The 121,896-nt window shown below is 41.2% G+C and overlaps 3 protein-coding genes and 1 long non-coding RNA gene across 16 annotated transcripts in view; 2 read left to right on the plus strand and 2 right to left on the minus strand.

Moving 5' to 3' along the window:
- GPR19 (G protein-coupled receptor 19) overlaps positions 1–5,202 on the plus strand; it is a 12,615-nt gene extending 7,413 nt beyond the window's left edge. The window contains exon 2 of the mRNA XM_005010041.6: positions 3,933–5,202. Within this exon, the coding sequence (XP_005010098.1) occupies positions 3,955–5,202 (1,248 nt within the window). The 5' untranslated portion in view covers positions 3,933–3,954. The remainder of the gene's footprint in view (positions 1–3,932) is intronic.
- Positions 5,203–23,102: 17,900 nt separating this feature from the next.
- Positions 23,103–34,868, minus strand: CREBL2 (cAMP responsive element binding protein like 2). Its single transcript, XM_027455146.3, has 4 exons — positions 34,711–34,868; positions 26,205–26,402; positions 24,925–25,072; positions 23,103–24,227 (listed from the first exon to the last, which is right to left on the minus strand). Coding segments are annotated over exons 1-4 (363 nt in total). The 5' UTR covers positions 34,726–34,868; the 3' UTR covers positions 23,103–24,225.
- A 12,376-nt stretch (positions 34,869–47,244) lies between these two features.
- Positions 47,245–54,032, minus strand: LOC140002943 (uncharacterized). Its single transcript, XR_011810661.1, has 3 exons — positions 53,793–54,032; positions 52,997–53,093; positions 47,245–52,322 (listed from the first exon to the last, which is right to left on the minus strand). It is a non-coding gene; the product is annotated as an uncharacterized lncRNA (long non-coding RNA).
- DUSP16 (dual specificity phosphatase 16) lies at positions 53,389–121,529 on the plus strand. 13 transcript variants are annotated; one of them, XM_027454932.3, is made up of 10 exons: positions 53,714–53,883; positions 64,432–64,490; positions 67,174–67,295; positions 81,801–81,881; positions 88,935–89,533; positions 90,641–90,779; positions 107,659–107,822; positions 112,991–113,150; positions 113,813–113,936; positions 117,278–121,529. In XM_027454932.3, exons 5-10 carry the CDS (start codon positions 89,303–89,305, stop codon positions 118,452–118,454), a joined length of 1,995 nt encoding a protein of 664 aa, XP_027310733.1. In that variant the 5' UTR covers positions 53,714–53,883; positions 64,432–64,490; positions 67,174–67,295; positions 81,801–81,881; positions 88,935–89,302; the 3' UTR covers positions 118,455–121,529. The 13 variants fall into 13 exon arrangements, with proteins under 13 accessions (XP_038028430.1, XP_038028386.1, XP_038028411.1 ...); XM_038172476.2 differs by lacking the exon at positions 64,432–64,490 and adding an exon at positions 82,609–82,752; XM_038172458.2 differs by lacking the exons at positions 53,714–53,883; positions 64,432–64,490 and adding an exon at positions 53,390–53,585.
- Positions 121,530–121,896: the final 367 nt, after the last annotated feature.

The following is a 121,896-nucleotide window of genomic DNA, read 5'->3' on the forward strand; positions in this document are numbered from 1 at the left end:
GCATCATGGAGCTGATTGTACATCTAGTCTGTTCAAGTGAAGCACACAATGTTATATTAAGCTCAGCTAATGAACACAGGGTCTAAAAAGCTGGGGGAAAACATTTTCTCTAACCATATCAAACAATTAGTACATCTTTTCCTCTTCCATGTCTGACTGTTTTTTTCTATTGTGTTCTTGAAGATGACATACAGAACAATGCAAGGAGCAAGATCCCAAATTCATCCAGTGCCTTTGTACCTCCAGGCTCCATTCTGAGTAGGCAGACAAGGACAAAGCAATTGGTGCAAAGCTAGGTATAGGCAGTGTAGTGGGTTTACGTGGCAAGGTTTTGGTAGCAGGGGGCCATAGGGGTGGTTTCTGTGAGAAGGATCTAGAAGCTGCCCCATGTTTGGTAAGGGCCCCACTGCTGACCAGAGCTGAGCCATTAAGCGATGTTGTTTTGCACCTCTGTGAGAGCATATTTAAGACAGGGAAAAAAACGCTGCACCACACAGCAGCTGGGAGAGTGAGAGGAGTGAGGACCAGCCTTGCAAGCACCAAGGTCAGTGAAGAAGGAGGGGGAGAGATGCTCCAGGCGCCAGAGCAAAAGTCCCCTGCAGCCTGTGGTGAGGACTATGGTGAAGCAGGATGTCCCCCTGCAGCCCATGGAGTACCACGGTGGAGCAGGGTTCCACGCTGCAGCCCGTGGAGGAGACCACGGTGGAGCAGGTGGCCCTGCACCGACAGAGGCTGCTGCCTGTGGAAGACCCCTGCCGGAGCAGATTCTGAGCCAGACCTGTAGCCTGTGGAGAGGAGACCACGCAGGAGCAGGTGACCTGGCAGGAGCTGCTGCCCGTGGGGGACCCAGGTTGGAGCAGTTTTTCTCCTGAGGGATGGACCCCGTGGTACGGACCCGTATCTGGAGCAGTTCTGGAAGAGCTGTATCCCCTGGGTGGGATCCCATAGCACAGGGGACGAGAGTGACTGAGATGGAGCGGCAGAGAAGTGCTATAGACTGACCATAACCCCCATTCCCCTGTTCCCCTGCGCCACTCAGGGGAGAGGAGGTGGAAGAGGGTGGATGGGGGGGAAAGGTGCTTTTGGTTTCTTTCCTTTGTTTCTCACTTCTCTAGCTTGTTAGTAATGAGCAATAAATCTTACTATCTCCGTATGCCGAGTCTGTTTTGCCTGTTGCAATAATTACTGCGTGATCTTCTTGTCCTTATCTCAACCCTTGAGCCCTTTTCATCGTATTTTCTCCCTGTTCCTCTTTGAGGAGGGGGAGTGAGAGAGTGGCTGTGGTGGAGCTCGGCTGCCCACTCGAGCGGAACCACGGCAGGCAGAGAAATAAACATCAGCAAAGAACACACACACACACACACACACACTGCCCAGCAGCTGCATTACAGCACTCCCTCAGAAATCAAGAGGTCACTCTAGCATCTATTCAAGTAAAAAACATTGTCTAGAAGGTAGGTGGATCATTCATGGTGATTTTGTAGTTAGCGATCAGAATCCATGTTGTATTAGTGCTCTGTGCTGCTTTGGAGAGGTAAGCAATGGGGGCTCCCAAGTTCAACTAATATAAATCTAACAGTGAGCAGTTTAGCAACTCGCAGACGAATAATACCTTTAAACATAGGTCTAATCTCTTTTTTTTTTTTTTTTTTTTTTTTTTTGCCTCATGGTCACAGACTTGTTGAATATCACTAACCTGCCTCATAGCCATGAAGGCTATGAAAAAAAAAATAAAAAATTGCCAGGCAAGGCAATTTCTGTAAAGGTTATAAAAATGAAGACTGCAAGGATCTGGCATTTAAAGGAAAAAGAGAAAGGAGGTTATCACAAACTGAACCACCTACATTTAAAGAGGAAGGGGATAAAAAGAAGGGGTATTCAAGTCATTTGGTATCCTTCTCACCATTGCAAGTCAGCAGATCATTTCAACATGGGACACCTAAATTCAGAAACCTCATTCTCAGGGTGACAGAGGGAAATGCTGATATCAAGGGCACAGGTAACTAGCAAGACAGTGACATGCAGGGACAGTATACACAGTTCAGACTAGACTCTTTAAGGTATACAGTGTCCAGCTGTTAATAAAAATAGCATGGTGTGCATAGCACAGCTGAAATGCCATCTTAGCGCCTGATCCTGGTGCTGGCAGTGGGCCCCATTTACACAGCAAGGACACCAGCCATGGGCCTTTGGGCTGTCCCTCACTCAGCCCTTCTCTGATTTAACACCCCAGTACCCCGGTAGCACCCACTCAAGGCACAGCACAGTAATCCTCAGACTATTTCACTCAGCTCTCTCCGTCCACCCCCAGCATAAGCAGCCAGAAGCAAAGCTCTCCACACACCTTCCCTTTCCTGTCACTCAGGCTGTGTCCCCCGAGGCAGATCCACATGATGCACCTCCTGAACCCCACCATTCCCACCCCTCCATCCTCGGTGGCTCTTCTGAAGAGTAAAGGAAGGAAGGGATCCTTCCTTCTTCTCCCATTGCAGGCCTGTGGAAATAGAAATGTTTCTCTCTGGATCTATTCCAGAAAGCAACATTTTCCTCACCATGGAACAGATGAGGAAGATTCACTATGAGTGGGCCCTATCCAGCTTGGTACAAGTCCTTTCACTGTGCTGATCTTTCCTTTGCCTTTAAATCCAGATCTCTCATCTTCCAAAATTGTGCCCAGAACCAGGAAGATTCAGCTTCTCCAATTCAAGGAAGCAGTAACAACAAAAAACCATTCAGACTGAGTGGGCTCAAAAGCATCTCTGCTAGTGAAGGACAAATTACCTTTGGGTAGAGTATGAACGGCACACAAGATGGGAAATACTTAGTATACTAAGTATACTAAGATGTATACTAAGTATACATCTACAAAGATGGTGAAGGGTCTAGGAGGGAAGATGTATGAGGAGCAGCTGAAGTCATTTGGTTTGTTCAGCCCAGAGCAGAGCAGACTGAGGGGAGGCCTCACGGCGGCCTGCAGCTCCCTCACGAGGGGCAGGCACTGAGCTCTGCTCTCTGGGGACAGCGACAGGACCTGAGGGAATGGCATGGAGCTGGGACAGGGGAGGGTCAGGCTGGGGGTTAGGGAAAGGTTCTGCACCCAGGGGGTGGTCGGGCACTGGGACAGGCTCCTCAGGGCAGTGGTCACGGCACCAAGCTTGCTGGAGCTCAAGAAGCGATTAGACAACACTGTCAGACGTAGGGTCTGGTTTTTGGGTGGTCCTTTGGGGACCCAGGAGTTGGACTCAGTGATCCTTGTGGGTAACTTCCAACTCAGGATATTCTATGAGTCCAGTATTTTTTATCATCCTTTGCCACTTTTACAGTCATAGTCATATAGTGACAGTGTATGTACTTCAATCTAAATACAGGGATGTTAACACCAATGCTGCTAGAAAACAAATGATGAGAGCAGAATTTGTCTGTTAGCATCATGATCAATGAAGATGTAGTTATTGTAAAAATATTACCCTTCTTTCTTCCTCTCAGTATAAGAAACACCTTCTTTGTCTGACTGCTTTAAAGATACATGTAAAGTCAAGCAAACAGAGACAAAGTCTGGTTTGGTTTTTATTTTTGATTGTTGTTTACTTGCTTGTTTTTACAACTTCCACAGCAAGGTAGTACAGCTCATTTCTGGAATCAATAGAGCATATTGCATTCACTGAGGTTGTGAATTTCACCAGCTTTGGTGAAACTGCACCTCAGTCTGTATCTGCAAGGTGGACTTTATCTTTCAGAGTACAGAAATGATCATCCTACTGTATCTGGACCATTAATAAAAGTCTGTATGAAAAATAATGGCATCTGCTGTACCAGAAAACCTTATATTTCTGACCATTTCTCTGAAATCAATGTATATTGCTTAAAATTATCTTTCATTGATTTCACACGCATTTATTAAATAAAACTTGTTGTCTTTTCTGTTTATGTAGAGCCTGAGCAAAGGACATTACTATGATGTTTGACCACAGTATGGATAACAACAACGCTCCCTCTGTTTTCCCTACTTTATTGCTCCTGCTACAGAACAACAGCTACCCCGAGACCTCCATTGCTCCTGCTAACCATGAGATGACAGAGTCACCCAAGGAACCCAGGCCAAGCAGGAACCACACCATCTTGCAGTATGAACTGAGGCCAGGGGAAATCATAGCAGCCAGTATGGTTTTTGGAGTATTGTGGTTGTTTTCCGTCTTCGGAAACTCCCTTGTTTGCTTAGTGATCCATAGGAGCAGAAGGACACAATCAACCACCAACTATTTTGTTGTCTCCATGGCTTGTGCAGACCTTCTCATCAGTGTTGGAAATGCACCATTTGTGCTACTTCAGTTTACTTCAGGCAGGTGGACACTGGGGAATGTGATGTGCAAGCTGGTGAGGTACATACAATATCTCACCCCTGGAGTCCAGATATACGTGCTCCTCTCCATATGTGTGGATCGATTCTACACTATTGTCTACCCCCTGAGCTTCAAAGTGTCAAGAGAGAAAGCCAAGAAAATGATTGTAGCATCTTGGATCTTTGATGCTGCATTTGCATCACCAGCCTTCTTTTTCTATGGCTCCAATGGGGATGGCCATTGCAACTTTTTTCTCCCGAATTCTTGGGAAGGAGCCATCTACAGTATTATCCATCTCTTGGTGGTGTTTTTGATCCCATCCATCCTCATTATCCTATTCTATCAAAAGGTTATCAAGTACATTTGGAGAATAGGCACCGATGGCAGGACTGTCAGGAGGACAATGAATATTGTCCCAAGGACAAAAGTGAAAACCATCAAGATGTTCTTAATGTTAAATTTAGTGTTTCTCCTGTCCTGGCTCCCTTTTTATGTGGTACAGCTGTGGCACCCACAGGAAACAGACTACAGAAAGAGTTCCTTGGTTTTTATGGTTATCACATTAATCTCTTTCAGTTCTTCAGCTTCTAAGCCAACCCTGTACTCAGTGTATAATGCGAACTTCAGAAGAGGGATGAAAGAAACTTTTTGCATGTCCTCCATGAAATGCTACAGAAGTAATGCATATACCATCACTACCAGTTCAAGGATAGCAAAAAAAAATTATGTTGGGATCTCAGAAATCCCAGCACCAGCCAAAACTGTAACCAAAGACTCAATCTATGATTCATTTGACAGAGAAGCAAAAGAAAAAAAGCTTGCCTGGCCCATTCATTCAAATCCTCCAAATACCTTTGTCTAATTGGCTTAATTGCTTTGAAAGGTGATTATGTACCACAAGAACAAAGAGCTTTATCTCTTTTTTGAACCAATGTAAATTTACATATTTTTAACACAACTTTTAGGGAGGAAAAAAAGATGGTTTATTTTATTAAATGCATTGATTTTTGATGTATCTGGTCTACTTACTTTCAGCTATATTCTGCTTTTGGAAGTACTCTCCCTGAATCATGAGCATACTTGCTCTTATATTTTCTGTATGTAGGGGCAAAAGGGAAAGAACAAAAACACTGCATAATTAATCACTGTTCATTAGCCACCATGTATAAATGCATAAATCCACACAAAGCCATCTATATTTCCTTTTGTTATATCCTTATGAATACTGTCGCACTGGGGTGTTCCTTGTTCAGACCTTGTGGGAAGGATTTCTGTATGTGGACAATGCTGGCATAATGCTGAACCTATTGAAAACAGTCATAACATTCCCACTGCCTCTGTAAGGTCAGCACTAGGTGCTTTTGCACATTCAGTATTGTGCTTCCAGAGAGGTCCTGTGGTATGAAGTGCCTGAGAAAAGTCCTGTCCTTTTTGTCTTGCCCTCCCCAACTACTCTCTAGCTGCATCTACACCCAGCCTGACGTGTCTACCCAAAAGCCAGGGTTGGGCACCACCTGGGAGAAGACTTGCTGATTACCAGGGGACAAGGTTATACCAGGCACCCGGGGAGTTGTCAAATTCATTGTTTCTCAGGTCCTGATCCCCTTCTTTGTGGCACAGCTGTGGCACCCATAGCAAATAGTGTTTTCCCAAACAAGAGCAGGAAAATGAGCTCTGCAGTCCCTCTCCTGCCTGGAGGTCCCAAAGGCAGCAGCCACAGCAGGAGAGGAGGTGTTGCCTGTTCCATTCTCACCACCAAAAGTCACCAGGTGAAAGCAAAGTGCAGTGGGAAACTCCAAACCTACACCCCCAGCACTTAGCAACTGATTTTAATTTGGCACCAAAATACAAAGAACAAAATCCTGAAGTGAGCCTGGGAAGTGCTTAGTTGATAGCACAGCTTGCCCAGCCTGAGCTAACAAAGTGGTAGACACGTATACCTTGTGGACATGCATAACTTTGGTCCATTAACTTTAAGTATTTACTCTGGAGGTGAATTTGGTTTGCTCCATCTGGAATACAGATCTACTGCTCTCTTTAGGATTAGGTAACAACACTCTTAGTTACCTGCCAAGGTCTACAGGACTAGATCATTAAATCCACAGGAGTGGGATGAAAGATGTTTTTTTAAAAACCAGCCTGAAACGAACAGCCTTTACATCATGCCATTATCAAACTCATTAATAAGAACTGGACAGAGTCCGTGTGTGGAATATTTATTTATTTTCCTAACTCCTGTAGTACTGCCCAGCAGTATAGTAGCACGCCCTCAGAAAACACAGATAACTAGTTATCCACAAAATGATGTCAGCACAAGCAGTCAGATGGTGAATTCCCATCTCTTTGCTGGATCATAGCACTCGCTTTCCTTCACCTAGGGAAGCTTCCCTTTTGTTTTATAACATCAACAGGAGAGCCCTCTTGGCTTCAAAGCAGAGATACTCTCAGCCCAGTATCCCACTGCTGAACGGAGGCACCATGGGTGCTTGAGGACAGAGGACAGATGCACCCAGCATCCAGCAGTCTCTGCCAAGAGTTAGCACCCATAACAGGGTAGCTGCCCAGAAGTGGTGCTGTTCAGTAAATTCTGAGATGGTCCAGAATGGGACAATGGGACTAGTCAGAGAGTCCCAAAAAAGGGAGAAGGAGACCCATCCTATGGTTTCTCAGGCCCAATCTGAACTGCTTTCAGGAGAATTTTGCCTGAGAATCAAGGACTTGACCTCTTTTCAGTTAAGGATCACAAGCACTTCTTTTTTCTGTTTTCTACTTTCCTCAGGACTACCTCTGACAATGTCAGCAGACAGGGGATCTCTGCCTACTTTCTCTGTGCCAGCCTTGTTTTGTAACCTTGTCATGCTTTATCTTATTTCTTTTCCATACTGAGGAGTTTCATCCCATTCGGTTTATCTCTGGCACAGAAGATGCTCCAGACCAGGCTCTGCTTGAAGCTCCCTAATGGAAAAGCTAGGGCATGGCCAAGCATCCCAAAGTCCAGACTACCAAAAGGCATTTCAAACTCAAGTCATCCTAAAACCATTGTGAACACTTTGATCTTAGGCTGGCAGCAGCCAGCTCTGGGGGCACTGTACAGCATGCAGATGTCAGATATCCCTCCACATACTTGTATTTCAAAAACTCATGCCCCCTGATATACATTTGAAAGATATATCCTGAGTTGCAAACTCTTCAGAGAAGAATTACCTTTTTCTTCTGTCTTCAGAGCAATTGTGGCACAGCTGGGTCTTGCTCATGTCTGAGGCCAGAAAGTTCTGTAGTAGCAAAAGTTAGTACAGCAAGAACAGCAAGTACTACAGGGTGTATAACCGCACTTGAGTATCTCCCTTTTCCATCAGCAGGGAGCAGAAGCACACATGGTTGAACCCAAAGTGACTGAAGAGTCTGAAGAGACTCTGATACTTTCAAAGTGGGTGGGGAAACTCCTTTGTTGAGTAATATTCCTGCATTTGTGTTAGAAAACTTCCTTCTTCTTCCTCTACCCCGCTAACTGTGGTTATAAGAACTCTTACTGTCTGTAGGAACACTTCCTGTATGCATTTCACAAATTCAGAAATCCCCATTAAATAAGGATGAGATACTTCTCATCAAAGTCAGAAACAAAAATCCCCATGAAGTAAGAGGGGAGCAGACCTTTAAAATGAGATAAGACCATTATTCTTTGTGTAGTTCATATTCCAGGCAAGTTGCTTGTCCCTGAAACATCAGCATATGCTTTTCTCTGCCACTTAATTACCGCTGACATGGTAAAATCAGATCTAGGGTCTCCAGGATGTCTAAGCAGACCAGGTCAATCTTACAATGCTAATTTCAACATTGGGTTTTGAGAGTTCAACCCAGCAGTTGCTTTGTTGGGTACCAGTTTCATTAAAGACATCAGAACAAACAGAACTGGCATGACTCTTCCGTTGAGGTCCCAGAGCAGCACTGGGCTGCGGTCCTGTTGAAGTGTGTCCAGAGAGGCTGTAGGTGGCGAGTCCTTGTACAGCTGGACCAAAAGGCATTCCAGTGGACGTTGCCTATGCACAGGCAGCTTCCAGCCTGTAAACACACAGCAGGCCTCAGACCATCACTACCATATGTGGGGGCTTCTGCCTTCGGATTTGCTCCAATGCTCGAAAGAAAGGAAGGAAGAGAGGCAGTCCACCTTTAAGGTGCAAAAGCCTTGCTTCATACTGACAGCCTGCCACACATCATTTCCAACATGAAAACAGAAGAATGCTTTTCACACCAGTGGGTTGAAACCACAGACTTTTGTGTGACTTTCCCTCTTCTGAACTTAAATGCACTTCCCCGCCTCCTAGAAGCTGTAAAACTACACAAGCCGGCAAGAAAAAGTCCAGTAGTACCATTACACAACAGTTGCAGATACAATACCAGCATTTTGAAACAGTGGGCAGTTCTGCCCTGAGATCAGTCCTAGCCAGCACTGCCACAGTGACCAAGTGTGCAGAGTTGCTTCCTTAAACTACATTTCCGTATCAGAAGCCCAGACCCAGCTGTGTCAGTGTAAGCAAGACTCTGCCTGTGTAACTTCTTTTAGCCAAAGCTACACTGGCAAAAATACATTCAGTTTAGCACAAGCTGCATATAAACTTGGAGGAATTTGCCAGCAGAGCTGTCCCTTTATGCAGGTATACTGATAGACCCTTTACAGTGAAGATAAACCTTTCTGATTTCAACTTCCATATGATGCAGCTTTAGGTAGGGTTAAAAAAGCTATGCAGAGCAGTCAAGAAAAAAATATCACTTAAGTTGGCAAAAAAAAAAAAAAAAGAAAAAAACAGTTCACAGCAATGCACAAGCTGATGGAGCAGTGATGTTCCTGTAAAACAGGTGCCCATGCCCACGTGTAACTCCTCCATTCTCACCAATCCTGCAGACCTCTCTGGCCTTCATCCCCACAGCTCTGGTCAGGAACACTGTGCCCAACACAAGGCTGCTTCCATGCCCCAGGGCAGTTCCAGCCTTCCTTGGGCAGGAACTTCCTTGCACGCTGTTGGTAGCTTGGTGCCACTGCTTTAGGAGCTAAACACGGCACCATGCTACAGCAGGCCTGAAGATGGAAACCACTTCACTAGATTAATCCCTCTCTCTCTCTCTCTCTCTCTCTCATTCTCTCTCTCTCTCTCTCTCCCCCCCCTGCCCCCCCTCTTTATATATATATATACACATATATATATTTATAGAGAGAATGCAATATAGACAAATCTCTCCACCCTCTCTCACAATTATTTAATTTCAACAGATCATGTTGACATTATGTCTAACACAATAAAGTTATAGAGGAGTAAGGCAACATTGGATTAAACCAAACGTTACACAGACAAAGGCAGCTATAAGAAATACAATTAATAGTGCAACAGCCTGCAACTGCCCCTGGAGCTTCATACAGCTCTGGAGACACAGAAAGGCTGGTTAGGTTCACAGGTTTGGTCAGTGTGCTCACCACTGTGCCCGTGGGGGTACCTGTACATGCCTGACAGCATGTGTGCAGTCAGAAGGAAAGGAGCAGGCTGATATAGGCTGAAGCAAGCAGAATTTATTGCACCACATTTGGCACTGAGCAAACAAAGCCTCCTTGTTTCACAAACATATCAACCCCATCTTCAAAGAAGCAGTTCTGGGAGAGAGGACTTATGGATCTCTAGCCCATCCACCCCTTATTCGTAAGTGTTTTCTGTGCAGGAACATGACCCAGTGCCAACCACTAAGCATTTTTTTCCATTCAGTGGACACTATCAAGCGGAAATTCCACCATTACTGTTTACTTTTGGTATTAAGTGGCTTGAATTTATGAATTACTATTACAAGCTGTCAAATTATGGCTCTCTGTTACAAATTTCCAGCTTGGGGGTGGGAGTTCGTGAGAAGCAGAGGCACATACCACTTAAAACATTTTCAGCCAGCCTCCCAGAAGTGATACCAAGGTGGCTGTCACCCATAATCAGAGTTAAAAGTTTCCATATGTCTGGTTAAGAATCCCCCGAGTTTTCTAGTCTCCTCACCTCAACCAGCTTCACACCACAGTTAATTGACGTTGATTTAGGAATTGGTTTTCCAAGGTGTTGAATGCATGCCATCGATCTCAGCTGAAATTCGGAGTGCTCAATCTTTCTGAATATCAGATCTTTCCTGCTTAAAAGAACAAAAAGTAGATTTAAAGTATATTAAATCCAGACCTATACACTTAAAGGAAGGGTTATTAGCCCCTTAAGTGATTCTGTAAGTTAATATGTCTTTATTAGTTGGCTCTTTTCAACCTTGAAAATGTTGTGGAATAGGCCATTTTAAATTACATGAGTTTTATTTGAACTGGCTTCTAGTAAAACATAACACACCTACTGAAAGATTGTTATATAAATGTCACCTTCTGGTGAGAGCAGCCTGAACTGAAATATGGTTTTATTCTACACCACTCCTAACACACATAAAGTCTTCTTTCAGTTTTATCATGAAACCAGACTCTGGATAAAATTCAAAAATGACCCAGACATCACTAATTCCTTTGTGTTAGCATCTCGACCATTTTAGACCAGCTCTTCATTTGGCCCTATATTTGCATTAGGAAACTAATAAATAAATAAATAAAAGATTGCGTCACCAAATAATTTAATTTGTCCTCTGGCCAGATGCTATTTTTTTTTATCTGCGCTGTGAGTAAGAGAGAAAGAGAGAGACAGAGATGCTTTTGTCTCCATGGTTTGGGAAGCAGGTAGGTGATCGTGGACTTTTTTTTTTAACATGTAGAATATGACAGTATTAGGCAGCAGAGGCCACAGATGGATGGGTGTATATATCCATGTTATTTCCACAGGCACTACAGCACTTCTCACAGGTTTCAGTTCAGTCCTGTAGATTCATTGTCACCACTGTGACATGTTCTGCAAAGTCCCTCTCCATGTGGATGCAAATACAGGAATCATAGCAATTAAGTGATACCCGGAGTTAGCAAGACTTCAGATTATGAACCAGTTACCTGTAAATGCAGCAGGAGTAGCAGCGAGTTTCTTATTAACTTGAAGCACTGCTGGGAGCGGACCTGCTGTGAGGATTTCTACAGACTATGAAACAGCTCTTGCCAAATTATTGAATTGGTTCTTCTTTTAAGACAGGGCATCTTTCTTTTAATGAAGTCTTAGGGCTTTTTTTTTTTTTTTTTGCTTTTTTTTTTTTTTTTCCTTAAGGATGTTGTGGGAGTGGCCTCTGGCCCTCTTACCAGGAGTTGCACTGCCTGCACCAGTCTATGGCAGAAAACATTGACTTTCTAAAGTTAAAGTGTGCATAATCTTAGTGCATCAACAGAGGCAGCCACCACCTCAGTAGAGGCCAGAAAACAGACATATCAAGAGCTATTTCAAGACACTTCAAGGAAGGTTGATGTGACAAAGGGTGGCTGTCCACAAATTGCTCTTGAACCTAAACCAGTGTCTCCATAAATCCCATTAGAGATTAGACTTTCACCATTCAAATATTCAGTTTTAATGAATAATATATTCAGAGACCACTTTTTCAGTTTAAGTACTTCAGTATCTCTGAAGGTCTTGTTGAGAAAAATAATCTATTTACTTACGCTATGAATATATAAAACTCCTTGAAGGAACATGTTTCATCCACCAGCATACCATAGCTGTAAATTTTGAAATCCCAATGTAAGTGAGCTGTTGTTTTCAAATTTACAGAGCAACCTCCAGCCTCTTCAGTTACTCTGAGAAGTTTTCTCTTTCAGATGGCCTCTGGTAAAATTTGATCCAAAATGCAGAAATGGGACAAAGAATCTCCGACTTTGGGGCACTTTGAAGCTCATCTGGGGACTTGTTTATCACTTACCTGGTTTGCTGGGGAAACAGGCTTATGCAATCGTGTTTGCAGTCAGACTGCACCAGCAGCTTATAAGTCCATTTTCCAATTCTAGCCCCTTTGTGATAAAGCTAATTCAGTTTTGGAAACTAACCCGTGGCAGCTTGGTAAAGAAGTGCTGTTCCACCCGCAGGGAAAAGGAAAAGAGAACTCGACCACTGTTTGTACTCTGCAAGCAGTGCAACAGCCAGCCTGTTTGTCTCCTACCCACCAGCAGGGGTCAGGGAGTCAAGGGTGGGCATCTGCATTTACAGGGTGAAGGAAGAATAAGACAAAGATCACAAACCCAAAGGAAATCAGACTCACAGAACAACTTGTTTTAAAGTGACAGTCAATTCCCTTCCCGTGAGATTTTACCAGGCAAACATTTCTGTACGGCGATTGCCTTTACCTCAAGTACTGTGTTCAGTTTTGGGCCCCTCGCTACAAGAAGGACATCGAGGTGCTTGAGCGGGTCCAGAGAAGGGCGACGAAGCTGGTGAGGGGCCTGGAGAACAAGTCCTACGAGGAGCGGCTGAAGGAGCTGGGCTTGTTCAGCCTGGAGAAGAGGAGGCTCAGGGGTGACCTTATTGCTCTCTACAGATACCTTAAAGGAGGCTGTAGTGAGGTGGGCGTTGGCCTGTTCTCCCATGTGCCTGGTGACAGGACGAGGGGGAATGGGCTTAAGTTGCGCCAGGGGAGTTTTAGGTTAGATGTTAGGAAGAGCTTCTTTACTGAAAGGGTTGTGAGGCACTGGAACAGGCTGCCCAGGGAGGTGTTTGAGTCACCATCCCTGGAAGTCTTTAAAAGACGTTTAGATGTAGAGCTTAGGGATATAGTTTAGTGGGGACTGTTAGTGTTAGATCAGAGGTTGGACTCGATGATCTTGAGGTCTCTTCCAACCTAGAAATTCTGTGTGTGATTCTGTGTGTAACCTCAGTGTCTGAAATCAGTACAAGCGTGACAGAATATACTGGTATTATTAAAGCTAAGATAAAAGACAAACAGGTGTGTTACATATTCATGCTTCATCCAAACGTTGGAGGAAAATAAAGAGATCCTAGTGATCTATGAGTCTTGTAGCTTTTTTTTTCATTTAAGGATATGGTCACAAGCAAACAAGTTGGAAGAATTTAAGAAGTTTCTGCCCTTCAGATGGAAAACAAAAACTAACTCTAAATCCATCCAGTCCAATCCAAGCCAAAAGAAAATGAGTTTGTAAAAACAGTCCTTCGGTGGCTCCAGCATTATTACAGAACCACAGGTAACAATATTTTAACCTATGGAGAAGTTTGTTAAAAGACTTCTCTAGAAGAAAACTTTGAAAAAGAAATTAGTGTCCAAGTTGACAGAATTTGAAACCCTAGGTTAAATGCTTAATGAAAAGCAGCTCAAGTTCTGTTGGAGGGCAGAAGACAAGCTTGAAGGAGTCCAGCCTTGAATTGTCAACTACGCTCTGGACAAATGATTGCTACCAGGCAGAAGCCCTGCACTTGATTTTTTCCTGTAGCTTGACCTCTGCAGAAGAAACAGCTGAGTTTTCTCTCCTCCTTTCTGTAATAAAGTTGTGACCAGAAAAGTTCCCAATCCATCTTGGAAGGCTACCTGTCAGATCCCCTGACAGGAAAGAAATGAGTGCATTGATACTGATCCTCTGCTCCACCCTTACCATTGCCATGTAGAATTCCAAATCAAGCATGATAGAAAGCCAGCACATATGAAAGAAAAGATACTTAGAAGCATCCTTGACAACACTTGCACCTCTCTCCCTACTTTCCAATTAACTTGAAATTGCTGCTTTATAAAATTCTAACTTATGTCTGAAATGTCTTACACACTAATAAAGAACACTCTAGGAGAATGAGGGTTCCCAGGAACTGAAAGAAAATCATTTTAATCCACGTTAACGGGTGATATTTCAGGTTACAGCTGGTGATAGTATCTCTGATAGATCAAGGCAAAGCTGTTTTAATAACTGGCAAGTTTGTTTAGTTTATATGATTTATGGCATGCAAAGAGCATGATTCAGAAAAAAATGCAGGGTGAATGCAAGCAATCACAAGAGGCCATTCATCATTCTGCCTACGTTTTTCTTTATTAATGCATCCACAGAACTGCAACTGTGCTCATTCCACATGACAGAAGTCTGTGATACAGGGATTAAAACAAACAACCTTTATCATCTTTCTCCAGCTGTCTGTCAGCCTTGCCTGCTAACATGCATAGACAATGTCAGCTTCATTAACAATACCCCTCCGTTAGTGGTATTAGATTGAAACAATGACAATGTTAAGTGGTTACTGCAAAAAGAAAAGATTATCTAAGTTGAGAAAGCCCAAGCAGTTTAATTGGCTGTTTCTCAAACATTCCCAGCAATCCACTTTGGTTGCATTGGTATGCTAGCAATTAGAAGAGTAATTGTTATTGTCTTTCAAAGTGTGAGGGAACCATATAAATAAAGTCATGAGAAATGCAACCTGCTTACATAATAATGCTCTCCATTCTCACAAAGATGTTCCTGCAGAATAAGTGATCACCTAGTGAAGGCTTGCACAAACACCTTTCACAAGAGTAATTATCTGATCAGAAATCTAGGCAGTATCCCACCCCCCCCTTTATTTTAGATCCTAGGCAGGAATCTAGGTTTAGATGTGATCCTATTTATTTTAATGAAACTTCTGGTGTATGTTCATGAGATATACAAAGGTCTTTGGGACAAAATTTTCTCTCACAAATGGATTTCCCCTTAGCTTCACAGCATGTTTCAGTTACACAGGGCCAAGCTGAACATACCCTTTCATTTTCACACTCTGTCACTGGTTAAAACGCTGGACAACCTCAGATTTTAAACACATGCAAGTAACAGAACAATGCTAGTCTCAGGATGTTCCAAATGAAAGACAGCTTCCAAATTTGAGAGAATCAGAACCATTTCAACATGAGCCCAACATGTACAACCAATGTCGTCAATTGTCAATGTCAAAAAAAAGTCAATGACATCAACTGTCGTCAGTCCCTCAGAGAGGGATAAGGATTTTTGCTCAGGAGTTGGCAGGGCTGATAGACAGGGCTTTAAACTAGAGTCGAAGGGAGAAGGGGATAAAACCAGGCATGCCAGTGAGGAGCTAAGGTATGGTACCCTAGAATCAGTGAGACTGTGTGACAGTGAGGTCCTTCGGTTGACTCCACGAGGTGCTGCATGTAGGGAGGCGCATTTGAAGTGCTTCTACACAAATGCATGCAGTATAAGGAATAAAATGGACAAGCTAGAAGTCTTGGCCCGGTCCCACAGCTATGACTTCATCGGCATGAGTGAAACCTGGTGGGATGAGTCCTGCGCCCGGTGAGTTGCAATAGATGGTTACAGGCTCTTCAAGAGGGACAGGCAGGGTAGGTGAGGTGGCAGGGTGACAATATATGTGAAGCATGGGCTGGACTGCATGGAACTTCAAGTTGGGGATGGCAAAGTTGAGAACCTCTGGGTAAGGCTTAAGGGATGAACAAATAAAAGGGATGTCATTGTGGGAATCTATTACAGACCACCCAGCCAGGACGACAATGCAGATGAATTATTCTTTGCAGAACTAAGAGATGCCTCGAGATCAACTCCCCTTGTCCTTATGGGGGACTTCAACTTGCCAGATGTCAACTGGGATCACCACACGGCTGACATGAGCAAGTCCAGGAGGTCCATAAAGCACCTCGATGATAACTTCTTGGTTCAGGTGCTAAAGGAGCCAACTAGGAAAGGTGCCCTCATAGATCTGTTGCTGGAAAACAGAGAGGGTTTTGTGGGAGATATGGCAATTGGCAGCAGTCTCGGTCATAGTGATCATGAAGTGGTTGAGTTTAGAATTTATGGTGACAGAAGGAAAACTGCCACCAAAACTTCAGCCCTGGATATGGGGAAAGCAGACTTCAGGCAGCTCAGGGAACTAGTCAGCAAGGTTCCCTGGGAAGCTGCTTTTGAAGGCATTGGTGTCCATCAGTGCTGGTCAATCTGTAAGCACTACCTCCTAAAAGCACAGGATCAGGCAATTCCAAAATATCAGAAGTCAAGCATGTGGGGCAGAAGGCCAACCTGGCTGACCAGGGATCTTCTACTGGAGCTTAGATGAAAAAAGAAAGTGTATGGCTGCTGGAAGGAGGGTCAGGCAGCAAGGAAGGAATACAGGGATGCTGTTCGTGTTTGTAGGGAGAAAATTCGTGTGGCCAAAGCCCAACTACAGTTGAAGCTGGCCATGTCTGTGGGAGACAATAAAAAGCTTTTCTTTAGATATGTGAACAGAAAAAGGAGAACCAAAGAACACATAGGTCCGCTACTTGACGGGGAAGGTCTCCTCACAGACAAGGACACAGGCAAAGCAGAGACATTTAATGCCTTCTTCACCTGTGTCTTCAATGTTGATGATGGGCTTCGGGACCCTGGGTGCCCTGAGCTCGAGGACCATGACAGTGGGAATGACAAACTCCCCACCAACCCTGAATGTGTGTGGGATTTGCTGCTCCACCTGGATCCATACAAGTCCATGGGTCCAGAGAGGATCTATCCCAGGGTTCTTGAAGAGCTGGCTGATGCCATCACAGGACTTCTCTCAATTATTTTTCAATGATATTGGGAACCTGGAGAGGTCCCAGTAGACTGGAAGCTGGCAAATGTTGTGCCAATTTTCAAGAAGGGCAAGAAAGAAGACCCTAGCAATTACAGGCCTGTCAGTCTCATGTCAGTGCCTGGTAAAATTATGGAGAAGATGATCCTTGAAGTTCTTGAAGCACACCTGGGGGACAATGCAGTCATTGGTCCCAGCCAACATGGATTCATGAGGGGTAGGTCCTGCCTAACAAAGTTGATTTCCTTTTATGATAAGATCACCCATCTAGTCGATCAAGGGAAACCAGCTGATGTAATCTTTTTGGACTCCAGCAAAGCTTTTGACACAGTTTCCCATAGGATCCTACTGGACCAAATGTCCAGCATACAACTAAACAAAAACATCATCTGATGGGTAAGCAATTGGCTGATGGGCAGGGCTCAAAGGGTTGTGGTTAATGGGGCCATATCTGGATGGCAGATGGTCACTAGTGGGGTGCCTCAAGGCTCCATTTTAGGCCAGTCTTCTTCAATGTTTTTATAAATGATTTGGATGTAGGACTAGAAAGTGTTTTGAGCAAATTTGCTGACGACACCAAACTTGGAGGAGTTGTGGGCTCTGATGAGGGTGGAAAGGCCTTGCAGATAGATCTGGACAGGTTGGAGAGCTGGGTGATCACCAACCACATGAAGTTTAACAAAAGCAAGTGCCGGGTCCTGCACCTGGGACAGGGCAACCCTGGCTATACGTACAGACTGGGCAATGAAATGCTGGAGAACAGTTCTACAGAGAGGGATTTGGGGGTTGTGGTTGACAGCAAGCTGAATATGAGCCAGCAGTGTACCCTGGCAGCCAGGAAGGCCAACCATATCCTGCGGTGCATCAAGCACAGCACTGCTAGTTGGTTGAGCAAAGGGATTGTCCCACTCTACTCTGCGCTGGTGCAGCCTCACCTCGAGTACTACGTGCAGTTCTGGGCACCACAGTACAAAAAGGACGTGAAACTGTTGGAGAGTGTCCAGAGGAGGGCGACGAAAATAGTGACGGGCCTAGAGGGGAAGACATATGAGGAGCGGCTGAGGGCAGTGGGCCTGTTCAGCCTGGAGAAGAGGAGGCTGAGGGGAAACCTCATCGTGGTCTACAACTTCCTCACGAGGGGGAGTGGAGAGGCAGGTGACCTATTCTCTATAAACACCAGTGATAGGACCCCCAGGAACAGTGTTAAGATGAGGCAGGGGAAGTTTAGGCTGGACATCAGGAAGAGGTTCTTTACTGAGAGGGTGGTCGCACACTGGAACAGGCTCCCTAGTGAAGTAGTCACTGCACCAAGCCTGTCTGAATTTAAGAAGCAATTGGACTGTGCAGTCACATGGTCTAAAATTTTGGGCAGACCTGTGCAGTGCCAGGCATTGGACTTGATGATCCTTATGGGTCCCTTCCAACTCAGGATATTCTATGATTCTATGAATTGCCGCCTGCTGCCACTCTCTGCTAACAGTGATGCCTTCCTCCTGATAATACTGCTAAAGACAAGAGCATTTGAACAAACCATAAAACACACTCTGGAGTGAGCAGCTATCAGCACTGCTTCAACTAGGCTATGCAGAGAAACATGAAGTGGGTTCCAACCTACAAAGGCTGATGATATTATTATGAGTTTGCAATGCAGAAAGGGTATTTACTGTGATGTTAGGGAGAGCTCAAAATGCAGGAGTATTCCATGTGAAGTGGCAGGTGTGGTACAGCATGTTTGCAGAGGCAGAGAGAAACAGCAGAATAACTCATGTTTTTATGTAGTCCTCTGGAAAAGGAAGCCATGATGGCTTTTGAAAATAGCTGCCAGGCCACTTGGGGAAGAAAGAAGATCCACAGAAGCCTCTTTCTGTAGGGAAGGAAGGAATGCATACAGAAAAGTGGGAGATTTCAAAGTACTGCTCTAGGGTAGAGGAAAGAAAAAGCCCAGAAAATCAAAACAGAAAACACTGACCTAGCAACACGGCAGGATCTATGTTTGATAGGGAGTAGGAAAGAATTGTTCTTACATCAGCAGGCATTTGGAGCATGCCACATAAGGAGATGTGGAAGTCAGAAGACACTGCTAGTATGCTCTGCCACAGGAATATGCAGCATTGCTGTCACCAGCACTCTATAACTCGATCAAAATATATTTTCAAAGTTGCCATGAGCAAGACAGTACGGGTAAGTTAACTTTTATACAAAGCAGTTTTGATTCACAAACATCCTGTCTCATGAAAATACATATTTTACAATCCACTTGTAGTCTTTTCTTCACAAAATAAAATCTTATTTCATCAACAGAATACCAATCAGCTGCAGCATAGTTAAGAATGTCAGCATTACCCCCGATACATAGACAGCATAATCAAGAATTGCTCAAAGTAGCAGTTAATAGGGTTGATTTAAGCCAGTTTTTGGTTACAGACAGACACAGAAAAGCAGGACTAATCTTGCACTAGTTATGGAAGCAAAACTTCCACCCCCAAGAGCTTTTTCTGGAAGATAAAAAAACTGAAGGCCATTTGTTGGTGGTTTGTTTTAATGAAGCATTGCTGAACATCATTAGATGAACAGTGACAGCATTTTCTAGCTACAACTTAAAGTGAGTAAGGAAAAACACAATCGTAAATAATATAACAATTAAGCTAAGCAACAGTCTTGGCAGAAATTGCTTAATGGAATAGTTATTACTGACGGTACAGATTCCTATATATCTACATACACAGATCTATCCCTTCCATAAATACAGCAACAACTGTAGTCTAGTGGCACACTATTCAGTATGAGATACTTACTGCAGATTTTACAGCTTCTGTTTTCTAATACAAACACACAAATTTGTACAAGAAATTCAGCTATGCATGTAACTTACACTGAAATTAATCACAGAATGGTTTGGGTTGGAAGGGGCCTTAAAGCTCATCCAGTTCCTCCCTGCCATAGGCAGGGACACTTCCCACTAGAATAAGTTGCCCAGAGTGCCATCCAGCCTGGCCTTGAACACCTCCAGGGATAGGGTATCCACAACTTCTCCGAGCAGCCTGTGCCAGTGCCTTGTCAACCGAGGTGCTGTAAATGCTCAATGGCACTAACATCAGGGAAGTCACAACCTGGTGTTTTATCTTCCTTACCTACAACAGGGGCTTCTACATGAACTGATCCTCTATCACTCATGCTGTAACACTGAAGCATAATGAGGAAAAAGGATCTTATTTCAGCTTTTCTTGCTCTCTGCATTTTTAGACTAGCCCAAAACATTTGATCCTTATATATTAGCAGTAATCTTATAGCTAAGGAACAACCTGAAGTATCAGTACAGGCTGGGGGACAACCTACTGGAGAGGAGCTCTGACAAAAAGGACCTGGGGGTCCTGGTGGACGACAGGTTGACCATGAGCCAGCACTATGCCCTTGTGGCCAAGAGGGCTAATGGGATCCTGGCGTGCATTAAAAGGAGCATGGCCAGCAGGTTGAGGGAGGTGATCCTCCCCCTCTACTCTGCCCTGGTCAGGCCTCACCTGGAGTACTGTGTCCAGTTCTGGGCTCCCTGGTACAAAAAAGACAGGGAGCTCCTGGAAAGAGTCCAGCGGAGGGCCACAAAGATGATACGGGGCCTGGAGCATCTTCCCTATGAAGAACGGCTGAGACCTGGGACAGCCTGGAGAAGAGAAGACTGAGAGGGGATCTCCTCAGTGTATATAAATATCTGAGGGGTGGGGGACAGAAGGTTGTAGCCAACCTCTTCTCAGTGGTTTGTGTGGATAGGACAAGGGGCAATGGCCACAAAATGGAGCACAGGAAGTTCTGCACCAACATGCGAAAGAACTTCATGGTGAGCGTGACAGAGCATTGGAACAGGCTGCCCAGGGAGGTTGTGGAGTCTCCTTCTCTGGAGATATTTAAGGCCTGTCTGGACGCCTTCCTGGGCAACCTGCTCTGAGGAATCTGCTTTGGCAGGGGGATTGGACCCAATGATCTTTCGAGGTCCCTTCCAACCCCTACAGTTCTGTGATTCTGTAATAAAGGAGATTATCATTTCTTGGAAAAGCAGCAAATTGAACTACAATGCCAATTTTTCTCTGCCTCTCCACAGGATGCTATGAAGAACTCGACTAATTATTGATGTACATTAATCTTCACCCTAAAATGCAAAATTAAAAAAAAAATCCTTCACAGGAACTGTGAATGGAACCTCCCAAAACTAGTCATGGTTCCAGCTGTCAAAAAAAGTCAAAAGCTTTTTGAAATTTATTAAACAAAAAAATTCCTTCCAAAACAACAAAAAACGGAAGCACATCCCACCTCCGGCACTTATTGGAAGACAGATTCTTTCGAAAACACTCCTTATCAGATTATGAAAGCAGATTGTGAATGATGGTTTCTAAAAAAAATAATAATTAATACAGTTAGGCAAAATGTTCTCAGTTAAGTGACATGCTTATTAAAATGCATCCACTTCATTTTTCAGGACTCTTTGTTTCAAATGTGTTTTTGTGATTTAAGCAAAAAGACAAAATTTACTCCATCTTTTTCTTAACAAATTTCCACTACCTGGTACCAGTCCTCGGGCTAAGATCTCCAAAAGCATTAGTACAAGTGTACAGTGCTTGCTCCATCAACATCTAGCTCAGTCTTACTACATCTTACTGTAACAGTCTTAGCATTGTTATAAACACCAAGTACTACACACAGTATTTTTGGATGAATGTGGATAGAGTCTCCAAGAGACCTTTAGCTGGACAAATGGTTCTAGCTGACCATTAGATTTCCATGGCAGGAGGGAAAGTGAGGTGTTTCCAGGCTTGTTTCCTTTTTTCAGTGTTTGATAGAAAATCAGCTGCACATACTCACCACAGGAGAAATGTATGGAAGGCTGTACCCGTCTTATACATGGAGGGTAAGACCAAGTCATCCTTTGTTATTTAAGTACAATTTGAGACTCCTAGTCAGAGGACCTGGCTGTATCACTTCTAGGAGACACTTCAGAGTGGATGAAGACTACAAGCATACCGTGTCAAATGAGCACCACAAATATTTGTTATCTTTAAAGGGGAACTAGTGAAGTTCAAACTGCAAAACAAAGGACTCCTGCAGATCCACCAAGGCCAGAACATTCATTATGTTGCACAATCTGTCACATGGCAGAAGGCATGGAACTTTATGTACTGATTCTTGCTGGGAATCCTACAGATTGTTAAGAAATATGGCATCCAGAGCAGATTGGAAGACTCGAGTTAAAGCCGCTAACTTTGTGTCATGCATATTTTGGCTTGCGGGACAAACACGAAAGCAGTTTATGATGACGTAGACTGTAGCATGCCTCCTGTCCCATCTGCATGATGCACAAAAAGCCTGCTTGAACACACATGCCACGAAGTGTGCCACAGAGCTTGCCCAATACAACCCTGTAACGCCAACTTCTGACTAAGCCCAGAAGCAGGAGCCACTAGGATGTGGAACAGATGAAAACTGTTGCTCATCCCATCTGAAAATTCCAGCTCTCCATTTCCTCCATAAAAGAAAACTACCCAAGAAGTTTCTTTTATAGTAACAGAGAAAGTGAAACAAAAAGACTGGAGGGAAGAGAGAAAGCATGATATTTATGATGACATCAGTGCTGCATTTACCAGAGTGAAACTGTTCCTTGCATGAATATCATAACTCCTCTGAACGTCTTCTACATCCCTCATTGGGCAGATTCTTCAAAGTACGTTTATGTACAACATGTAGCTTACACAGTACCTCTGGTTTTGTATGTAAGTCTAATTCTAACCCAAAACCAACATACGAAACCACTGGCATATTCATGTCACAAAATCCAACTGCAAGGTTCACAGAATATAGCTCTGGACATTTGGCCTACTATGCTTTCCTCCAGAGTACAGAGAAAAGGGACAGGCAAGCATTCAACTGATCTATACTTACGGGTTGGCCTTGTTGCTGTCTTCCGAAATTGCAGTTCAGAGCTTAAAAAGGGGGGGGGGTGAAAAAAATAACCACACCTCATCCTCCCCATCTCTGCTTCAGTGTTACCTAACCTTTCAAAACAATTTTCTATGTCTATGCAACACTTCTAGCAATTGCTAAGTACATGTGTGGAAGATCTAAAGTATACTGAAAATCATGCTTTAAGGATTAATACGAGAGCTCAGAATGGAATTCAGAAAACAACTGCGCGTTGTACGCTGAAATACGGCACTTTATTATTTTCAGTCCTTTTGACTAATTCTAAATTAAGATAATTCTAAACAGACAATTACTTTAACAAAAAGAATGCAACATTCAGTTGAGCAAGTCATTCATTATAATATTTATTCTATGAAACAAAGAAAACATAAGATTAAAAAACATTCCATGCATCTCATAAAATACAGAGAAAGACATTGTCACAAACAGAACAAGCAAAGCAAAAGCCCCACTGAAAAAAATGAGAGCTCCACTCTTCACATTTCATCATACACACACAAAAAGCATGTACAGAAGAAAGTGCACTCTAAATTAAGTGGCAGGTTATCTGTCAGTGTCCTGAACCAGCCCACAAGACTTTTGCCATCGTCTCTCTTATGGCAAGACCAAACAAAGGCAACCTGTTTTCCTTGCTACCAGTTCTTGGCATTATCTTTGGCTGGGAAATCAGGATAGCACAGCAGAGTTCATATCACATTGCAGCCTAGGAAGATACCTGGGCCTAAACTATATACAGAAAAATAGCAGCACTTGACAGGTGGGAACAGGTGGCAGTCATTCCACTGCTAGAAGCAGGGTGTAGGGAGATGTTCTGACTATCTTACTGAGGGTAAGAAGTATAGGCATACACATAGTACCTCTTCAAGAGCACCAATAACATAAAATACATGCTGCATTATAAAAGGATGCTGAAAGCAACTCTTTTACCTAGGTTGCAAGTAACATTATTATTTATTTTCTTATTGAAAGCTTTTGATGAGGCCCCTTTTCCTTGACCTATAATATTCCATTTAGCTTTAGCAAAGTTGTTATGGTATCCTCCTCTTGCTTTTGTGTTACAGAATCTCTCAGTCTCCCACAATGGTTACCAACCACGTAACTACTGACCACAAAGCCCGTCTAATTCTGGGCTCATGCCTCTAATACAAAGGCAGCCCTCATCTCTTACTGGAAATGTCCAAAAGCTGCATAGCTGTATTTGGGGAGGGAGGTGTAGAGAAAGGAAGAACAAGGCTCCACTTACAGAAACACCTATTACCCCAGAAGCCCCACTCCATGCAGGTTTATGAACACCACAAGCAAAGAGTTTCATGTGGGGAGGAGCAAAGAGAAGACAGCAGATTGGCATCCTTCCCCCTGGACCCAGGGATGCATCCACTTCTCTGATAACAGCATTCTTCTGATAGCTACCAAGTTATCTCTGCTGCAGTGTGGAAGGTTCTGCATTCAGCTCCTGTGAATGATGCACCACGGGGGAAGACTGTTATAGTGACAAACGTGGTTTTCACACCATTTCTTAAAAACAGAGCTAGGAATACGTAATTTAAAAATTGCAGTAAATTGTAATTTAATCTGTAGAAATATTAAAAGAGGACAGGAAATAGAGAATTGCCTATATTGCCTTAACTGTTCCTTTGCATGCATGTAACAAAATACAAAGACCACAAAATATAAAGTCATCTTTTCATGCCTGGAAGAGCCTTATTTCATCCCCTTGACAAACACGAATGAGGGAGAAAGAAGACTCCATTAGAAACCCCAGTTCCAGCATTTCTCATTTTTGAGTGTTTGCAGATAGAATAATATTTTCTTGATGGAATTTTAAAAATTAGATTTACGTGCTCCATCTCCCTCACACTAAGAAAACAGAGAACGCTGTAAAAGATTACAGTCTTCTGTCTTCGCAGGCCTTACTGAAACTAAAATTGAGCCTTCTTCTGAAATAACTGCCCAGCTTCCTTACTAGTATAATTTCTGTGTTGTCCATGTAAACATTACACAGAGTCTTTGTACCACCCACTATGCCTTTTGCTTCAATCAACTATTTGTGCCCAAGAGCACATCCTTATGTTTCTTCCCACACCACAGCCATCCTCCTACACCACAAAAGATGTAACAAAATAGGAATTAATCATAGGCTGGATACCTACATGGATTGCTGCTGTTTGTTTCTGTCTTCCCAGCCTTGGCAAGTTTGGTTGAGTTCTGCTGTGCTTTGCCCTGCTCCTCTCCAGTTAGTAGGGCTTTTATTTCAGAGGGGATTTTCCCTTGGTCCATCGCCATGCACCACTGCTTGTACTGAAATATGCAAACACATTAGGCATTAGCAAACTGCCAGGATCACATTAGCAGACAAAACAGAGCTGTAATCTTTACCTTCCGGTATATTCATTTAAGGCTTGAATTTACTGGACTGAAGCCTCTTACAAAACTGCAGAGCGTTAATGAGCTAAGCACGTGTCCATGGTTGCATACCTGGCTTCAGTAAATCCTGATTCAGTCACTAAACTGCTACTCAGTGGCAGAGCTAGACACAATACTGTAATTATTAAACAACATGGAACACTTTGTGCATTTTCTTGCTGTTAGCGTGCCAGAATACCGTTCCAGTTCATGGCCTATTAAAAACAAATATTTCACATGACTCTGGGGCTGATTGACTATTAAGAGGTCCTTCCTGATTGTGCAAGGCAGAGTTACAGAATGTTTGCCTTATTTCTAGTTCCCTCACCTTAAATTCTTATTTGTCAAACCCCAAAAAACACCGAAGAGCCCACAGCCAGTTGACTAACATTCCACCTAATACTAACCCTATTAACTTCTGGTGACCAGCCCTGCCTCATCAAACAAGCCTAAAGCTTGTGAATGAAACATCAATGACATCTTCATATCAGCGAGGAACTGAGTCTTGATTTCTACATGAAACATTCTCTTTTGTTAATGCAACTCATTTGGCCAAGACAGCCATCTTCTATGTGTTCTAAACAAGGGGTAGCTGCACAACCATTTGCACACGTAAACAGAGAGTATGCTGCAAGAACCAGCCTCCCACACAAAGACAAAAGTACTGGAAGCACTAACACACTGTGGATGTATGTCCCCACTACTGATATTTTACCCCATCTCTTTCCAAACTCTACTTCTTTCAACCTCTATCAGAGGTTTTCCAAAATAAATGCTTCAAAGAGTCATATGCAAAGGTGCTTTCTTTGCTCACTTCCAGTTCAAAACCAGCTGATAACTTGCAGCATGAAGTTCATTACTCATCATGCAAAGCAGGCAAGCAGCTGAGTCCATCTGTTTCTGATGCTTTCATACTTTGTGGCTGGCCAAATCCCCCTCATTTTAGTCACAGTGATTTCAAGAACAAACGTCCATGAGAGTAGACCCTGAATGATATTGAGCATTATATTAAGTGGTAGTTTCTTACCATTTCGAGCTCTTCTCTGAGAGCACAGATGGCTCGCTCTCGGCTTGAAACCAGCTCTTCCAGGTACTGGTACCTCAGCTTCTTCCTGGCTCTGCACTCTCTTGCACTCTGACGACTTCTTTCGAGCTTTGCCTTCAAGTCTATTTTTGCTGGTTTACGACCTCGCTTGCCTGGCTTCTTTACTTTGCCTCCAACCACCTGGAAATGAAGAGTACACTAGAGATGATGTTCTGCAAAGGGAACACTGAGACCATGTCATTGTGACTACAGCTGGCTCAAGATGACCAGTCAACTCTCTAGCAAAATTGATTTAGTATTATTAACAACACATGCCCTAGTAATTGCCAGCTCAAGAATTCCTTATTGACTTTAAGACTTAAACTTGGAAGGAAAAAAAAAAAAAAGATTTACATCATTACAACCTAAAGCCTATTTTTGCTGCAGTAGAATGACTAGTTTCAGCCTCCTCTAAAGACAAAACATTCAGAATTATCCACCACCCATCTGAACTTCCTCCATCTTGCTTTATTTCAAAGGCATCTTCCAGGGATTTTTACTAAACAAGGAATTCAGTTACACTGAGCCCTGCCTCTGCTGCCTCCAATGGAGCTGAACCTAACCACTTTGGCCATGTTTACTTTACAAACAGTACTACACAGCACTGAAAATCATCTCCTTATGCAACCTATCCCAGCATCAAGTTTTTCCAATGCCTGACTTGGATCTCTCCTGAAGAAATGTGACCCTCAAGACAGCTTCTCCTATCCCTTGAAGGTGTTGGATCATTCTGCCCTTTTCTTTGTGGTTCCTTTTTACGGGTCTGAAAGCTTCTCTTGCTACAGATATAAAAGAATGGAATAGTTTTCTTGGTATTTATTCTGTGCTTCCCCACCCAAATATTTCACTCTTAGTATGAGAATGTGGCACATGAAAGTCTTCGACATGCTATGAAACTTAGTACGCTGGCCATCAGGTAGTATTGCCCTGTAAGCATTACATCAGCCACACGCCCTACTTCCCCTCTGAAGTGAGAATTTCTCTTTATTTGTATTCTGACCACATTGTTTGAATGGAGGGGGTGTGGAGAAACACACCTACGTGTAAGAATTTCACTGCTGGCTTGGTATTTCACCATACTGTGTATAAACTGTACTTTTTCTAAAAGGCACTGTTCAAAAATATCAGAGTTCATAATGAAAAAAAAGCACTTCTTACTTTGCAATGCTACAAAACAAGTCAGCTTTGACATTCAAAGAAGTCACTTGTTCTACAAACTTAGCAGGCTGCAATAAAAACAGTAACAGTGAATTGATGTGCTCGAATGAAAAAATGGAGTATACAATTGAGTCTATTCTTTCTTTGGAAAGCAAGTCAACAATCACATGCCAACATAATCTAGCCTTTTGTACATTGCCTCTCCTAATTTATTCAGGAGTAGCTGCCCCCACAATCAAATGGAGGAAGAGAAAGTACTTAATGGACATCCAGCGATAATGAAACAAACATAGCACATTCAGAAAAGCAAACAAAAAAGTCACTTTTACACCTGAACTACAGAACACAAGTTGAATAGTCCATTTACTCCACCAAGGTATTCTCCTTCAGATCCTGTTTTCCATGCTTGTCTGTAACTAATGCATGTGGTAAGCCATTAAACTTGGTGCTGCAGGATAGGGCAACCTGGTCCAAGACACCAAGTAACATCCGCCACATCTGTACCAATGAGTTGCTTTTATACAAAGCTTTGTGCAACTTGTTGCTTCTCAAGGAAAACATCCCCGGATCCAGTTCTGGATGTTACATTACACACCACAGACGAAGTACCTAAGTTCTCCAAGACTTATCACCTGAGGCTTTTCTGGGTCAACACAAGGTAGTTGGAGCTAAGTTTCTGAATTCAAGAGCTAGAGACACATGCCAGCTCTCTCCTCAGCCACTCATTGAGGCCTGACCCCCCCAGGCAGTAGGCGAGCCCTCCAGACGAGAATCCCAGCACACCACATCACTAAGATTAGTTGCAAACATCACCCAGCCTCTTCAAGGCCAGGTAAGAGGATCAAGTGAGCTCTGCCAAAACCCTGAGTTTAAAGACATGTTTTTGTGGCTAGATTGACAGACATGGACACCAAACATTTAAAGGCATTTTGTAGTCTGCAACTAAATCAACCACTGTTGTGGACTGCTTTGCACATCACAGCTACACCCTGGATCTACCATTATCAATTATTCTCTGTTCCCTCCCATCAACTCAGAGAGGTTTCTGCAGAGAGGTACACCAGTTGCACTCTCTGTCCCCCCACGATCTTTTATCGCTGCACCAGCCCGGCACACAAGCTGTGTTATTACGGGAGGAAAAAAGGCCTGCACCTCGTCCATCATGGCTTGCCAATGCTCTTGCCACCAGGTATGGAAATAATGAAGAGCTTTGCTCCTTTTAACTCTTACTTCCATCAGCAAGGCCCTAATCATCTGCCCTCACACCATCCTGAAAGATTCACTCAGCTCCTGAACTGCAGCTCACCATATAATTAGGCATCACCCTGCACAGCTAGTGTAGTAAGTGATCTAACTAAATCCTGTCTGCTTCGTAATTTTTCCTTTCCAATATCTGGAAGCTCTGACTGTAACCTGAAGCAACCCAAGTGGTAAATCCTCTGTCATCATTCCACACTATAGTATCTCCCTGGCTTTAGGGTCATGTTTGCCCAGCCAGTTGCTATGCTGATGTGAAAGAAAAAAAGGCAGAAGTGCTCAATGATGTTGAACAAGTCAGCAAACCAACCAAAAACAAGCAGGCAAACATATTGTATTCCCTTTGTATTCCTCTGAAGTTTATAAGGGGTGGGAGCTGTTAGCATTCAGCAGTGGGGATTTGTTTTTTCGGGGAGTCACACGCCACCAAGACCCAGAGCAAAACTGATGATAAAATCTGTCACAGAATTATTAATAACATGCATCTGTCACAAACCCAACCAAGCCCATATTTCAGTTCAGTCAGACTTCAGAGAACAGAACACAGCTTCCCTCCGTTTCAGATGCAGCGCCTAGATCATAGTGTCACTCACCCAGTAACCGTGTTCAAAATTATTTGACCTGGAATTGGAAATGGCTTTGTCTGTATCAGGGCAGCTAACTGAAGCTATCAGTGGTCTGGATTATTTTTCTTTTTCGCCCAAAGGGATCCAGCATATCTCTACAGTACTGCCAGAAGGTGTTGCGGAGAGGTCCTCCTTCTGAAGGAGCTGCACAGAATGACTGCTAGCATTCCCCAAGGATCTGAGCTGCTCAAGATAAAGTTGGCCTGGTATCCCTATCCTAACAGCCCGGCAGAACAAAACAGTGCTACCCGAAGCACCTCTCAGCAATGTTGAGAGCACTGACCACTTCAGTATCTTGCAGCAGCTTACAGCTCATTCACAGAGGGCTCCCAAGTGCTACAGCAGCCAGAACTTGAGATCCAACTCGAGAAATCACCTTCAGCAGATTGTTGTTTGTATTAATAGTTGCAGGCATAGGTCAGCAGAATCTAACTGATGATTATGTACAGGAATTACATAAACCTATAAAAATGATTGGGAAAAATAAAAACCAAGCCTACGTATTGCATTCATTATTGCAGAAGGGAAAAAAAAAACTAGTCATGTTTGCAAATGTTTTCTCAAAATCAATAATCAAATTAAGTTAGTCACAAGTCTCCTAAGAAAAATGATGTTATTCAATGCTTTCAGTCATAGCATATCACTCACAGTTACAGACGTAACTCAGCTAGAAAGCATGCCAGTTGTTCCTCCATTGCATGGCATTTTATATGCTTTACACAGACTAGTTAGACAACTTTCACTGGCAGACTCAGCATCCTGCATCACACCGAGCAAGCACTCCAAAAATGCATCTGATAATGACCCCAAAACCTAAGATATTAAGGGAGCAAACAACTTACAAGTCTTAAGCAGTTCTGTCAATAGAAATTAATCCTAAAGGTCTTATATAAAGTGATTAATGTACGAAGAAGGTAATCTTCAGCACAAGTATGTAAAGACTATTTTTGCTGAAATGTCTACTCAAAAAAGAAAAAAAAAAAGGCATAAGCTAGAAATAAACATAAAGATTTCATAAAGCGTTAAGCAGGTGTCCACAAGTCAAGATGAGCAAGTGCTACGGTTCAGAGCAAGAGTCGCTATTTCGATTCCAGCAATCATTTGCATTACTCCTTACCTCTTGATAGATCAGAATCCTCTTCTTGCCCACAGAACACAACTACAGCCTGGCAGAAGCATATCCACCAATACACCATGCACACTGACAGGTTACACTAAACGAACCCAGGCACTTCAAAACCACCTAGTGCTTGAAACACACAAGGCTGATGGCCAAGTAACACTATGCTACATTCTCTCCTCCTAGACTAGTTCTGTCCTCCTAGCCCACTACAAATATGAAATAAAATTGTTCTAACTGCTCTGTGGGGTTTAGGCTAATCCATTTTACTTATCCACTGTAAAAGTAAGAAAGCAGACACGTCAGCTGAGCAACGCTGTCCAGCAACAAGTGACTTGTTAGAACACTTGAGGATTTGAAATTGCCCATCTCAAATTATAATCTATTTAGATTTTCTATTTTAAAACAAGCAGCAATGAAAATATTTCATGCTTGAACAAGATCCTGGATGGAAGAATACTATAGCACTTTACAAACCTGCATGCTCTAGAAGAGCCCTAAAGGGTAAAAACATAATAGCCACTCCCTGTAACAGCTTGGATCAGTATGAAAACAGATCCCATGCTTCGCTCTCACACTATTTGTCGGTCCCTTCTACAGCATTCAGAGCATCCCTTGGAGTCGATTCCAGGACTGCCTGGAAGATCTACCCTCTCTTTGTGGTCTTGGTCACCCACAACTGCGAGACTCACAGGTGGAGAAGTGCTGGAGGATCTCTAATGAATGAAGACCTGTCAAGCCCAGTACATTACCCAGATATCAAACCTAACTTGCTCTTGCACTCCCTTCAAGGGATGTCTGTATCCCTGTCACTCATGATATACAGCAAACTCCCCCTGCCTCAGGATCACACACGGATATCTGATGTATCAGAGCCAGGGTTTGCAGCTCAACTCTTCATGTGTGGTCTTTGCTGTGGGCTTTCCCCTGCCCTATCACCAAGCTCTTCCCCAAAATGCAAAGGCCGTGTGAACACCAGGGCAAGACACCTTTAGACACTTGATCCATAAATACGCATGTCCCGTAAGAACAGCTAGTCTGAGTGTTTGGTTTTCACCTCAGAATACATCAGCGCCTGAAAAACCTCTGACCTATTTAAGGGCTTTTCTTTCACTCGCCTCATCATAAGCTTGCAGTACTTTAAAAACAATTGGACCTCGAGACCGATGTTCTTGTCCACAGCCCTGGGACCAGCCTGCAGGAACACCAAGACTGAGCTGAGCACCCATCCTTTCAAAAGCCATAGTCTCTTTTACAGGTATAAAGGACTTTGCTTCTTCATGCTATCTATATGAAAGCAAAAGAAAGCCAACCACCAAGAACAAGCCTCTTCAAACTTGAGAAACTAACCTGGAATTAAAAATTTGTGAGAGAATGAGGTCCACCGTTTGAAAATTCTGAGGAGTCAAGTGGTTCATTCTCATCTTAACTGGATAAGGAAAGGTTTTCCCAAGCTTTTCCCCTTTCCCCCCCCATTCGTGTATCTAACAGTAGCTGTATTAAACTAAGATGACATTTTATAAAGCTGTTTGGTGTATTACACAATTTTCCTTTGCATACCAAAAAGCATGGAATTAACTATATCCTACTGCTGAAGCCAAGAATGATGCAGTATACATTTTTTCAAAAATAAATCCCTGTTTAAGTTAAAAAATGCCATTATCAGTGTAATATTTGTTTCCCAAATACACTTTTTCTTAAAACTTTATCTACTCACGTGTTGCTCAGTTCAGCACATTTTTAAAAGAAAAATACATTTCATCTCAAGCTGTATTTTCAAAAGCTATCTTCTCATTACAGGAAGAACATATTTGTAATAAAAGAAGGTAAACCCAAACCACTTCTATTTGTTGTTGTTTTTGTTTCAGTTTTACTGTTCTAATAAAAAGTAGATACTGCATGATAACTGAGAAGTTAATTGCTCACAGAAGTATATTGAAAGTTTACCCATAATAAATATAAAAGATTGCAGTTAGCTACCTAGAACTGCATTTTAAAAATTACCAGGGTCATTTTTATTACCACAAATGTGAAAAGCACCTTTTACCTTAATACAGACACCCTGCTTCCTGATTTATATAATAAACATAACAAATTATAGTCTTGTAAACTAATCAACTAGTATCACCTATCAATGCTGAAACTACAGTAACAGAATTTCTCTTTTTTCTTATGTCTAAATACTTTGGAAGCATGTAAGTGCTATTTTAACTGCGATTAATTGACAAAGAACAGCTACATCACTAAACTCTATTTCTTGGACAACCAATAATAGCTCAAACCACAGCAAGGATAAATGAGATCAGTATCAGAGCAAGCTGTAGCCTCACAGAACCTCTACAGAAAAGCAGGTCATAGTTGGGGTTAGTTTTTATTGTTTGTTTGAATAATTTTAAAACATCCTTTTAAACTTGAGCGTGAAAGTTTTCTAGATCTGACCCTTGAATCTTCCGTCTCTCCCTTTAGTTTTTACTACTTCCTTCTCATTTTGAGAAAATACGCGAAGAGGAATCATGCCTCTTACGCTCTCTTCATCTAGAGAAGACTAAATTATAGTGCACTTAGAATTAGGGAAAATGTTACAGCCTACAATTCCAAATTCCTTATGTTACGTAGATGAAAACTCTGAACTTTGGTGGATAGAACTATGGAGTAATTACCTCATGAATTATGTAATTCAATGACCTCATTTTTATAGGGAAATTCCTTTCACAGTCACACTCGTTCAATTCCATGATAAGACTCTCAGGTCACACAGTCCAGCCCTTCAAATAACATGCAAAATGTGACTCAGTGGAGCTTTTAGAAGGCTTCAAGGACATGCTGGCTTGAGCTGGAAGATGGGACCGGCTATAAAATGAAGTATAAACAGTGCTTGCCTCATTCTGAAGCAGCAACAAAAATGGGAAGCGCCCTCCTCCCAACAGCAATGGGATCTCTTCAACAGAGCCATCAAACTCTAGGGGCAACCTGCAGCCCCATGAATTTGTTCTGAAGCCAATTGCAGCCCTAAAAAATAACAACATTGAAACTTTTCAAAGCAGCCAGCTCTTACTGACTAGTATTGGCTATTTTCTGTAGAAGATATGGGGATCTGATATCCTGTAAGACTACTACCTAGTGTAAAACTTGCTGAGGGAACAAAGATTTTCAGTTGTCCTTACTAACCACCACACCCAGTAGTTCTCGGCAGCATCCTTTTCAAAGCCATAGCCCTTGACAGTATCTCAGTGGGAGTGTAATATGAAAACATTATATTACGAAATTGTACTTGAGACATAAGATAGGAAGAGGAAATATTCCACTTGGCCTACTCTTTCCTTCACCTGACATCATTTCTTCTAAGCAAAAAAGAGCAAAGACCTGTCTCATAAGCACAAAACATAATAGTATAAAAATTATTTTTAATGAAAAAAAAACAAACACGCAAGTTACCTGTTCTAAATAAAGTAATTCTGTCACAAGAGAAATGAAGTAGCTATACATGCCTCCAAAATTAAATCTTCCATATCGTCTGAACTCCTGCCCTGATCACAGGTACTGTTTCATCCAGTTTGTCCTCACGACTGTCCGCATTTTGTTGGCTTCAGCAGTGCAGGTTCTCCCACCCACCTTTGCAGCTTACATGCAAGGCCCCAGTAAAGCCAAGGAGTATGAATACAAGTTTGTCACATTAGCATGAACCATTCACATAGCCCTGATCCTTCTGTTGGATCATATGCACTGGTAAATTATCAATCACATTCAAACGTTTTAGATTTATTCCTCAAGAAATTATACCAAGCACTTTCTTTTCTCAGAATCATTAAGGTTGGAAAAGACCTTCAGGACCATCCGTTCTGACCATCCCCCTACCACCACTGTCACCCACTAACCCATGTCACCAAGCACCACGTCCAGCCTCTCCTTGAACACCCCCAGGGACAGTGATGCCACCATCTCCCTGGGCAACCCGTCCCAGTGCCTGACTGCTCTTTCTGAGCAGAAATGTCTCCTCGTTTCCAACATGAACCTCCCCTGGCACAACTTGAGGCCATTCCCTCTGGTGCTATCCCTGGTTCCCTGTGAGCAGAGGCCGCCCCCAGCTCCCACCCCTTCCCTTCAGGCAGCTGCAGGGAGGTCTCCCCCGAGCCTCCCCCTCCCCAAACCCACCCCCAGCCGCTGCTGCTGTAACCGTGCCACTTGTGCCCTAAGCCTCGCTCAGCAGGCGACGAGAGGGAAGGGGACGGCTCCTCCCTCGCGCCCGCAGCCTCCCAGCCGCGCTGGGCCGGGCAGGGCAGGCCCGTACCTTGCTGTCGTCCATGGGTGCCCCCGGCCCCCCCCGCTGGGGCCCCGGCTCTCAGCGCCCCCCAGCGCAGCCCGCAGGCGCCATAGCCCTCCGCGCTGTTTGTTTACAGCCGCCCGTCGCGCGGTGCGCGCTGGGAGCGGTAGTCTTCTCCTGCACCGCCGTGCGCGGCCACTGCGGAGGTGAGGGGCCAGCCGAACTACGACTCCCAGCAGGCCCCGCAAGGAGGAGGCCGCGGCGGATCAGCCGGCTCCGGGGGAGAACTACATCTCCCAGGAGCCCCCGCGCCCTCCACCGTCGGTGCCCAACCTCCGCCGCACGAAGCCCGCTTGTGCCGCCGCGCCCGTCCGCCATCTTAGGCTGGCTGAGCTGCGGCCCCAGGACGGGGCGTGTAGTCGAAGCACAGGGCAGCCTTTAGTGATTTTTGAAGGAGCTAGTAAGACTCCAGCCCAGCAGCCAGATAATGCCTTCCACGTTAATAATAAAACCCATTTTCCATCCCACCTAGAAAGCACCTTGGTAGAGCTCTAGGTGCTCCCGCTAGATCACAAAGTGCACTTGAGGTACATAACCAAGGTACAAAACTGCAGCTTTTAAGCATACTGGTTGCATAGCAGTCTCCGGATTTGGGCAGTGTGAAACAATAGGGCAGAAAAAGATGAAGCGTTTGTTGTCAGCTGACCACGGGCCACAGCTTATTCCTAGCGCTTGCTTCCTTTCTTGCTATTCCATGCTGCTGCAAGCATGCGTAGTATGCAATAGCAAGCATAGACGGTTACAGGGAAATAAAACCAGCCAACTAGTTATTTGAAAAGTACAGTGGGGTAGAATGAAACAAGTTGGCATCACTGCCTGGATGATGGGATGCGAAGGAGAAGGTTTGGAACAGGGATTTTTTGTTCAAACTTGGCTAATCAGATACTAGTTGTCTGCTATTGTTTGTCATGCTCTGCCCGTCAAGAACTTAAAAGCAGAACTGAGTCTTCCCAGTCACTTGGAAGCTGCATAGTATACTGGGACTGAGATCCTGAGCCACACCATAGCTGAAGAAGTAGTACCAGCAATCCTCTGAGAATACCAAGGTTCCTCTCCTTTCACATCAACACATACCAGAAAAGGTTAATGTTGAATGCTTTTGATGCAAAGCCAAACCATGCCCTTCCCTGCTCCCCCCACAACATCCCTTGAAATTAGGCCCCTATTTGCTCAAAAGGTGCATGTACCCCAGCAAACAATTCTGTAAACATGGACTGTGTTTCAAGTTTGTGGTGAAACCTGAAACTAGGCATGTTTCATGTTGCTGCATGTTTCTTTTTATTCATGAGCTTTTCATGCAACTCTATTCACAAGAGTTTCCCATGACTTAATCTCTCTTACATGCAATTGTTAGGGCTAAGGCTTTGTCATGGGATTTTCCCCCTGAATCACAAACCTTCCTCTTGGAGGGATATGCTTTCTGCATGGCAGAGACAAAGCACTTTTATAAGCTTTTTTCTATAAGCTCATATGTTTTTCAGTTGCCAAAGACAAGGCAGATTGCACAGTGCTTCCCTTTACCCTGTCCAAAAATGATATATCACTTTTTAAAACTTTGCCTGTGAAATAAATAAATAAATACAAATTAAAATTAAAATTAAAATTAAACAGGGAGGATTGGTGTGTTGAACAGGGGGCACCACCTAATAAAGTGGAAAGAATCGTTTGCAATGAGCTTGCCTAGGTTGTCTCTTGTGACCCCCTCCCCCAACTTTGCCTTCAAATTCTTGAAGAAGGTGGTGAGGTGCCTTCACCTTTGGCACTATCCTGGGGCCATAAAGCTGGCTTTAAAAGCCAGTTGGGGGTTTCCCTGGTGAAGAGAAATATTGAGTGGCAAAGAGCCAACATAGCTCACTTAGGCAACCCTCTGTTGCAACATGAGTGGAGGAAGGAGATTAGACAGAGCCCTGATGCTGATTCAGAAAGGCCAGAATCCTTTTAACCAGCAAATTAAAGTTACAGCTGCATCTTCTCTCTCCACTAGATTGCTCCATACTACCCATTCTATTTTTTATCACATAAGAAACAGACCTCTCAGCTTCTGACCAAGTTAAGCACGAGCTTAGCGACTGAACGGTTAAGAGTTTCCATATTTTATCACCGAACAACTAAAAGTATGCATTTCTGTCTGCTTTTCCGCTGTGGGTTATACGGTCGTCCTAGCTGCATATGAACATGCAAATTGAACAGCAGTTGTGAAGGGAATTGAATGCTATATATATGCACATGTATAGTACATGAGCTGATGATGTTTTAAACTCATTTTAGCAGATGAAGAAAGTACTGTATACAGCAAATAGTGAACTCTTCACATTTCCTGCCACAGAACACTGCAAGGCAGAGAGTACAGCAGGTTCAAACAAAGGATTATACAGATTTATGATCAGCTCCATGATGAGGCACTAAAGGGATGTACTCTCCACCATCTCTAATCTAACAGTTTCGGATACTGGGGATGGGTGAGACGAGTGGAGCACAGAAAAAGCCCAAGTTCATACACTCTCCCTGAACAGCATGTCTGACTGCCACTTAAAGAGACAATAGTGAACGAACTGGACTGATCGTCTGAACCAGCAGGGATTTTCTTTCTTTCATGTCCTTAAGAGGTCACCATGTTGACTGTCAAAGACTCATAGGTAAATAAAAGTTTTTGAGTGAAACTTCCTCAGTTAAAGTAAAAGAATATGATCTACGCACTAGACCAACTAACTGTCACTAACTGCAGATTACTGTTTTCCCTAGTAAGTGATGATTCCTAAGCAATTCTTGGGGACATCCTGATGTTTTTATTGCTAAACCACAGCGACACACCCCAAGTAAACAGTACCTTACATTAATCCCAATGTCACAAATTATCTTGTGCAATAACTACTGGCAGTCCCCTGCTGAAGTGCATTGCATTTATTAAAAGAAGGGCCATGCTTCTCTTTGAATGGCAGATCCAGACAGGCTTTGAAGTATATAAATAAACTGTGTTCAGTGATCATGCAATAGTTTAAAAATCATTGCTTATGTCAGTGTGACTAAAAAAAAAAATATAGCTCACTGCATCATTTCGCACCATGTGCTCATATTTGTAGTGATGTCAACACATCACAAAGAGGTGTTTATTCTCTTTCTAGAGCTGAAAATGTTTTAGTTTGGGCAAATGGAAATCAGTTCTTCTGACAACCTGCGTGAAATAAGAATAAATCTTGCAACCTGTTGGTATTAAGAATCAGCATTTTCTGAAATTGCTCCATTGTCCATTTATGGATTCTTAGCAGATTCAAAACCTTTGAGATCAGTTTATTTGTAGATGGTAAAACAAGGGTGCAGTTAAGATATTTTCTTGTTTGTTTTCCAAACGTACCAAGAAGCCAATTGCTTTAATACAGATGATAACTCATTTGCCATGGGGGCAAGATTGTGCAAGAGCAGGCTTTCAGTCTCTTGTTGTTTTGTTTGCTTGTTTGTTTTGCAAAACCAATAATAATTGGATTTTCTTATACACTCTAATCTGATATCCAAGAAACATTTCTGGCAATACAAGAAGAAACTGCATGTCTTTCAATTTTTAGGTTCTTCATACAGAGACAGGGGACACCATCAACCTGTCATTAGTTAAAACAGTTAAATTATTCATCACTGGGGAGTGACAAAAATGTTTGTTTACATAGTACTATATATCTGATTGTTGCTTGCATAGGTATAGAAGTATAATAGTTTCTTGTTGTCTTTTTTGTTTTGTTTTGTTTTTACACTAGAGTACTAAGCTGTACACACTAAAGAACAAAAAGGACTAACCTAACCTGTGTTCGAACAAACCACAGCCTGGTATACTTGCTATACTATACACTATATAGTTAAACATTAATAAGGGGTTGCTCTCATCTTTGCTAAATATTCTGCTTTCATAGACTCACTAGATGAGCTCCTTCTGCAGTATAAAATGCTTGAAGTCATGTCTACAGGGGGACTTCTTCCCATTTAGCTATTGCAAATTAATTTCTCAGGTAGAAGAGGCTCAAAGTAAGATAATTTGCAATAACCACCTCTACATACACATATAGGAAAGTTAAAGCTTTATCTAGCCAAATTAACTTTCCCACATAAGCAGAATCCTGAAACAGTGCTTATAAAGCCTTTAGACCGCTGATCAGATAGACTAATGGTAAATTAAAGCACTGTATGAAAATGTTCATGCTGCAGCTGGAAATGAGCTACTTCATATTTTCAAACTAGCTAACAGAAGTGAGAAAAAAGTCAGGTACTCCAACACTTCACACATGTGACAGTTGCAAATAGAGTGGAAAACTAGGAATAGTTCAAAAAGGCATTTAAATAACATGGATTTTATGCAGAATTTAAACTAAAACAACAACAACAAAAATGCGCACGTACAAACAAACAGTGAGAACCAGAGAGTAAGGCAAACAAATCACTGATTAAGAAGATGACGAAGAGTGGGGTAAAGTTCACTGCGGTGCGTAAGTGAGTAAAATTTAATCTCGTTTCCGAAACAACAAACAAACAGAGCAGCACAATGTGCCACATTCAGGAATGTGAGAGCCATGTTGTATCTGGCACTTGAACAACAGAGAATTATTGCTGCTGATATGGTAATTGCAGAGGTACAGAAAAAAGTGGGTGGATCATGTGAAATTCATGAAATACTTGAGGTGAACTTACAGCAGGATTAGTCTTTTTCCTTTAATTGTGTACATTGATCTCTATGTGCAAGTGGTTTAGTAAAAAGCATATTGTTCATTCTCAAGAGGCTTAAAAATCCACTTCATCTCAGTGTCATTTTTTGTTCGGAAGATATTTTGCAACATGCTTTTCCCCTTTGGCCTACACAAGTATGCCTACATATGCATACCTATTAGAGACAGACCAAAATCTGCCGCCTGTTGCTGGCCATTCTCCTAACAGTATTTCTGTTTGATTTCCACAACACTTAAAACCATCTTAAACAGTTTTGTCCCGACCCAGATTCTATGACACAGGCTGTGTTCACACTCAAAATATTTACTTATCTAAGCCTGATACTGTTGTCCTGTTCAAGGACACAAACAAGATTTCTGCATAGTTTGAGCACAAAATGAAGGGCTCCTACAGCAGGCTGGATGTGTTGTAACTAGGTCAGAGGACTGCCATGACGCCCTTGACTACTTTAAGAAATGTCATTATGTTTCATGTGAAGGGTCAGGTTATCTCATACAGTGCTTTGCCCTGGTCTACACTCCTCACTCCATCTTAACACACCATCACACTAGCTAACTTCTATTTGGCAACTGTCTTTAAGCACATTGGATTTCCTAGTATTGTAACTGCTGAAGAGCCTTGTATTTGTGTTTAATGGGATTTGTATTTAGTGGGACTGCTTATGTGATCACAAGTTACTTACAGGATCAAAGGCTGCACCGTGAAAAGTGTTTTATTAACTGGATGTAAATCAAGAACACACTCCTGGGGAACACAAACTTTGTTTGCAGGGCTATTTCAAGGCAAAAACCAAAATACAAGCAGCAGGTTGTATAGGGCATGTTATAGCCAGCTGGCAGGCTGCCTGCCTTGCCCATCCATAGAAATAAATATTACAGTGGAAATAAAAATGTGCTGTTTCAGAAGGATACGGAACAAAGCACAGAGACCCCTACCCTGCCATTAGCTCCTTTCTCCCTGGCTCTCAGATTCTTCCTGATGTGTTCCCCAGATCCTACTCCACTGATTTTTCCTGAGACAACCACCAAGTTTGCCCTTCCCTTCCCTTCCCTTCCCTTCCCTTCCCTTCCCTTCCCTTCCCTTCCCTTCCCTTCCCTTCCCTTCCCTTCCCTTCCCTTCCCTTCCCTTCCCTTCCCTTCCCTTCCCTTCCCTTCCCTTCCCTTCCCTTCCCTTCCCTTCCCTTCCCTTCCCTTCCCTTCCCTTCCCCTTCTTCTTGCTCTTCCTCTCTGCCAAGAACCTATTCCGCTTCTGAACAAGCCCTTGCTTGGTCTGGCTGGACTGGCTCACCTGTGATGACAAACACATCTGTGATGGCACCTAGCAGTCATTACAGTTGTACAGGACCATGCACAGTGAGTGTGCATCAGATGCAAGGGGCAGAGCAACATAAGGTAATACTTCCTTAACTTGGCTGGAGCTGCCATAGCTTGATCCACTGGCATAGGTTGATTTTAGAGCAAATTAATTTTAAACATGCATTTACAAGGGCAACCTGATCAGATTTTGCATTATTATATTCCAGTGAGGTTGCATGGGGATACATCCTGTGACTATCAAATGGCCCACGCCTGATCCAGTAAACAAGGACAAACACTCTTGACCTTCTCTTCCTAGTTTCACGTGACAGTGATGCTGTCACCTTACTTGGGAAGTACTATTGGTACTTACACAATGAATGTAAATTCTCCCGTTATTCTCCCTTGACAACTCACAGGGAATGGGAACAGCTCCTCAGGCACCTGGAACAATTTAGGTAACAGCTAAAGGGAAGTGGTGTTAAGCTCCTTAGTCAGGCACGAGCCCTGATCACATCCAATATCTGGGTGAGACAACAGCTCCTTTCTCTCATCTCATTTCCACACAAAGGGAACCTGAATGCCTGCTCCTGACAGAATGACAGTAATGCCATATTCAAGTGTCCCTTTTTGTGATGAGGGACCAGGATTTGCCCAAGTGTGACACTAGACCAGCTTAGACATGGGCCTGTCTCCAGAGATAGAGCACAAAACTGTTATTTCAGGTGATCTAGTGCAGAGTTCTTTTTGGTACTTTTGGTGCCTTGTGGTACTCTGAGTCTGCTCACCTCAATCTTGACTTCAGTGGAAGGATGGCATTGAAATTCACAAGCTGCTAATCCAGAAAATTGACAAGTGTACATAAATATTAATTTTCTCCATCTGATTTGTATACAAGTATATAAATATATAGAATAATTGTAACCTCCAGACTGTCTCTGCCTCAAAAGCTTAACTGATTTGTGACAACTATTTGAAGATTTGGGGGATTAACTATAATTATAGGATCAAAATTAGAAAATGTCAGCTATTTTATGGAGAACATTCATGGTCAAACAGTGCTGTGTGGTTCTGCATACAGCAGAAGCTCCTTGTAGCATTGTGCCCTCTCCTGCATGTTCTCTGACAATTTTGCTGCTACACTCAGGCACAGCATATAGTAAGGCTTTATTAATTCCTGAAATGTTTCCCTCTCTGTAGCAGGGTAAAACGCAATGAAGAATCAGTACTTGTTCCTGTCTACTGGGGGATAGATGTCTCTGGAAAAGAGCTAAATGATGCTGTGAGGTGAGGAGCTAAGTATAGATGCTGTGAACAGACTCATCAGCGGTCACTTCACGGGATTGGGTGATGTCAGGCTGGAGAATAGCTCTGCCATCACCTTACCAGGTATTTTCCAAAAATGAAATACAGGTGGGGCAGTTGCATGTATGTTTTGTTATAGATTTTTTGTTGTTTTTACCATCTCCAGTTCTTCACGCAAATGAGCTATTTATTAACCAGCTGCTACAATGTCAGGTATAAACATTAACCAAGGAAGCGATGAATCTACAGAGTTCAACAGCTGTTTACTAATTGTTCACTTTGCTTGCATATATACATGTATAGTCTTTAGCTGTCTAGTAACTTGTCTTACTGAAAGAAGAGAGCCCCAGAGCACTGTAAACTTGCTTCAGTGAAATCATTCCCTTCCCTCCACCTCCATCTTTTTTAACCTTCTTTAAATGTCTGTCTTTGTTAAGGAGAAAAGGCCCTATTGCTGAATCTGTGTTGAGACTGCTATGGAAAATTTTCCCCTGACACTGTCAGAAACATTATTCAGAGTCCCTCAGATAGTTACAGCATTCTTAAATGGAATACAACTCACCCTTTTCCCCCTTTAATGTGTTCAGCAGACAGGTGGCGACCCAACTGGTGGCAAATTCCTAAGTATTTATATCCTTTAACTCTCAAATGATATGAACAAGTAATAGGAAATGTCATGCACTGAGTATATGAATAATGTTCCCATTAATCAATCGTCCAAAATAAACTGGATTATTATGTCTGTTTTTACCATACTGTAGCTATTTGCAGATAGACATACTGAAAGAGCAAGCCTGATTCTTATCATCTCTGCTGTCAGTGGAGACTTAGGGACAGAATCTCATACAAGCTCACTGATCTTCCACATATGCTTAGGACAAGCACAAAAGAGATTCACAGATGTAGAATACCGTCAAGCTTGAATTGTCTACTTTCTGCTTCCAGCATTTGACTCCTGCTTGGGCATAATTTTTGATTGAGTATAGAAGCTCTGAGGCAGTGCACGTATAGTTCTAAAGAATGAGATCTTTAGCTGCTATAAAATAGCAAGCAGACTTAGTATTTCAGTATTTCAAAAATGAAGTACAAATAAAACAAATGATTTTGGAATTTCTAGTTTCAAGAAAGAATGATTGATTTACCAGCTAAGTTGGTGACTGGTATCCTGCACTGCAATTCAAAGAATGGAGCTGAAATTTGTGATTCACACCAGAGGCCTAGTCTATCTCAAGTCATGATTTTCTTGCATCAGTTTTGGCAGAAGAGTACTACTTTTAATCCATGTGCCACAGGGCATCCAGGAATCTTAGAAAAGTGCCACTATGTACAGACCCAGTGCAACTCACTCAGTGTACAATATAAAAATCTCTCTCAAGGAACTTGTAGCTCCAGACAAGTGTCACTGCCAGTGTGGTACAGATTCTCATAAAAAATCTGTTCAGGCAAGCACCATGAGGCAAATTTATCTGCAGCTCATCTATTTGGTGTGCACTGTGGATTAACACATGCACAATCTGGTCAGTACATCTCAGGTCCCAATCCCTGAGTGCCAGACACTTTGCAGTGCTACTGCATTCCTGCTCCCACTCCTCCCTGAACCTAAACGTGGAGTCTGCAGCCATGTTCCCACCAAAAGGCACTGAAGTCATAGAAAGTACTTACCTATTTAAAAGTGGGTTTGAAAGACTAGACTCTCAAACCACTTGAACATACCAGCTCGAAACAATGAAAACAGGATAGATGCCTTATTGATCAGGATAGATAGCATTGTACTGACTTTCCCTCAAATTGAGAAAAGATAGACGTCCCTGAATCCACAGTGCTGACAGCCTGCATATAATAGTGATAATTAAAAATAAAAATAAAAATAAAAATAAAAATAAAAATAAAAATAAAAATAAAAATAAAGCTCCTTGGCATTATAATATTTTGTAAAAGACATAGATGACTTTGTTGCTTTGTCTCTCTATATATTTGGCTTATAAAGTATATAATCTGGCTGCACAGCTATGGGAAGAAACAGGAGAATGGTGGTGCACCATTGCCTCTGCACCACTCCAGAAGTGCTGAGGAACTTTTAAATGAAAGTAAATATACCATATGCAGTTATACTGACATTTTATGGACAGGGAGGGGTGTTATTAAGAATAAGGATCTTTTTTATTATTATTATTATTTTTTAATATGTATTTTCATATGCATTTGTTGTTCTTCCTTAAGGATTTAATACCTTCATTCTGTCAATTACATACACACAGCCTTGACTCATTTTATTCCAGATCCATTTTTTTCACACCCCTACCATTATGAAAGGGCCTCTAGATGTATGTAAATGTAATTTGCTACCATTAAAATGTTAAATTACCAAGCACAACAACTTTTATTGGTCCAATAAAATACAGAAGCTGTGCTGCATTGCAGGCCTGCCACAGAGAGACAAAGTAGAGAGGGAATCCATGTATGTTTTTAACGTTCACTGAAATTATCCAGGCCAATTAAAATCCATTATGTATTATCATCTGATCATTGTACAGTCTCTCTTCAATATGGATTTCAGCTTGTTTGTAAACTTCACCTGGGTACATGTTACTTCAACAATTTCTACAGTAGAAATTCATATTTAATAACCTGGCTTTATACTTTTTTGTTTAGCAATAATGAGATCAACCCTGCAACATATATTTTTTAAGTAATGACATACACCATCCAATCAAACTTCCTCCTGAAATAGTTTTGCTCATAGAAATTTATATATAGAAATGTATACACTGAAATTTCACAACAATTACAGGACTAACTTCATATTTGACAGATAAATTTTTCAGCCAGGGATAGTGATGCACAAGGAGACTTCTCAGTGTAAAATAAGGATACAAGACAGAGGAATCATATCTGCCACAACCACACCATACAACAATTTAGGTTTGAAAAGACCTCTAGAGGCCACTGGTCTAATTCCCTGTATACAGCAGAGGCAACTTGAAAGTTAAAATCAACTTTGATCAGTTCCATCCAAATACTGACATGGATGGAGAAGGCACAGACTCTATGGGCACCAGTTCCAGTGTTTGACCACCCTCATTGTGAAGAGCAGCTCTTTTCTAATACTGTCAGGCACCAATGTCTACCTAACAACAGTCACAAAGGTCAACTCACTCTAGTTCTGCTGGATTAGCAAACTGAATCGACCCATTTTGCAGGGTGACAATGCCAGGTGCACAACATGGAACATGGCAAGAGCTCACAGTCAGAAGCAGAGGGTAGGAAACTGTGAACTGGAGTACCTCTTGGCATCAGCAGCCTGCTGGATGGGCTCAACCAAGTTACCCGCCTGCATCTTCTCAAGCTTTGCACACCCATGTAAACAGACTGGCACAAGCTGTTTCTCCTTACCAATTGCTATTTGTTCTTGTTCTCATGTTGTGCTCTCTTATGCAGTGGTTCAGACCTTTGCTCATTCACATGCTGCAAACCAAATGGGGACTAAGCTGGGTTAAAGCTGAGTTTTGTTTGTTTGTTTTTTGGGGGAAGGTTTTGGCGTGGGTTGGGTCTCCAATCTAATTCACTACAGAGGTGAGCAACTGCTTGCCCCAGCAAAAGGATGAGGCAGTAGTGGGGTAGAACCTCTTCTTTCACTGGCAGCCAGCTTACAGTGTTTGTGCAACTGCACCCTGATCTCCTGCCGGAGCTATAAAGTAAAAAGGTATTTAAAATGAATCATCTGCTGTAATAACCATTTTTCTTAAACTGTAGCTGACATCAGTTAATTGTAACCCCTAGTACAAAATAACAGATGAATAAATGGGCAATTTCTGCAACTTAGTAATTAGACAGGCCCTTCTAGCAGGGATGTCTTTTTCCTTTTATATTCTGGAACTCAAACTGCACCTACCATTTTCCCATAAATGTGTCCACTGACTGGGTCACAGAAGAATCTATCCTTCTATGTTTCTATCTAAGGAGTTCTTCGAAGCTTACACAGTTGCCAGTGGATAATGTCCTGCAAAGCCATGCCCGGTACTTGAAATTTCCCCTCCTAAAAAACCTTCTCACCCATTTGATTTCATGATATCCCATTTAGGTTTTAAAAGATCATGCAGATGCACATTCTTCAGCATATGTTCCTGGAAGTCATTATTGTTTGATCCGTGGCTTGAAGCAAAATTTTTTTAATGACTGGAGAGTAAACAAGCTGAATCTGTATCTGAAGTAAGTGGGTGCAACTTTGAGTAAGTCATGAGAAATCTGTGGCAGACCTAAACGCACAAAACAGAATGCTTGATTTGCAGCCCTGTGCTTTAGTCTCACTCATTTTTCTCCCCTTCTTTATGTAAGCTTCACATAAGCTAAGGGTTTTAACATATTTATTATGATTCTTCCCCCAGCTACAAGAAGAACAAGTGGCAAACTGCACTAAAGCAGAAATGTTCTTGCAAGATTGTCAACCCCCCTCCGAGCTAAAAGCTGAACCCATACCTAACACACAGAAGCCAATGAGTTCCTGTCCATTTGAAGAGCAGTCAAGAGGGCAGTGTAAAAATAAACAAGCAGTCCTTCACCTCACCTCCACCTTAGATTTTTGAACTCAGATTGCTACTAAAATAGGCATATTCTAACCTTGCATCCTAAAAAAATATTAAATGACACGCTCTGAAATTTTCACATGCTTCTTTTCCGTGTAACCTGATATTTTCACCTGTCCTTCTTGACAAACCCTGCTGTCTGTTGTTGACAATCGGGATAGTAGCAGACTGACGATTTTCTAACCAGTTCATTTGACAAAACAAGAGACTTGTCATAGTCCTTTTTTTTTTCCTTTTTTTTTTTTTTTTCCTATGAATGTTTTTACAGTGAGGCCAAAATATTGATGTTCTGGGTGTTAGCCACTTAAAAGTTTATATGAATGAAAGCTTGTAAATGAAGGTCATTGTGGTGCTCATGCCTTTCTTTCCCACACTACCAACAAGCAGTAATTAACTCAGTTTTCTTTTCCCTTTAAAAACTCAAGTTGTTCTTTGTTTGTTTGTTTTGTTTTCATTTCCTTTATGGTTTTGTCTGCCTTTTTTTTTTTTTTTTATAAGAGGCTCTTTTTATCTATTAAGTACATTTTAATGATTCCACAGAAGACAAGACAAATCCATCTTTCACAGCCAACTGAATAACAAAATAGTTTAATTTGAATATTACTGAAATACATAAAATGCAGCTGGTAAGCAGAAATAACATAAACAGTAGTGTATCAAATCCATAAGGTTTAGGATATCAGTTAGTTTCAGAAGTTGTTAAAGGTAGATAGAAACAACAAAATGGGTTAGGAGAAATAGTGAAAACTCTAAAACTGTCAGAAAAATTCCTCTCCTGTGTATGCCTTGAAAATAAAAATATGCAAAACTGGTATTTAATACCACATTTTATGCATTAACTTTCTACATTCAAACTTTGAAATAAATTTTCTGATTATGAGCTTACTTCAGTGTGGTATCAAGACAGTAACTATGCATTCTGTGTTTTTATATTGACCGCGATTACATTTCACATATCGCAACGTTAAAACATTTTATGGATGCTATCCTTTTCTATCAGATCCTTGGCACTGCTAATAAATATTCCATTCTAAGGAAAAAAACGAAAGTCTACAGTGTATTTAAGGTTGGTAATTTACTATACTGTCATATCATTTGAAGTATTCAAGTAGTTAAAAAGGATATGAGTAGTCAGAGACCTCATACATTTTATGTTGCCCTCATAATAAACCCAAATACATTTTAGTTCTGATTCATCATTGGCCACAAACAAAACATGAACATACTAAGCTACTCTTCAGATAGTATAAATTGGCATGGGAACTTAAGTGCTAGTTGAGCAATGATGATTTACACCATCTGTGCTTACAGTCCTTTGCAGGATGATTCCGATACCAGTACGCTAGCCTACAGACAAGTTACTGGCAGTGAGTAAAAGTTAACAGAAACAAAGGGAGGGAGCATTTATTGTGACTATTACCTCAATTTTTGGAATGTGATTTTTATGTACCCCTTTTCTTAAATTTAATTATTCTCTCTTTAGATACGCAGAAAAGTGAGAAATGTTACTAGCTGGGTTTCTCAGTAGCTGTAGATTTGTCTGAACTTGCTGTTTCTTGAGGACAGTATTTCATTATTCCGTTTTGTGATGACAACATGTTATTATGCTCTTTTTCTGTAAATAATATTCATTATGATCTCCGATTTCAAATGCCTTTTCAAAATTTAATCTGTTTCACATAGAAGTAATCACAGAAGTGGATTAACATCAAGATAGCTGCCGTTTTTCTGCCTAAGATGATTAGGATCAATCAAAATTCCCTAAGCTTTACAAAGCCTGTCTATAGAACCATAAACTACAATTTTTCTTTCTTTTTTTTTTTTGTCTACTCCCACTGTCTTCTACTGTCTATCTTGCTTATAGCTGTTTTTTCATCTCTAATTGCAAACCAAGCCAAAAAATTTTTGTGCAAGTGCTTAATTTTACTAAATGTGCCTGCTCATGTAAATAAAAAAGTTACTCTTCCTTTGAACAGTGTAAGAAAGGAGAGGGAGAAGGATGAGTTAATGGTTGGATTTGGAATTTAAGACAACTTGGTTCAGTTTTCCAATCTGCTACCGGCTTGCTATACTACCATGAATGAGGAATTTTTATCTCAGTAACTCATTTGTGTATCCATAAAAAGGTATCCTGATAACTCCTCTGTCCCACAAAAAGCCTCCAAATAACAAAGGGTATTCAGAAATACTATAAAGATAGGGATCATGTAAATTCTTATTCAGTAATGGATATAAGATCTATTAAGTAAGGAGATATAGGGAAGCAGACAGCTGATACTAAAAACTTATTATTATTTTTTTCACTGTCCTTTCTGTTGTTCTGGTTCCTGTAATTCTTTCTCCCTTTCTCTTCCACTGCTCTAAATCCCCCAGTATTTCCTCCACTGTCCCACAGAGAGCAGGAGTTATCACTGTTTTGTCCTACATACCTACCAGCTCAAAAACATGTGCCTTCATTGAGACTCTCCTCTTGCATAACACGTCCAGCTTCTTTGAGCTGCTGTGAATCTGACAGTCCTGAAGAAGCTCTGGGGAAGTAGGATGAAAACTACCAACAGCAACAGAGTAGTGAGGCTATTCTATTCTTATTTAAGCATTTTCTGGAGGAATAGAGCTGCCCCAGGTCTGATGCACACATGGAAAGGAAGAATGAGGAGACATAAGTTGTTCTCAACTCAGTTTTCCCCTAAGCATTGCTACTCTGCACCTTCTGTCTCTGCTTGCATTTTTCACACTATTCAAAATTCTCTCCTTTACGCTGAGCTCTGTGATCTCCATCTGATCAGTTTGCTGATCTCCAAGTGCAAACTCTTCTCTGCTGCTCTTTTCCTCACTCTGTCTTCCATCTTCTATCCCTACTGGTTTCCATTCTCCTAATCCCCACGTTCTCATTGCTGCTCTCTGACAAACCCACACTGCTCCAACTGCCGTACCCTATTCTCTATGCCACCAGCTAGTGGTATCTAAAAATGCTATGAATGTTTCAATGTAGGTATCTCAGCAACCCTTCTATTTTTAAATACCTTGAAGAGCTATCTGTAGCAGCAATGTCTGGTATAGCAGTCTGCTCTGAAAGTAGATTAGGCCAAACTACACCATGGCCCTGAAGCTGTCTGTAAAAAGGTCATCACTTCACTTCCCATCTGCTGACTTGGGTTTCCCCGAAATCATTTCAGCCAAAACAAACCAGTTCAGCTGACCTCTACTATTTAAACTGCTTAAGCTATTCTGAATGACTTTGGCCAAAACAAATTTTGGGAGCAAACTGCCTAAATAGCTTGCAGGTAGGTAGGAGTGGCAGTAGGCTTCAGCAGAAAGTAGCTGTGACAGTCACTGGGCAGCAGGCTGGGACTAGTAACCTCTTCAGCAATCCAACTTCAGGCTGTGGAGGAAGTGAGTACCCACATGGGGATTTTAAAGCATGGTAAATTCTGTGCTTTAAGTTCAGTTCTCGCTTATTTTGCAAGAGGTTCCTCTGGAAAACCACTCCTTTCCACTGTGCAGAAAAGATGATGTCATTCAGACTGTCATCTTTCCCTTGTTTAATCACTGCTAACTGATTAACCAAGTGGAGTGTCAAGACATCCATTAAATGGAAAAGGATCAAGAAGTCAGGCATGCTGGCTTTTACAAATAAACAAATAGAAACCTTTATAAACAAGGTGTACAACCTCCAGTTCTTAAAAGTAGCCATCTATTTCCCCTCCCCAGCCCTCCAGCGATAGGGGCAGCACACAGTGACGCACTTAGAGTCACGCTTGCCAGAAGCAGAATGTGATCCGTGGGGCGTGCAGGCGTGTCAAAGTTCAAAAGCTGTTGTATTGTATGTTGGATAGTCACTATCATGTTTTTTGCCCTTGTTTTACCCCACACTGACATTTCAAGTCTTCTTACCTCCTAAGCTTGATAACCAGACACAGAAAAGGGCCATTAGCATTAACTCCTTCAGCACTGCTTTGCCAGAAAGGGGCTGTGGGTGTGTTCTGAGGCAGATAAAATCCATTGCCAGACACTTAGTACAACTTCAGAATGCTGGGGAGGGAAGGTCAGCAACCAGGGACTAGCAAAGCCAGGCACTCCCTCTCTCAGGCAGATGGTTCAGGTGTGCAGCTTGAAATGTTTACAACATTGAGGCCTGATCCCTGTTTTGTGACTGCATTTCAAACTTTTTCCAGGAGCCTGCTGTGCAAGTGGTAAGGAGGGAAGAAAGACTTTCAAGAAAAAAAAAAAATTAGGCTGAAGTTAGACTGACATGTAAATGAATTACTGCTCCTTCATGAGTGACCACCTGCTGGCTGAGGCACGCTAACTGCCAACATGTGCACGCTTAGCCTGCTGCAAAGAGGAGGTAAAGAGAGTGGCCTTTAATCTTAATGAAGCAAGATCAGATGCTGCCACATTTCAGCCCTCCAGACTATTTCTCTTTGTGTCTTACCTCAGCCTGCAGGAGTTAATCATGATATATCTGTGGTTTAGTCACACCTTTCATTATATTAATCAAAAGAAATCCTGATTCTGTGTTGGAAAAGCTTTAACTTGCCATCCTAGACTTTTCTGTAAATATCCTTTTTAAGCTACAAAGAAAAATATTCCCCCCCCCAAAAAACACAAAACTTTTTATGCTTACAATTTTGCCACTAGGAAACTTTTCCAGTTTCCCCATTAAAAAAACAACCACCACCAACAAAACCACTTACATAACATGTTACCAGGTTTAGATGATAAAAAGGAAGAGAGAATTCAAATGTTTTTCTTCTTCAGCATGCATCCCTTTCTGGTACTCCCCACTTCTATTTGTGAGGATAATTGTGCTGGAACTATTTGTTCTTGCACTTCTCTGGTATGAATGAGCTGGTGCATTGGCTTTGGCCTTGAGTTTCTCTGGCATGCTCTCTGTTCTCCTTCGTAGAAATGGGTCACTTGTAGATCCATTAACCACTAGCCATCTGTGCAGACTTTCCATACTGTGGGCATTTTGGGGGCTGCACAAAGTATCTTTGGGGCCACTGGTTACTTGAGGCAAAAAGCAAAACTGCTCTTCAGCTCTGTAAAATACACATGTGCAAAATAGTAAATGCACCTATGCCTAACCACAACGTCTGAACAGCTTTTGCTCTTTCTTTGGTCAGTGTCGTACAGAGACTGGGACTCTCTCTTGGGACTGACTTCTCTGTCTTCCATGCATTTTTCACTCTCTTGGAGAGGACAATGCTGTTTGGTATGACTGCTCGCAAGAACTCTTCTTGAGGAAGTTCATGCTTAACTTTTTAATAATAAGCTCTTTGTCAAGGTGGTTCTTGGCCAATTGCGCTGGGACAAAGACCACCACTGCATTATTTCTGTGAGTAGCCTGCTTCCAAAAATACCTATCACACTACATGTTTGTTTTTTTTTGCGACTGATAAGTGTACACCTTTCCAAAGGTGCTTTGTTTGAACAGATGACCACCAGAGTGTAAGGAGCCATAGGGTTAATCCTCTTTCTCCTGGTGTCTTCTAAGGGTATGGGGCCCAGGGACTCAAAGGCCAGCAGAGAAGACTGACCAGAGTTTGAATTTTGACACGAAAGATGCCTCGTGCACCCAGCACAACTGGCAGATGACTGCAATGATTTTGGTGATTTCTCCTTCCTCCAAGTGGGCGAACATCTGCAGAATACCCAGGTAGGACTGGGACCACACATCAAACCCCTGAATGGCACAAGTGCAGCGTGTTAGTTAAAACCGGTACCAGCCAGAACGCAAAACGCCTTAGACAAAGCAATTACGTTTCTGTGTGTCTAAATATTTAGATTTCGCTTTTATTTTCCTCACACTGTTGGTCTCAGAGCATTGTTTTTACTAACAGGGCTATTCGAGGGGTCATGGCCCTCAACTTGCCACGGAGCTCCACCGTGGGCCCGGGCCCGGAGGGAGCAGCCCCACGGCGCCCTGGGGCTGGGGACACAGGGGACGAAGCCACCACGGGGCCCGGCCCGGGCCGTGAGGGCAGCACCGCGGCCGGTGGCGGTGACCGGGCCGGGCCGGGCCGGGCCGGGCAGCCCGTTTGAATCGCTCGGCGGCCCCGGCTCCTCCCAGGGGCCGGCCCCGCAGCTCGGCCGGGGGCCGTGGACGCGTGTCCCGGGCCCCCCCAGCGCCGGCCCGGTGACAGCAGGGCAGCCGGAGCTCCTCCGGCCCGGCCCGGCCCGGGAGCGGGTGTGCAGGGCCGCGGCCGGCGGGCCGCCTCCCGGGGCTCGTCTTACCCCGGCTCCGGCTCCCTGTCCCCCCCTCCCGGCTGAGTGCATTCACTGGGATTGGTTTCGGATGACGCCACCGCTTTATTTTTACAGCGATGACCTCATCCCAGCAGCCTGAAGTTTACTGACCAGCAAAACTCTTTTCTCTCTCCTTCCTCCTCCTCCTCGGGTCTGTTCGCTCTACCCGTTTATTAGGAATTGTTTGGTTCCTTTCACGAACAGTAGCCTTAAAAAATAATAATAATAATAATAAAAAAATCGAAACAAAACAAAACCAAACCTCGCCACCAACCCCAAAGTTTCTTCTCCTTCCGATCTCCAACCCCCTCCCGCTGTCCCTTTTTAATTCCCTCAAGCCATCTTGGGGGGGAAATGGGGGGGAGAAGACGAGAAAAAAAGCTCCAAATGTTTCAATGTTTCCTTTTTCTTCTCTCCCCTCCCAACCTTCATGCTTCCCCCTCTTAAAAAGACCAGAATAGCGCTTTTTTTTTTTTTTTTTTTTTTTTTTTTTTTTTTTTTTTTTTCTCCTTTTAAATCGCTGTTATTTTTGACTCGAAGAAGGCGAAAGAGGCGCTTTCCCAGCGGCTGGAAGGAGACAAAAAGTTGCCTTCTGGCGGCAGCGGGGAGAGAGAGAGGCTGGTGGCAACTTTTATCCCCGCCGCGGGGACAGACCCGAGGCAGACAGACAGACAGACAGACACAGACGGGGGGTGCGACAGTAAGTGCCGGGAGAAGCGCAGGGGTCGCCGCCGGGACCCCCGGCCCGGGGCAGCCCCGTGGGGCAGGGGGGGCCGGGGGGGCCGGGCCGGGAGGAGGAGGACGAGGACGAGGACGAGGAGGAGGAGGAGGAGGAGGAGGAGGGAGGTGAGGGAGGGCTCCCGCCGCCCGCCCTCCTCTCCCATGCCCTTCTTCGCCGCCCCCTCACCTCCGAAGGAGAGCGCCGGCCGCGGGCAGGTCGCTGCCCCGCACGGGCAGGCTCCGGCCGCCTCCTCCTCCTCCTCCTGTCCCCGCCGATGGTAAGGAGCAAGGGGCCGAGGGGGACAGGGGGGCACCGGCCCGCCGCAGCCCGGCTTCCCCAGCATCGGGGCAGGCCGGGACCCCGAGGGCAGGGGCGCGTCCACCTGCCCCGTGGCGCAAAGGAGGGGGCGAGGGGCTGCCCCGGGGAGCGGGGATGCGGGGCAGACCCCTGGCTTCCTCGCCGGGCGCCGGGATCACCTCGGGAGGGTGGCTGGGGGTGTGGGGATGAGGCTGGATGTGCGCGGCCGCCTTGCCGAGCGGGGCAAACGCACCGGCGCCCAGTCTGCCTTGCACCGCCGCCAGCGGCCGAGGATGCTTTCGAGCCCCGAAGGACTCCCGAAGAAACCTGAAGTGCTAAGCTGGGCTTGGGAAACATCTAAATTGAGGCAGCTGACAAAATGGAGGGCTGCTGTGGAGTCCAAGAGTGAAGCAAACTGCAAATTGTTAACCTGACAGTGTGGTCACGTAAACTTGTAACTCTGTGGCTTGTGTTGGTACACAGCCTGACAGATCCCCTCTTCTGCCTTTATTTTACTTTTTTTTTTTCTTTTTTTTTTTTTTTTTTCCTAGAAGCCACAGGGAGGGATGATGAGCTCAGCACACACAGCGTGTGCAGAACAAGGTGTATGGGACGTGCCTGTTGCAAAGCCTGGCCAGTGGCAGGTTTTTTTCAGCGGCCCAAGCCATTTTCTTACATGTCAGATGGAAAGGTGTCTTTTAGAAAACAAAACCAAGGAGAAGTTACTTTATTCTACTGCTGTTTCAGTTGGTTGAACCAGAAATTGATCTTTTGGTTTTCCTATAAGTGAAGGGTGTAGTCATAGTAAGCTGTATTGTCTGAGCTATGACTAACTTTTTTTGTTCAAACATTCTGTGTATACCCAGAAGAATAAATAGAATAAATAGTGCATTTTTAAAGCTAAAAGCAGTTTTAACTGTTTCTCCTTGCCGGAATGTGTTTTGGGGGTTCTTTCAATAACCTTAAAAAAAAAATCCAAAACCCCAAAATGATTTTGTATTCCTCACTTTAAGATCTGTGCTATTCCTGGCAGTGTGTGGTTTGCTAGATACAGAACTTACGAAGTCACAACTGACCAAACAGGGGTTGGTTTAGACTCTTGTGTTTTGAGGGGAGGTGGAAAAATAGTAAGTCTTAATTTCTTTTTATGGCATTCATCTTGCTGCCCATTGGAAATTGAAGCATTCATCCCAGTTGTTTATGTTGGTTGGTTGGGGGTTTCTATTTGAATGTGGAGGAAGTATGCAACAGGGGTTCGTATAAGTATTTTTAGCTGTAGTTTTTAGTTGCTGAAGATATAAAGAATAGCGATATTCAAAAGTAAATCACGCATTTACTGAATATGCTTATAAATATTGTTAGAAACAAATCTATAAAAATGTTTGAGGTGTTATGAATTCTGTTCATTGTGCTTTTTAATACAATAGTGCTTCAGTCTGTCTTAACACACAACTTCAATGTCTCCCTTTAAATGTACAAATAAGTGAAAGCAGCAGAGAAGTTGCCAGTTCTTGTTTTAGTTAGAGGTGGTAGCCATGAAACATTCTATGATTTAATGTGTGTGCAAAGGTCCAGAAAGCCCAACCAAGCATTTAAAATCTCATTGCATTGTTTAAAAATACATAAATATGTTCCTGCTCCAGTAGGTCTCATTTTGTTAGCTACCTAAGCAGATATAATGGAACAGAATCAGCTTTAGTCACACCAGAACAACTTCTGTAGGAGAAAATGAGCTCAATTTATCTTTGTTTCTATAAAATGCATGCTCTTCTTTCAGCAAAGTCAGCTAGCCTAACAGGGATGTTTGCTTTTAGCCAGAATAACTTCATTGGCTATAGGAACGGTATTGGCAGAAGCTCTTTGGGAATGTGTTAAATGGATTTCACCAGGAGCTCCGTCTCCCGAGCCAGAGCTGTCCACTCGCAGGTCCGTGCCAGCCATCAGCCCATGGGCAGACTTGTGGATGCATCTGCCATGTGCCCTGCACCTTCCTTGGCCAGATCACCCTGCCCTGGAGGCCTGTGCCTGCATGTGCACAGCTGTGAGCTGCAGACTGGGGGAATGAGGTCGCAGAGGATTGCTACAGATGGGATAGAGTGAGCGGTTCTGCTGTGCTTCTGCCTGTATGATGAGTATCAGTGATCCGGTAGGCCTGAGGAAACCTTTGGAAGGTGAACTCAGGCTCTCTGCTAGATGCTGAAAAGGCAAGATTAGCTGCTGATCTTTGTTACTTGCCTTGGTCTTCAGGTTCTAATTAGTGCGTTGTGCAGTAAGAGCTGTTTGCAGAGCATGGGCCTTGCTCAGTCACACAATATTTCATTTTAGTTTCCCAAAGTTCATCTCTTTACTCCCCACACCTATTCAGAAATATTCATTGTTTGTAAAACACATTTTCCAAGAAATGCACTAAGTACAGCTGAAACACTTTTTCCTCAAGAAAACCAAGTCATGATGACACAAGAACAGTCAGGAAAGAATCAAGGTCATTCTTGACATGCTGACAATCTTTAATAGACAGATTGCATAGAGTAGGTATTGTCAAAGGATGAGGGGTGGAAAGAGTGGTGCATCCCTCCCTTTTTCTTTTGTCCTTTTTTTTTTCTTTTTCTTTTCATTCAACTCCCAGGAAGAACCCAGGGTTTGGCCTTAATATCCTGTGGCTGTCCTTACAGCTTTGTTGTTAAGCTGATCAAATGACTAAAAATTTTCTTGTAGTCTTGTAGAATTTTGTCCATGGTTGTGTAATAGCACTTTTGTGTGTTATATAAGAAGAATCATCAAGAATCTGTTTTTCTGGGTAACAGGAAAGTTATCCCTGATGCATTGAATGGTATGTTCTCTCTCCTTTCAATTCCTTACACATTGTCTCCACATCTTGTGTAGTGACATGGATAGATCCTCTACAGCATTTTAAATACCAGTACCTACGTGTCAACATTTTAAGTATCAGTACTGTTTTTCTGATTTACATGGTGTACCTTTTTACAAGCAAAGGGCAATGCGGCATTCTCAAGGGCTGTCAATTACATACGTGGCTTCTACTTTCTGAAGGAATCAGAAGACATGGGCAATGGGTTGCCTGGCAGTGTGTGTCGGGGCACCTGCCTGGGCTAAAGCCCGCCATACTGAAGGTCATTGGTGTGGTGGGGAAGCGAACACTGTAACTTTAGGCTGCTTCCTCCGGGTTGCCTCAGGAATCCTATCCTCAGGTGTGTTGTTTTTCTTTTCCTTGTATCACTGGTTTGATAAATAGTATCACTGTCCTGATGTCAAAGCTAACTGAGAAGAAACTGGCTCTGGAGGCTGAAGAAACAAGGCTAGAAGCTGAGATGCCCCACCTACTGCAGTATTGCTATCGGCCAAAGAATGCCATCAGACCAGGGGAGTTGATGTTACCACTTCTTTCCTTGCCTTATCTGACCCTTTGATTGGTATTAGCATGGCAGCTCCAAACCAGGCATCCCCATTATAGTTATTCTGGAACTTCCCATAACACTTGAAGGAGGCCAAAAATATGCATCAATGGTAAAGTTTGGTGTCTTCCTCTCAGGGTTTGTATAGCTTTAATCAGAGCAGTTCTTGGTTTGCTTATGGTTAGGGCCTGTTGGCAGCTGTCATAGTCTCCAGTGGAGATGATATTGACCACCAGTGAATTACTATTCCTCAGTGATGAAAGCAAATCTGCATCCTGGGTGTGTGTACGGAGGACGGGAGGAAAGATGGGCCTGAGTTCAAAGCCTTGTGTTTCCTTTTGCTGAGCTGTGTAGTCTGCTGCTGAGCCAAGACTGACCTACTCAGAACTGGCTCTGGGAAGACTGGCATCTTTCCATTTTGTGTCTCTATGAAATACTTCTGCTGATGAAAAAACAAAACTTAATAATTGGACAGGCTAGGAAAGAGGGGAAGGAGTGCTGCCTCAGTGACAGGCTGCAGGGAGGTGCGGTGACCCGCTCTGAGACGGACCTGCTCCTGTGCTGCGGCCTTGCTGCTTTGGCACGGTGCGAAGCTATAACACCTGTGCTGCGGGAATATGCCAACAGCACTGCTGAAACAAGGTCCTTCACTGAGATGAAGTCTGTTATCTCTGCTCTTTGTTTGCCACGATGTAGGCCATACCTAGCCAGTAGGAAGTTTCTCCTTGGCATATTCTTTGAGGTAATTTTGCCCTGTGTAGTACAAGTTCTCAGAAATTAAGATCAGTTCTTTGCACAGACCTCCTCAGACAAGTTTACGGTCACATTTTGTCTCAAGCTTCAGTTATGAACTTCTGTAAGACGTTCAGCAAATAAAGATGTACAAGTGAAGGTGTACAAAGATTCTTATTATTTGAGAATGAATGTAATCTTTTTCTTCTGTAAGATTTTTATACATGCTATTCAGAGTGATAGCCTGCTACATTAGTGTGGTTTTTTTTTTTCATAACTGTGTTCTGTTACAATTTTCTTCAGTAGAAATCTGTGATACAAGCTTTCTAATACTGGGACTAAAACAGGGTTTCCAATACTGAGACTTAAACAGTGTCATCTGTTTTCACTAGGCTTCATGCGATTTTGCTTTGCTATATTAATCTATGAAATGAGCCTGTTGTACTAGATGACAGATCTGTGTTTTATGCAAATGCCTTTTTTTTTCTTTTATTTTTTTCTATTTTATATCCTTGCCTGCTTGCGTTAATGCTTTTACATAACTAAAGTCATTGTGGGATGCAAAAAGATGGATCTGAGTGCGTAATGTAGCAACATTGGAATGAGAACTTTACGGAGAGCATAAATCGAGGAGGACAACAGAGACTAATTGTATGAAATTCCTTTTGTGCACATGTTCTTGAGTTTGAATAACTAGTATGTATTCAGCCTGTTGGATTAGAAGGCTTTGGCGCTGCATGTGTAGCATAGATGTTGCTCTCAAAATAGGAGAGTAATTCTCCCTCCCCCAACAGTATTCCAGATAAAATTGATGCGTTACTGTGTTGTGCTCCTACTGAATTCCTAGTAAAGCATGTTTGAAGGCAGAATAATCCATAATGTTAGGGCTATAAACACTACACTTTTAATAACCCAAGTGTTTTTGCTTCTTGATTGCTTATGTGAGTAAGAATCATTCACCCCAGACTTTAAAGACTCAAATGCCATGTCAGGACTTGGGTTTCTACCTGCAAGATCGTGCTTGCAGAATGACTTTCTTGATAGTGCATATTTCACTAGCCATATGTAGTCCTTTGAGCACGGAAGCCATCCATCTTTGAAACACCAGTTTCCAAATATATCCAAGAAGTTTGAACTATACTTCAGAGGGCCTTTCTCAAGCATGCCATCTTACCACTGAAACAAACCCTAATTTCAAAGGTGGATAAGCATCGAGAACATATTCCCCTTAAGAATGGGCATGGAATTATTTTCCAGTCACTGTATTAATACTATCTGGTGTAAGTATAGCACCTACCATCCATATGATTCCCACAAGTATTTCGTTACAGGTGAGAACCTGCTTTGGTGTTGGGATTTCATAGTTTCTTTCTTTAAAAATGTTGCTTGTGTATCAGCGTTTTCTCTTGCTTTCCAGCTCTGCTGTCCCTGGCAGTTTCATGGGAGGCTATTTAAACTCCAGAAAACTGTGAGGGAAGAGAACTGGAGGGGGACAGAGCAATCTGACAGAGTTTCTCTTCTAACCCCATTGTACACAGAAGTACCCTTCTAAAATAAGGCAATTTAGGTTGAGGCTTCTTACTAGTAAAACAAGGGGAGCAAGCAGAGTAAACTTGGTCTCAAGAAAGATTCATAAAGCTTTGCCAGTTTTTGAGCAACAAAGAAAAATATTCCAGCAAAAAATAGAGCATTAATCTTAGTACATCAGACTAATGTATTATTGGGTTCAAATAAGTCTGAAGGTTCACGCTAGATTGAATCCCAATTAGCAGATGACAAATGGTGTCTCCACTTTTAGTAGGGCTTCTTCTGCCTCTCACTGATGCCTGGGTGCAAGACATGTATGCTCCAAATTGAGGACTGGCTGTGCAAGAGTATCTCTTGCCAGAGCCTGTTCAGAGTTCTGCGCTGACGGTGAGTCTCTTCTCATCACATTGGGACAGAGTGCGTTCTTCCCTTTTGTCCCAAGCTAATCCTGCACTACTTCTATCTCTTAAAACCTCTCAAACTCTATATGATGAGTACTCTGAGGTGTTACTGGAGAGATGTAAACAACAATGACTGGTCTCTAGGTTCACAGTTCCCTGTCTCACTCAGACATGGCAGCTGAAGGCAAACAGGCAAAGTCTTTATGAGGGCTGGTAAATTCTGTGTTCTTCTAGATAGGGCATCCCCTGCCACCTCGTTTGTTTCTCTCTCTCTCTCTTTCTTGCATGTAACTTACTGTCTGAATATGTATGATTACATATATTTTTTCTGTTCTCTACTTGTCAGTGGAGTGGGGTCTCCTGTTCAGTGTAGCTGGTGAAAATCCACCACTTCTCATGGATGACACATTGTGAGCATGCTGTCAGCTTCCCAGTCCTCCATTCTGCTTGTTAGGTGATCCGTGTTTGGATATCATCCAGTTGACACAGCCTGTTTCCTCGCAGTAGCTTACTGAGCATGTTGGCTGTGATTTCCAGGTGGACCTATTTGAAGATGTCTGAAAAATCTGTTCATCCAGCCCAGACATGATTATGTGACTAGGCCATTTGTTGCCTATTTCCTCTCAGAGTATTGCTGAAAATTAACTCCTTCAAGCATAAAATAGATGAGAAAGAATAGTAATATGAGCAGCACATATGTCTCTGAGGCAGTAGTCAGGACAGCAAAAAAAGTGTTGAAATACTAACCCGCACCATTGCACATCTTGCCAAGATGTGCAAATTCTCTCTTCCCATGGAGAGACCCACCTTTTTCTGCCTGCCCTCCCCCTCACATTTATAGGCCTTGAATCTCTTTCTCTGACTGAGGTTTGTGTGACTTGCCAGCTCTCCTGCAGGTGTGACCTGTGCTGGAATGAGGAAGTGTGCAGTATCGTTTCCCCTTCTGCCTAATGTATGGTTAAACCTATAGAAAAATGTGGAGGAAGCTCAGGCATTCTGTTCCTCTGACAGTCTTCTACAAATACAAGCTATTAATGACCATTGCCTTTAATGGACAAAAACAGTACTGGCAATTCCTTTGTGCACTTTATTTAATGGCGTAAGGAGCAAGCACATTAGCTATTTTTATTCAAACAGCCAGACATAAGCCAGTATGGCAGAGCGACTATGAAATGTCTGCATAGCTACATGAGAATACATCTGCCCTTTAAAACTAAGTTGTTTTTTTTTTTCTTTTGGTTACAGTATTTTGAGAGGGTTCAACCAATGATCTTTCTTTGGTCTGATCTTTCTTACTGAGCCATGCCATAGATTTTCAAGATTTTGCATTAAAATAGGCAGAACATTCCTTTCAGTACTGACTTTGTCAACTGTTTCAGTCAATGATGAGGATTTACTGCTGTGGGAGAGGTGGGTGGGTGGCAAAACAGGAGCCGGTTCAGGTTAAAGGTTCAGTTCTTGTCCTTTCAGGAAGCTTCTGGACTATCTGTTCATACGTGCTGCTGAGTGACAGGCGCACAAAAAGATCTGAGTACAGGGACACTGTTAGCAAATGCTAATTTAAAGAGATGCAGTGTTTGGGGAATTTTAAAAAGCTGCCAGGTTCCTGCAATTTTTTAATTTATTTATTTCCCCCCTTTTCCTTGATGAGGCTATCTACTTTGGCAGTAAAATGTCTTTCACGGCTTGACAATCTAAAAAAAATTATTTTTCCATTGATAATTTGGGGGTGAGGGACTGAAGTAAGCAATTGTTTTTTTGGGGTGGGTACGTGTGCAACGAATGCTTATAACTGAGTATTGACATGTGTTATCTTCAGTTCAATTTCATACAGAAAAAAATCAAACTTCAAGTCTATGGTAGATGTTAGAGGTCTGGGGGGAGGAGGGGAGGGAAGAGAGAACAAAACAACAACAACAAAAAACAACAAACAAACCAAAAAACATTTTAATGTTATGCTTTCCCTGACTTGGAACCTGTCTGATACTGCAGTAAATACCTTGTAGTCACATATTTTTATGTATCTTTACTTAACTAAATTATAAAGCGTGCTTACAAAAATCTTATTATTATACCCACCAAAGTAAGGCATTTCTATTGAGTGTTTAATGTTTGGTCCAGCTGTGGTATTACTTTTCAATACAGCCAAACGTTATCCTTTGTCAGCTATTTATCACTTATTTACCTGTGTTTTCTGTTTATATTGGCAAAGCATGCAAGTGTAACTTCCTACTTCAGAGGTCTCTCCCTTTCAAATGTCAATTGTTACACATCAAAGCACAGCTGGAGGAGTCTACCTATTACTAGAAAAGAGTATTACTTTTTTTTGGGGGGGGTGGAGTTGGGACACTCATCAAATAGCTGCTTTGTAATATTAAGAAGGTAAAGTAATGAAATCAACCACATCTTTCAACTTCACCACCAGGAGTAAAATAGGCTGACTTATGTTTAACTCAAAATACAGTACTATCTTACTATCTTCTAATACATGTGGACAGAGCTGTGACCCTTCTGCTTTTACTCAAAATGTTGTTAAGTTGCATTAGTGGGAAAAATACTCAGGCTTATCACTTTCTGCAGCTGAAGCTTCAAACAGCATGTCCAGTTCCAAAATCTCTGTGCTATCAGCATCAAATTCTGTCACTGTGGAAATAGTAGAGAAGGGAAACATACAAAAGGAACAGGGAATAATGGAAAAGAGGTATCGATCCTCTTTTATCGATTCTGTGGGAAAAGGCACCCTATGCGCTAATAAGGAAAAAAAGGAAGAAAGTGGAGGCAACAGAGGTGACAACTATTAAAAAAAAAAAAAAAAAGAAGTTCTGCATTGGTTGTACATGACGATGAGCCTTTTAAAGCACAGGAAACACACTTGTAATATGACAACAGGATAGGGTCATTCCGCTTTTGCTAGTAATACTGAGCTTGTACTAGCAGATAACAAAAGAGTTATTTTCTCTGTGTATGAGGAAAAAACATTTGATAAAAGTCTAAGGATAAATTTTAGGAAATATAGGGAAAAGGGTAGCTTCCAGTGAGGTCATGATAGTAAACAGTATTTGTGCATCTAGAAAATAATTTCTAAAGATTTAAACAATAATGAGTTGTGCATTTTGCCTTCCTGAGTCTGTGTTTTGGTTTATAATTAGTGTCACTGCAGATACATGTTCCAATCTATATATGCTGGTTTAGAATGTGTGGTGGCTGCTGGGAGAGTAATATTGCATGGGTTTGCGTATTTCGTCTTTATCAGTAGGCATTTGTCAATATTTAAGAAAGAGTTGGTTTCAAAATGTTGCCCTACAGACCACATTTTCATGCTGGAAACTTGTATGGTTCAGAGTCATGGGCCTCAAATAGCAAGCTTCCAAATCCATGTAAAGACGTGTTTTTCAGTGCAACTGAGATGGGGAAAATGACTTGTCTATGCATTTCTGTTGTGAAACAGATTTCCGTTTCACAAAGAAACTAATAATAAAATAAAATAAAAATAATAAAAATTATGCTGTCAGTGAATTATAGTTGGATTTTGTGTTGTTTTATTTTTAATCAGATATGTATGTAGTTACTCTAGATGGAGAATAAGCTTTTAATAAAAGAAAAAAAGGTTGGCAAATCTTGTGTTCACTATGAGGATATGTCCAGCTCAAGAAGCTGATGTCCTCTAACTATGCTATAGGTACAAATGTACAAGCTTCCCCAGGCTCCTGTGATTTGTCTTCTAACATTTTTGGGTTCTGTTACATGCTTCCATTGGTGTGAATGCTTTGCAAGGACAACCAGTCAGTGCCACAAGGAGCTTTAATCTGAATACCCAAAGCAGAAGAACAGTAGTGTAAAGGCTGTTGACAGAGTGTCCTGCTGCAGCAGTGCTGGTAGAAAAGGTTCCCAAGTCCAGCTGCTTGTCACAGCCCCTCTGCCACTAGCTGCTGCCCTGAGCCTGCTGCTGGCGTAGTTTTGTGACTGTTCATACTTCATTTGAGATGAAGTCAGAGGATGGTCTTTTAAGTAGACCGTTTTGCTGTATAAGCTAGCCTCGTCAGGTTTTGCTTGAAGCAGACCAAAAATCTGTTGTGCTGTTTCATAGGCCCTTGATGGTCATTCACTTCTGTGACAGACCTTAAATTACATGCCCTTTGGATACGTAAGTCTTAGAAGTAAAATACTCTGTGGACTGTTCTCTCCTTTTCTCTGGACTCTTCCCAACTCCCTATTCCTCTTGTTGATCAGAAGAAGTAGGTTCAGTAGCAACAAAGGTGAAAAGAGAGAAAATTAGCCTGGATCCACTGAAACTAGTGGAGCTCTGTCCAGCTAGGGCATTGCAGCATATGTTTCTGTAGCAGGTAACAGCAGTCAGAGTTCTGTCAGTGAGGTGAATTGGCTTGGTGCTTTACTCTGCTCCAGCCAAAGAATTTCTTCTTGCTTCAGAGACCCTTCTCTTGCTCTTTTTTGCAGGCACTTGGCCTACAAGCCAGGTGGGCGTATCCTTGGAGTTGCTGTATCCCACAGTGCAGGTATGCCCATTGTGTCTTGTGGCAGTCTGAAGAAGATTATGGAAACTCAAAGAAATTCCTTTCCAAGCTTGTCTTTCTGCTGGGGCAGCCAGAAGTGTATTTGTGAGATGGATTTGTCTACTGGAAACTATAGCAGGAACCATCGTTTTAATGTAAAATCCTAACAGTGAGCGTTCATTTGCCACTGTGCATGCAGGTTGGCTTGGCTGGGCTGCTGGCATCTCACAGAGCCCTGTACTCCAGTGGAAGCTCTTCTTGTCTGTGACCTGGCAAATTTGGTGTTTGAGTTCTGTGAGGAAGCTCTTCCTTTAAAAACGGCAGGATGTATATGCATGCATGTTTGCTTTCTATACAAACACACACGCATATATGAGTCCATACACGTACAAACTGTGTGTCTGTCTATACAGACATGTACACAGATACATAACGGACATACACACTCTGTCCAGAGCAGTGTATGTTTTATAAAGCTTTCATTCAAAATGATTTTTTGATGTTTTATATAAAAGGACAAGCAATTAATTAGCAAGGGGAGAAAAACAGCCTTGCAGATAGGTCTTCTTGGACTGGTCATGTATAACGGAGCGAGAAGATCCAGATACGTGGTTGTCATGAAACACTGAGTATGTGGCTTCAGTGGTTGTAGCTATCTGAAGAAGGCAGACAAATTTTGCACATTCAGTAGCTTTTAGTGTATTTAATTGAATAGGTGTAGGCATGTGATTTCTGATCATTAATTGGGCTTAAGAAGAAAATTAAATGAAAGCCTAATCCCTTTCCCCTCTGAAAACGTGAAAGCATTTCGAGAGGCAGGAGACCTTTTCTCCATTAACACCAGCGACAGGACCCGCGGGAACGGGGTTAAGCTAAGGCAGGGGAAATTTAGGCTTGACATCAGGAGGGGGTTCTTCACAGAGAGAGTGGTTGCACACTGGAACAGGCTCCCCAGGGAAGTGGTCACTGCACCGAGCCTGACTGAATTTAAGAAGAGATTGGACTGTGCACTTAGTCACATGGTCTGAGCTTTTGGGTAGACCTGTGCGGTGTCAAGAGTTGGACTTGATGATCCTTAAGGGTCCCTTCCAACTCAGGATATTCTATGATTCTATGATTCTATATCATACTTATTCACTAAAATAAAAAATCTCTTTACTACTATTGAATGGACGGCTAATAATGCCTATTTTTGTTTTTACCGTGTCTAATTTTTTAATTTTTTATTGTTCTTATATTAATTTAAATGGTACTGGTGTCTTTGGAGTTGTCATATGGAATTCTAATTTTCCTTACTTGTCAATTGTACACCACTCCTCTCCAGGTGGTGTTTCTGTCTTCTTTTTAATCATAACACTATAATTTTTTTTTTTTGAGTGCTCTTTGTATTTACTTTAAGTAAGAGTGTGGTGATAACAGGATCATCATTATGGGGTCATGTCAAGATTGAAAAGGTTCTGCTGCCCAGAGCTCCTGTCACTGCGTGGCTGCTTGCATTTCCATTTTGCAGGGGTAAGCATGTGCTTGGCACCAGGCATCTGCATGGAAAGAGATGGTGCTGCAACAGATCACACGTAGGGCAGATTGGAACCCACAACATGCTAGTGACTTTTGTCCATCAGGGAAGACTTTTTTTTTCCCCTCTGACCATGTAGACAGTTTTGCATGTAGCAAATTTACATGGGTTTGTACAAACAAGCCAACTGAAATAGCCTTCCATTAACCCAGCTCTGCTGTTTAGCCAGGTCCACAGCTCTAGAATTAATTTACAAAGTGGTTAATTTCCTATAACTTTGTCCAGTATTGTTGCTGTCAACACAGACTTCAATTTGCCTTTTTTTTTTTTTTTAAATCTTTACAGATCCCCTGAGTTTCTTCCATCTTCTCATTGGTGGGGAATGGGTGTGCATGCGTATAGTTGTATTATATTTTTCTTATAATTCCGAATCTTTAGAACTTTTTCCTATAGACAACTATAATATGGACTTTCTAGTAAGTCTACGTAAGGTTCTTTTAAGCAATTGAGTTGATATGCTCCAAGCTGCATGGGTAAATTTAATGGTGGGTTTGAGTGGGGTATAGAAATGTGTCCTCCCCCATTTCCTGCTTATGTTCAATTACACCTATCATCAGGTTTTCCAAATGTTTTGTGTGACTACTTTTAAACCAGTTTTCCTAGTACTGAAGTTCCCTGTTTTTTTTTTTTTTTTTTTTTTTTTTAATTTAATATCACTTATAGCATGTTTTTACAAACACTTCATACCTCTCCTGAAATAGCTCACTTTAATGAGAATTACATATTTCTGTTATCTGCTTGGCCATTACATTCTTTAATTCCCTCATAAATCATGGGGACATGGTGACTTATTGTTGATTAATCATTTTTTTAATTCTCTCATTAGACTTGCCAGTTCTGACAGTAGATCAGCCTAGTCTATCTCAAATTTATCTTCTGCAAGCATCCCGTGTGGGAGAGACTCTTGCAAAGAAATCTGTTTTTCCCTTTTCAGTTATTATTATCTTGTGTTAGTATTAAATTTAATTGCAACCTTCAATTTTTGCACACTAGCTCTTATGATTTTTATTATTATTTTGATATGTTTTCCAATCTGATACTCTTTGCTCTCCAAAGGCATTTTTTTTCCTGTCTGCTGTCACTTACTCTGCTTTCTGTTTCTTTACCCAGGCTTGGATTCACATTTTTCTGGGATATACTCATTTGGCCTGTGTAACCTCACGAAAATGTTACCATTTAAGCATAATGACTCTTTTCTTCCCTGGCTTCCTGTTCCCTTTCCTTGTGAAGTGGTATGTATACCTTCTGTAACTTTTAGACTCAGATGGGAGCTAAACATGCAGTTTTTAATTTCCTCTCTTTTCCTGAATTGAGGATCTTGTGGACTGGCAGTGTTTTAATCCCCATTTCTGAAACTGAACAGCATGGTACTAGTTTTGACAGGATTCCTTCCATGAGTGTGGTGAACTCGGTTATATTATGGCCACTGCTGTTTAGTGGTGAGCTAACACAAATAATAAATCGGCTTTTTGACAGTACTAAAATCACTGCAGGGAAGAGCAGAGGGAAAGCTTGGTTTCTTATTTCCAGGTAAAGAAAAAACAAGGTACCAAAGGTGTCCCTTGCCATGTCCTGTCATGGTTTAAAGACTAAATTGAAATGTGGATTCTCTTTTGTCAAATCCAATTCCTCATGCATTTGGCGTGGTATTTCCCGTACTTCCATCTCTTAAACTGAATTGACTGGACTCTTCCCTCTTTTCCATAGTAACTGTGTGATTCCTGTTTGGTTTGTGAGAATTTCAAAAATTCTGATACTTTCCTGGATTAAAGGAGTCAAATTCTTAATGATTTCTTCCTCCTTCCTTTTGTTCCTCCCCTCCCGACAGCCACATACAGGCTTCTTGAAGTTGTTTTTTGTTTTTTTTTCTTGTCTTAGGAAAAGTTTCTTCCTCCTCATTCTTAATGGCATTCTTTATGGTTCCTCATATATAGAGTGCTTCAGCTGACCTCAAACATTTTGTAATGCCAGTGCCATTTTACCAGCTAAGCGAATAAAATAGTAATAGCATGCTTCCCACTTCTGTGTCAGCTGTCTTCCCTTCATCTGGGGCACGTAAGTCTCTAAATTCCTTCCTGATAGGTTTCCATTTTGAAAATACACTCTGTCTGGAATGATGTGGCATGTCTGCCAGCATAAAATTGGTATGAAACACTAAGCACAGGGAACTTGTTATCAAAATACTTTTTTTTTTTTTAAGGTCACTGTTGTGAAAAGGAATGATTAAGAAGTGTTACTCCAGAAGTAGAGAAAAAGCATTAGTGATTGCATCTTTCCTCTACAAAAAAAAAATCAGTGCTGTTCTGAGACCCAGTTACTCAAAAACAAGTTGTAATGAAAATATACTAAAATCCTAGGCTTTAGCTTGGTTATATCAAATACTTGGTAGGACTCCAAAGTGGTAAATAACTCAGTTATTTTCTTTATGGAGTACTAATCTTGTTTGCTTTGGCATCTAAATTCTAAGTCACAGCTTATTTTTACTTAATATACACTTTCTTTTAGAGTATCCCTTCTATGCAGTAATGGAGATATTTATTGCAGAATCCAGGAGGCCAGTCACAGACCAAGGATTCTGCTCTGTTTGGCCCCAGAGGCAGGAAAAAATGGTGTTCACCTGAGCAGTTCTGGTCAATGTAACAAGCACCAGTCATACTACTGCTGCCACAGTCCTCATTGTGACAAAGTAGTGGTTTTGAGGCCGTATTTTGAAGTAGTGTGAGATAGGTGGGTCCTCATGTTGTCTTGTACAGCCCAAGAAGAAAATAAAGACGTGTTCATCTGGTCAAAGGAGCTGGTTTGGAGAGTTACATTTGCTGTACGGTTCTAAGTAGGTGCGAATGGTATAGTCAAAGCCAAAGGAGACGCCACTGTGCTACTAGTCTATGCTAGCATCATGTGCCTGTGCAAGTGTTTTTCATCTGTTTATGTTATTAAAATTCTCCTAATGCTCACCGAAAAAAATAGTCTGGATGCATTGCTAGCTTTGATGTAGAAGTCTGAGGAGAAATCTGTCGTGAAGATGAAGTAAGTTGATGGCAAAGGGGAGCCTCTCAGCTGTAGCTGGATTTTTGAGTTCCATCAGGAGGGTACTCTTCAATCACTTTTGTTAACAGCAAGAATTTATTTTTGTTGACGGCTGCCAACAATTGGCATGCACAAGATGACATCTTCAAAGTAAGTCTTAAACAAACAAAACCACCATTCTTCTGTAACTTCTGATGTTAATTCCTGTCTTTCTACTTTTTCCCTTGAGACTGTTACAAGCTGTGGCCGTTTCCTTAATGTATGATTAGGTTTGGTGTGTAGGTTTAAACAGATCTAGATTTTGAGACAGCAGTCTAAGATGTGATGGGCTTTACTCTGAGGTGTCAAAATAATGGGATTACATATGGTGGTTCCTGACAGTCCCCAAGACATAGTTCATGTAAACTTTTTTTCTGCTCCAGCAAGACAAATTCCTTTGGTTAGTGTTGCTTCGGTATTTTTAATGTACTTACTGAAATACGGTATGTGTGTATTAAACAGCAGTTAGGTTTCAGAGCTTTCAAGTTTTTTTTTTGTTTTTGTTTTTTGTTTTTGTTTTTTTTTTTTAGGAAAACCAGAGCTGCAACAAAATTAAAAAGTTTTCTGCTACAATATTCAGACCTGTCATTGCCTTTGAAAGTCCCATCAGTTGCTACCATGTAATAGTAACCCTTAACTGAGTCCTTTGTGTAGGATTCATTTGTCTCTTAGTGTGGCCATCAACCTCAAAGGATTTAGCTGTGTTTATAGTTTTGTAAGGGACTAAGTAACCTACCTCTGGATTCAAAAACAAAACCAAAATTGATTGATTGATGATACAAACAAGGTAACAAAATGACCAGAACTTCAGGAGGCTTAACCTCTTGTTCTTTATGGTTTAGTTGAAACCTGTGAAGCATAAAAGGTGGCTTGGAGTTGCTCTCCTCCATCATAATTATTCAACTTCCAGGTTTTCTTCTTTGTTGTGAGACAATTGGAAGATGTCTATCTATGTAAACCTGATAGAAGCATTCCCCTCAGGCTCTTTACATGGTGCTGCTCTCTTCCTAAAGCTCTCAGTGCTTCTGCTTGAGTAGCACTACACACCGTTCCTGCTTGGGTCACCAGTAGTCTGCAGCTGGATTTTGCAAGTCGGTCTGTGTCAGAAGCTATTGATAATCTAATTCCAGGGTTCAGACATGGAACTTGCTCTTTAGAGAAGCTTTCTCATGGATAAATCTGAATGCATTTAAATGTCTGAGAAGAGGAAGGGGTGAGAGGGAATACCATGTAAATTGCCTGTAGCCTTGCTGGATAGATAAACAGCTTGTGGCAGGCCCCAGGCGGATTTGATCATGCCTTAAAAACACTTGAAGAAGGTACCCATATTTAGATTTTTAGTTAATCTGGCCCTTTGTGATCATTTACCCCTAAAAAGAAATGTAAATGGATTTTAAGCTTAGTATTGGTTATTCACCAAAAAAGTTTTGGATATGGCTATGGCTTTGTCAAAATAGCAATGTGCTAAAAGGTGCTTACCTAGACTGGTGGTAGTGGTCTGTCTGGAAGGCAATGCTTTAAGCCATGGCTGTTATATATAGTAGTGGGTTCAAAATGCAGTGAAGAAGAGGGTGGTTCTGTTGCATGTGATGACATGATAGGATTCTGTGGTGATGACAGCACGAGTTTTTTTTTCAGATGTTCTTCCTGTAGCTTGTGAGCTTTGTCTACTCACTCCTTTTGGAAGAAAGTCATTATGTGCCTGTGAGTAGCTAATGCAGAAAAGGATCGTGCTTTTCTGTGGTTACAAGCTCAAGTGCTGGTAGTAACGGCGCTGCCCACTTGCAGGCAGGAAGACAACCAGAAGTTCCAGGTATAGCTATACCTCTTATGCTGCTGGATGGAGTGGGGCAGTTTCTTTTTTGCACTTGTGAGGGGCTGAAGTTCAGCAAGAGAAATCTTTTCCCCTTCTATTTTCCTGGATCCAGTGTACTTGAAGCTCTCACTAAGCTTCCTAAGAATACGTTTGTTAATTGTAATTGTCTGTGTAGTATAGTTTGACAGGATTAACAAAGCATGGAGAGCACTTCCTGCTGTTAGCTTTAAAGTTTTTCTTTTAATGACAAAGTTCCTTGGATTTGGCACAGTCTGTCAGCTGCAGCCTTCTGAAGTACAAATAGTGATGACCTGGCATGCAGCGCAGCGCTGTTAAGAGGATATTTGGGCCAAGGACTCATAGCCTAGCTCTTACCTTTTTGCATAAGATTTTCTTTAATGGGAATGTGGAGCAGATGGGATCTTGGTTAAATAACTACTCCCTGATGGAGTGAGTACCGCCCCAAGGAACGCAGTGATGTAACCTGTGTCCCTGCTGCGCTGCATAGAAATGAGGAAGGTGCATGCAGGGCTTGCACAAGCAGTCTTCATGCTGTTGCTTTCTAATTCCAGGGCACTCAACTCTGCAAACTCTCTGGAAGGAGTTCTTAATCTGAGGTTTTACATAATTTGTACCAGTAGAGCAGTAATCCTCTATGGGGACAGGTCCTCCTTTCCCATGCAAGTAGTGAGCTTGGCATGGTTAAAGCCAAAGTTACATCAACTCTTGGGGACAACTGTAAGTTTTGTGTTTTAACATCTAGTAGTCAGGTTCGTCTTTTTGGGGAAATAGTGTCCTTCTCTTCTCTTTCAGTCATTCTAGCATATTCTCACTCAACTCTGAATACAGACCACCCCTGCTGTCTGCAGCAACTTCTGTGTGCTGGTGGTAAGATTATTCTCCATTCCTTATTCCTATTCTGCATGTTTGAGCAGAAAGAATAACACAAGCTTAAGAGATCATCTGCTTTCGTTGGTGTTTGGTACTGACATTGCATACAGCAGCAATTGCAGAACAAATCATTCTGGATATGGCAGTGCAGCTTGAGATGCTCAGCCTAGTCCATCTGCCCTAGACTGGGGAGTGCTGTGGAGACAGTGGTTGGCTCAGGTTTGGAAAACTCTGTAGCTGTGCCAAGGGGTAAGCCTGTGCAAATAGACTCTCCTTTCTATGAAGGCTAGCTTGAACACTAAATTGCTGGTTTTGTTCAGAGCTAGCTCAGGAGTCTTGGATTTAGACATCTCTTCTATGCATGACAGATTATATGTCCTTGCACTGAAGCATCTTGCCCAATGCATGTAGAATATCAGGAGAATTTAGCTGCCAAACACATTTAAAAACAATAATACCTGCATCTTTTGGCTTTTTGACCAAAATTCAGGCATATGGCCATAAGCATACAAAAAGGCATACCATTGATGACTAGGCTCCTTGCAAAACCTGAAGGCTGTTCTCAGGAAGGTATATGTAGTTATGCTTTCAACTAAGTGCCAGAAAACTGGGCAAAACTATGCTTGAAAGCTGGTGGTGAGAACATGATTAAGAAGAATGTTTTAGTCCTGGTTAAGCATTGTAGCTACAGGAAGACCGGATGCATTTTCTTTCAGATCTGTCAGAGGACTTTTGTTTGTTTGTTTGTTTCTCTTTTGCCTGTTGCATGGATGATTTGATTTCAGAAGTGTGTGCCTAAGCATCTAGCTTGAGCCTTGTGTGGTGGCTGCAGAGGAAGAAGCTTGAAGGGGGGACGGGAGGAGTGCTTCTCCTTCCTTTCTTTCCTGAGAAAGCAAGCAAGCAGTGACCTCTGGCTTTGTGGTTGTTTTAAACTCTTTTCCTGCACATTTTGACCTGTGCTATAATCATATCAGTAATTTAAAATGGAGGTTATTTTTTTTTCCTGGAAGAGATTTCTCACCTAAGTCTGCATATCTGAAACAATTTTGGCATTCATTAGTAGGAATTAATATCATTGTAGGTGGCAAGCTATCTAGCTAATGTTTATTCACAGTCCAAATAGAATGAAAAAGCAAACAAAAGCAGGCAACAAACACATGAACTCTACCTATTGCTGTCATAACTATACAAAAGCAATTGTGTCTATTCTCACCTATCATCGTTGTCACAGGTATCTTTACATCAAATCTTAGAAGTGAAGGAAAAGAAATTTGGTTTTATTTGTAGGTTGAAATGGTCAGAGCTTTTTAGGTAACCTGAAAACCCATTTTTAAGGAAACCGCCTTCTTTCATGTGAGCGTCTCTGTGTTGAGGTGTGTGTGCTGGTTTTGTTTTGTTTCCAAAATGCAAACTTTTTTTCGGACAGGGGCTGTAAGAGTTTTGTACAGAGAGTGAATTTTGTTGTTGTTTAAATGGATTGGTTTGGGGAAGATGTGTTTGCATTCCTAAAACTTTGCCCTGCTTGAAGTTTGAAATTAGAACTGTGAATGTAAAGGTAAATCCAGGTCAAGTTTTGTTAATGATAAACTATTGGATTAACTCAGAGAAAAGTTTGTTTAGGAGGGGGACTGAGATAATATGGTTAGACCCTGTATAGTAGAGGGGCAGATAAGTTATCAAATAGCAAAGGATTAGTAAGAGTCAAGATGTGGGAAATGCTTTCTATGTATCTGGTATTTTTTTGATGACTCCATGATTTTCTTGTTTTGGTGTTAATGCCATGGATTCAGAGTCAGGGTGGTAGTGTTCTTTCTTTGACGATCTTTTCTGTTTCTTTTTGTCTTTTATCTAATATTTTCAGTGCTGTTGCTTCAGCCAGAATGTTTCCATAAGGAATGTGATTCATTGGGTAATTTATGACATACTTTGGGATGTGCTTTGGACTTCTTGTTTTCCTGTTTGGGAAGAGGGACAGGCTGGATGAGGAGATGTTTTGGCAGACTAGGCTTCTGTTCCTGTGTCACAACTTGGTTCCGTTTCACGTCCATGTGTGAGAGGAAGGACTTGTGCATTCTGGAGTTTGTTCCCTCCCTCTCCTCTCTCTCCATATTAACTGGTCTCAGAAAAGATGTTCTCTCTCCTTGTGAGACCTGCCTTTCCTGTATCCTTGGGCAGTTGCAGATACAACAGCAATAGCAGGGATCAGCTGGATGCCCTTCATGTGAACCAAGTCCAGGCGTTTTCTTTCATAGAATAACTGGAATTTAATGTGATGCTGGCAATGACCATGAGATAATGCTCCTTTTCCTGATTGAGTAGGATAATTTCCTAAACATGTTAAAGGAATTCTTATGACAGCATTGTTCCATGAAAACATGTGTAGTATAGGTTTGAACATCCTGACATGATAATTTACTTAATTTTAGTTTGTTTGGATGTTTGTTTGGTTTTAAATCTCTATGTTGGGAAACGCAGCATCATGAAGAAGAGTGGGAGAGTCTGGGCTAATACTATGTCTGTGATGGTGTAGCCCCAAGAGAAATTCAACTCTTACTTTTGCTTCAGCTGAGTGTTTGCAAGGGATAGTTCCTGTGATTGGCTGTTGTAGTGGGAAACAAGTAGATTAGCTGCAGTTAGGATGTATGTAAAGTATACATAATTACTGATGGCTATAAAATGAGTGAAACTGTGGGAATTATAATGAGCTGATAATGAGCTTGCAGGTGATGATTTTCAAATGAGCATCATTTTTTTTTATTTTTATTTTTAACCTACAGTGGTATTTTCAGTGGCTTTCACCTACTTCCACCTAAGGATTTTTTGTGCCTTCTAGTTAGAAAGCAACTACACAAGAGTCTGATCAGGCCCTTCGGAGAGGATGGTGGGGTGAGGTAGAGTGGCACCTCAGAGTGGTAACCCTAACCCTAACCCTGCCCCATTGGACCTCCCAGGTGAGAATTCTTCTCCAACAGCTGCAGGTCTGTCCACCCACCATGTGTCCCCCCTTGGCTGTGCTGCCTGCTGTGGCACCCTCCCATCCAGAGGAGAGGGATGGAAGGGACTAATAGCTGCTTTTAAAACATCTCTTTTATCTTTTTCAGCTTAATTTTGCCATTCAATCAAAATAAGTAGCAATGCTGGTTTGAACAGCTGCTTGACTTGGGTTTAGTTAAAGATGTTTGCAAAAGGTTAATGCTGGGTCCTAGGCTTATTTGAAGTTTTGTAGCTGGATAAACTTAAAATATTCCTGTGCCTTGTAAGCTATCTTTGCTAACATGCTTAAAAACTCTGTGGCAAGTTTTGTGTCAGAAATAATAATGAAAATAAAAATTCTTCTAACATTCAAAGTTGTACAGACATATTAGATTCTCTGTGTGAGTGTGCTTGTTTTTTTGAGGATAGTTTCATAGGAAGCATTTCTGTAGTAAGCCCTAATTCAGTGGGATGCCTTGCATCCTCAAGAGTTAATCAAATTTAGGTAGAATACAGGGACATTTAAAGCTTCTTTAGGTCAAGTAAGGATGGAGAAAGATAGGTTGAATTAGTTCAAAGCACCTGTTTTCCAGACCTTTTAACAAGCAGTTCTGTTTTGGATGTTCACCTCGCCTAATAAAGGTGAGGTCTAGAATGGTAGCCTGGATATGCATGTTCTTAAACTTCAGTAATTTTTTTTAATATATTTTTTTTTAAGAAAAACAACCCCCCACGCAAAACAAAACTGTGCAGTATTTGACGGGAAGCCAGTGTTACTCCCTTGAAACTGGAGTGGCATGCCTGAGTCAGTGAAGTATGAGCTCAGAATCTGGCAGAAGCCTTTTGCACAAAGGAAGGCTGAAAGAGTCTCTCAGGAAGCCTGTATACTGCTAAATGTGGCATGTTTGAACATGAGACTGACATCATTGTGAGTTCATAGTAGTGAAAGAACAAAGTATCAGCCACAAATTAGACTGACCTAATTTTTAAGTCACTTCTAAAAGCTTAATAGCACAGTATGTTGCTTGTTCGGGCTGTTTATTTCTATCCCGACCTCTTGCTACTTAATTAAACTACAAGTTAACCCTCTGAAATGTTGAAGGAGTTGTTCAGGAAGGTGTGTGTATTTGAGGGGTGCTGCAGACTTCCTTCCTTGGCTGTTTTTCCACCCTGACCTAAACCTTTAAATAAAGGAAGTGATTAAGGACCACCCATCATACACCTTTATCCTTCAGGATCAGTTTCCTGGAGGTAAAAAATTAGGATTGCATACCAAACCCTAACTTACGCATATGGGCTGCTCACATACATGCAAGTTTCTTTGTGTAACTGGAAATCTGTCTGAAAGTTGTCAGACCACTTGCCAACAGTATCAATGGGAATATATTTATAATTAGTAAGTTGTTATAAAACTGAGCAATATTTTTTATTGATGAAGCCATGATCATTAAAAAATAAAGGGATGTGGCATTTCTTCCCAGTGTTCATTAGGCTCCACATGCACTGAAATTTATCCATCTTGTTGATATATTACTTCAGTTATTGCAGAAGTATATTGAGCCCTCCTAGCTTGGGATTACTTTGGCAAAAGTCAGTTCCTTTCTGGTTATTATTGAAAGGACTGTGTAAAAACAGAGCACCTCTAGAAGTTGTGAAGAAATATAAAATCTTGTTTGTAGGTTTTTACAAAACTGTACATAGATGTAAGCCTAGTTCAAGCAGTATAATACATGTAGATTAGTAACTTAAGTGACTAGTTTTTGTTTCTCTCTGCTTTTCAAAATCCTTTCAGAATCCAAGCAAGGTTGCTACAAAACATTTCTTTCTGACACTGGTCTTTTACAAAGACCTGTATCAGATGATAACAGTGGAATTTAATCCCACTGTTTGGTACTGAAAGTTTGTTTTTCAAAATTTAAAATCCCTGTTCCCTTTTAATTCTTGCAACCTGAATATAATGGTGGTCACATTTTGTCAGATATTCCTAAGGGGGATTACTATGCTTTGTGGTTGTGTCACTCTTCTTCCTCTATTGAAATGGCAGTGTTTTTAATGATGTAAGAGGCAGAGCTGGGGAATGGAAGTCACCCTCCGCTTTCTCCTTCTGCTGAAAGGAAGGTTCTATATGGTTTCTTTTTTCAGTCATGTAGTTACCACAGGAGAAGTGTGGCTTTGGCACCACTGCAGGTGCTGTACGACATGACTCAAATACCAAGAAACGCTTAGGATCCTTTGGCAAAGAGGTGCCAGAGCACAGTGTGTGCAGCATGGCTCAGTGAGCTGCTGTAACTTATGTGCTTGTTCCTGAGCTGAGGCCATGCTGTTATCATCTCATCAATTAAGAGAAAATTTGAAAACAGTTGTAATAAGCAGGCCAGAACAATTACCTTTGTGGGTAGAAATTACGCAGGGATGCAACACGCAAAATGCAACACTCATGTGAACCATCAAGAACATTACACCACAGCGCTCAGGTTGGTCCCCCCTCCTCTGGATCTCAGAGTTTATGTATTTTCTGGGCCTCAGCTGCAGGTTGGTGGTTACTCTGTCAGAGCCCTCACCCCTCAGCATGGGATGCCTCCTTGCAGGGCTGCTGCCACTGCCAGGTGTCTGGGGAGGCCTCACAGCTTGTCCCGCTAGGCCGTGCTTGCTGGGAGCTGGCGCCACACGCCGTGTGCATCTTCCTTTCCTTCTCCACCCCCACCTCCAGGCGGGCAGGCTGGTCCATGTTTGTGGGCTGTTTTCTGCCAGCCATTCTGTTTCCTTGCCATGTCAGTGTCATTCGGGGAGAAACCCTTAAGCCTAACTGCTTTGCTGATTAGTACTGAGCTTACGTACACGTTTAGGTGTTTATTGGGCCCAGCATCCCTTCTGATATCTTCAAAGCCATGAAAGTGTAACTGCTGTGGCACATCCCAGAGAATGCTTCTCTGTGTTTTTATCTCGGTGTAGCACACACTGTGTAAAATAGTCATTTAGCTTTGAGCTTGCAGAGGTTCTTTGGCATGACTTCGAAAAAAGATGTCATTAACATTTACTAGGTGGGCTTTGTAAACTTCTAGATGCCTCTCTTTACAGCTGACAGGACATGTGAGCAGTGTGGTGCAGCACTGTATTTTCAGGCACAAGCAGGAAGAGACAAAGTATTAATGTTGACAGTTTAAAAATAAATAAATAAATAAATAAATTCCTTCCAAACTTTCTCATGCCCTGATGTGAACGGGTTGAATGTTCATGTTGCCTTCCGGGAGAACTGGTGTCATTTCCTCAAATGGGTGAAAGACTATTGCATTTTAACCCACAGCTTACCGTAAAAGTAGTTTACAGATCTGTTCTTAAAGGAGATTGACTCACTGTGATATTTAGTCAGTCGGTTTAGAAAAGCATCATTAAAGAGTCTGTTGTAAGAAATTCACCCCTGCCTTGCCTAGAAGCTATTCTGATTTGTTTCCCTATTAAGATAGCATCATTATCCCCTGCCTTTAATCCATCCTAGTGCTTGTGTGAAGCCTTTGGATCCATCTACTGTTTTCATCATACAGTGACCACAAAGCAGGTTAGGGTTGCATATTTTATTTTATTTTATTTTATTTTATTTTATTTTATTTTATTTTATTTTATTTTATTTTATTTTATTTTATTTTATTTTATTTTATTTTATTTTATTTTATTTTATTTTATTTTATTTCATTTCATTTCATTTCATTTATTTTATTTTTTATTTTTGGCTCCTTTATTTACAGGCCCACATAACTTGATCAACTCCGTTGGAATGTCTTCCCCTTCATGGCTCTCACTAGACAAAAGGATAACTCAAAGGCTATCCATTATCTGAAGGCTCCAAGGTCCTATCTTGTCTTCTCTTTCAGGAAGACCTTTTAAAGAAATAGCATGAACTATTACGAGTGCTGGGTTTGATTGTTATTTAGCACTACTCTTCAAGAGCACTCATCCTCATTTTAGTCTGTTTCTTAGCAAGAAGGTGACCACATAAAGTACAAAGTCACTATTTGCATGGGTCTGCATAGCTGCAGAGAACGCAGCCAGTGATTCAGGGCGTGCAGGCGGTATACTGGATGGAAGCCTCGGTGTCACAAAAGCGGCTGCTGTAAACAACTCTTGTTCTACAAAGAGTAAGGATGCATGGGGATTTCAACAGGCTGAAGAGGTATAAAGTAGTTTAACCCTTTGAGGTGTTGAGTTTATGTGTCTTTAAATTGAATGCTAAAATCCAATTGCTGTTAGAGACTGGCAGGTGTGAAATTTGCCAGTTGTCACAGCTAAGTGATGGATCCTATGTACAGGAGCTAACTAGCACTTGTGATGTGTATTGTAAGGATAGATAACTGTCCTCCCGTGTTGAGAACAGTTTGTAAACTACCGTAGTTCTCGGTTGGATCTCTTCAGACTCAAGACTGTATAGAATAAAGCAGACAAGTTTTAAAGCTTGCCAGCACTGGCTAAACAGAGTAATAAGTTTTATGCTAGATGCTTCATACAAGATCAAATGTTTGTGAAAGATGAGGTATAAAGTTCCTTAGAAGGATGCTGTGGTGCTTGACAAGTGGTGCTTGAAGTCTCTCCCTTGCTTCTAGCTTGTTTGGTGCACCACAACTCCAGCTGTGGGAGGAATGCTCCTTGTGACCAGACTGGTTGGGTTCGTTTAGGTGCAGTTTTGGGAAGGCCCTAAGCAAGAGAGGAAAAAAAGGCTTCCATTTCTAATTCTGGCTAATCCTGGAAAATAAAAAAAGGTATTTAAATAAGGCCTGGAGGACTTATTATTTGCCAGAAGTAAGTAAAAATGCAAGCATATGTCCTTTTGTAATTCACCGTAATTGAAAGGATGTATATTTCTTTTCCTAAAGTCAGCAGAAAAATCCTGGCCTCTTAATGATGAAAGACTTTAAAAGAAAGAAAGAAAAAAAATAAAATAAAAAAACAAACCACCTTTATCCTAAGCAGGAATTGCTGAAGTTTCCCCTTTAAACTTGGGTGGCTCATTCATATTTCATTTAATTGTAATATAGTATCCTCTCTTTCCCTCCCCCTTCTTACCACCAAGGCTAAAAAGGAGGAGGGGAGATATAAAATGTTTCCGAAAATTACAGGAAATGTCTGTTCCTTTAACAGTATTGCCAGGGAATTTCCAAATGTGCTTAATGCTTATGGCCGGACTTGCAGCAGCTCAGTCTTCAATCATGAGTGGATCCTGTTCTAAAAATATGACACCTCCTTCCAGTAAAATATGTTGAAATGAAGTATATGCTTTGTTTCTCATCTGCTTTTCAGAATTAATTCTGCCTAATGGAGAAATAAGGGTTTGGTGACTGCTTTAAACTCCTGATTTCTCTCTATTCTATAAATTGCAGATAAGTATATTACATTGTTTTGTGAGATGGTAGTTTACTTGTAAGGATTTTGGAAAGGCAGGGATGGCAGGTACTAGTGAATTTGAACACTGCCTGGCAGCTTTCAGGGAGCCTCCAGAAGTCACACGTGAAGCATTAAGGAACAAAATGGGGGATACTTTTTGTTCCATTACTTTATTTTGGTGGACTATCACAACATGATCTCTGATCATGGGGTCTTGTCTCCAGGCAGAACCCTATCTATGTTAAGCACTGGGTAGTTCATTTCCAAGGGTAGGATTGGAAATGGAGAACATGGCAAATATGATAGGATGAGCTTGCTCTTCATTCTCCACTGTCTTCTGGTGGGATTCTGCCCCTGGGCTGGGGAAAGGAGCAAGATCTGCCAAGCCTCTTGTGAAGCTTGGGAGGATATCTGCCAGCTGCAACAGGGATGGGAAACACAGACCTGGCAGTCTTCGGCAGATCTTTTATTCTACCTCTCTGCTCTATGTGTTAGTGATGGGATGGACAGGCAGGAACCTCTCAGGGACACATATAGGGTGAAGGCCCCACTCAGGGTGTCCATCCCAGCAATCAGAGCCTAACCTGAGAAGCAAATTTAGTTACTTATATGGAGGACTCTAGCCTCATGTTATACTGTTCGCGTTTACAAGCTTTTTAGAGCAGGTAACTGAAGACAGCGAGGTGGTTCTTGTAGCTTCTTTCCTTGTGAGGTGAAGATGGTTTTGAATCTGTTCACTAGCTTTCATAATACAGTCTGCCCCCTGCTGCAGTGTCTCTTCATGACTGTGATATCATTTACTACGTGGTTCAGAGCCACTCCTGGATTTCATAATAGGGCAATGCTTGACAGTAGTTTATTACCATGGTTTATGTTACAGTGATTGCTAAGCAGAGTTGTCAGCTCTTGATAGTAATGATTTGAATCTTGTTTAGCTGGCCAGGAAACTGTTGGGAATTGACACTAATGTGTTTATTCTTATTTCCTCATATGAAGGTTATAATTTAATTTGTTCCTGTAGGAACGGCAGGTGCTTTGCATAGAGTTTATAAGGGTATGACTGTATGTAATGATTGGTGACATCAGTGTTACCAGTTTCCAGGGTTGGGTTTTTACTGTGGGGAGGTGGGATTAACTAGCCAGGATGTTCTGTTTCGTTAGCCTTTGTCCATTCAAAATACAGCTGTAATCAGACTGACTTAGGCCACTCTCTGTTATATACTGAGAAAGATTTAGTGAATTTACTTGAATTCATGTAAATGCATCACCTATGAAGGCTAGTTACAAATCAGTTTTTTAGCAGAGAGATGTGTCAAATTGTTTCTGTGGCTTTATGGCTTTTAAGCTCCAGCTTTTATTTATTTATTTATTCTTTTAAAGCTAGTAGAAACATTTGCTTTTTTTTAAATTTCCTTTCCTTTTTTCCTTTAGAAAATAAGTATAACAACTTTCTGTTTCAGACCCTTTCTCTTTAAATGAGTGCAAACATTTAGAGATCTCTTCTTAACTAGGTTTTTATGTGTTTGGGAGAGTTTTACAGTAAAATGACTACACAATGTGTGAAATCAGTTTTTAGTTTTTTGACTTTTAATAACAACTTTTTCTTTCCTATGTTTAGGTGTTTCCCTCTTCTGGCCTTTGTATGTGGACCACCACACTCTGCCCTGTTCAGCCCATTTAGAATTTGACTCAAGTGTAGGTGAGTAATTGGCTTTAACATGAAATGGTAATGAATTATGGAGTGCAATAAAAGTACTCAAAATTTTTTTGTGGCTTTGACTTGATCATATGGGAGCATAATCTCTTAACAACATATTGAAATTTTCCCTGGCTGTCTAGAGTCCCAGGCAATAGGAAAATGAAAATATTATGTATTGTACCATTTGTTTGCAGTGGATTAGGTAAGCTTTTATCGTAAATTTCACAGAACTATATGCAGTGAACCTACAATGAAAAAATATTTTGAAATAGAGCTTCTTGCTTGTATGGGTGGATAAGGGAGTCCCCAAATAAAGTCTTTGAGCTGTTGAATAGAGTGATGTAACATACCAACAGCATGTTCCAACACTTCTCATGATCTCACATTCTATCAGTCAGGTTTCCCTGCTACAACACGTAACAAACGTTTACTATTCCACAATGAATGTCAAACAGATTGGCTTCTTGGTAAATGCAAGTGATGTTCATCTAGTTCATTGCTTTGAGTTGGTGATGATGCATGAATGATTTTTGCAGGAACGTTGCATGTATTTGTGGGGTATGTTGAATAGGTCACCAAAATGTAGTGTTGGTGTTGTTTTTTTTCTCGTTTTTCTCACTTTTTTCTTGGCAAGAGAACAGATTTTCTTATTTATAACATTCTTACTTATATAAAAAACAGCATCTCACTGTTTTCTATAAATTCTATTTATATTTGTCTTGCTCAGCTATCTGATGGTGCTGGTGGTAAAAACGTCAATGAGCAGTAGGCGAGGACTTAAAAATCTAGTCTGGAGGCATATCTATGTACCTTATTCACAGGAAACTGATTTCCTTTCTGATTCCATCTGCCCATGTTTCAGTTCTCTGAGGTGAGCATGCTGAAATGGGGTTACTTTCCTTTAAAGCTTGTAACCAAAACAGAGTAAGTAATTAGTGAAGCAAGATGAAAAACAATGAACCACTGAACAGAAAATTCTCTTTTGTGTTTTTTTTTTCAGTGTATTATACCTGCCATATTCATGAACGTACTGTGTGTAATTTAAAATGCATGTGGCTTCTAGGTATACAGGAAAGAGAAAATTAATACTATCCCATTTTGTCTGTGCATATAGATCTGAAGTACAGATGTATGGGAAGTAGGACAGGAGGGAGAAGCCATTTGGATCATGCAAATAATCAAAGGAAAGCAGGGTGAAATTCTCAAAACTGCTTCTCTTTTTTGAACGCGGTACTTAAGTGACATTTTCTAAATAAAGAAAATTATATGTTTCTATTTGAGGGGTGTCCTTACTACATTCCACTCTTGTACCAAGTGGACTATGCAGGGGAAGGAGGGCGTTAACCAGTGTTGATGAACCACCCCCCAGATGACCTGAGGAAATGATCTGCATATGCAATGATAACACTTTTTTGACTCAGCTAAAGAGCTAAAAGATGCCCTCAGTCTCCCCAGTTGAGGAGCATGAGCCCTTACATCTTCTGTTAATAGGCTCATCTTTTAAATCATGAGCATTTGTGATCTCATTCCTGTGTGGTCTGTACAATGACAGACAAGCTATAGACTTGTTGTAACCTTAGTTACATTTTTCCCCTGACTTTGCACTTTATTACATGGTTGTTGGTCTCTGGAGAGTATTGGCTTACTTGTTGAATTCAGAGGGAGTACTGCCATTCTTTACTTTTACTAGAAATCTTATTTCTCTCGTGCCCAATAGACGTTTTGTGTTTCTGACTGCTGATGAGTAGCAACGTGAGCAGGGATGGTCTCTCCCTGTCCTTGTTTGTCACTCAGAATCACAGAATCACACAGAATCACAGAATTTCTAGGTTGGAAGAGACCTCAAGATCATCGAGTCCAACCTCTGACCTAACACTAACAGTCCCCACTAAACCATATCCCTAAGCTCTACATCTAAACGTCTTTTAAAGACCCCCAGGAATGGTGACTCCACCACCTCCCTGGGCAGCCTGTTCCAATGTCTAACAACCCTTTCGGTAAAGAAGTTCTTCCTAAGATCCAACCTAAAACTCCCCTGGTGCAACTTAAGCCCATTCCCCCTCATCCTGTCACCAGGCACATGGGAGAACAGGCCAACCCCACCTCGCTACAGCCTCCTTTAAGGTACCTGTAGAGAGCAATAAGGTTGCCCCTGAGCCTCCTTTTCTCCAGGCTGAAAAATGTAGCAGCTTGGGTGACGAGCATCTTTCCCGAACAGCTTTTACATGTATTTCCATCTTCCTGGGGCTGGGGAGGGAATGCTGTGGCTGTCACAGATTTTAGTGGAAAAATGGCTCACAGGAATGGGAATTCACCCTACGACTCTTAGATCAGAGTCCCTTTCTGATGCAGGAAGTTGTGTAGGCTTGTTTGTTGAGTATCAGGTGCCAGGGAATGGTGCTGATTGTAGGGGTACCAGCTATTGAACTACTTGCAGCTCCCAGCTCGGTAGTAACACAGCCAGCTACTCTTTGCAAGGCAGCTGATGTGCCCACAGTGGCATGCATATGGAAGTTTAGAAATTCCTACCTTTGTGCCTTGGTTCAGCTTTTGGGTTTCTTTTTTTGTGCTGGTGTCAATTCTGAGAAACATGAAAGTGAATCTGTTTATAGGGGAGAACAGTGTTTTTCTCATACGTGCATGTGTTTGCTTCTAGAAAGTGGAAAAATACAAGGCTCTAAAAATCAGCTCTTTCAGGTTTCTCAGGCTGAATATTCAGAAGCTTCCCTTCAGGACCTTGTGACGTTCAGATGCTGTAAAATTAATTTGTTGGCATTCTGTCATACACTGATGATGTATGTGAGAGCACTGCTGTAGGAACCTGACAAAGCAGGCATTAGTGATGGTGTAAACAAAATTGCTTAGCCTTTATGACACCAAGGTTCAACTTCAAGGTTATCTTATTACGTGAGCTAGAAGCGCTTCAGAGATTGTAGCAAGGCATCTAAAAGCTTTCTGCCAGTTCCTTAACCTAGCTGGAATTAGATCATCATTCTGAGAGTTTTTAAAATATGTTCTTTCCACATCTGCCTATTTAAAAATAGCTGCTATGATGTGAGCCAAAGCCTGAGATAACTAAAACAAGCTTCCCTGTAAGAGATGATGTCTGATGTAAGGGAGTCAAGGTGGTAGAAGTAGAAATTAAGACTGCATTCAAAATGCAAGTTCATTTGAGTGAAGAATCAAACACACAAGTGCCAGGTGTTTTGGTTGTGTGGTTGTCTGCTGTGCTCCATCTGAGCCATGTGGGACAGGGCAGGAATCCATGAGACAAAAAGGGATCCTGTAGTTCTGTGGCACCATTATACATTCATATTAGAGGATCCAGTTTTGTTTGCATGGAAGATAGTAGGGTTCTTGTTATTTTGGTTCTTTAAACAATGTGGAGGGACTATAAAAATATTGGGCAAGTGTGGAGCAAAACTCTTTAATTTTACAGTGAGTTAAATGTTTAATTTTCTTCTTTAAAAGCCAACAAACAGTGCCTTATGTTTCAGCCCATTTGCAATAAGGAAGAAGCCATACTCTCATAGCTGGACTACGTTTCACTTTTCCTTAATGCTGATTTCAGGGTAGAACATCCTGTGACTAAGATGGTTTCCCAGCTTGAAGATCAGCAACATAATGGCCTGTTTAGGACAAAGCATTATATTGCATCATTTTATGAGACACTGTGGTGTCATACCATTACAATCTAAGTCACAAGTAGAGCACAGACAGCCAACAGCCAAGAAATTGAGTTTTTGCCTTTTTACAAACTATGACTGAAATGAAGCAGATATTTCAACACCTCCTAACAGCTGGCTGATAAGAGCAGTCACCAGGAAAGGGAGGAGGTCTCTGGTGTTTACCTAGAGCAAGAGACTGATAGTTTTTCATGTTTAGATGGGTCCCAAGGAAGAATCTAAAAGTCAGATAGTACCAGAAATGGAGAGAGTTAAATCAGAACAAAAACCTATAATTGAAATACTAGTTTGACAGGTTCAGTTCCATTGGGCAGGGGAGGAACAACATTTTTATCAAACACAATAATTTGAGATGGCATTACTTTCAGAAGTTTACCACTGTGTTAACACATGGCTAAATGTTAAGGTAATAGTGTTATTCAAGAAGCCCAGATGTACTAATAAACACATTCTTGATCCAGTCACCATATAGGACTGATTTGAGTTCTTTTAAGGCACTTCTGAAACAAACTTCTATCATCCAAGAAGGAAGAGTAAGACAAGAAGCAGAAAGTGTTGAGAAGATAAGGCATTGTATCCAAACTGAAAGTTGCAAATTAAAGATTATATATTTTTAACAGCCTCCATTTTAGTGTTCTGTGGTTTCCAGTGCCTCAGCTGCTTTATTTTTCCTTTTATTACTTGAACTTGAAGTCAGCAATTTACCCATCAAAACAGACTGTCTAGCTCATGAACAAACTGTCTAGCTTACTGAACAGCTAGAGCCAATTCCCTCTATCGCCAGTGGAAAAGTTTTCATTGATTTCAGTGGGTTTGGTATCTGGCAGCCTTTGATGAAAGAAACAAAACAAAACAAAAAAGAGAGAATCACAGTTCATGACAGGACATGTTAAAAGAAAAAAATGCAGAATGCTTTTTTTTTTTTTTAAATATAACACTACTATTATGAGTTTTCACTTTTTTCCTCCTTGCTTAATGGTGTAGTCTTTTGATACCTTCCAGCCTGTCTACAGAGAGCCTGAGGCCAGTATATAATGACTACTCTTTGAGGGGGAGCACACCTGCTCACCAGGTTGCAAAGATTGCTTTTTTTTAATAGACTTAAAAAATAGCTTGGTATAGTAATTTTTCCAATATATTTTGTAGTTTAGAGCAACATGCATTTCATTTCTGTATGCTTCTGTTTATCTGGACAAGCTTAAGAGTATTGGTGGTGCTATACAGTAATAGTTAGGGCTTATAGATAATCACTTTTTGTCAACCTTCTGGGTGTTTATGTGAAACCTAGTGTTTTTCTTGTAGTGGTACAAAAAAACTCTGTTAATATTAAAAACATGGAACAAGTTTGTTTCATTAAAAAAAATCATTTGTTGTTGCTGTTAAAGTGAAGTTTGTACTTCTTTATGAATCTAATTTATTTAAGAATTTGTATATATGAGTTTGTATAATATTAATGAGCAAAAGATCTGCTAACCTGAGATTTCTCACTGCTAAACACAACTGACTTGTTGTTACAACAGGACTTTTAATAAGCCATCCATAAATTAGTTTGAATTCATTACTTCTGTTGCAATTAAGATGAATAAAAGTTCATTTCAAAGTGAACCAGTAAGTCAATACTACAAATAAAATGCAACTTTTTCAGCTGAACCTGTTAAACTGAAGATGTACAATTCTGTGTATTTGAATTTTTTTTTTTTACAAAAATCTTCATGTGTACCTGTATGTACGTTAAGAATCCAGGAAAATGAATCTTCATAACTTGCTCCTGATGGCAAATATGTCACTGCCCTAAGAAGGAGTGTCAATAAGATATTTATCTTTTTTATCTGGCCACTGCAGTCTTGTGGCAGTTGAGTTACTTTGCTTTGTCCCAGCCAACAGAAAGCAGAGGTGGAAAGACTGCTTGGGTCATGGGCTAGAAAGCATAGGCCACAACTGACATATGACCTGCTTGAGTGTGCACTTCCTTGTGCGAGAGGTGTTGCGTGGTTTTGCTGACCTAAAATCACTTCTCCAGACAGGGAACGCTACAATGTGAAAGATGCGAACTGGAGAAATGTGATTTCTTGGCTTTTCCCTGCTCTGATTGCTCACTCCAAAACAGGTTGCCACACTAACGAAGTGAGGAATTCTTACCAGGCTTGTCCTTTAATGTATAAGGCTCCAACCTGTGATCTCCACCACCTCGGCTGAAGAAGCCACCAGCCAGAGCTGCCCGCTCTTGCTGGAGTTGGTTACTTTGGTAGCTGAATGTGTGGCTCAACTTTGCTCCAGAGCTGCTGTTTGCAGCCTTACATAGATGGCTCTCTGTGTAAATATGCATGATTACACAGAGACCAAGCTTTGAGCTGTGGGAGCAAAGCAACTTGACTTATGCTTTCTACGGGATCTGTAGTTGCAGCACAAATTACACTAAAATGCAGCTGAATCCCTGAGACACGAACCACCATGGTGGCTATGTCCTACAGAGATGTGTTCCATCAAAGTGTGTTTTGGGAGACTCTGAAGAGCCCAAGATCAACTGTGGGTCAGTTATACTAACAGATGGCAGTTTATTTACTGCTCCACTGCTGATGCTGTTTAGGCTGATGTGGTTCAGAGGATCTAATTTCACAGAAGCATAGTTTGCTTCAGTTATTATTTAGCATGCATGAAAAGTGTAATGCACCTCATGTAACAGTCCCAGTTGCTCCAGAAGGGCCAGAGACAGTCCCAAGTACTGTACATTTCAGCAGCATAGTCACAAGGCCTCTGTTTCAAGTCTGGTGATTAATTCAAATAAAACATTTGTGTCCTGATGCAGCATCTTGTTCTTCTGGTTTCTCTTCAACCATGCTCTCAAAGGAGAGAAGCGGATGCAAGTTTTTTGTCCTTTCTTTCGTACAGCTCCAGTTCTCAGATTTGCAGTGCTGGTTTGTGAAATACTTTCCAAGGCATTAAATTTTAAAAATGTATCTTAAGTTTTACAACTTCTTACTTAAGTGGTGAAGTGCTGAAATGGGCCTAATTAGTTCTGCTATTGAAAGGAATACCATGATTTAGGGCGCTATCTCTTAATTATATTCTTACAAAGTCTTGGGAGGAGGGAGAACGAGTGGCAACAAAAGTCTGCAATTAAGACAGGCTATGTTGCCTGAAATACAAGATAATTGTCCAGGCAAGATTGTTGGAATAGATTCAGAGGCTGTAGTTGCAAATACTCGCTCTGAGGTGTTTGGAATACACAGCAAAGAGAAGAACTTCTCAGGAGTGTATTTATTGTATGGTACAGAGCACTATGCGGTTAGCCTCAAAGCTGAATGTTTTGTTCTGCAAACTTCACGGCCTCATCTGGTTTGTGTTTTTTATCTTTCCCTTCTTACAGGCTCTTAGTCCGGTGTGAAGCTGATGGGTGGGAGTAAAGGTAAAGAATGATGTAATGCAGTGGCAGCCAGAAAGCATCTTTTGTTTGAATTGTGAAATGGCTACTCCAGTCATCTCCTGATGAATCAGATGTGAGGGGCTGCTTTGTGGAATGAACCCTTTGTAACGGCACATCAACTGGAAGCAGGAGGAGATGTTCAGTTGAAGAGCTCTTTCTGAAAATGGGTTTAACTTTTCTTTTGCCAGTCGCTACCAGCATGACCTCATACACTTCTAGTACAATGGTGTGGCTAAGCCTTTGAGTACACAGCCATTACATCATCGCAGCAAATTAGAGAGGGAGGTGGTGAAAGAGGCCTTATTGTTGTCATGGCCGATGAGATGATCAGGACTCAACTCATTGTCGCCGAGAAGTTGGTGGCTTTGCTGGAGAGTGGTACAGAAAAATTGCTACTGATTGACAGCCGCCCCTTTGTGGAATACAATACGTCCCACATCTTGGATGCCATCAACATCAACTGCTCCAAGCTCATGAAGCGGAGGTTGCAGCAGGACAAAGTTTTGATTACAGAGCTCATTCAGCATTCAGCAAAACACAAGGTAGGGGTCATTTTCCTGTTATTCCTTCTATTTGTTTAAAAAACTGTGCCTGGAGAGCAACTTGTAATAATTTTCCATTGGGCATTTTGGTTTTAAAAAACAAATTTGTGAGATTTTGTTTTGCAAAGACTTAATCTGATTTAAGATGCTGTCAGTTACTATTAAATTTGTATTTGGTATTCTTTGTAGCAATACTCTCCTGTAAATGACAGAGTACTGTATAGGGACCTGAAAATGACTGAGAAAGAACATTTTTGGGGTTCTTGTAAATCTTGCAAAGCACTGTCCCAAAAGTATGTAATCAATGCATTAAACATTCATATTCTAATCTTTGAAAGATTCTTTGGGGTCTGTGGTGGTAAGAATCGCTTATCAAGTGGTTGTACAGCTTGGTTAGAAACTGTAGCTCTGTCAATCCTGGCTTCTACTTGCTGTTTGAAATGCTTTTCATGTGAGTAGTTTGATCGATTTTTAAACAAAGTTAGCAGTGAAAAGAAAATAGCCAAGATGTTTAAACATAATGTGTATCTGGTAGATTTTTTTTATTTTATTTTTTAATCCAGCGGTATTTGTTTCAAACATTTTGGGTAACAGAAATAATCTGAAAGAAAGAACATAATATATATGTATTTAAAACCGAAGTGGTGTTTCTTACTCACGTTAGCATACTTTTTGCATAAAATTTTATAGATGGCTGAAATGTGTGTGGCGATAGGCAGTTTAAGGTCTCTGTATTGTTTAAAAATAAAAAAAACACAGAAACAGAAACTGAGAGTGGACCTTCTTGTTAAAAAAAAAAAAAGTTTTTTTTAAAAAAGCTAAAGATGAAGCGTTTTACTAGTGACGTAAAATTACTGAATCGTAGTAATTTACAGTGTATGCTTCAACTTGGAGCAAATAATCAATTAAAAATATTCCTGACCAAATATAATTCCTTTAAGTATAAGATAAAAAATTGTTTTGCATACAGCTGTATATGAAATCTAAATATCTGAAGTGCTGCATACCAAGCACATAGGAACCCTTAGCCTGACTTTATGCAGGTGATAATGGGGTGCTTTTAATCATCTTCCTCCTTCCTATCCTACTTGATTATTTGCATTTCAGATTGAAATTGATTGCAAGCAGGAAGTGGTGGTGTATGACCAAAGCTCTAAAGATGTGACCTCTCTCTCATCTGACTGCTTTCTTACTGTGCTCCTGGGCAAACTGGAGAAGAATTTCAGCTCTGTTTATCTGCTTAAAGGTATGATGTACCAAGATAAAAATGGCACTTGAATAAGGAGAAAGAAATGCTATTGTTATAGCTTATATGTACAGAGTTTTGCAACAGCACTGCTGTAAACTGCAGTTATAACATGGCTTTTTCTTTTGTTCTTTATGCATATAGTGATGTTCATGATACATGTAATGCTTAGAAATTACATCTTACAGATGATATGTAACACCATTGGTGTTGTGCAAATGGAAATTGATAAACACAGATTTTTTTTTTACGTGTGTATGTCAAATGTATGTCAAAACTACTATAAGAAAGGTGCTTCCCTGGTGTTTTAAGTCTGTGTGCTAGGAGGTATGTGCTTCCTTGCTGAATTGGTAATTACTACAATAATAACACGAGAAACAGTCTCCCATTATCTGAGAAATTGTTCTGTGTGACTTTTAAATCTTCATTTTTTTTAGAAAGAGATACTCTTAGTTTTTTTCCCTCACCTCTACTTTTTTTTTCTGTTTGTTTTGTTTTGTTTTGTTTAAATTCCAGCTCAAATCATCTGTAGACATTCAGGTCCTTATAATACATGATTTTTTAGTTTTTGCGTGTTTTTGTTATTTCTGTCATATAATTATTTAGGTTTGAAAAGACGTCTTATATCATGTATTCCACCTTTAACCTAGTACCGAAGTCCACCACTGAACCATACTCGTAAGCTCTACATCTACAGGTTTCTTGAAGGCCTTCAGGGATGGTGACTCAACCACTTCCCTGGGCAGCCCATTCCAATACCACACACCTCTTTCAGTAAAGAAATTTCTCCTAATATCCAACCTAAACCTCCACTGTGTCAACTTGAGGTCATTTCCCCTTGTCTTATCACTTGAAGAAGAAGCCAGTCCCCACCTCACTGTATCCTCCTTTAAGGTAATTATAAAGCCACGGAACAGTAGAGTCATGGGATAGTAGACCCAGTGTTTTCAAGAAGTAACAAGGAGGGGTGTGAAGTAGATACAGGGCTGAAAGAAGAGGGGATGATGAATAGAAGTAGGAAATACATTGCGGTGACTCAGTCAATGATCTAATGAAGTATATACACAGTCTCTGAGAAATGTTAAAACGGCAGTCAGAGACTAATGATGACAAAAAAAAACAAGAACTCCAGAGAGATACTTCCTTTTAACAAGAAGGTTTTGCTGAGGTTTGTAGTGACTTTAGATGACAGTGGCAAGGACGTGGTTATGTTACTGAGAAAACTTTTCCCAAACTGTTTTGAAAGTGAGTACAGTGAAAATTATTAATTTCTGCACTTGGACAGGTGCATTTGGTTCTAATGTGAGCTAGACTTACAGCAAACTAAGATCTTGCTTTAGCTGTGTCTGATGCTTGTTTTCTTTGATCTCTTGGTAAGAATCATGCCTGTGTTTGTGGACTACACTATAAGACTACGTAACTCTTCTTCTATAGGACACACCAAATGAACATGTGGTCTCTAGGCACAGTAAATGCTTACTGATAGATGGTGTATGTAATTAATACTCTATTAAATTTAAAACATTTGGAAAAAAATAGACTAAAACCAGTTAATGCCTCATAAGAAACATCAATTTTACTGTTCAAATACCCAACTCTGCTTATCTATCCTAAAGTTTTTGTAATAACCAGAAGAATATTTATAGCTCCATGAAGAAATACAGACTATTCACAACTTAATTTACATGCTGGAAAGAGACACAGCTCTCTAATGACTAAGAATTCAACTCCATGGTAGGGAGAAATTGGAGAGATCTGAATAAAGCCAAGGAGAGGAGAGTATCACAAAACTTTCCTTTCTTCATCTATTGTACCTCTATAGATTAGTGGCATGAAACATGTCTTTGATCATCTTCTCCCTCTGCTGGACCTCATGAAGAAGATGATCGGAGTGTCTCCACCCTCAGAGTTGTCTGTGTCTTCTCTAGGAATGAACAGTACCAGAAAGGGATTGTACTGCAGCTCCCTAGTGCATAGCCTGGGCAAACACCAGTTGCACATCTCATAATGATATATGTTTTGTTTTTTACTTATTTCTAGCACATGGTATTTGTCTGTTCAAACTGAAAATGCAGCATTAAACCACATGCAAGATAGTAGCTGGTTGAGGTGAATTTAGCAATGTGCAGCTGTTGAAGGTTCGTTTGGATGTTAGAGGGAAAGAAAGGGAAGCTGGTGTGTTAAAGCCCTCCTTAAAAAAAAAGGAGGATTTTAATTTTAACATGTCAAATGCATTTCTCTTAGAAAAGATTAGATTTGAGAGTTCAATCCTTTTTTGGCAAATAGCAAGTGATGGGGATGTTTATGGGTGTAGAAATCTGATGGTTTTAAAACCAATAATAGAGGAATATAAGAACAAAAGGAAAATGTAAAGAAAGTGTTCACTAGTGATTAATTAGAAGTGCTAAGTGCTTGTTTCAGGAAATGTACCCAACTAAGATGAATTGGTAATATAGCAATTAACATAAACTGTGTTACTTCACTCTGTAGCACTTCCTTGTCTTCTAATGGTTTTGTTCTGGTTTTAATCCTTACATAAAAAATAGCTTCCACAGTCCTGTTGTGTTTTCTTCTTTGTTTGTTTTAATATGTATTTAAAAACTAGTTACTTAAAGGAAAAACAAACAAACAAACAAAATAAACCTTTTGCTGTGTGAGGTGAAGGAGAAAGTGCTAGATTTGGTCTTATACAATGTTCCCTGGAGTTTCTTGATATGTGGCTATTAAGAAACTAGATAAAATGTGTTGTCTCAGCAAGTTGAAGACAAATGCTCATAAACATTTATGGTTTATAATGAGAGTAGGGGTCAGTGCACTCTGTAGAAAGAAAAACCTTTGGACTTGAGTTTTCCCTAAACCACTCAATGTAGTTTATTTAAAACAGTGACATTAAATAAATATTTTCAGGTAGGAAAATATATTTTGTTGAGACAGAATAAGCAGCAATTAACAAATTTCTGAAATTTCTACATCTGTTCTTTCTGCCTTCCCCCATTACTGAGCACTCAGTAAGTTGTTTTTTTTTCTTCTTCTTCTTCTATTTAACATATTTTTATTTATAATTTTATTTATTAAGGTATGTTCAACCTTTATATTCATACCTTCATATTCATAAAGTATGTTCAACCCTGGAGGCTGTTTTTCATTGAAGCAGCTGATGTAAAGACCTCAGAGAAACCCTTGCCAATTAGTTCAAGCTCTTGATCTAACCTCATAAAAATATTTATAATCTGGTGGGGAATGTTCTCAGGAATTTAAATATTTGTTTTGGTTCTTAATTTTTAATAGTGCACAAAATACTGATATGTGGGTACTGAAGGCTTAGCCTACTCCCGTCATTGCATCTACTTGGCTGAGTTAAGTAAGACTTAAAGATGGGGATGTGACTTGATTCCTTCTCTTATCATAATTTGAGAACTGGATTTACTTTTATGGAGTCCTGCCTGTTCCTAGTATTTTTGTGATGTTTCTGCAGAGCAAGCAGAAACAGCTGAGAGAGACTACGGACTGTTGCTTAACAAATTATTATTGCTAAGGTAGAAAACAGCAAGAATCTTGCTTAAATCCTTTTTTCACTATGCCAGTGGAAAACATTCACATTCTATTTTCCTTGCTCTTTCCTTCTTCTCTTAATCTGGCTTGCTCCTACTAGGGCAAGCACAGATGTATTCATGGCAGTCACCTTTCATATGTTGCCTGTGATGAGAATGAAGTTGAGGGTTTAGTTGTGTGTGCAGAAAATACACAAAAAAGAAGGATTTCTTAAAAAGAAAAACAAAACAAAACAACAAAAAAAAAAACACAGAAATCTCTACCACTCTGTATTTCCAACCTAAGATAAAAATTGTGATAGCCTAATGCAGAAACACTGAACTGAAACCAGAAGCAAGAATCCTTGTAATTGGGTGGATGTGGAGCAATGGTGAATGTCTAAGAGAGACTAGATAACCATCAAAGTACTGTAAGGGTAGGATCATAGAAACAGTTTCACCGAACCTTGTAAGAGTTTCTTAGTACTGAAAGAACAGAGCATATTTTGCCAGCAAGCCATGAAAAACTTATTTTTTTTTTTGTCAGTCCTCAGTTTGATACTTAGACTTGATGTACTCTAAGGTACAGTGCTACTAAGGCCAACAAATGCAGCAAACTTGCATAATGCATCAGATTATGAAGTCTGGGGATTCAGGGGAGTCAAATATAGTAGAAAGAAGCCTTTAGTGAGCTTCTAGATCTGCCTGTTATTACTCCAGTGCCTGAAGGATGTGACGTGGATATATACGTCATTGTATTTCACTGGACTCATTCTTATTAAATAGCATCAACCTGATCTGCAGATGTAATCAGGGTTGTGTATACCTAAATATTGTCTGTGGAAAACTTGCTTTGTGGTTGGAAATGAAACTGCCATCCTTCAATGGATAAATCAAAGACTGCAGGGAAGGAATGACAGACTTCATATTCAAGTCAGATAAGAACTGTCTTCGAAAGTAGTCCATGAATTTCTTTGTGCTACTTATCTTTCAGCTTTATCCCAAGTTATCTTTGTCACTCAGAGAATCACTAGCAGAGAATTACAGATTTTCTAGGTGCCCAGTGTGCAGCCCCCGTGTGGCTCACAGAAACATGGAGTCAGGGAGCTCTACACCATCATTCCAAAACCTCGGTTAGACGTAGGTGCTGTAACCCCATAAAAGAGTCATGTTGACCAGCAACTGAAGCCCAAGTGGTGAATTGCTTGCTAATCTCTGCTACATGCAGTTCTGCCTTTGAAAAATGTGAGCAATAATATGATTTAATGGATGTTGCTTTCATAAGACCTCTCTGATAAGTTTTACAGAGCACAAAGCTGCTGTGATAAGCAGAAAAACATTATTAATAATTAATTTCATATTCAGTGATGAACGCAGGTTACATACAGTGGTCAACAAATGAAGTCATAAACTGAGTGAGTATGAAAAGAAAGAACAAACAGAATGAGTTCACTGAGACTGGGCAAAGGTCCCGGAAACAAAATAGTGAGATTAGCTAGGGACTGTTGCAAAAGGTGGGTTTTTGCTGAAACTTTCCAAGTAATTCTTTTTCTGTGACCTGTCCCTCACTGACACAGTGTGTGCATGAAGTGGAAGTCTTGCATGGAGGACACAAGAAGGAAGCAAGACAAAGACCACTTCTAAGGTCTTGTTTATGCTGGCATTTTTCTTAAAAAATACTTGAAACTGTAAGTCGATGTAAAGGAGTCCCACTACAAGAATGTCAGTATCTCCAGAGTATGTTTACCATTGTGTTGTCTCTACCTGGCTAAAGCAAAGCTGGATGGTAAAGAAAGTGCAGTGCTCTCTCCCTGCTTTATTGCCAAAAAAGCCATGCCTTGTGGCAGAGGAGCAGGATATCTTAAGAATATTCTTTTATAGGTATAGAATATTCTTTTATAGGTATAGAATATTCTTTTATAGGTTTTATAGGTATATATTCTTTTATAGGACTTGTGATTTCCATCTCCTGAAGCAAACAGGGTTGAAAGACTGAGCTTTCCTCCCTGCTTCTGCAATCCCACATGAGCAGTACGAGGGTTCCCAGTGTGTGCTGAAAGATGGCAAAAGTTAGTTGTAGTTTGTGCTGTCTGATAAATTTCCGTCTATCACACTAATGCCTTTCAACGTTTGGATTTGGAGCTTAATAACATTTGGTTATGGCTGACTGAAGTTGTGAGCATTCCCTGTAAGCAAATCTTTGGAGGGTGCCTCAAGGAGAAGAGCACAACTCCAAAAGGTGGCCGTTAATTAATGTAATCAAGTTTTCTGCAAGTTGAAATAATTGCAGACAGAATGAGCTGTCAAATATCCCGCTGACATTTAGAGGAAGAAGTGTAGTCACAAGATGATGGCAGGCTTCCTCACACTGACTGTTGATGCCATTAGAAGCCAGTTTCTAATGAAGAAGGTAGAAGTTTTGCAGAGTGAGTGTGGTATTCCAGGAGTGGTCCCATGTCGCATGGTCAGTGTCAGTGGGAAGGAGAAGAAAGTGGGGAAGGAACTTGGCTCTGGGTTGCCCTCTACAAAAGACTCCTCTCTTTCAGTTTTTGGGAGAGTGTAGAAAAACTAGTACCCTTGGCTACAACTGGTCCCCTGTGAATATCCTTCCACCCTTTGTACTTAAAATGAAGTTTTGAGTATTCACTTAGTGCCATGATTGTTTTAAGCATTTGAAAAATGGGAGTAGGTTTTATTACTTTCATATGTGTGTTCACTTGCTGTCTTTTGAGCGAGAGCAAAGTTTGACTAGCGTGAAACTCTCATAACATTTCTCAAACCCAAGAATAACTTGTTAACTTGGCTTTTGTTTGGGATACCTCTAGATACTTGTGAAACTTTATTGACTGAAATCAAGACTGGGGTCTTTTTTTTTTTTTTTTTAAAGGCAGAAAGGGCAAGTGTGAATGTCCAGCATGCTCTCTGTGTGTGAGGTTCATCTGACTCTTCTACTGGTGCATGCCACCTGGGTGGATGGGTGGATGGAGGGAGTTGACCCCTTTCTCCTCCTCCTGCCCCCTCAGCCTTGTTTACTTAACCTGCCTATTAACCTTGTCTTACCAAAGGCAGAAACCCTCCAGGGCAAATAACTTCCTTCGCTACCGTACTTGTAAAACACCTGGCCTAACAGGGCCGCTGTCTGTATGCTACTGTAATAATAAAATTAAAAAAAAAATAAAAAAAGAAAAAAGAAAAGAGAAGGAAAAAGCTTTCTGAAGCAGAGACTTCAATCTGGTAGATGAAGTGGCAGATGAGAGGGGACGGGAAGGGGGGAGGAGGGCTGTCCGCCGGGATGGCAGCGCTCCTGGCGGGGCTGAGCTTATGTAATGGAAAATGGCAAGCGTCCCTGCTTAGCTGAGCTGGAATGCATGAGTTGCAGTGGGCTGTGTAGGTCTGCAGCTCGTTTAAACAAAGTGGAAACATTGTAGATTCATAAAACTCTGAGTCAGAAAGTTTACAACTTTTTCTCCTTATGGCAGGGGAAAAATCCATACGGTGTCCTTTAAATAAACATTTTAGCATTCAGTGGGAGCGTGACTGTGGAAGTGCTGATAAGTCACAGCATTAAGAGCCTCTTATCTGAAACATGACGAATGCTAATGTTTTGTACTTTCTCTGTTTTTGTTTGTTTTTGTTTTGGTTTTTGTTTGTTTTGTTTTTGTTTGTGTGTGTGTGTGTGTTTAAATTTGATTTCTGCATAGTTTTCAGTAATATTAAGAACATTATATACCTAGTGCTGGTCATTATTAATGGAAACAACTTCCAAATTGCGGGGGGGGGGGGGGGGGGGGGGGGAGGGGAAAGGGGAAGAAGGCATTTAAACATGAATATACTCCGCTATGCATCTTTGTTGTGTACAGAAGTTTGGTAGGGCTTACTTAGAGTCCAAGTATTATTTTGCAGCGATAGCTATAAATTTTGTTGTTTTTCTGTTAATTTTCCTTTAAAATGTGATACTAATATAATATTTATTACTATATGTTCATATAAAATTTGAGTAATCACTGCCCTTAATGAAGAAGCAAATTCTGGTCTAAAAGAAGGCATTGGAATCTTCTGTCAAATAAACAAGCTTCAAAGTCTCCTTGCGATGCTTTTCTGGTGCACACATCATCACTGTTTTTTGACTCATCACTTGGGTTTTTGACCTTTTCCACTCCCTGCTAAGTGCATTAAAATAGTTGTGTTTGACACTGAGGTAATACTGATGAACTGGCAGACAATTAGATCTTGTGTGAACAGGAGGGAAGTGGTTTCTGCTCTGTTTTCAAGATGAATTCATTGAAGAACTCCAATTTCTCTCTTTGATGTTTTCTGAACTCTCAGAACCTGAAGGGGGAAGAAAACGGAGTAGTGTCTGATTTGAATGGCACTTCAAGAGTAACACCAACATTTGCTCTGTTACCAGTGTGCATTTTCCTTGGGCTTTTCCAGCAGACTCTGTGGTCTGTGAAAAACTGACATGTGCTGCCTCTTCTCTCTACACCAGGAGCAAGAGAAGGGATCTTCTGCGCATCCTGAGTGAGACATGCAGTGCTGCAGGGCCAGTAGGACCTATGTTGTATAAAACACTTCATAGGCATAGTCTGAAGTTTTACACAGGCCGAGCTCATAGAAGGTGCCTTTTTGTCTGTCTCTCTGCTGTCACCCACAAAAGATACATGTATTTAAGCTTGTTCGTCAGCTTCAGCAAGTCTTGACAAAAGGAGTAATTATATAAGAAAAATAATGGCAGTTTCTGTAAGCCCTATGGAAATGAGCACTGCCACAGTGGGGAGCCTCACATTAGTGTCTCCCCCTGAAAAGTAGCTTTGGGTCAAGCTGAGCTGGATTTGCTGGTGTGATGAAGCAGTAGTGCTGGGCAAGTCCCAGCAGTGGAAGAAGTGTCCTTCAGAGCTCAGGATGTGCTTGCCACCCATGGATCCACCACAGGACTGGCATGGGAGGCAGATGGTCTCTTTGAGTTTTGCAGCCCCTCAAATTACTTGACGAAATGCATTTGTTTAGTTTAAAAGTGGAAATCTGTTCATCTGTTTTTTAGAGTCAGCCTCTAAAGTTTCAGTAGGTGGCCAGGAGCCTTGTCTCAGTTATCAAATGCTTCTCTAGCGGAACCTTCCCCTCCTTGTCCTCAGCTTTGCTACCAGGCTCTGGGCACAAAAGGCAGCTGCATGGGGTTCTCTGTCAAGCTTTAGCTGACAAGTTCATAGAAAGCACACAACGTGATGTGTCCATTGTCCATGTGTCCAAGGCAGAACTGTCCATTTCCTCATCTGTCTTTCATTCCAGTTTTTGTTTCGTGGCCACCTTTATAAAGAATAAGTAATGAATCCTCCTAGAACAAGCACGGTGTGAGCTTGTTGGTTAAGTTTGTTACTGTTAGGATTTGTGTACCTCTGGAGCTCTCCTTTTTATGGGAGTTGTGTCCATATTGGATATTTATATTAGAAAAACCCAGTTACACCTAAGGGGAACATCCCCTATTTTCATATGTCCCTTTCGCTGCAGAGCTGCAGGCACATCAGCTGTTGTGCTTTAACACCCAGCCTTAATCTGTTTTATCTCTGAGGTGTTGTCAAGTCTCTGTTCTGTGCTTTGTCAGTCTGCACTTAACTATTAGTAAGAGAACCTATTTTTAGGTGATTAAGGGTAAAACTTCTGGGGCAGATCTCTGAAAGCATTTTGAGAATAGTAAGGAGTTACATGATTGGTGATGAAAACAGTACTTTTAACAGCAACTTTCAAGAGATTTTAGGATTGCTTCATGACTGATCTGTCTGTATCTTAGAAATAATGCGCAGGTTGAGATATAGGATTAAAGTGAGTATGAGGTATCTGTGTTATATTCAACATGCATGCAAAGGAAAGATAATAAATATGTGTGGATGGGGGAGAGTAACAGGAATGTTTGGCTAAATTAACAGCTGGTAATTAGAACCATCCAACAGCCCACTTATGCTGTGTAAACACTGGTGAGCTGCTCAAGGTGATCTTTGAAAGCTGGTAGGAGGACAAAATAGCATTCTCCTCTCTTTCCCGCACCCTGTGAAAAAGAAAGGTATTTAGGGGAGGTGGAGAGCAAGAAAATGAAGAGAGTACTGGGCTAGAGGATGGGGGAAGTGTGCAGGGTAGATGCAGATGTTGATCTGTACAATAACAAATGATGTTTCATTGGACCAGCCGTAGTACCATAAAGCCAAAGATTACTAACTTGGTCAGTGTGAGGAAAGGATGTTTGTTGATGGGAATGAAGAAAAATGCTTGAATTTTGAAAACTGACTTTTAGTAGATGGAGTTTTTGCTGCCCTCTGCCTCTTTCCCCAGGCTAAGTCTTTTTCACAGGTACCTGGACTTCTCTAAGAAAAAAAAAAAAAAAATCTTTCAGTTTTTAAATTCAGAATCTCTTCTTGAATGTTTCCTGTAATAGCTAAATTTTGATTAGTGGTTACATCTCTTCGTATGGCTACATCTATTTGAAGGAAGCATAAGAATGAGGGGGGAAAAAAACAACAGTATAACATGGAATAAGCCTAGAAAAGAGCCACCTTTTTTCTCTGTATTTTATGTTTTATTATGTTGTCATTTATCTTGAATGGTTTTATTGAGTATTGGGTGAAAGCATTAAATATTATCTGCACTTCATAACCCTCTATTAAGTGTTAACCCCCTCCTTTTTTTAAAAAAAAAACACGTTGTTGTTATTGGTGGTTGTTTGATATAGCTACTCTTTCATTCACAAACCATCTCTAGTGGTTTACAGAGCTACTGTCATCCCTGCAACTGCAGTAGAGCAATTGGCAGCATTATGGAATGCTCATTGTCTGTTTCTGTGTAAAATAAAACAGATGAGCTGATGTAAATGCTTGTGGTTCTCAATAGTTATTTCTCTTTATTAATTTAGGGTTTGTCTCTGATGGTAGTTTAACTAAGGATCTGGATGGGTGCCATTCCCTTAATGGAAGGTAGCTGTTCCCAAATCAACAAAACTTCCCCTGCTACCATTTGTTGCCACCTGATCCCATCTTCTTTCCCTCTCTTCTTCCTGCTGTTGGCAACATTAGCTAGGAGATTTATTTATATAAGGATTTATGCAATGAATCTATAATAAAGACTAACTTATGTTGTGGAAGTCTGCTGAAACTTTTTCATCCATTTTTCATCCATTTTTTCTCCTGGGTTTGGCCCTATTTGGTTTCCTGAGTTGGCTGAGAAGTGAGCTGAAACTTCTGATGTCAAGATTCCTTTAACCATCCTACCTTGATGAGTGTAATCATGACACGGTACACAGTTAGGAAACTGCAGTGTCTTAATTCAGGGGAAGTCTGTAGTCACCACTTTGCAGAACCATAGCAACACTGTAATTGAGTAGGATACCTGATCTTGCCAAATTTATGGTAATGGATGTATAAGCTTGTAGGCAAGAAATGTAGGCTTTACTGTAAAGATGTAGGAGGTGCTGGGTTGTCTGCCACATGCAAGAGTTTATGCTGCAAAACCACTGACAGCTTTTGGCACCTTAACATGGTTTCATAGAAACTCTTCTTGTGCAGCTGCAAATGGTGAACAGAACAAGTCGGCGCTAGAGCACATAGGGTACAGCTGTCTGTTCAACGTGCTGCAACCAGGGAATGCCTGTCACCCGGTTAAAACCGAAATCATTTCGCTAGTCTGGTCATTTTTAACAAGCTACCCAAGCAAGAGCTAAGTCAACTTTGGGCAGATACACAACTTTGCAATATAATAATGATGGATCATCTAAAAGTAGAGCAGAACTAAATTAATTGACTTTTGTCTCAGAAACAAAGGACAAGCAGCTGAACATCACAGTCTATTTATCACTGCTACTTTGGTATCTCTTACTTTCATGTTGGAAAATACATTAGATTATATAGTCTGAAATCACTTCTGTCTCATATTGCTTTAATTTGCTCCCATAATGTCATCATCCCCACAGATTTTTCTTCAGACTTGGGCAGGGCCTATTGTACAAGTAAGATAGACTTAAAGTTGTGCTTGCTACTCGCTGCCAACCAAAGGTTATGGTGACTTACATATGTGCAGTCATGACCAGAAACAACTGGCTATTTAAAAGTGAAGAAGGAGATGCATTGTGCTGCTAATCCTGCTTGGTCAGCAAGTTGTTTTTTGTTTTTTTTTTTTGGATATAGTGAAACTATTGCATTAATGGTGATGGAAAAGTCTTCCATTTAACTCATTGATATCAGATTGGTTTGCTGAAGAAGTAGAGTGAGAAATTTCTAAATCTTTGTTGAAGGGAGAGTGGTTTGTTTGTTTTTTTTTTTAAACAAGCAAAATTTTTAAGACATATGTATAATATGTAAAAGTTGTTTCATTTTCTCTATCCTCTGCCCATGACCTTCAAAACAGATAAGTAGTTGAATAAGAGAGTGCAGAACTCTTTCAGTCCAGCTTTACCATCAAGAAGGCAGACAACCCATATGATTTCAGAAGCTATTTAAGAGAGAGTATTTCCGAGTTATTTGTCAGTTATCTATTTCCAGTCCTTTGTATATTTGGCAATTGGGCTGGTTGGTAGGACTAGAAAGAACAGCCTGCCAAATATTGTAAGCTGGGAGGGGATACCGTTCTGATCAAGGCACTGCAAAGTGAGTGAGATTTCTTAGGTCTCGCCCAGGAGATTAGGATCAGGGCCCAATTACATTTATCAAAGACTTCAGTGGAACTTTATTAAAACTGTAGCTCTGCTAGTGACCTGGGGATTTTTTTTCCCCATGGTTTCAACATGCCCTTGTGATTGATTTACCATTTGCAGGGGCTGGAGTTGTGGTGGAGAAAGGGTGTTGTTCAGAAGCTAGCTCCAGAAGAAATGCACATTTTCTCTTACTAAACAAACAGCACAGTGCTGCCAGTAGCCCTATTCCAAATGAGGTAGTTAGGTAGACAAATATAAAATTTGCCTTGAAGCAAAGCATCCTCAAACTGTGAAACTGGAAGCTAAACCAGCCTCATCTTTCTTTTAAGGCTCAGATTGCTATTCTGTGTTCCAATATGTACACTAAGTTCATTCTCCAAATGCTTAAAGTTTGTTTTTTGAGGACTGTCTGCTTCATTTACAGCAGAAGTGAACAGGTAGTCTGCATGGTTGAAGTACTTTTCTCATAAGAAGTTCTTCATGTAGGCTATACATTGATTTTTGCTTTGGAGAATAATGTGGGTCACGATCTGTGTTAGAAAACAGAAACATGAAATAAGAATCCTTTTTTTTTTTTTTCTGCATGTTTTCAGGTGCCATTATTTTTTAAATATAACTATGTATAGAATTGTATTATGTGTGTGTATATATGTATATATACACATACACACGCTATATGCATATTTTGTAAGTCAGTGCAAGCAACTGGAGATGACAGAAGCTCTTTAAAATGGAAGTTAGTCTCATAATGAAATGACAGCTCAGTGGATGATGTTATTCCAGATCCCTGATATACTGTGTTACACTGGAGGTAATCAATAGTTTAGCAAGGTGCATACATGAGTGTTTTGTTGGGATGGGCTTTGTTTATTTGTGTGTGTGTTGTTGTGTTGTTGTGGTTTGTTTTTTTTTTTAAAGCCATTTTTCAACACACATCTATCGAGAATATATATTTTTTTCTACTGCGAGTGCCATAAATCAAAGGCAGAGTTGTTGAAAAGCTACTAACTTTTTTTTGAAATGAATACAGAAGATGGCATGATTAATATTGGATGGATGGATGGATGGATGGATTAATATTTGAAACGAGATACTGATTGCATCCTTTCTGAAGTCAGTGATCCTGAAGTCACTGATCCTACTTAGAGGATTGGGGGCTAATCTGTAATAACAGGTTAAAATATGTGCAGAGGAAATAAGGGCTTACCTGGGAGCATGAGGAAAGATAGGTAACAACACAATGTCAGAAGCACTTGATATGAGAATTTTATGGTTATAGTTGATGTTGTAAGGATAATAAAGTAACATTTTATCAGGAAAGTGTGTGTAGAAAGAAGAAGGATGACTTTGTAGGGATGAATGTCCCAGAGGAAATGTTGAGGCATCTAATCTTGAAGCACTTCAACCTTGCATTAACAAATTACTAAGAAACAACAAAAAAGTGTTCCTTATGCTTATAATGACAAAGCATGGGTTCCATCTCCCCAAACCTCAGTCTTTAAGCATATTAGCATCTTTTTTAACTTTTGTTGCAGTATTCATGCAGAAGTGAGAACTTTTGTGGAAGTTTGTCCACATCTGTAGCTATATGGGAAAATTCCTAATTAAAATACAAAACAAAAATATGTCCATGTAGTCTTCTTTACAAAGACATTAGAAATTACAAATATAAAATCTCTTCTTTTCTTGTGCTGCTTCTTTGTAAGGAACAACAGGCACTTTGTGTGAGAAAGGCTCCAGATAGCAGCCAACAACCTTCCCAAGAGATAAAGAGTGAACAAATAAAACTGAAGATTGATCTTACTCTTTCCCTTCTTCTACCAGTCCCTCAAGGAACTGCTGGGCTCTGTTACCACATCTTCATAACATTTATCTAAGGCATGTAGTGACTAAAAATTCTAAGCTTGTTTCCTACAGAACAGGGAAATTCTTATGCCATACCTAAGAGAATTCAGCAACTGTGTAAGAGAATTATTTTGAAAACTTTTCGTCTTTTGATTGATAAATTAAACAAGCACTGTCCATGTTCATGGCTTATAGAGACAGGAACAGGTGGTGGAGGTGTAAAGCAGGATGGTATGAGCAGAATTGTTGTGTTCACTTGATTGACTTTGAAACCAGCCTCAGATTTCTGCCTTTGGGCCCATGCTCTTCAGCTTTCTTGTATCTAACTGGGTCACAGACCTCCCCCTTTGCTTTGCTCTTCTGATGGGTGTGGGCTGTCTGCTCTCTGGCATGGAAAAACATCTCACAGTTAAACTCCTGAAAGCAGTACTGGCCATCTTTGGGACTTTGGAGAGTGCTGCCCTTAAGACACAGTGTGGTGGATTTCTGGTGCCAGCCTGTGCAGAAGCGTGTGCTCCACACTTCAGGTGGTGGGTACACCTTGCTGAAGCTCTGAAACCAGGCTGCACTCTTAATTTAGGCAGCTGAGGAGCATACTGGGCAAGACAAAAAGAATTTCTGCACCTATTTTGCACCTTCTCCCTCTTAAGACTCTTGTATTATTGCCTTGGCAATAGTTGGTCCCCCTCATGAAAAAGTGTCCTCTGCTATAAATGCCTTTCTCTGCTGAGTCTTTTCAGTTCTCTGAGATTTTGCATTTCTTTTTAAAGCAAGGGATTTCTTGTATTATTGTTTTTAGCAGGCTTCCCAATCTCTCTTCATGTGACCCAGGTAGATCTGGCATGCTGTACTCCTCCAGGCCTGCTGCTTGTACCAAAGCTGTTTGTGGTGATGGTAGTTGACTCAAGTAGGTTTTCAATGACTCAAGGCATGCGGTAGTTAACTGGAATTCGTGAAATGATCAGAGATTCTTCAATTACACTGAAAATTTACAATGTTTTCTCTTTTCTCCTTCTAACAGATTGAACAATAAAAAGGGACCTGTATAATTATGACATGAAGATTGATTTTAAAAAATATAAAAAACCTATAAAAAACCTTCCTACAGTAAATTGCAGCTATTTTGTCTTATGATGTTTCCAAAGACAAGCATTGTCCTAGTTGTCTAAAATCACTTATCTAACACTAAAGACAAGTGATTTTTTTTTTTTTTTTCAGTTAGGAGACTGTAACAAGAACTGCTGCTCAAAAAATTTTTGTTCTGAAAACTGCTTGCTGGCTTCTTTGTTTATCAGATAAAATGGGTTGCTACACACATGGCTATTACCTTGTGTTTTTTTTTTTCTGTTTTTTTTTTTCTACATTAAATAAAGATAGAGGGTTTAAAATTCAAAGAATAGACATAATTCAGGCAATGGTAATGCAAGCCTTGACAGAACAGTACATTATCTTATTGCTGAATAATTTTAATTCATGTCTTCAAACTGTAATAATACAGAACATAGCATTTGGCAGATTTAGCACATTAATACTTCACTTCCTTGATGATAAAAAGGTGTCTTGTTCTGCACAGGTTATTATTATTCTCCCTCCACTTACAGTTCCACTTGTCTCTATGCTTTTAATGTAAGGAAATAGCTGGGGACTTTGACTTTCTTTTGTGCCTCTCATCCTTACTAATTGGCTATTACATGGTGAAAACTGTCCAAAAAGCCTGTAACATGCTGATTTAAGCAGCTGCCTACAGTTCTTCTTCAGACTAGATGAAGTATGTGAATGAACTGAGCTTGGAGTTCAGCTAGTTTGTCAAAAGCTAGATAATTTTTGTGAGAGCATGTTTAGCTGAGGTGTAAGTTGGTTGCTGGAGGTCTGTTTAGTTTTGTTCTTTAACTGTGGGTAGTGCTGGTTAGACCACAGTCGGTAACTGAGATTTATAACATAGCTCTTGCAGTGGGAGGGAAACAGGCATGTGGCAAAGCAAGAAAAGGAAATGGAGCTTGAGCTGTGTGTGTTATGTATTTGTGTCTGCAGCAGTCTCAACCTAATGCAGAGGTGGCAAATTATAATTAAAATGTTGTGGAACCACAGTATGGATAGGGCCTAATGACCTAACTACTGCAAATGAAGAACCACCTAGCAGCAAAGGGAGCACAGAGGGGCTAGTTTGCTAGGGGAGTCCATGGTTCACCTCTTCCCATGCCCACCTTCCCCTGTAGTCGCCATCTGCCTCACCTGCCCCTCTTGGGATGGAGAAGCCTTAGCTTGGTGTGGTTTTGAAATGTGAAGCCTCTTGCAGTGTGTTGGATGAAATACATTATTTCTAATCAGTATAGAAAATAATAATGCAGGATTTTAAAAGCAAACATTAATAACCACATATTGGTGATCTTACCAATTGAGAAAACATGACTTCTCCTAGATGCAGTCTAATTATAGACCTAATATGGGAGAAGGAATTGTTCAGAAAGCAATTTGCTGAAGCAGAAAGGCAAAGGTGTGTGGTGGGTGTTGTGGGTTTTTGTTCTGTCTTAAAATTCTCATTTCCACATGTCCGTTTGAATCAGAAGAAGCATCAAATCTGAGGAATGGAGAGAGAGAAACAAACAAACTTTCCCACCAGAGTGGGAAGACAAAAGCAGGCCTTGTGTTCTGACAAATGGTTTTGCACACTTAGGGTACCTCTGGGAGAGGTGTGCATATAGCTGTACAGGTTCCTCTGCTGGCCCTTTAATGCCCCTCCATCTCATGCAACAAATGCTGCTTTTTGAGAATTGTTATGGGCACTGATGCCTCCCACAATGCTTGTCGGTAATGCACACTGTGCCTCTTACAGGTGGATTTGCTGAATTCTCCAGCTCTTTCCCTGGTCTCTGTGAAGGAAAATCCACGCTCGTCCCTACGTGCATTTCTCAGCCCTGTCTACCTGTCTCCAACATTGGTCCAACCAGGATTCTGCCTCATCTCTATCTTGGGTGCCAACGGGACGTCCTCAACAAGGTGAGCATTCTGGATGTTATGCTGTTTACATGGGTGAGTATATAATCTCCATGTGTCTTTTTCCGTGCTTCTATTATACCTCATTATTACAGCTATAAAACCATCTAAAGTAGATCTAAATGATAGCCTTAGACAGCTTTATGCACAGCCTGCTAGGCAAGAACTACTGATACACAGTCCACATAAAGAATCCACGTGTCATCTAATAGGATAATTGATCTCTCTCCTTCCTCTTGGAGAAGATAATACGATACCTTCCTCAGTAACCTACCAACCAACAGCATGCTATTAAATCAGCCATTACAGTAGGTCAGGTAGTTTACTGTGTATAGCACCAACTGGTTTGTTTTGGTGTGTGTTGCATATTCATACAATTATGTTAATAGTTCTAGTGGGATGAAATAAAGATTGTCTGTCAGTATTTTCTCTAAACACTTACATACATGTTTTTTTGTATACATGTATAAAGCCTAAGACTGGAACTATCCTAATAGTCCTATAATTAGATCATATTCATATACTCATTGGATTTACCTTGGTCTTTAAAATCTTCAACATCTTTGTTGCTATGTAGTGAGTCAACAGTTCAGAACCTATTCACATATGATGGATGTCAAGGCAATTTTTTATTTTTCATACCACAAAAGTAATATGTGGTCCCCACACAAAAGGCAACAGATAGATTAAAATACCAAGTGAATTAAAATAAAAGAAAAATCTGCTTTAAGTGGTAGAGTATTAGATGCTTTTATGCTGTTTGTTTCAATATGTTAATGATAAGTGCTATCCTAAGCCCCACTGGGAGTGGTGGGGTCTCTTATTCTCCTTTAGGGCCAGGAACATTTGGGGATGTGAATAGAATTCCCGTGCTGTAGCTCTTTAGTGAATAGTCTTAGGGATGAAAGAGGCTGTTCACGTTGCTTGCAGTAAATCAGTGCCTATAAATAGGTGTTACACACAGACACAGTACGCGTGCCTCACCAGGAAGGGAAACCAAGTGGTAGCAGTAGTCAGGAATTTCACTATAGGGCTGGAGGAGTCTGAAACTACTACAACTACTACAACTGATACTGGTAAGCCCTGAGTGTGGCAGAGTGTTCTGTAGGAGAGTTTAGACCTGGTAGGGTGTCTCATGCCGTTTCATTTACAACCTTGACAGTATTTCAGCACATGTCCATCATATAGCAGGAACTGCAGCTTCAGAAGCTTTAGAATTAATGTGGGGCTCCCAGGAATTGTTCAAATTTGCACTTCTTGACCTGATGCATTTCTTAACCATTTTAAGGAAAAATATGCTTTTTATGAGTTCAGATCTGCTCGTTGCTTGCACGTTTTTCTTCTTATTTTAAACAAGTCACAGGCAATTCCTTATTCTGAGCATGTTACTTGTTCACTGCACTGAAGTAGACCATAGTGTCTTCATAATTTATGTCTTTAGTTTTGGTGTCTGCGTGTGGAAAATCTTAAATGGCTCTCATCTTAAGTAGTGGTACCCTTATTAACTTAAAGAAGCTGTGGGAACAAATGAAGATTTCTGCCTCTGAGAATGAATTTGATGCTTTCACTGCAATTGGCAGCTCCCAGTTTCCTGATCCTTTATAATTTCTTGATTCAACCCAAAGTTAGTGATTGTTAGAAATGAGGATTTTAGAAATGGTAAGGGCAGTGAGGTGCTCCAGGTGGCTTGTGTTTGCTGCTGCTCTTTCTTCCACACTCTTTGCTTCTTGGAAAGCCTAGATCTTATGCAAGGGTTTCAGGGAAAGCAAGGAGGATGTCTCCCAATAACATGGAGTGCTCAGAACTACCAATAGCTGGTATGAAAGCTGAGAAGTGAAGAATATTGAAAAGGGAAAGGTGAAAAACAAAAAACAGTGATCAGAAGCAGAGTTCTGTCTCTGTTATGACAGTCAAGAAGACGGTAAGTGGTTAAGTTTGCATGTTCCAGTTTAATGGCCTTGCTGCTCTGTCAGTTACTGAAGATACGAAGTCAACTTTCTGTGAAAATTGTTTAATTCAAGTTCAGATTTTTTAAAATAACTTTCTAAAATATTCCAGTAAGATTCCCAACACTGCAAAATATAGTTGTATACATTGACCTTACTTCTGAATGCTATCCGTGAATGCTTTTGAATGCTATCCGTGAGGTCCTGTTATTCCTCCTATTTCACAGACATACTCATTTCTCTGAAATCTAAATGTCTCAAAAATACCTGCAAAAAGAAGTCTTTATTTGCAATGCAGTTAAACGTAATGCTTTAGAGATGTGAATTTTCAGCATAGCTTATCAAGATGAGGTAATCTTTTCAGAATCTTTAGAAGCTTATCTCTGAGTGCAGGGGGGAATAAACATCTGTCTTGAACATAGATTGTCCTGCAGCGTGACCTTTTAGCGACACTGATGCTATTTGCCACTAATGCCTCTGCTGATAATGATTGATGTATGAAAGATAAGCAAACACAAATGTTTGGTTTGTGTCCTTGAGCAAAACTAATGATTGCTTCAGAAAAGTATTAGGAGATTTTGCTTTATGGGTTTCTTTTTAAATGCTTAACTCTGAAAATGTTTATAGATTTCCTGCAGTTGACATGCTAAGAACCTCATGAAATTTCTGATCTCACTCTTCAATGTGTTCTTTAAATAAGTTGGGGATCAGCTTTACCTAAATGCATGTATTTGCAAAAAGTGTACTTTTTCACCATTAACAGATTTCTTTTACTCTGGTTAACAAAAAAGTCCATTTGACTTGTTGGGTCTTCATGTGATATATTGGTGGCTATCAGTATCAAATGGCAGTGCAAGAGGGTATGTATTTTGACAGAAAATCTGTTGATTTTCAGATTTGTGAAAGACAGACAAACTAAAATCTAACTTATACATGAGTGACAGCGTCCTTTGAGAAATTTAGGAAAACGTAAAAAATCTGTTTGGCTGTAGGCCTGAATGAGTCTCCTGCTTACATCGCACATTTTGTACCAGCATTAGAGTTGTAAAAGTTTCTGCTTTGCTCCTTACCTAACTATTCTGTTTTTTAATTCCAGACCTGGATTTTATTTCCTGGAACAAAATAACATTTTAGGGTGCCATTAATTTTAAGATTAAACAAGTCATAGAATGTAAATAAGCTGACAAAAGAGCATTTACCTTCTTTTCACAAAGTTGTTAGTATTAGGATTTCTGGATCTTCCTCCCATCATAATTCACTTCTTCCTTTTGGATGTCTTACAATGAAGGCACTGTTATGGTTATTATATTATAGTGTGTTGCGCAGGGAATGATTGATACTTTAGAACAGAAGGAAGCATGACTTCTTTCTTTAGCCTTGGTCTCAAAGACAAGTACTAACACATTTTTGCTTTTTTTTTTTTTGGCTCAGTGATTTCAGACTTGGCATCTGCAACATTCTAATTCCCATTTGGGTAATCAATTCCACGCTGAAAATCTTACATAACTGTGGAATTGTGATCATTGGACCATGCAGTCCACCAGCACTTATGCTTTAGACAAAATAATAATAAAAATTAAAAAGAGAAGGCTTTTATTTCTAAATTCACCAGCTTTCCAGCACTACTTAGCTGCATCCTCAACAAACGTGCATCATGAAAGTCCATTTCTTCATTGCCTCCCTCTTGTGTATAAGGTTGGGTGACTTCTATGCATACTGTGGCTCAAGACTCTGCATGTACCTGCTATTTCAGTTGTTTGTTGTTTACCTTTCGGGCGGTAAGTGGTGACTATAGGTGTACAGGGTTAGTATTTCAACTTAGTGGCCTAAACTAGATGCTTATTTTACAGAAGTTGATATTGAACAGCTTGGGATCCTAGAGTTGTAAGGCTACTTGGCTCAGCAAAGTCACAGATTCTGGGGCTTTCCTTAGCACATGTAAAATACCATGGTAACTGGTCTCCTGTGCCAAGAACCCCAGTCTCTCTCTGACTAATTCCAACAATTCCCAAATTTTCTTACAGCTCTGCTTTTAACCTTTCAGTGTATGAGAGTTTAAATGTAGGAAAGGGAGGCGAGACTGTGTTGTCTACAAAAGGCATGCAGGGCTGGAGGGAAGCATGCTGTTTGAGTTGGGGAGATGTTAAGGAATAGAAAAGGGGGACATTGGTGACGGTGCTGAGGAGCTGAGCTGTACTGGGAGTATGACCTAGAAAACTAGCAGTGTTGGAAGAATTAAAGGTGAGAAGTTACCTTGACACATTCAGCCCTTTTTTGACCACTGATGCAAATCATATTTACTTGTCATAAATTATATTTATCACAATTATTTATACTTATAATGTTTATATATTTATATTTGAATTTATTTGTGATAAATTATATTTATTTGTGATAATTTGCTCTGCGAGCAATTGCTCAACTCTTGTTCACCTTAGATGTCTATGTTTATGGTATAAAGTATATTCATTAGTTTAAGGTACCCACACCTTCATACACCTCTGGATATGCCAGCGTAAGGGATTTGGGGTGTAAGTTTACTGGAGTTGTCCAGAGAAAATTTGTCTCACTAGCAGAGATTTATGTAAATTCACAGTTTATAACTGCTACATAAAACATGTAGTTAAGTGATGATGGATTTGATACACTTTCTTCTGCAAATAGCCATGAGATTCCCTTCCTCCCCTTCAGTCCTTTGTTCTTGCTGAAAATTTAATTTATGCCTGCATATACATACTTGTGCATGTTCATCCCTTCTACGTACACACTGCAAAGTACACACAGTGTACCCGTGTAGTAACTACCACACATTATTTAAACTGCTCTGATATGTGATCCAGAAAACATGCATTCAAATCAGCGAACTACATGTGACATAACTACTTGGTTATGTCACCTTGTATGGTGAAAATTTAAACCAAAGTAGCAAAAAAAAAAAAGCATTCTCTTGGAAGCGATGCTTCATAGTAACAGAGGGTATTCCACCATTATTTCTGCTCTATGTCACCTTTGTTCACTTGGACTTTGCAGCCTGTATATTATTTGGTCGCAGTGGATGTCTTGTTAAAAGTTGCTTGAAGAATCAAAAGCTTAGAAGTCAACTTTTTCAACGCCCCCAGTAGTTTACTTTTTAGCTTTATTATGTGTTTTGAGTTTGTGGTCTCTTTGAAATGGCCCAAAGGTGTTGTTTGACTTCTCTAGTTTTAATCATTCTTTCTTTCATAGGAGCTGATGCAGCAGAATGATATTGGCTATGTACTAAATGCCAGTAATACCTGTCCAAAGCCCGATTTCATTCCGGAATCCCATTTTCTGAGAGTGCCAGTGAATGACAGCTTCTGTGAGAAGATTTTGCCTTGGTTGGATAAATCAGTTGATTTTATAGGTGAGAAGAAACTTCATATTGGCTCTCTAAAACAGTTTTTGGGTAACTCTGTGTCTGACTCCTATCTTGGCTGGAGGATACCTGAGTGCTTTCTGGGTGGTATGAAAATACCCTAAGGATCTGCGTATATGATCACCATCGCTTTATAAGTACAGAAGCAAAATAATACCGGGAGATTCTGCCGCTGTGTGTTCCGGCACTTACAGGAAAAAAAATACTTTCTAAGAGCACAACTCTGCTTTCTGTCATCCTGGTAGACACCTGATACATTCTTGCAGAGAATGAATTATAAAATTAGACATACAGATCCTGTCTTTAGCTTTAAGCAGCGAGCTAACAGATGAACTGGCCAAATTGTTCCATCATGAACACTTGCTTTTTACTTGCATATAAAATTAGAAACAATCACCTTTCCCAGAAACCTAGATAGGGTTACATTAATGTAAGTGAAGTATGCTGTAACTGCAGTGTTTTCTGTGTGTAGTCGCATGCTTTTTTTAAACCCAGTGCAGTGATGGAGAAAATAAGTGCTTTTTATTTAAAGCTTCCATGAGATCTGTAATTAGCAGCCAATTTGGAAGTTCTGAACAATTTCAAATAGCATTGTTTTCCTTGCAAACTTTTAACTGTGGTATAATGCTGCTGATTTCTTTGGTATGCAGAAAAAGCAAAAGCATCAAATGGTTGCGTGTTAGTCCACTGTTTAGCTGGAATATCTCGCTCTGCCACAATTGCTATTGCATACATCATGAAGAGAATGGATATGTCCTTAGATGAAGCTTACAGGTAAGGAGAAAATTTCTTTTCATGTTAATTCTTGTGCCTGTCAGCTTGTTTTTAAAGTGATAAAAGGTTACATGGCCAAGGTGTAGAAGCAGACGTTATTTATCCTGTAGTTCATTGGCCTCTGGGCACTCTTGCTTCAAACACAGGTTTCCTCCCTAAAGAAATTAGGGATTGTGTGCAGGCATTGTGCACCTAATGTTAATTCCCTACCTGCAAAATGCTCATGTTGGTCTTTGCTCTAAATTTAAACTGCTTATTAACTGTGAGTGTGTATACCTGTATGCACACACACATCCCACACAACAGCATCTTGTAAAAGAAAGTGAAATGGATAGGGCTAAAGAAACAGAACTGAGGATATTTATCATCCTGCTTGTGGCAAGTGCTAGACTGGATCTGTTGACTTCAGTTTGGTAATGCTCTCAAAGAAGTGCCTCCAGGTGAAATGTATAGGAATTAAGAAAATGACTTTGTTGCTAATGAGCTCAAACAAAAACTCTTGGAGAAAGTATTTTGAAGTATCAGCTCTTTGTGGTATTAGAGAATTCTTGTGGGGAATAAATACCCCTTTCAAATCACAACATTGCTGTACTTAGATTGTGAACACTATTACATTCCAGGTGACATCGTTGCCGTTTACCATGACTTCTCTATTTCATTTGGCAAACTGCTTTTTGTTCCTGTGTTGCACAGAAGACATTGGCTTTCTTCTTGACAGACCTTATAGGCTAATTGGCAGAGCTGACGCACCTCTATCAGACGTGTCTTGCAGAGGCATTTTGAACACTTGGGCTGGAGCAGGTTGAGAGGAGTACCTGCCAAATCACTACTGTGTTTGCTACCACCTTCTAAAACTGTGATGATGACAGAAAGAACAGCTGATATTCTCCTGTGTGGGATGGTTTTCATGGGGCATTTTCTTTAAAGCTAATAAATGCATATAAGTATGTATGAGGTGAAAAAAGTGAATTCAAGATATGCCTGAATGCAGATGTCTTCCATGGCATTCAAGCCTGTAGAAGATTTCTACCAGTGCTTGATTTTGTGCAGTAATTTCCACATGTGTGATGAAATGGGTTTGATTGGTTAAGAAGCACAGGTGACAACTCACAATTACAGAGGTAGTGATGCTATGGATGAAATGCTGGGTATGGATGGATAGGCTGCAAGATCTGAGCTTGATTTGCCAGACAGTCTAGCTGATCTCAGGCTGTAGTGCTCTGGAGGTTAGAGCTGTAGAGTACCAAATACTTCTAAAAGGCACACATGTAAGTGAACCTCTCACTGAGTAAGGAGTGCTTCTTCACATTTTTCCATGACATCTGTGCATTCAATTCTAATTTGCTTCTTAACCAGAAGTGTGAATTGCGTACGAGAGATGAATCATCCTTGGCCTTTTTTCTCTTTGTACTGGAGATGCTGAATAACTACTGGAAAATTTGAATTTATTTTACTATCATCTGATTTAGTGAGAACAATCTGCAGCACAGTTCTCTTATTGGTTTGGGATCTTTTGCTGGCAAAGCTTAAAAGAAAAATATTTTTTTTCTGGATAAATGAAAGACATTAGATAAAATGTTTGTCTGACACTTAACATTTAATGTCACCATTTTATGTTTTACTTGAAGTGAAAGATCTGAGGAAATATGCTTTTTTAATCTGTTTTATTTGTACAGTGGGCTATACAAGGGAAACAAGTATCAAAATCAAATGTTATGCACGTTTTTCAATTAGAAAGAGAGTGCATTTTGAAATGAAAAAGTTTTCAAAGCCTTACAACTTTGCAGGGGTTTAGGAGACTTTCTGGATCCCTTTTCAGAGTTAACCTAGTTTTAAAGTTAAGAGCCTCCCATAGTTTGGGGTGAGAGGAAGAAAAAGCTGAAGGAACACGGTTGTACTTCATAGTGGAAGTTTCCACCATCATTTTGTGCAATCTGATCTTGCAGGTCATAACATCAGCTGTTCAGATAGTTAGCAGAAAAGAACAGTGCCTGCTGTGTTTAAAAAGCTAGGTGTTGTTGAAGTTGTTTGGCAATGTCCAAAAATTCCTTTTCTTTTGTCCGTGCTTGCTTGCATTTATGCTAGTGTATACATATATGCATGAGTACACTTTAGAATTTTTATCATTCCATTTTTAATAACTGCACACTCACCTTCTGTACACATTCCCAGAGAGATTTTCTGCCTTTAATAACATTTAATTTTCTCAGTGATACATTATATGTGTGTTTGTAGTAGGTCTCAGTCATTCATTATTTGTGTGTTTGTACTAGGTTTAGCTCTTCAAGGTCTCTTCCCCTGTTAATTCCCTTGTCATCTGGTACCTTCATAGTTCCAGGAATGGCTGAAAAAAGAAAAAGAAAAACAAACAAACAAAACACAACACAGAGGGGAGGCAGGATTTGGGCAGCTTCTCTTTTACAGATAGAAAGAGATGTACTTTAGCTATATTACAAATCGGACTGGCAAAAAGTCTGCTTCTGTATTTAACTTTGAAGTACATGACATGACTTGTAACATTAAAATGTTTCTTTCATTTGAAGTCCTGATTCAGGGAAACATTTTTAAGTATGTATTGTGTCTTGTCTGTATGTAGCTGAAAAGTAAGTTCATGACTGGCCCATGTATGAGCATCAGGCTGCTTCCTGCAGGGCTGGAGAGTACATTACCTTCTGTACTGATTTGGTTATATTGGTGCCTTTTTACTGTTGGACACATGCAGAGTTGTAAAGACGTTTTTGTTTTAATGCTGCGTTTGCTCCTTTTTGTGTTTCTTTTTGATGCTCATATCAGCGGTCAATAGCAGCACAGGGTAGAAATGACTGGCATTTGCTGTGCAAGGTCAGCATATATCAGAGCAATCTACCTGACAAAGGTAAAACAGGATAGGAAGCACTGACTGTAGCAACAGCATGAAAGAATGGTGAAAAGAATATGGGATTTTTGCCCTTGAAGAGTGGGAAAGGTGGTCTACTTTCTGTTTTGATGCTATTCAGAAAACTTGAGGAGCTCTTCAATTCAGTCACACCAGGGTAGCAATGGCAATGTGGAAAAAAAAATCCTCAAACCTTGCTGTAGCCATCACAAAGAAGTAAAAAAGAATGCTTTCTTTTTTCCCGTTCTTAGCTGCCTTTAAGTAAACTATGCAAGAATCCAGCATTATCTTGCTTAAAAGCTGCCCTTTCTTCCTTCCATATTACCTGTGCTTGCCAGAACCTTTATCCAAGCATCCTGACTAGTTAAGATTAGGCTGTTAACCCTAGAATGATGTGAATGTTAGTTATTTCAGGTCTGAGCAGCAAGTTCTTAAAATAATTCTTTTTTTTTCCCCCTCTCTGCAGATTTGTGAAAGAAAAGAGGCCAACCATTTCTCCCAACTTCAACTTCCTAGGCCAACTTTTGGACTTCGAGAAAAAGATCAAGAACCAGAGTGGTCAGCCTGGACATATCAGTAAGCTGACACTTCTACATCTGGAGAAGAGCAGCGAGCATGTACTGGTCCCGGAAGGAGGGCACAGCAACCTCTCCACTAATCAGCTCTGCATTACCGCTACCTCCGAGATTGTGGAACAGAAGCCCATGGACTCCGGGAGCACATCATGCGCACACTTGCCTTCCCTGGAAGATGGCCCGCTGGTACAGGGCATAAATGGACTGCACGTCTCCCTAGATAAGGTGGAAGACAGTAACCGGCTGAAGCGGTCCTTTTCTTTGGACATCAAATCTGTGTCCTACTCAGCCAGCAGCAGCTGTGTGGCTGCATCTGTTCAGGGCTTTGCCTCTTCCGAAGACACCCTGGACTATTACAAACATGCGACTGCGTTAGAGGGCAGCAGCAAGCTGTGTCAGTTCTCCCCGGTACAGGAGGTCTCAGAGCAGACCCCCGAAGCCAGCCCTGATAAAGAGGAAGCAGACCCGCCCAAGAAACCCCAGAACACTTGGCAGCTGGACAGCCAGAGCAAACGGCAGCACGTGGGGAGAGCTGGCAGCAGCACCGCCACGCAACGGTCACTCCTGTACCCCCTCCACCGGAGCGGGAGCGTGGAAGACAACTACCGAACGAACTTCGTCTTTGGCCTTTCCACCAGCCAGCAGCATTTGGCAAAGTCTGCTGCGGGGATGGGCCTCAAAGGCTGGCACTCGGACATCTTGGCTCCTCAGACGTCAGCTCCATCCCTCACCAACAGCTGGTATTTTGCAGCTGAGTCCTCACATTTCTACTCGGCCTCTGCCATCTATGGGAACAGCGCTGCGTACTCTGCCTACAGCTGTAGTCAGCTGCCCACAGGCTGCGACCAAGCCTGTGCTGTGCGCAGGAGGCCAAAGCAGGGTGACCGAGGTGACTCCAGGCGTAGCTGGCATGAGGAAAGCTCTTTTGAGAAGCAGTTTAAGCGCAGGAGCTGCCAGATGGAGTTTGGGGAAAGCATCATGTCAGACAACAGATCCAGAGAAGAACTGGGGAAAGTGGGCAGTCAGTCGAGTTTTTCAGGCAGCATGGAAATCATCGAAGTGTCTTGAGGAGCAGCATACTGGCGTGACTGTATTGGATTTGCTTCCCCCTCCAGGCTGCTCCCCCGGCATTTAAGAGGTCCCTACAAATCTGAAAAGAACAAACATCACACAGAAGGTGGGGAGGGAGGAAATGCGGGGCTTCACTGTGAATGCAGTGACGAGATTAATACAGCAAGGAAATGACAAATGAGCGTCTGCATGAGGAGACCAAGTGCACTGTTGGGTTTTTCTTCTCCCCTTTCCTGGAGAAGGGCAGAACATTTCAAAGATTTTTTCCCTGACAGAGGAAGCAATTACATGCAATGGGTTGCACATCCTTTCAGTGTTTTCAAAAGGAAACTCTCGTGGTATCGAACCATATCTCTGGTTCCACTGAAACATGCTTCTACCCATCAAAGCTAGTTTTATCCTCCCTTCCTCATGCCCCAAGTCTTCACCAGTGCACCTTAGCCCTGACACTGAGCCAACCTCTGGAGGGAGACGTTTTTTCTGTAAGAAAGGAGACTGGGAGTGATTCCAAAGGAAGTAGGGACTGGTTACAGCAAGGCTGGTCTGAAAATACAGTTCAGGCAAATGTAAATAGTGGTGTAACTATTGTTCTAATGGATAGGCTTTAGGTGATTTGTTAGAGAGCTGCTTCAGAGAAAAAAACAGTACCTCAAAAATATAAAAAATAAACTAGGGCTTTATGGCTGCCGGATGCAGGTAGTCAGTTCATAAGCAATGTGAACAAGCGATGACTAGCCACATTAGATTTTTTTTTAAAGCTGTCTACGCACAAGTGTTTCAGATGGCTTACTAGTGATTCTTCAGAAAGACAAATGAACCATACTTATGACCATTACCCCCAGCCTTTTGAAATATAAAATAAGCAGTATTTTTTTTCCTGATATTTAGCTGGCTTCTGGGAGAGGGATGTTTTTGCTTCCAAGCTATAATGGAGTGGTTAATCCTTAGGGCTACGTGCAAGAGAAGCAGCTGGTACAAATTCCTCTTGCCAATTGCCAATTCAATAGATGGCTCTTGAAATTTTTTGTTTTGTTTTGATTTTAAAGCAAAAATTAGTTGTAAGCCTTGGTGGGACGGGCTTTTGTTCAAAACTGAGCAGTAGTGCTAAGGAACTGCTCCTCATACACAGCTCCAATCACTTGTGCGGTGAGGGCAATTCAAGTTTGTTGGTTTTTTTCCTACCCCTCCACACTCCACACCCTCGCAAACGTCCTCACCCAAACCATGAGGCTCAAGGTTTGCTGACCTCATCCAAGAAGGAGAGGTCTGTTCAGCTGTCCAGGGAAAACAGCAAGGGAACTCCAGAGTCTCATCTCCTAATGTGGTGTGAAAGAAAGAGGGGTTGAGAAGAGACAGCTTTAATGGAAAGCCTGCTCACCTTCTGCGCTTGCAGATCCAAAAGAACTTTAATTTTGCCTTTTGTCCTCCGTCCCAGTTTAGGGCCTCGGTTTCCCAGTGTGCTGATGCATGATTTGGCTGCAGATGCCCCTAGCTGTGCTGCGGCTGGCCAGTGCTCTGATCTCTGATCCCCACCAGCCTGGAGGCTGTGCCAGCACGAGGAGGTGCCTGCCCTGCTGCCAGCAGGGGTGTTCCATGTGCAATTAGCACAGCCCTCCTTGTGTTGTTTTTGACAGTGAACCAGCTGCTTCCCTTCCAGCTTGTGAGTCTTGTGGTATGTTGGCTGCCATTTCGCCAACTGTTACGTGTGCGTGCTTTGCTGTAAGAGGCTTACGGTAGGCAAGGAGTGGTACCAGAGGCACAACGCAGAGCTTCAGCCGTCATTCTTGTACATGGATGGAAGCTGCACACGTTATTTAGGTCCTCCCCAGGGCTCCTCAGCACATGCATATGTTTGTGGGGGAGGGGGGGGTGGGGGTGGAGGGAGAGTGGGCAATTATATTGTTTTGTCCAGTGCAGGCAGCTGAAAATTATAAATCAAATGAAACAAATACTTATACCTGGCCAACAGCTTTTAAAAAAAATCGTCAGCGGCAAACTGAAGCCCTAATTCAAGTCAGCAGCTTGGGTTATGTGTTTTTTGTTTTTTACTATAAGTGTAGCTAGTTTATGACTCAAATCTCAGGTTTTACTGTATTGAAAAGTGGAGAAGATTTTGTCATTGTTTTGTCTTGTGGCTAGGATGTGACTTAATTTTCTACAGTGGACTGTTTAAAATAGCACTACAGCATTGATTAACTTGATCCTAAAAAGTGCAAACGACACACAGAGAGGCAGCAGCAGGAGTAGCTGAACCCAGAGGCTGTGTTCGTGACGTGTGTGTGAAATGCTGGGTAAATGCTTGTGAAAAAGGGGTAGCCTGGGCAAGGGACAGGTTGACACCACGCTGTAAAGCATGTCAGGTCTTCGCTTCTCATTAAATGTACTGCCACTTGTCTCTGCTTACATACCAAGTGAAAGTGATTGCATTGCAACTATGCGTGTGTATACACACATGGAAACCATTTAGCAGTGCTCCTCTCAGCCAGACTTCAGTAAGGGCCCGTGTCTTATTTGATTTAAACCAGTTAACAGGGGTAAGCACAAACCAATCCCCACAGGCAGAAAGATAGTTTTCCTAGGTCTTGTGCTCACTCACACGTGTGTTCTCCCCTGTCTCTCTATACACACAAGTAGGTATGGTTGGGGTTTAATTTGGTTAATCTCCTTCTGAGGAACTGAAATTTGGTCATCTGGCTCCTGGTGATTTCCAATAAGCTATAGTCACCAACTGAATCAAAGCTGTAGGCTCACGTTAGGGGACAGCTTCCTGTAGGAGGAAGCCTTAAATTCATATTCTGTGCAGGGTGGTGCCCTGTCTCATTTCTGAAATGGTGTCCTATACCTGAACAATGCTGGAAATGGATTCTAGAGGTTTGGAGAGCAAAGTGGAGGATGTGAGGGGGGTGGGGGTGGGGGAACGTGTACATGTTCAATATGAATATAATGTTTTTTGGTGTATGGAAGCTGTTTAAATGGTTCAGAGAGATGTGAGTTTCTCATCTTGTTGTGTCATGAGCATTACCTGTATGTTATGATGAAATAAAATCAGAAATGGTACCTGTTTATATAGAACGGGTGAGGAAGGAGCCTCTCTGCCTCTGGGTGCGTCTGGCTATGGTGTGTGCATTACCTGGCTGCAGGAGGACCGGCTTCCCCGTAGCTAGGGCTAGCAGGAGTCTCGTCCTTACAGTACGTATCCTTCTCTGTGGATGCATGCCAGTCCATGGATGACACAGAACCAGTGGCTTTGGACTGCTACTCATAAGCAGTGCTGACTTCACAACCACGGTACAGTTGTGAAATCTCTTACCTGCTCCTGTTCACCCTACCTCTTCTGTTCTGCTCCCTCAAAGCGCAGCAATGGCTTTTTCTGTGCTGCTTCTGCGCTGATACCTTGCAACAGCTAACGCTGGAGAACTCAGTTACACCATCTCACAGA

Source organism: Anas platyrhynchos, chromosome 1 (genome assembly GCF_047663525.1).
Source record: "Anas platyrhynchos isolate ZD024472 breed Pekin duck chromosome 1, IASCAAS_PekinDuck_T2T, whole genome shotgun sequence".
Lineage (NCBI taxonomy): Eukaryota > Metazoa > Chordata > Aves > Anseriformes > Anatidae > Anas > Anas platyrhynchos.

What these genes read in the sequence shown, in the direction of transcription:
- CREBL2 (XM_027455146.3), bottom strand. An exon ending in TCAGAGAAGAGCTCGAAATG is followed by an intron (nt 25,073 to 26,204) that starts GTAAGAAACTAC and finishes TGCATATTTCAG; the next exon opens with TACAAGCAGTGGTGCATGGC.
- DUSP16 (XM_038172502.2), top strand. Translation starts at nt 89,303, where the DNA reads ATGGCCGATGAGATGATCAGGACTCAACTCATTGTCGCCGAGAAGTTG. An exon ending in AACGGGACGTCCTCAACAAG is followed by an intron (nt 107,823 to 112,990) that starts GTGAGCATTCTG and finishes TTTCTTTCATAG; the next exon opens with GAGCTGATGCAGCAGAATGA. An exon ending in TAAATCAGTTGATTTTATAG is followed by an intron (nt 113,151 to 113,812) that starts GTGAGAAGAAAC and finishes TTTGGTATGCAG; the next exon opens with AAAAAGCAAAAGCATCAAAT.